The sequence below is a fragment of the Coloeus monedula genome (assembly GCF_965178545.1).
Source record: "Coloeus monedula genome assembly, chromosome: 26".
Lineage (NCBI taxonomy): Eukaryota > Metazoa > Chordata > Aves > Passeriformes > Corvidae > Coloeus > Coloeus monedula.
Window position 1 is genome coordinate 3,342,515 of NC_138806.1, and position 122,061 is coordinate 3,464,575.

General features: G+C 44.6%; 5 protein-coding genes across 9 annotated transcripts in view; 2 read left to right on the plus strand and 3 right to left on the minus strand.

Moving 5' to 3' along the window:
• Nucleotides 1-20,198: 20,198 nt before the first annotated feature.
• On the plus strand, nt 20,199-31,943 carry ETV4 (ETS variant transcription factor 4; the record flags this gene model as incomplete). Its single annotated transcript, XM_082297591.1, has 12 exons — nt 20,199-20,243; nt 20,327-20,408; nt 20,578-20,625; nt 24,063-24,116; nt 25,924-26,044; nt 26,577-26,723; nt 27,081-27,325; nt 29,198-29,272; nt 29,353-29,421; nt 29,802-29,974; nt 30,995-31,096; nt 31,722-31,943. The coding sequence occupies 12 exons, from the start codon at nt 20,199-20,201 to the stop codon at nt 31,941-31,943; spliced, it is 1,383 nt and encodes a 460-aa protein (XP_082153717.1).
• Nucleotides 31,944-35,734: 3,791 nt separating this feature from the next.
• DHX8 (DEAH-box helicase 8) lies at nt 35,735-49,808 on the minus strand. The gene is made up of 23 exons (XM_082297590.1): nt 49,674-49,808; nt 49,206-49,291; nt 48,553-48,625; nt 48,127-48,212; nt 47,418-47,527; nt 47,000-47,311; nt 46,577-46,721; nt 45,884-46,087; nt 45,475-45,562; nt 45,113-45,210; nt 44,454-44,601; nt 43,956-44,137; nt 43,346-43,540; nt 42,955-43,140; nt 42,250-42,460; nt 41,752-41,933; nt 40,939-41,079; nt 40,497-40,652; nt 39,542-39,679; nt 38,997-39,125; nt 37,955-38,151; nt 37,627-37,806; nt 35,735-37,121 (listed from the first exon to the last, which is right to left on the minus strand). The coding sequence occupies exons 1-23, from the start codon at nt 49,783-49,785 to the stop codon at nt 36,902-36,904; spliced, it is 3,579 nt and encodes a 1,192-aa protein (XP_082153716.1). The 5' UTR covers nt 49,786-49,808; the 3' UTR covers nt 35,735-36,901.
• Nucleotides 49,809-50,484: 676 nt separating this feature from the next.
• NBR1 (NBR1 autophagy cargo receptor) lies at nt 50,485-69,121 on the minus strand. Of its 2 annotated transcripts, none has more exons than XM_082297512.1 (21): nt 68,964-69,121; nt 66,697-66,759; nt 65,383-65,401; nt 64,982-65,004; nt 63,977-64,174; nt 63,392-63,466; nt 62,089-62,306; nt 60,930-61,094; nt 60,253-60,459; nt 59,444-59,603; nt 58,664-58,951; nt 58,080-58,232; nt 57,541-57,616; nt 57,112-57,222; nt 56,129-56,320; nt 55,872-56,006; nt 54,917-55,274; nt 54,529-54,626; nt 53,911-53,980; nt 53,095-53,200; nt 50,485-52,707 (listed from the first exon to the last, which is right to left on the minus strand). In XM_082297512.1, the coding sequence occupies exons 1-21, from the start codon at nt 69,063-69,065 to the stop codon at nt 52,537-52,539; spliced, it is 2,988 nt and encodes a 995-aa protein (XP_082153638.1). In that variant the 5' UTR covers nt 69,066-69,121; the 3' UTR covers nt 50,485-52,536. The 2 variants fall into 2 exon arrangements, with proteins under 2 accessions (XP_082153638.1, XP_082153637.1); XM_082297511.1 differs by having other exon boundaries at nt 50,485-52,710.
• A 320-nt stretch (nt 69,122-69,441) lies between these two features.
• BRCA1 (BRCA1 DNA repair associated) lies at nt 69,442-89,182 on the plus strand. 4 transcript variants are annotated; one of them, XM_082297209.1, is made up of 22 exons: nt 69,442-69,743; nt 70,105-70,204; nt 70,635-70,688; nt 71,051-71,131; nt 71,625-71,713; nt 72,584-72,729; nt 73,417-73,519; nt 74,437-74,482; nt 74,946-75,088; nt 75,435-78,761; nt 79,421-79,506; nt 81,078-81,253; nt 81,427-81,590; nt 82,058-82,377; nt 83,027-83,114; nt 83,718-83,795; nt 84,273-84,313; nt 84,928-85,011; nt 85,400-85,454; nt 86,663-86,736; nt 87,153-87,213; nt 88,235-89,182. In XM_082297209.1, exons 2-22 carry the CDS (start codon nt 70,125-70,127, stop codon nt 88,336-88,338), a joined length of 5,400 nt encoding a protein of 1,799 aa, XP_082153335.1. In that variant the 5' UTR covers nt 69,442-69,743; nt 70,105-70,124; the 3' UTR covers nt 88,339-89,182. The 4 variants fall into 4 exon arrangements, with proteins under 4 accessions (XP_082153335.1, XP_082153337.1, XP_082153336.1 ...); XM_082297211.1 differs by having other exon boundaries at nt 82,160-82,377; XM_082297210.1 differs by having other exon boundaries at nt 73,420-73,519.
• An 18,275-nt stretch (nt 89,183-107,457) lies between these two features.
• Nucleotides 107,458-122,061, minus strand: part of RND2 (Rho family GTPase 2) — a gene marked incomplete at both ends in the record, with an annotated part of 15,045 nt that continues 441 nt past the window's right edge. Inside the window, 3 exons of the mRNA XM_082297406.1 lie at nt 107,458-107,706; nt 108,464-108,598; nt 111,733-111,842. Coding sequence (XP_082153532.1) covers nt 107,458-107,706; nt 108,464-108,598; nt 111,733-111,842 — 494 coding nt within the window. The remainder of the gene's footprint in view (nt 107,707-108,463; nt 108,599-111,732; nt 111,843-122,061) is intronic.

Genomic DNA, 122,061 nt, shown 5'->3' on the forward strand with positions numbered 1-122,061 from the left:
GAGAACTTTTGGGCTCTTGGCTACTAACATAAACCAAAATCAGCTCCTCACCCAAATGAGAGACTAATAAATCTTTCCTTTCAAGGAAGCTGTCAATGGTAGCATATTGAATCCTAATTCACTTAAAAACTAATCAATGGGATCTCAGTCTGTACCCATAATTGCAGCTCCTAAACAGTTCTTGCTCTGAATTTTGAGAAATAAGCTATGAGTCACCTGTGAGATCTTCTTGTGCTTAGGCAGTTTCTTCGTTAAACCATCTGCTCACTCTAAGATTTTAGTGTTTTGAGAAGGAACATTTCACTCCTGACATCAAAGCATTTGACCTCTGAACCTCTGGTGCCAAGAATCTTTCAGGCAAGGCCTGTCGTCTGGGAGCAAAGTCTTTGACCTGCAATTATTTTTCTCAGAAATACACTTCAGGCTGTATTCTCCTCACAGAAGGGAGGGAAGATACCTGGGGATGTTTGGCAATGTTTTCCATGCCTTATTCTCCATAAATAATCTGAGCACACAATCACCCCATGGCATCAGGGAAGTCTGGCAGGAATTCCCCAGGAAGCACATGCAAGCAGGACTTTCTGCCAGTGCAAACAGCCCACAGGGAGTGGGGATATCTGTATAAACACAAAAATATGTGCTGTAGCCCTTTATATCTGTGCTGCCTCTTCTAAATAGAGGGAGAGAAGTGCTTTCCTTAGAGACTTTATGGACTCTATCCATCTAGCCTGATGCCAATGCAGCAGAGGCCCTGATTTGTTCTGGTTCTGTATCCTATGACTGCTCTGTTGTTAGTTTCTGCATGTCATTCTACAGCTTTAAGCTAATGATTTTTCCACTCAGTGGAGCTACTTAAACTCCAAAGATAACCCAAGGCTAGTCCCATGTTGCCTTGAACTCCTCCAGGGATGGGGCATCCCCAGCTTCTCTGGGCAACCTGTGCCAGGGCCTCACCACCCTCACAGTAAAAAATTTCATAGGCATGCTGTGAATATGGAACCAAACCCTCCAGTTCACACTGTCTGGAAAACAAGAGAGCCCTTTCAGCAAACATTTCACAGCCAGAGATTTTGACTGGGACACACTCTACACGAGCAAAGCTCGCAAATCCTACTTCCTGTAGAATTTCCTACACAAGGAAACAAGCACACACAACAAATCAGGGCATTTTACAGAACACACAATTTTTCAATTACCCCATTTTGTTCCCCCACCTCTAGCAGTGCTCATATTAAGTTTCATCAGCCACTATCTCATATTTTGGGTAATTCCCTTCCCTTGAGGAAAGTGCACAGCCCCTTCAAGACACATGACTGCATTAGTTACTGCACTCAGCACACTGGATCCACACAGCTCTTCCAGGCAGATGGACAGGAAATCCACTTTCTTTCAGTGATTACAGCAGAAGGGCTTTTGTCTGACTGGAACTTGCCCGGTGTGGCTGTAAAATAACCTTAGGCTCAGGCTCTTGCGTTTCAGGCTGTATTTGTGAGTTACGATGGGGCAGCTTCCCCTGCAGCTCTGGGTGCAGGTGTCAGCAGAGCCCTGCGGCTCCCCGTCCCCACCCTCCCCACACACACAATGCCACATTGTTCTAGTTTCCACATAAAGGAAGGATTTTCGTGCAGTACCAGACTCTTACACCACTATTCCCTTCCTCTATACCATAATTGCTATTTTATTCTTTTAAATAACTCTTAGACAGGGATAAGCAGCCGGTTGTCTGGAAGCTCCTTCGGGAGCAGATTGCAGAAGAGATAATGGGAGTGAGTAACAGAGAGGATGGTGACTTCATACCACGGAGGTTTGAGTCATGTTTCTTTCTTTATTAAAGAAGGATACATTTTTTTCAAACCTCCCTCAGTCATGCTGTATATCCCTGGCTTTGCAGCAGGAAACAGGCATGTGAATTGACATGCTTTCTTGTAGCCTTTAATTTTTAATTCAGTGAAAGTTTATGATGGCCCACACTCACACCCCAGGGTAATTCGTCAGCCAGAATGACATCAAAGCATTTGACATGTGGACAATACATGTGGAGTATTTCCAACACCCAGGAATTTATCACCAGGTGAGTGTTAGCCCACCAGTGCTACAGTTGAGTGGATGGTTGGAAAGACACCCAAAAAATACATTGTTTCTTCCTTTCAATACTCACCACAAAAATCGTAACAGTTTTATACTTCCATCTACTTTTAATTCTATATTTCTATATTTTAACCCTTTTCTGTACAACTACATTTCAACACTTCCCATTGTCTATTTCTTTCATGAGGGATGATCAAGAAAAGTGATATAACTGTTGGGAATCTGTGCAGTTTCCAATTCAGAAAACAAAAAAAAATCTATCAGATCTTATTTAATTGCTCCACCCACTTTTCTTAGCTGAGGAGGACAGACCCCTAGTCCCAGTGTCAGGGTATCTAACAAATCTGGACAGGAAGTTATTTTCCAGGGAATAGAAGTATCACTCTCCATAATAATTTTCCACAGTTGTTTCTGTCTGAAGTTAATTGAAAAGGAGATTCTGGGGAAAAGTGTAGCTCAAGAAGCCGATTTTCATTCAAGTGTACAAACATCCAGTACTCTATTCTATGATTTTACCTAGAAATGGCACAAAGTATAAAATGAGGCCTCTTATTTTAAGGTCCTGGCAGCATGGACTTGTGTCAGGCTACTTGCTGTCTTCAATTCACCTGTATCTAGCTGGGTTGAGTTATAAACTCCTATAAAGTATGTCAATAAAAAATAAATCTATTAAAAAGAGAATAAAATAATGAGGTGAGAAATTGTCTGTCTCAGGAAAACGTTTTGGGCACATCTCTGACTGGTTTATTTGCAGAAGAAAACACAGACACAACTGGAGTATGTTTCACATTACAAGACTTAAGGGTTCTTGTCTGCACTGAAGACATGTTTATACTGTTGGGTTCCAGTATGAATCTGGTTTATATCCTGTGAATGCTCAGAGTCCTTCACACACTCTAGGCAGGAAGTCTTTAATGCACACACTGAGAAGACATTTTCAATTATTCAAACATTAAATAAATAAGCATGGAAAAAAACCATTCTACTGCAATAATTAAATTCTTCCTGTGCCTTTACAAGATTTCTGAAAAAAACAAGCCTCCCAATCCTGGCAGAGCTGTTTAAAAAGTCCAAGAAAGCCATAAGGGAAACAAACTCAGGGGAAAACCATCCATTTACCCATTGCATTTTGTAGCACCATCAGATACTATTTAAGACCAGAGCCTTGCAGTGTTTGGCTCAGAGCAGGCCTTGTCTCAAAGGCATTTTGTCATTTAAAATAGGCAAACATCAAGAAGAAAACCAAAATGGTCATATGGATGTATCGTCCTTCCCAAACTGTAAAGTGGGGACCTGCCCAAGGCTGGAAGAGCACTGGTGAAGGAACTGAGACATCTGGAGTCCTTGTCTGGTTCAAAGCTGATCTTCTTCAAGAGATTAGATATGGCCCACATTATCTCATTATTCTTACACATCATGGTTTCTTTTCTTTGTGCATTGTGAGAATTTCTCAGCCAGTAACAAGCTGGCAGAATAGCTGGAGAGGAAACTGTGCCTGAAATTTTCTAGAGCTTTCAGAGCACTTAACAATATTCTTAGTAATATGCTCCAACTTGTGGTCAGCCCTGAAGAAGTCAGGTGGTTGGACCAGGTAATGCTTACAGGTCACTTCCAAATGAAAAATCTCTTCTACTTGCAGTTGCTTTGACATCTTTTATGCACATGAATGTGTAGGAAAAATGTAACTCACCATATGGAAAACAATGCAAGGGTTGGATATGTATCTATTAATGTTGGATTTGTAATCTGTGTATAACTTCAAATATGGAACTGGGCTTGAATTTTCACTTTACTTCACAGTTGCCAGGGCCAACTTGAGTAGCATTATTTTTAGGAGAAAAATGATCTCTCTTTTTACAGTCTTCTCTCTGCTGTAATTTCTTTGTGTCTCTGCCAGAATCAAGATGAGGTGACGCCAAGAAAAAGGATGAGCTCATTGCATTTAATGGTATGAGGTTTCACAAATAAAAACTGCATTACTCAATTGAGAAGTAGTCAGTGGTATAAAACAGGGTTAAAGGCAGGTAGTTTTAATTGGAAACAAAAAGAATTAATTAATTTCTCATGCTTGTTGTCATTAGAGAATTGATCTGATTAATCTTCCTTAGGGACAGAATTTTAGATTATTCACCATTATTGTATTGTTACTGCACATTTATGATAACATTAAAAGAACAAGATAAACGTTATTGGTAAAACAACATAGTGAAAGCAGTGAATTATAGGAAAGGGTCATTTGGATTTTCCTGCTGAAATCCAAGGTACAAATGTCAGCCTCTGGAACAATGGATTCAGCACTCTTTCCACACCTTTTTGATTTCTAGTATCACATTGAGCTCAAAAAGGTTTTATTCCACAGAACAGTGAATCCTTCTTAGTGGTGCCGTACTAGTTCAGAAGAATCTCTCAGACCTGTGGAATCTATTGACCATCAGCTCTACAGCAGAGCATTTTCCAAAAAAAGCCAGAGGCACAGTCCCTTTTACAAGACCCGTGCAGTCTTTGCAATGTGTCACATGAAAATGGAAGAGCCTTCAAGAGGGAAGGACAGTTCAGGTGCCTATGATGGACATCTGAGCTCATGATGTGTTTGACTGGATTTTTGCACAAGGTACAGCTAAATCATCACTCTTCCTGCAACATAGCTGGATCAGAATCCCTGTGGTGTTCCCAGTGGTGTCTGCTCCAGTGTCTCACTGACATAGAATGACCTAATTTGTTATGGCTGGTGAGAACGGAGAGAAATTAAATCCAGGTCTGTAGTTGATTGGGGTCAGGTTGAGATGATTTATGACCTGAGGAATGTACTCACTCACTCACTATCATACAAAAAACAGTATCAGTTGGACTCAGCAACCTTTGGAATCAAATTGAAATTGGGATTTTCCAAAAAATGAGTAGTAGCAGAGGCAAGACCCACGGGAGAAGGCAAGCTGGTGGGCAGATGAGGCTGTATCTGAACACCAAGCCAGGTACCTTCTCTTCCCACACTCACAATCAGTTAACCTCCAAGCCCTGATTTATTGTGATTCAGAGGAGAGATGGAATAGGTCTATGCCAAGGAAATTTCATCTGTCTGGAATCTGACAGGAAGAAAAAAAACGTTTGAAAATTTTTGAGGAAGCTGGGATTTGTCCCAGTTACAGTGTCTCTGTGTTCACTCAGCCAGCTCGTGTTAGCAAGTTAGGCTCACTGAAAAATAGTGGCAAATGCTTTTCCATCAATCAAGAACCTCGAGTTTGGTCCCAAGTCAGTGGCTGTGCAGTACAGCCCACGACCCAAACAGCAGGAGCCTTCAGCAGCTTCCCCCATGCCTTTTGCAGGACATCTAACACCTTTCTTTTCTTTGTGGACTTTAGAAAAGGATAAGAGAAGAGTTACTCTATTTTCAAGTTCAAGGCATTTTATCACACTTCAGCAGTTAAGTAGAACCTGAAATAAAACTATTTGATACTGGTTTTCTTTGGGAAAACAAATCAGGGTTTTTTCCTTCCCTAATTAGGACCCTGCTTCTTCATTTTTCCTAACTTCATGTCCTGTTTTTTGATTCTTGTGCCCAGTGAAACTAGTCACTGACTGAAACTAGTCACTGACTGGGTTGCTTTTTTTTAAGTAGAAAAATCATCTCTATTCTGCTAATGTCTATCAAAATAGGCAGAGAAAGTGAAGGAGAGAAAGAAAAATATCTGCAATCCCAGGAGTGGTGGTTATAAAAACCCTCTCCATGGGCTTCTGTGCTTCTTATTGAATGCAGTTTTGCTCACACACACCTTAAACAGGCAGCTAAGTGAAAGTGCATCAACCCTTTACCTTCCTGTTCCTTAAGAGTCTTTGCATTCCACAGAGATAGGAGCTCAAAACATGTAAAGCTTCTTAGGAAAAAGAGTGGCCATTACAGAAGGGTGCAAAATGCTGTGTAAGGGCAGGTATGAGCGACAATGCACAAACCTGTCTGCATGGAATCATCTCTGCTGTACCCCAGAGCCTTCATCTAAGAGCACATGCTGAAAGAGCAGATGTTGGGGTGGCTCGGCCTGCTCTCAGGCTCAAACCATCAAATATCAATCAAACCAGAGCCATCCACTGGGTGGATTTCCCCACCCAGGACAGTGGATCCGAAGGTGGACGAGAAGAGGTCACTGAGATTTAGGTTACCTCCCCCTGGGTGGCTCCCAATCCTAAATTACCTCCCCCTGTTCCAGAAAGTTCTCCCTTTCTTATTTATTAATTGGTTCCCTGTTATGACTCCCACCTCCCTGTTTTCCCCATTTGTTCTGGAAAATTGTATCCTCCCCTCTGCTTGTACCCCATTGGTTGTTTACCCTTTCCCCACCTTGCTCCACCCCCCCCCCATAAAGGGGATAAAGGGGTGAGCCCGCTTCTACTCGAGCAATTTCTGGTCCCTGGACCCTCTTGCAAATAAATGTGTTGGAACCCACACCAGAAGCCCCTCCCGCCTTCTTTGCCTCCGGGCAAACTCCAGCCTGATCATCGGCTGCCCGACGTGTTTCCTCTGAGGAGGAGCCAGGCACGCACCCATCCCACGCCGATTCCACTGAGCCGTGCAGCGAGGAGCTGTGGAGGCCAACGCTGTGTCCCCTCTGCCCGAGGGCACGCCAGGGCTACAAGCCAGGTGGCTACAAGCCCCCGGTTGTGTTAAGCAGAGGGGCATCGAGCTGAGACATCCCCTGCACTCAGTGGAAGCCCAGAGAGCTCCAGCTGCAGCACAGTGTGACACATGAAATCCCTACTTGTGCCTGGTCTTTGCGTATTAAGTGCTTTAATTAATTAATTCTGAGTTAAATATTTTAAATGTTAAAATTAACTCATCAGCCCAGGTACAAAAATCCAGTTCCATTATCAGTGTTTTCAATTGTTCAAAGTAGTTTATTAAGAGTTGCACCATTCCCAGTTAAAAATTCCCCAGTTAAAAATCCCCAACTTATGCTCCCCTTTTCAAACTTCAAACCACCTGTACACCATAAGAGTTATCTTTCCTGTGTTTACTGTATACTTTTTACAAGCGTTTTAAGATGTGTTAGATGTATTTTAATATTTTTTTAGGTGTTTTTACTTGCACTTTGGTCCAAGGGCTAACTCCGAAACCCCAGTTCTAACAGCCAGCAGCTATTTTTAGCCCCATGGCCATTACCCTGCAGGCAAGCTCCATGGCAACCTGAATTTTAATGAGGGCATTTTAGCACCCTTATCTCAACTGATACCACCCCTCTGACAACGATGAGCCATTGGTGGACGGAGATGATTTTATAGTGCAAAGCCACTATAAAATAACGAGACAGGTCTCAGAAAGTTCAGAGAGAGAGAGAGAATGGAGTGTCTTCTGCAGGCTGGCTGTGGTGGATGTTAGTGCTGGGCATTAAAAGCCTTACTCCTATTAAGGAGCCTTTAATAACTTTTTTTTTTACTTTTGGACCAGCCAAAAGCCAGCTCAGCACTGCAAGTCCTTTTTTTCTACCTGAGGTCCAGTGCTGACCCAGCCAGAAGATCTCATGTGAGAAATGAGAAAACTCTTAAAAAGATTAATTTATTGAAAACAGAAAAATTGAAAAATTACAGAAATCAATAAAATATAAAAATTTGGGATCCTATGGCTCAGTAGATGGTATGCCCCAGGAGCGCAGGGATTTGAGATCTTCTGGCTGAGACAGCACTAGAGCTCAGGTAGAGAAAAAGAACTTGCAGTGCTGGGTTGACTTTAAAAAAATTACTAAAAGCCCCTTAAAAGGGGTAAGGCTTTTAATGCCCAGCACCAACGTTCTCCCACACCTAGTCTGGAGAGAGCAAGAGGGGAAAGAGACCCCGCCTCTTGGCTTCATCTTTTTTATAGTTTTTGCTCCACCCCCAGTCCACCCCCAGTCCACCCACAGCCCGCCCACAGCCCGCCCCTTCGGTCCAAGGCGATTGGTGCTTTCCCTTTGATGGATCATCTCTGTCCACCAATGGCTCATCGTTGTCAAGGGGGGGGGGTGGTATCAGTTAGAGATAAGGGAATACAATGCCTTCATTAAAATTCAGGTATTCAGGTTGCCATGGAACTTGCCTGCAGAGTAATGGCCGTGGCTAAAAATAGCTGCTGGCTCTTAGACTGGGTGGGGTTTTTTTTGGCCTTGGAATCAGAGTGCCAGTGAAAAACACCTACAAAAAAGTATTAAAATACATCTAACACATCTCAAAACACTTGTAAAAGTATACAGTAAACACAGGAAAGGTAACTCTTATGGTGTATAGGAGGTTTGAAGTTTGAGAAGGGGCAAGTTTGTGATTTTTAACTGGGAATGGTGCAACTTTCTTAATAAACTACTTTAAACAAATGAAAACACTGATAATGGAACTGGATTTTTGTATCTGGGCTGATGGGTTAATTTTAAGATTCAATTTAAAAATATTTAACTCAAAATTAATTAATTAAAGCACTTAATATGCAAAGACCAAGCATAAATAGGGATTTCATGTATGACATCTCAGATCCCTGCGCTCCTGGCGCATACCATCTACCAAGTCAAAGGATCCCAAATTTTTGTATTTTTCTAATTTCTGTAAATTTTCAATTTTTCTGTTTTCAATAAATTATTTTAATTTTTTATTTCATTAAGAGTTGTCTCTTTTCTCACACACAGGAAACACCAGGAATGTGCCTTTGCCCTTATAAATCTTTCTGACTCACTCTCATCTGTGGGGTTGGCAGTGGATGCAGAGTGTGGCAATCACTACATTTGGCAGAGCTCTTTGCTACCTGCAGTGTAACTCCCAAGCAAGCAGGCTGCAATAACACTGGGTGTTTATTCAGCTGTGCTTCTCCGGTGTATCCTGGGGAGAAAAGGCATGTTCTGGCCTCTTTAATCACTTCATTCTTTGCTGGAGTAAACAAGAGGAGCCACAGGGGGTTGTCTTTGCTTGTGAGGTTCTGCTGTGCACAGGGCTTGCTGCAAGAGACACCTTCACTATGAGAGCACCAAGTTCCTGCTCTGGCAGGAGGGAAAGATGAGCTGGGGGGACCACAGATGCTAGAGGGAATCCAAAAAATGACAGAATAATGGTCCAAACAACTCCTTTCCCTCCCTACCAACAGCCTAAGCACCATCTTAACTGGTGCACCCTGTGCTGCATCCAAGGTGGGACATGTTTGCTATCACACAGGCTCAGAAAAGGATGGGATCAGTGGAGTGAAAGCTCAAAGCAGCCCAGGGCTCTGCTGAGTTACTGATACTGTAGAGGCAGGCCCTGTGCTCCACCATCCCAGCAACTTTCAGATGGGGCCACTGCAGCCTCTTACGAAGGGAGGTGCTCTGAAAAGGAGAAAAGTGTTGCAATAACATGAGCAGAGAGCAGAGTTGCCTAGAAGTATCTGGCCAACACATTACCATGAGTCTACACTAAAAACTCTGACAAACAAGTAATTGGTAGGTGCTTTAAAATATTGTCAGAATTGGCTGGGAAATTTGTGGTTTTTTCCTTTCTCATAAGCCCTGAAACACTCTTACATGCTGACAGGTATTATAAGGAAAAATAAAGGTTTATTTCAAAACTTTGGATTATTGTTTTTATTCAGAGCTACTAAGAAAGAGTACTTTCAGTTGAGTTCAGAGCTGAGGAATTTTTGCACTGTTGCTGCCCTTTACACAGAAGGTGAAGACAAAAGGAAGTGTGGGGTCTGGCTGGGCAGGCAGAGGTGCAGGAGTGCCTGCAGCTGCAGCAGGATGTGGCCTCTGATCTGGTGGGACGAGGCTGTTCCTCTGCATCTGCTGCTCAGGAGCCTCATCATCCCTGCACTCCAAAGCATGCAGAGCTGCCCCCTTCCCCTTCTCCAGGCAGGGCACATACCTTGGCCAGTGACATGTAAGGTATTAAATGTAAAAGGACAAGTGTCTCTTACCAATATTTACAGTCAGGTTGGTTGCCCCACATAAATATACCCAGAGTCAAAAAAAGGAGACGCTATTTACTCCTTCAGAAGCAAGAGTGGACTGTTCTCTGAGGCACATTTATGTGATTTTAAATGGCTTTTTAATAGTGAATTTAAAATTAATTTCATATATAATACATATTATGTTTGTCTTTAGGTTTGCAGTATGACACACACAGTTTGTCTGGCAAAGCAGCATGAACCCCACCCCAGCAGGGGCTTCACTCAGAAAATGTCGAGTGTTGCAAATGGATCCCTCACTTCTTCCCCTCACGAAGTTCTCCCTGGAAGCCCACTTGGCCAAACAACAGGACTAAACACTTTTTAAAGAAAAGAAGGTAAAATTCTGATGAAGTAGGATCCTCTTTTCAGACTCTCAGAATCCGAAGTTTTAATATAATGATTACTATGGGCAGAAATACCTCAGGTCCTGTAGCTCAATGACCTTCCAATCCCACTGCAGGTTCTTCAGAAAATAATTTTTCTCAAATTGTAATTCCATGGATTTTTCTTGCCGCTTTCAAAAAGAGCAGAGGTTACACATGTTTTTCACACAGTCTTCCAGTGCATATAAGCTTTCTCCCCCCATCCCTTTTCCACTTATATGTAATAAAAAAGTCGGAGGTAGCAAGTAGAGATAAAGGCAAAAAGGGCTAAGTGTCCCTGGGGACAGATTTACTGTATTACTTCCAATACTTTTAAAATTGAAAATGTGAAAACACACTTGACTGATACTTCTACTTCTACATGGATGTTCTTAGCTTCTTTACTGTGATTTATATGCAAGAATGAAGTCTATATTGATTGATCGAGACCTAGTTCTGGATAATGACTTTCCCTAGACACTAGACTTATTTTGCATCACTGAATTTCTCTCCATTTATAGATAAGGAATGGGGATGGCCTAGCATTTAAAAAAAATAAAGTAATTGAATCAAATTAATCTTAAATGGAATTCAATCCATAGCATATTCTGAATTTTCTGATTTTCAGGAGGTCTGTGTTAATAACTTCTTTCAAGATGCTCTTCCCAGTTTTGTTGTTATTGAATTGTGTTCCTGGGGCTGTTGGATCCCTGCTTAGCTTCTCAGGAAATTGCACTGATATGTCAGAAGAAACAAGGCAGAGATTCTGCTTTTTGTCTTCTAGTCTTAACAATCAATCAATACTGTCTGTAGCTAGACAACAGAAAGCTGATTTTTGGACCAAAAGAAGAATTCTATGAAAAATGGGTTAATTTTTGCCCCCAAATTTGGGTGCCAGAAACCCTTTCCTTCATAATGCACTCCTGGGTCCATCAGAATCATCTTCTGCGTTGTCCCAGGCTCAGGATGCCTTGCTAAGCATTTCAACTTCTTTCTTTGGTACAAAAAAGCTGAGTGGTAATTCTGGGCTCACCGTGAATCCACTGCTTGGCAGGAGGAGGAATCAGTTCAAAATCTGGCAGGATGAGCCTGTTCCTGGAGCTCAACTCCCATCATTGCTGGATGCTCTGCAATCCTCTGCTGAGAACTCCTCAGGTGGCTCTGAACACCCTCCCTGGTGCTGCCACCGCATCTTCCCCACCCCGTTGTTGGAAAATGATACAAAACTTAAATTTTTTTAGTAACTTTTTTCAGTCTTGTTCGCCTTTGCCTCGGGGGAAAGGAATTTTAAGTTTCTTTTCAAAGGACTGTTCCAGCACTCGAGGCCTGATGAGCTGAACAGAGTGGGAGTAGCACAGAAGATACACAAAGATAACGACCATTAATGACCATCAACTTCAAATCCCTGGCATAGTCGGGGGCACCTGGTCTGGGAAAAGATAGATAAGAAAATGAAGAATGAGAACCTAATTAACACTGAAGGCAAAGGCATCAATAACGAATAGGAAAGGAAATACTAAGAACTGTGTAACTTGGGACCAATGAACACTGAACCAATGAATTTCTCTGGGTTTTGACTGTATAAGTACATGAAAAATCAGTGAAAACCTTGTGTGATGGAAGGATTTTCTCTGCACACCCACGCAGTGTGTGGATGATTTCTGTTGCACACCCTGGCCAGAATAAAGTAATGCCTTGATTCTCTAACACTGGAATGATCGTTGTTGGAGGGTTTTTGTTTTTCCTGCACTCTCGGTGACAGCATCTTCCCGGTGCTGCCGCATCCTCCCTGCCCGGCCGCCCCCTGCTGGGCCTCAGCACCTCCTGGCACGGCGGCAGCTGGAGGGTTAAAAGTCTGCTCCGAGTTTTGTGGCTCCTTTCCAAAAGGTTTCAGTTAACACCAAAGGTCTCCTTAGAGCTCGCTCACTTTAATAGATTTTTCCCATTGAGTTCTCACTTTATAGACTATCATTTCCTTTTCTGCAGGGGAGCTATTTTCTGGGTCACTGATCCAACCAACTTAAAAGGGATTTCATTGATTAGATTTTATTGGTGGTTACTTCAACCATAATGGCACAAGTTGCTAGTACCTGCTAACAGCTGTGGGTCTTGCTTTGGTACCCTGGCTCTGTACACTCTTCTACAAGTGAAGTTCCTCTCTCCTGCCTTGATTGCTTGCTAATTACTTAGCACCTTCTTTACCCTCTTACTACCTCAGTTGCTTTTGTCCTTTTGCATTTCAGTACTCCAGGTCAGCTGCATGGCAAAGTGCTCCTGACAAAATCCCCTATTTGTTGAGTGTGGCACATCATTCCTCTCATTTTTACCTCTGGTCGTCCCTGTAGTCATACAAATAACCTCCGACTGAAGCACTGTACTCCAGCCAGCATAGTGCAGACAGATGAAGCTGGGAGATCAACACTTTCAAAGCAAAACAAGCGGGGTGTTTTAAAGAAGGATTTTTTTTTTAAGTGAAAAATTACCTGACTGACATTGGAGGGTCCTCCCTTCACACTCTTGACTTCTAATGCTTCACACTGCTGTGTTTTCCTATATGAAAGAAAGATTGGTAGGTCACGTCTGTTAGAAACACAAACTGGTAATCAAGACAGGCATTTCTTCAAGTGCCTTACAAAAAGGTACAGCTCACTTTTGACTCCTGATCAATGCAGACTCCATGCTCTAAGTTGTCTCAGTCGTTTTCTCAGCATTGTATTCTTCATGCTGCTCAAGCTGTGTGATTCTCTTCCAGCCTTCCAGGCTTTTCCCTGATCCATAACACTGTGCACAGCGATGGCCTCTGCATCTTTCACTACCTTTGTTTTAAGGGGTAACAGGTAGAATTTAAGGAGAAATTGCTATGATTTCTGCCATTAGAGCAATGAAGGTGCCAAACTATTATAAGAAAGCAATTACTACGATTATAATGACTATAACCTCCATTGCAACAGAATTTAACCCAATCCCTTTCCCTTTGTGGTGTACTCTGCAAGTTCTAATTAATGGTTGCCAGTGTCTATGAAAGATACCTTACCCCTCTGCAGGTGAGAAACTGAGGCACAGAAGTTGCTGGCTCACCCAGATCCAGACAGAATTCCTGCTTGTCAGTGCCTGCCCCACTGCTGCTGTCAGTCCCAGATGCTGGTGAGCTGCACACATGGTCCTCATCTGCTCTCGGGGATGCTCTCTGTGACACCACATCAGTCAAGTTTTTTGGAATGTTTCTGAGTTTCATGGTGGTGCAGGGAAGTGAAAGTACCCCAGTGAAAGTACAAGCCATGCTGAAAAATTAAGCAGAAGAGGTGATACTACGTAGTGTAAAAATCTGTGAGTACCAGTGAGTGAAGAGTTCACAGATTTTAAGAAAATGACACTTCAGACCAATAATGCAAGTGATTTTTAACTTGCTACTTCTGGATTAATTTCCTTTCCTCTGATACAGCTGCTTTCCTGGCTAGAAGCTACATGCTTCTCTGTGCTAAACCAAGTGCAATGGGCTTTTATGGGAAAGGATACAATTTTCTTCCAGCTTCTTTAAAACTACACCTGACCAACAGCCCAAGGGGGTTTACAGCTTGTTGAGCACTTTCAGAAAGGAACAGGATGTCAGTGGCTGGGCTGGTACAAACTGCCTGGCTCCCTTACCAGTGCCAATGGAGCAACCTCTCTGCTTCTCTCATTTCTGGAACCCAGTTCTGAAGCCCTCCTGCTTCCTGCATCACTGTCATGAGGAGCACTCAATGTGATCTTGCAGCATCAGGCCATGGAAGCTGAGTACAGAGAAATTCCCTATCATTCTCTTCACAGGATACAGGGAATAGGAGCTGAGGGTGGCAGCCTACTGCTCATTCCCTTTTCCCTACAAGACGTGGCCCTTTCTCTGCACTTCATCTCCTGAGCAGAGATCTCTCTATTTGCTCTCACAACTGTCTGGGTACATTATAGCAATATGACAATCAATTAACTGCACACTCTATCAGAATAAAGAAGCCACCCAACCTTATATAACTCTTTTTAATTGTTTTCTTACATTATAGCATTTTTGCTAAACTTATTCGGCCATAATTCACATAATTTAATTTCTCAAAGTGCTAATAAAATAATTGCTTCCTTCCTGTAGACAGAGTGCCTGAACTGTCTTCTCTCATTCAGAACATTATAAAAAGTGGCTGCCATGAATGCTTAAAAGGACTGTTTTATTCACAAGACTTGATACAAAATTGTTCTTTGCAGAGTCTGTGTTGTGTCTCAGACAGCCACAAAGGTGCAAGAAACCTACCCAGACACTTCCTTGCATACTGGGCCTACCTGCACCTAGACTTGAAAAGCATGACAAGTCTTATGAGCAAAGTTCTATGGGCTGGTGGAAATCTTCTGTCCTATTGCCCTTATACAGCAGCTTGAAAATAGAACACAAAATTCAGATTACAGGTTATTAACTCATGCTACCATAGCTCCTCTTGCAGAGAGAGACTGAACAAAAGTAACGTTTGTGATTTACATATTTAGGCTTGGGAAAGAGAACTTCCTGTCAGGAAGACATTCTGTGCATTTCAAACTTTGGTCAATTAGCCATGCCTGCAATTTAGATTTCCCTACTCTTCTGCCAATTACATCCACCCTATTTCTGGGAATATGGACTGATTATGCCAGATCCAATTCTGGGGCCTCATTGGACACAACCTTTCTTTTCTGTGCTTTTTGCTTCAAAATGAATTAGGATGGGGACACCTCCAAACCGTGGAAAGGTCCCTGGGGGTTCTGGGGGGTGAGCAGCAAAATGAGTGACCAGAGTGCTGCTGCAGCAGAGCAAGGACACTGGGCTGCACCAAGCAGGGCATCACCAGCAGAGCCAGAGCAGTCACTGTCCCTCCCAACGCTTGACAGGCCATGCCTGGAATACAGTTTTGATCCCTGCTATACAAAAAAAAAAGATGTGGACAGGTTGGAAAGGGTCCAGAGAAGGGCGCTCCAAAGCCTGGAAAGCTGCCACACGAGGAAAGGCTGAGAACTGGGTGTTTTAATTCTTGAAGGGAAAGAAGGCTTAGGGGAAACCTTGTGACAGGGTTGCAGTGTTTTGGTAACAGCTACAGCAGCCAGAATGCTCAGTGATGGGCATGTGAGGAAGTGCATATGACCCAGTTAAATCTCACATTTTCTGCTTCTGCCCAGCACCCCTCTGGAGTCAGATGGTTAACTACTCAGCTTCACACTGATTTGGAAAATCCTCATTAGGATTCTGGCCTAAGTCAGACTGGATGGAAGATTTCACATACTTCAAAGGCAGAGCCTTTGCCAACAGCCTCATCAGCTGCAGAGGCTCAAAATTCCATAGCCTGGACAAGATTAACAAGAGGCTGCTGCAGTGACAGCAAAGCCAGCACTGATAGGTCACAATGTCACCAAAACATCTGATAAAAAACCAAATACTAAGAACTGCATAACCTGGGACCAATGAACATTGAGCCAATTAATTTCTCTGGGTTTTGATGGTATAAGTATCTGAAAAATCTAATAAAATTCACATGTCATAGAATGATTTTCTCTGCACACCCCAGGCTATGTGTGGATGAAATTATTTCTGTGGCACATCCTGGCCAGAATAAAGTAATGCCTTCATTTTCTAACATTAAAAATGTTGTTGGAGAGTTTTTTTGTCTTTCCCGCAGTTTTGGTGGCAGCAAGGGCTTGACCCTCCCTCAGAATTTCATGCCAAATGCAGGCCAGTGTGGTGTGTGCTACTGAAAAGCAGCAGAGACACAGACAAGGTGAAACCAGAGAGAGACTCTGCACATGCAATGCCCAGCCCCTTCTTTGCACACTGCCAGTAGTGAGGCTGAGTTGGAGCTGCACACGAGTGCTTGGCAGGTGTTTACAGAGTCGAGATTTCTGTGTTTTCTTAGGTATTGCATCACCTTACAAGGCAAAGCTGGCTGCTAACAACAGGCAGACTCAGCACCTTACTCAGGATATTCCTGTTCAAGGAACAACAGGGTATTGAAGAGCAGCTGGGCTGATTTCATGCCTGATGTTAAGAAACCTGAGCTCTTCATCCAGCTGTTTATTATTATTTTTATAAAACTGCAGGTCTGTTCATGCTCCATTCTACAGTACAGAGAGGTTTCTTTCGACTTCCAGTGTGTCACTCTCTAAGACATTTGTAATTTGATCCCGTCTGTGTCAGCATCCATGTCTGAGAGCTTTGCATTACACCGACCACAGCTGCTGGGGACTGCAGGGGATGCATCTGAAATTCAGGGTTGGGTTTTCTCAAACCCATACAAAAAATGGAGACAGCTAAATCTTAGGGATGGACACAGGAGGGGGAGGGGGATGAGGCACAAAATTCAATTGGTAACTAAGACAATAAAGTGTAAGTCCAGGGAAGAAACACCTCAGGCAGTGTGTGTTACAATGATGGAATAAATCTGTTGGTAATACTTTGTAAGCAAGAATCAGCTCTCTGGTTTATGTATCACTTCTTAACTCTTCACACACTGCACACCTCAAGAAAAAAAATAAGGCAATTAATCACCCTGAACATTAATTGGTCACGCTTGATTAGCCAGCCTTTGAAAACAAATGTGACATAGAAATAGAAAAAGTCATTGATAGTAGTGACAGCACATCTCTGTCAGAGAAAAAAAAATAAAAATGGCATTACTGTCTGGTTAGTACAAATGGCAGTGAGGTGCAGAAAGGATCACCTGGCTTTCTAAACTCCTTCTCAGAGAGGACTCTGGGTGCTGCTGGATCAAGTAGTCCAAGACTTTGTCAGCAGTTTATGTCAAAGGATTATATAGGTGTAATTGCAACTTTATACAGCTTTGTCCCACAGGATTAAGGATGGCAAATCAAATATATTAATATAAAAATTAATGATTTATTATGATAATGATTAGACTAAAAGATCTTAATCAGAATTATTTACTACATAGCATGGATAGCTATAACTACTAGTGCAGTATAGTGAACTATTTTTGAAACAATACTGAAGAAATTATATTAAAGCTAGCCAAAACAATTATGAAGTAGCAATTATGATGTTACTCACCCAGACCAACAACTCTTTCACTCAGCCTTTGAGGAGTGAGCTTGAGAGTCATCCCCACTCAAGGAAGGGATTTCCACACACACCCGAAGGTGTTAGAAGAGCCTGCTGTCAAAAAGTAGGACTGGGCTTTTACAGTATGAAATCCCCAGGCCATCTGTCAGCTCAGCAGTAAGTATCTGTAGTGTCACCTGTTGGTTTCTTTATCAGGTACTTTACCAGCTCTGCCTATATTCATCTCACTGTCAGGATGTTTAACCTTGAGTTCAAAAAGTCAGGCTGGTTTCAGCATTATTCAACACCAAAAGCAGTGTGAGTCCCACCCTTCTCCATTCCCCACTGACAGTTTTGCAAATAGGGTGAAGTTTGAGTTGTTTTACCCCCACTCCAGGCAGAGCATCCTGCTACAGGTGATGACTCCACCACTGTCCCGGGCAGCCTGTTCCAATGTTTCACAACCCTTTCAATGTAGAAATTTTTCCTGATATCCAATGGAAACCTCCCCTGCACAACTTGAGGCTGTTTCCTCTTTGTCCTACCACTTCTACTTGGGAGAAGACATGAGCCCCCACCTCACCACAAGCTCCTTTCAGGCACTTGTAGAGAGTGAGAAGGTTCCTCTGATCCTCATTTTCTCCAGGATGAGCCCACCCAACTCCCTCAGCTGCCCCTTATCAGACTTGTGTTCTAGAGAGTCTCTAGTCCCTCTTCACAGAGGAGTGAAATGACAACTACAATGAGACTTAAGGCTCCTCAGACATCAGCATTCCTCTTCCTGCCACTTGGATGGGAAATTAGAACATCACAGAGGAAACAGATCTTACAGTAGAAAATGCCATCCTATTTGGAGTTCAGAGCACAGCCAGGGATTGAAGTCAGATCTCAGTAACCAAGTTTCTGTTCTATTCTTAACTAGGAAATAAGCACTAATAACTGAGAGTCAAACTCCCGTTTTTGCTGTGATATCTATAGGCAAAAGTGCAAAACATGAGTGTGTGTTGACACCTAGACTTTGTAAGACATTTAAAGTATAAATTGCATCACAACCATCTAACTGGGAGAAATATTCTCTTACAGCTGTCTGAGAAAACTGGATTAACAGCCTGAGTAGCCTGCTGCAAATTATATGGAGCAGAACCACACACGTGTTAACTGTAGGAAGTTTACATCCAGCACCTGGTCCCACATCCCCAAACACTGTAGACGTGGTTAAATGCAGCACTGGAATTCCAGCTTACTCTGCCTTGAGAAAATCACTGAAGTGTGTGAGTTAATCTGAATTTTCAGTTTTAGCAAATTTGTTTCTGCTCCATATAATTTGCAGCAGGCTATTCAGGCTGTTAATCCAGTTTTCTCAGACAAATGTAAGAGAATATTTCTCCCAGTTAGATTGTTGTTATGCAATTTATACTTTCAGTGCCTTACAAAGTCTAAGCAGAACTGTGTGTCAGTCAGGTTTCCTGACACAGTTGTAGCCTGTGAGCATAAAGATCAAAATATATATTGACTAGATATTTAAACTTCACAGGCACCCCTTTCACAGTAAGCAGAGCAGTACAGCAAACTGGGAGGGGTGAGCTGTTGAGAAAACATCAAAAATGTACATTTCCATTTAGCCTTATGGATAACTTTCCCCTTTTTCTCTTGAGTACCTATTTCTCTTCCAGAAGATGACAGCCTATGGATGATTATCTTATTATCACCACATCCCACCTGTCACTAATATATTTTGGGGAATAAATCGGCTTAATAAATGTTAAATAGCATCTTGGAATTTTAGAGGAGAAATTTGGGGAAAAACAATAACTGGGTGCATGCACATGGCCCAGGAATCAGCACCTGGCAACTGGAAAAGCAAAGCGACTTTTTTTGGTGTGCAAATCCCAAGACTAGATTTTTTTCTTTTTTTAATGTTCTTGTCCCTTAGCATTTGTATGAGTAAAACTGATTTTGACAGCCAGGGCTTTAGTTATTTTCGTTCCAGCTGTGCATGCGTGAGATTTCTTCCAACTCCTGTTGAAACTTCCTCGTAGCAGAGCTGAACATACCTGAAGGGTGTTTGAAAATGACTGCAAGGAGTGTTTGAAAGCGACTGCGATGTGCGTGGGAAGGGGAGGCCCGGCCGAGCGGAGCCTGGGCGTGCGGCCTCGCTTGAATGAACTCCGGGAGAATTCTATTTTTTTTTATGAATGGGAGCTCCGCCGTGAATGAACAGCGGAGCTCTGCGATGTGATTGGTCCTCCGGGGTAAAAGCCACGCCCACTCCCGAATGGGTGACGGCCGAGGCGAGCGGGGATTGGCGGGCGTGCCCCAACACAGAGCTTCATTCACAAATTCGATGAAACAAAGGAGTGGGCGAGCCGGGCCCGTGAGCGAGGGGCCAATGGGCGGCCGGGCCCGGGCCCACGGCGGCCTCGGAGCGCGCACGGGGCGGCTCCGCGTGGGCCGGGGCCGCCGGCGCTGAGAGACGGCTCCGGACGGGACCCGAGCCGAGCCGAGCGGGGCTTCTGTCCTGGGGCGGCCGGGGGTTCGTCCCGGCCGGGAGCTGGTGGGCTCGGTCCCGTCTCGCAGTACAAGTTTCGGCAGCTGCGACGCGGTCGCCGCCTCTCACGGACAGCGGGAGCGCCGGGGAGCGGCGACGATCGCGGTCCTGCCGCCGCTGCGGACCTCGGCCCCTGGCGACCACCCCGCCCGGCCCGGCCCGGCCCGCCGCACCCCTCCCCGGTACCCTCCCCAGATGCCCGAGGAGAGCGGATAGAGCCCGAGGAGGATGAAGAGGTACCTGGACCAGCAGGTGCCGTTCACTTTCCCGCAGGTGAGTGGCGGCTCCGCCGGGCGGGGGTTCCGGGCTGGGTCCGCTCCGGCCGGGGACTCCGCTCTGACCCGCTCCTCCTGTAGCAGCCCCCGGGTGGCGGAGCTGTGCTGGGCGCTGGGAAGAGCCCCGGGGAGCCGGGCGTGCCGCCGGCGCAGGACTCGGAAGGTGAGGGGGGCCGGGGGCGGAGGGAGGGCTGGGGGTGGCGGAGGCGGCTGGGCAGGGACCGGGTCCTCCCCCCGCGCCTCCTCCCCACCTCCCCGTTCCGCCGGCACGGCCGCGGCTGGAGCATCCCGCTGCCCCTCCGCAGCTGAGCATCCTTCCCCTCTCCCCGCAGAGCTCTTCCAAGACTTGAGGCAGCTCCAGGAGACTTGGCTGACTGAAGGTAGGCTCCTTCCCCCAGCTTTGGTTGGTTTTGATCGTCTTTGAGTTGTTTGTCTTTTGAGGTTTGTCCCGCTCCTTTGCTGTGTTTGCCTGGCTCCAAACAAAAGTGGTTTTTTCAGACTTGCCAACCTCTGGCTTGTGTAAATTAAGACGCTGAATGACACTATTGTGCTGGGCATTTGCTTATGAATGGGACTTGGCTGCTGGCCCGCTTTCCTGGGTACAGTTTTCGCTTCAGGCTATTTGTAACTGCTTCGATTTTATGCTAATTTGTCACTTACCTTTGTTGGTTGCCAGAACGTTGATATTTTCTTAAACAATGAAGTAGTCTTTTAATTTGGGGAACTAAATGCTTCCCTTATTTTTATTTTTTTAAAAATATGATCCTTTGTGGGGACCTTGCTGGAATTTACGCACTTTTCAGTTTGGTGTCTTAATTATTTTGACTTTGAACTTCAAGGAAAACTTCGAATGCCAGGGAGTCACATTAATTCCAAGTGAAACTAGTTTTAAACATGGTGATTTTGCTCTAATTCCAGCACTACAGATGGTCCATTTTCTAGAAAATTCAAAACACATCCTCAAGTACAGACTCTTGATAAATACAGAAGTACTCATTGTGATCTAGGTACTTTAAAATATTTAACAATAATGATATAAAAATATACATGACATTTTGAGCAGGTTATTTCCTCTAATTTTACCACAGGTGAGGGACAATCTTCTCACAATTCTTTTTTTAAGCCTTCGGAAAGGTATTTGCCAGCTAAGTAAGATTATTAAGGAAAAACAGAATCAAGTGTTTTATGTTCATTTCAAACGGAACTGAAATGAGTTGACATCGATCAGGCAGTGTTTCAGGAGTGTGAGGATTGCAAGGACGCAATGGGAATTACCCGGAGGCTGTTTCAATATTGAAACGTGCACGTAACTTATATCAGGGCAGGAAAATAGGTGTTAATCGCTGGGCATGTAACAGAGCTGCTGAATGTGCACACAGGCTCGAGATTGAGTTCTTTCAAATCCTAGAAGAACTCGAGCTGCCAATTAGTTTGCCTCTGAACTGATTTTTGGTAGACTTTCAATTTTAGATTTTCTCATGTTTGATGATATTTTTAGCTCACCAATCTAAAGGATTTGCATAGAATCTCTGACAGTATATTTTTCAGTAGCAGAGTGTTTGTAGGATGAATTTGGAAGTCCCCTGTGGTGAAGGGAAGGTCACCCATGGGCTCATAGCACTGTAGAGAAAGAGGTGCTCTGCTTTTATCCAGGATTAGTAAACGATGATGCAAACCTTATTGCATGCTTTTGGAATATAGGCAGAGATTTTTTTATTATTATTTTTCATAGCTTGTAGCATCTGATCAGAGTCCAAGTGAAATCCCTGAGAAATTCAATATGTGTTTTAATATTCTAGTTTATGATTTTAGACTGCATGTCGGGAACTGGTTTCTCCCATTGTTACTCGCATTTCCAGACTCAAAACAAGAAAAATTACCCTCTGAAGCAAACTGCCTTTTGGGTTTTTTTCTATTCACCGTTATGTCAAAATATTTTCCTGAATGGTGAAAATATTTTTTACTAATGTCCTGTGTGTGTCTCCACATTAATGTTTGTTCATGAGACTGGGGGATCAAAACACTGAAGAGCACCTTCCTAAACAACGGAGAAGAAAAAGTGAAAACATGAAATATGTTATTTATTCTTTTCCTCTATCACATTTAGTTTTAAAAAATATTGATTTATTTATTTACAGTTCTTGGTGTTACTTTTTAAATAAAAGAGGAACAAACTTAGGAAGGAAGCAAACTAGAAATTAGGCATCAGCCAAAAATGTTAATCCATTTAAACCACATATACACCTGTTTGTGTGTGTCACTACATGTATTTGTGTGATTTCAGTCATAGAGGTATCTCTTTGTTATCTTTTTAAAATATTTTTATAGTGTCAATGAACACCTGATTTCTCGTTTTGAGAGTCAAAGAATAATTCTGCATATAGATGCCTCCTAAAAGAAACATATGCTGAAAAATCCTAGGCCTGGTTACTAAAAGTCTAGTTTTCTTTTGCACCATTTTTACCAGGACCTGGTAGACTGCATGGGTGTGAACCTGGCAGCTGGTAACTGTATGGAACTAATTTCAAGCCCAGTAATTTATAGAAGTGCATCAGCATTCAGAGAAACAAAAAAGAATCTTCCTTGGAGAAGAGTGGCCGAGGCAGGTACCTGAGATGGCTGCAGGGAGCAGATTCACCTCTCCAGGTGTCCCTAGGCAGAAAATTTGAGTTCCAGTGCTCCAGCTCTTGGAAGTTGTGTGGGAAATGGTGGGGTCTGTGTTGGTGCCTGAAGTCTGAGTGACTGGAACAAGACCAGATTTGGGCTTCAGATGTGATTAATTATCCCAGTTCTTCCAAGTATAGGTGTTGGTTTGGGGAGAACAAGAAAATACCTGGGTTGCAGAATATATGAAGTAGGTAGAGAATATAAAAATTGAAATAGTCTTTTGGCAACTGTGCCTTCAGCCTTCTAGCACAGGACTGTAGCTGTCTGCAAATGTCACTGCCCAGCAGTGAGGCTGGATGCTTTCACTCCAGCCTTGCCCTTCATTTCCCATCTGTTCTGTGGCCTGTTGCTCTCAGTATTTAATTCTCTTTGTGACATCACCAGTAGCTGTGAAGTCCAAACTCTGCTCATACAATATGATCCCAATAATTTCTTCTATTTCCATGTTGCTTTTTAAGGATAATCATAGAATTAATTTTCTAGATTTTTTTCCTCAGTTGCCCATCTTTCATTGTTTATGTTTCCAGTTTGTTGTCACACAGGTTATTTGAAGGAACAGTGATTGCAGAATGAAGGTTTGGCCAGCTCCATTCTCATTCCCCACCTGTTAGCACAGTGTTACTCCCTGAGGTTCATTTTTGGCATGTCTAGTCTAGCTTAGTTTCAAGTGACTGGGATTAGTGGGCTTCCATCCTTTATGTCCCTTAACTTTGACTAGATCACCTCTGTTTCATAGCTGACAGAATGCAGTCTGTTGTCCACTCTGCAATAATGAAAACTGTAGGTTTGTCTGTTGTGTTCTAGCAGCAGAATTTCTTTCAACAACAGTGACAGATTTTATGAAATAACAACAATCTCCTGCAAGCTCTCCCTTCCCTGCAGTGAAAGGGATGTAAAAGTAATTGTTAGAAGTAATAAAATATGGGTAAGATTGTCCCCAAGGTTTCTCCCAGGACACACAGGTATTCATTAATCCCAAAGGGAAACTCTCCATAGTCACTAAAATCATCCCAGCAGAAAGCTCAGATGTTTCCTGCATTGATTTATTTCTGCCTTACTGTTAATTATGCTGTACAAAGTGCCAGAACTAACTCTTCCCTCTCTCTTTTTCTGCCTCCCTCCTTTCCTCCTTCCCTCTCTCTCCTGACAGCTCAGGTTCCAGACAATGATGAGCAATTTGTGCCTGACTTCCATTCAGAAAACTGTAAGTAGCATGGGGATAATCATGTCTCCTGGGGGAAGGGCAAATCCGAATTTTGGAGCCTTCCATGCCCCCACCCCAGGCAGTTTCCCCCACATAAACTGAAATGAAGCACTTTTTCTGGTTGCACTTGTTTACCTCCTTTCCCCAGACGTGGCCCTGCAGCACAGCACAGCTCGGTCTCTGAGTCATAGATCTTATTTCTTTCTCTTTTTGACCTAGAACTGAGGAGAGGGATGGTCCCACATTTCACTCTGAGTGAATTAATGAGTCAGATGTAATGTGATAGCCTGTTCCAGCTATTAGGGGCTGGGAAGAATTGGCTGCTCCTAACACCTCCAGCTTCTTGAAAGTTCCACGGAGTTCAGTGTGATGGAGAGAGCAGGTTTTTTCCCCCCTGGACCCAGCTGACCCATCAGTATTTTTCGATGGGTTGTATACATCCATACACTGGGAAGGGCTGCTACAGGGGAATGTAGCAGACACAAAAGACTCTTTTCTCTTCTGGCCCTTCCTTGGGCCTGGGCTGTTTGCACAGGTGCAGGGGTGTCATGCTTGGAATGCTGAATCCACTGCAGGTGTGTGGAGACCACTGGGTCAGGGCATTCTCCCCTCTCAGTCTGGGCAGTGCCCAGAGCTGTTTGTGGGTGGGTTCCTCTGCTCCAACTCACAGCAGCCACAGGAGCCAGGTGTGCCTGAGGAGCAGCAGGAGCCAGAAACAACAGAAAGCTCTGGAATCTTAAGGGTTTATTTATGTACATTGATTCTGTACAAGCTCTCTGAGTGGTGGCAAGATCGGCTTTTCTGGTGTGGGATGAAATCAAAGACAGCCAAAAGGAGTCAGGGTTTTGGAGGAAGGGGCAGATATCCCCCTCTTGGTGTGAGAATTAATTTTGGGGAAGGATGTTTACAATAGAAACCTCCTGTGCTACGAGAGGCAGCAAAGGCCTTTTTCTGACCCTTTTAGCTGTCTGCTTGCTTCTGAAGGGACACTTAGAACTTTATGTGAAGGAGAACTAGCTTGAAAATGGCTGGTGCATGCAGGGCTCAGGTCACTCCTGAAATAAACTCAGCAAAAATATGAGGGCTTAATGGATCAGGATGTTACTTCCCATCCTTAAAAGCAGTCACAGTGCTGAACATCCCAGACCCAGAGCAGCATCGTGTGACTTAAAGAGGTGGAAGGAAGCTGGTGATGCAGGACTGGATCTGGTCTTACTAAAAGATTTCAGCTTTGATTTGGAGGGCAGATCCTTCCCTAGTTTGAAAAAGTAGCCTAGACATATCTACCTCTCTGGGGTTACTTTCCTTCCTAAACATCAGTGACCTCCCAACAGCAGCAGCAGAGCCCACAGGCAAAGGCAGAAGATGCTCAGCCCATCCTCCAGCCAGGACAAGCCATTCTGAGGAGCTAGGAAGCAAGTTTTGTCCCCTGCTGGATTGAATGAAGCATAAGAAGTAAATGCCCACATTCTACTTCCTGGTGCTGTAAACTGCAACCCACATTTGTTATTCATGAAATTCTGACAGCCCAGAAATATCCCTCCTTGTCTGCGTCAGGCTCTTGCCACAGACCATGCACTGAAAATGGAAAGAAACCTTTTTACTTTTTTTTTTCCCTTGGACTGTCACTGGTGTTTTGGATGAGCAGAGCAGTTTTGAGATTCCTCCAATCCCACATTCAGGGATGCTGGACAGTTTGCATAGAAGAGATTCAGCAAAGGGACACCTGCATTTGAAAATGCCTGATAATCATAGCTCCCCATAAAGAAGAAAAGTGTTAATCTGATCTTTCCTTTCTCCCCTGCAGTAGCTTTTCACAGTCCTCCTGCTAAGATTAAAAAGGAGCCCCAAAGCCCCTCAGAGCCCACGCTGTCCTGCAGCCATGAGCAGCCATTCCAGCACAACAGCGAGCAGTGCCTTTATGCCAGGTAAAGTGGCTCACACAGAGGAGGGACAGGAGCTATTCTGCAATCAGGTGCTGCTGCATTATCCAATAATGGAGTGTGTGCCAGCAGCCCTGTCTGTGCTGAGTACAGGCGAGCAGTGGCCAGCAGCTCTGGCCCCCACCGAGGGCGGCCACTGGGCACCTCAGGCCTGGGTAGATCAGCTCTGGCCTTGCCTGTGTTTCATCCTCCCTTGTGCTGATATTCAGCAGTCTTGACATCTGCCACATGCCTCTCCCCATTGCCTTCCAAAACCTCCTGTCCCCCACCTGACCCCACGGCCCACAGTGCCCTTGCCTGAGCTGTCGTGTGGCTTCTTCCAGCACAGACACCTTCCCTGGTTTCTGCTTGAAGGGTCGTGTCCATCAGTCAGCAATCAGACAGCAGGGAGTTTATGCTGAGTTTTCTGGCCCAGGTGGCTGCACAGAGGGACAGAGCATGTTTGACAGGTTCCCAGATGCTGCCACAAGTCCTTCTGGAGAGCTGAAATGCTGCAATATCTGTTTGACTGTTCCAGTGCCTACGATCAACCCAGACAGTCCCCCAGCCCAGGAGTCCTGATACAGCCACCGCTCCAACAGTTCCCTAGACAGGACAGGAGCTTCCTGACCCCTGTGGGGCCACCCCACTCCACACCCAGCTGTGGATACCTCAGTGAAAACAGGTGAGTTATTGCCAGGAGGAGGCAGCCACTGGCAAGGATTGCCCTCCTTGGTGATGAAGGGAGGAAGGGCTGCAGCACCCAGATGGAAATGTTCTGTTCACAGTGACTGCAGGATCCCCTCCTGTGGGACCCACTGCTGCTGCCTGGGGTGTGAAGCCCATAACCTTAGCCCTGTCGGGTTCTGTGAATGATGGGCTGATCCTTCCCTGGGGTCCCTTCCTCGCCCCAGCCATGAGTGAGCTCCTACAGCTCTAGGAACAGGCTGAGGAAGTTTCTGTCCCTCAGCCAGCCCCGTGCCAGGGCTGAAATCAGAGGGCCAACAAAGTCTCAGCTGTCTCATGTCCTCTCACTTCTTAGCTCTGCATACCAGCCACCTGTGGAGATGTGCCATTCCTTCCCATCCTCCCAGGGCATGGCCCAGGAAGACCCCATTGCCTACCAGTGCCAGCTGCCCAAGCCCTGCCTCCAGTACCCCCATCAGGGCTTCAAACAGGAGCACCACGATCCACAGTACGAGCGGGCAAACCAGGCAGGCAGCAGCCACCAGTACCCAGCAGCTGTGGTGGTCAAGCAGGAGCAGGTGGATTACATGTACGACTCAGGTAGGCAGAACTGGCCCTTTCTGACTGCATGAACCAGGCATCAGTGGGGTGAGCAACTCCTTGGTGAGCATCCATCACTGGTGCTCTTTGAGCTTTGAAGCAGCTCAGTATCGGGAGCAGGTGCTGCCTGGGGAAGTGGCCTGGGTAACTGGCTATGTAGCAGGAAACCAAAACAGTTCTGTCTGTTCACTGCAGCCAGGATAAGGCTGGGACATTCACCATGTTCTGGGAAAGACTTTCTGGTAGGGAGTTGAAAGTTCAGCAAGATAGGAGGTAGAAGGTGGTGTTAAACCCATTTGAACTAGATTAAAGCATGTTTTTCCCCCTACCCTCAAAGGAATAAGTAGCCAAGGGAGACTCAAAATTCATGATTAGCCCGCTCACACCATCAGAAATAAAGAAAAGGATGTTTCCAGTTTCACAGGGAGCTTTTGTCTTCAGGGGTACTTGTGAGCTGGAAGGTTGCAGAAAATAAGTGAGGTCAGCTTTGAAGAAATCATACTGAAAACAGTCTGTAACTGGCAGAAAGGAAGGGATCAAATATGTTGGACCTTGTACAGAAAAACTGTCTTGGATCCCTGCAGCAGAAGGTCCCTCTAAGCACTGGCAGAGGAAAAGGGCTCTGGGTGGGCTCAGCTCAGTTCCAGGGTGCTGCTTGGTGTCCCTTGGAGGATCAGCTTCCACCTGCTACTTCCCATAGAAACAAGGTACAGAGATTGTAGGGGATGACAAGAGAAAAAAGTTTATAATGCCAAAAATAGCTGTCTAGATGCCAGATCCACCAGGTGATCCTCTTATTTTTCCACAAGGGATAAATGTTATTTTTCTGGCAGACCTGTCAAAGGCTCACTACCCTGAGATCACAATACCCTCTTCCAGAGGGAATGTTACTTCTGGTTTCCTGGTATTTTAATGGACATCTTGAAATGTTTCCTTTAGCAGAAATAAACACATAAATAAAAAGCTCCTGTGAGGGTATCATTGTGGTGATATTGATATTACACTTTCACTGGGTCCTTCTGTTCAGAAAATGTGCAAAGCCAGAAGAATGCTTTTTGTGAGAGTAGTTTATGATTGTAATAACACCCAGTCTGTCAGCTCAGAGTACTCTTCCCTCAGCATCAGCAAAATCTCTGCTGGAAGCAATGGCCAGACACAGGTGTGTGAGGGAAATGTAAGGTAAACCTTTCCAAAGCTCCCAGTTACAGCTCCTGCTTCAGCTGTGTGCAGTAAATAAATTTGATTCAGAAAACACAAGATACAGAAGACACAAATTGCAGTGCACAGGCAGCACTGTACACTGCACACAGAATCATGAAAAGGCTTCCTGCTTGTTTTTAGCAAAGGCTGGTTTTGTTTTTATGTTGTCTAAAGTGTTTGTGAGAATGCCCCATCATGGTGTGAGAAAGCCAGGGAGACTTGAGACATCTGAAATGACGTTTGTGAGACTCTGCAGAAACATTCAGATGCCACTGCTCTCCATTCACATCATCATAGTACTCCTGGGAAAATGCAATGCCTTCTTACCTCGGAAAACAGCAGAAAAGTGTGTAGTTATCTTAAACTGAGAGAGAGGTTCAAATTAAGCCTACTGTCCCTGATTTTGTATAAAAGTGATGCAGAGGTGACTGGCTGGCTATCCTGGCTGCTCTGAAGGATGGTGTGTGATAGGGCCACAAAAACTTACTACTCTAATTCATGATTGGGAGGGTAATGCAAATGAAGTTGTAGTTTTCAGTCTGCCACTAATCCTTTAGGAGGGCCCTAAGAGGACATTGGTTAGACAGCTGCACTCACCTGTCCACCTTTGCAGAGCAAGGCCATTCTGCCACCTGTGTTTTTAAATAAATGAGTTTGTTAATTGTTCTGTAGATGTTCCTGACTGTCCTTCCATGTACATAAGTGCTGAGAGTTATCCAAGCCATTCAAATACAGAAGATACATTAGGTAAGAAACATTCCCTGCACAGGATCACCCTCGGTACTACCCTGGCTGGCTGTGACTGCTGATGTTGCTTTCTCTTTCAGGCTGCAGCTATGACAAGCAGATGAGGTCCTTTACTGATGATGTCTGTGTTGTTCCAGAAAAATTTGAAGGTTGGAGAAAGAATGGCTTGGAGTTTTGGTGTAAGATAGGGTTATTCACCATCTTAGCCAGACACTTGACTGGTGTCTACATAGTTCATTACACTGTGTTCTTGCAGGTGTGTTCGTACCCAGATTTTTGGTATTCCACTTTTTGAGCTTTCTTAGCAGCAACCAGGCCTTGTAGCATAAGTAGCTTAATTGTGACGTAGAGCAGGGCTGCTCTGGGAAGAGTTGCTTGTGAATTGGCCACTGTTTTGTGTGAACTGAAATACTCCTGGTCAACATTTGTGAAATTGTGAAAAGTGCTGCTTTTTTTTTTTTTTCTTTTCTCTTTTCCCCAGTGGTTTTTGCACTGTTATCCTTAGAAATGTCCTGTTTGTTCTTCTCAGCAGGAGACATCAAGCAGGAAGCCGGAGGGTACCGGGAAGGACCCCCATACCAGAGACGGGGATCGCTCCAGCTCTGGCAATTCCTTGTGGCCCTGTTGGACAATCCCACCAATTCCCACTTCATTGCCTGGACTGGTAGAGGAATGGAGTTCAAGCTCATTGAGCCAGAGGAGGTGAAACCATCGAGGTTCTCTACAGGCTCAGGGGAATCAGCCACTGTTTCTGGGGCTGCAAATTCTAAAGCAGCTTTTCCTCTGCCCCGTGAAGCTTTTGCCTGCCAGTGGCACTCACTAGAGCCTGCAGCAAGTCAAGGTTTTTAGAAGAGGTCAAAACACTTGAGTGACACAAATACCAGGTTTAAGAAAGGCTGCTTGTATGTAAGTTTAGAACCTCAGCTATGCAGTGAGTCAAATTACCCACTGCCTTCACTTCCCTGGATACTTCACTCTCAAGCTTGCAGTGACCTGTGCTGTCTTTCGTGCTCCATACTTGAGGCTGACATTGAGGTTTGGAGTTTTGAACCCCAGCGATTGCAGCAGTTTTCATAAGGATCTGGAAGCAGATAAATCCTAATCTATTTCAAACTGACTTTAACTGAAGTGTAATTTCAAATGCTGCCATGTTCCAGAAAAACCAGTGGTACCTGACAGTACTTGGGAGATGTGTCCATAATATCTGTTCATATCTAGTTCCAAGTAGAGCTGCATTTAGCACCATTCTTGCTACATATCAAAATTTATGGGCACTTTCAGTGCAGATGAGTTGTCTTGGCAGGTTGACATCGGGTTACAAGAGATTTCTGAGTGTCATGGACAAAGCTGAGAATCATGTAGGAGTAGGAAGGCAGAGGTCTCTTCCAGTGTGTTCCCTCATACTTGGTCTCCTGATAAACATGGGACCCTTGAAGATTTAGTGTTACAGAGCAGCCCTTAGGCATCCTCAAGCTTTCAGAGTATTGGAGAGTGAGGAGCAGTGGTGACAGCAAATGAGCTCTGTAGTGGCCAGAACTTCTCTGTGATACAGAGTGCTTGAGTTTTCCTCATGTTAAAAAGCTGCTAAATTATTGATGAGTCTATTATTTAAATGTCTGTGTGTCGTGGTACCATCCATCCAAAGAGAAACAGCTGGATGATATTTTTTTCTCTTGGGCTGGGTTCACAGACATTCCCAGAGTTTGGTGCTTTATTCTGCAGGTGGCCAGGCTGTGGGGGATCCAGAAGAACCGTCCAGCCATGAACTATGACAAGCTGAGCCGATCACTTCGCTACTATTACGAGAAAGGCATCATGCAGAAGGTCAGTTTGCAAAGCAGGGGAAAACTTTATGCTTTAAGTGATGCTCCTCTTGTTTGAGACAGGAAGTCCTACAGACAGAATGTCCTTGAGCTAGCCAGGCATCCCAAGCTTGCTCTCCCCAAAACTTCTCTTTGCTGTAGTTAATGGAGAAGCTATGAAGGAGCTGAATGTAGACAATGCATGAGAAATAAAACAAAGAGGGAATTATGATTTCTTTCTTTTTTTTGTATATGTCTGCAGTCAGGAGAGTTGCAGTTTATGTAGCTTCAAGGAGATATAATCAGTCCTTCCTCTTGTGAGAGAAAGGCAGCCTGGATCTTGGCCCCATGTGGTAGGGATGGTCTGTGGCACACCCAGAGTCTAAGTGTCTCAGTACAGACTGTTCAGGGACTGCTGCTGCTCTTGTTACCTGGACAAAAAGTCAGCTGGCAGCATCCCAGTTCCCAGGAGCTGTTCCAGGGGAGGCCAGAGCAGCAGAGAAGAGGACAGCACAAGGAGAAAATTACAACTCTGACACGTCTCAGGGCAGGCAGATGTTTTTGCAGGCCTTCCCTGGTGCTGGGGAGCACTGCCTAGTGCTTCCCTGGGCCTGCAGCATTCCCCTCCCCTCATCTCGTCCCTGCAGGTGGCTGGGGAGCGCTATGTGTACAAGTTTGTGTGTGAGCCTGAAGCCCTGTTCTCCATGGCCTTCCCCGATAACCAGCGGCCAGCGCTGAAGGCAGAGCTGGACCGGCAGATCAGTGAGGAGGACACGGTGCCTCTTTCCCACCTGGATGAGAGTGGCTCCTACCTGCCAGACCTTGGGAGCTTCCCTCCACAGCTCTACAGCAAAGGCTACACGTACTAGCACTGCTGGGAGCACGCTGTGCCACACGTGGCTGTGTACAGAAGGAGATGGCTGGTTAGTATTCAACTGGTATCAGCATTTTTTCAGGCCAGCACTAAACTCTGAACACCTGCTTTGGTCAGGACAAGTGTTCAGGTACACAAGTGGATAATCACCTCACAGCAGACAGGGCTCTTGTGTGCTTGTGATAAAACTCTTACTGTGTCAGGATGGGGCATGCTCTCAGCTGTGCAGACATCGTCCGAGCAGCAGAGCTACAGCTGCAGCAGCAGCTCAGGTAATTGGTGCCTCTAGCTGTATCAAACACCTGTCACAATCCCTCTCATTGCAGAGGGAGGGGATGCTGTCCCACCAGGTTTTTTTCCATGTATGAGAATGCTACAATGCTGCTGCTGACTCCATTCCTCCATGACGTGTACTGAACCTCTGTAGGACCTGCCTTCAGCTCTGGCCAGAGGAACTCACTCAGAAAGGCCAGCTTAGCCTTCTTCCCAGGATGGCTGCAGGGCAATGGTCACAGATCTTATGCCTTCCTTGGGGAATACTCATCGTCTCGTACGTGCATGCTCCTGCCTTATCACCTCTTTGCTCATGCCAGGAGTTTCTGGTATTCAGGCACTCTGAGCAGGGTAGGTGGAGGCCTTGGCCAGGATTAGAGTAGTCCTGGAGTACACGGCCCAAAGCCATGCAGGGGAATTACAGAGGAGCTTGATTGCATTGGTCTGGGGCACAGGTCAAAGCCAAGGCCATGTTCAGGTAGAGGGATTGTGGGAAGCAGCAAGGCCTGAGACACCAGCTCAGTGTTGTGTTGTGGCTTTTCCAAACTGAAAAACTTCTTCAACAAACATTCTCAGGATCTTTGAAGAGCTGCCAGGCTCTTGAGTGTGCCCATCCTGGGCTTGGCTAGAAAATCGCGTGAGGCAAGAGAAGAACCTGGTGGAGGTGTGATTAAAAAATCCTATACAAAGTAACCTAAACCATACATAGATCTTAATATAGGAATTCAGACTTAAACTCCACAGATATTTGCATGTTTGAGGGGAATTCAGATGTGTTGAAAAGGCAGCTCTCTCTGCAGAAAATGCAGCACATGCAACTTGACTAAACTGGCAGGTTTTCCACAACAGTAAATATTTATAATGGGCACCACATCCTCATTAAGAGGTGTTTCATTTTTTAATTAGCAGCTCCACCACATTCCTAGCTGGACAAGACACAGTACAGTGTACTCGTACAGAAAAAGTCTTGTTTCCTACTGCTTCAGATTGATGTTTCAGTTGCTGAATACAGAGCATTACCAATCCTGCCAGCATGGTAGCCTGTAGAGAAAATTCTGTATATTTGATTGAAAGCCTGATTTCCCCTGATGACTCTCCCCTGCATGGCTAACGCCAAACCCTCCCAGCCTCGTCCCCGACTGCAAGAGCCATGAAAGGCAGCATTCCCTGCCTGAGGAGAGGCCAGAGACTCAGAGCAGTCTGCTCTGCTGATGCCTTTGCAGGCCCTGTGCAGAGACTTGGTGTTCTGACAGTTCCTGACCCTCCTGCCTTGCCCTGCACCTTCCTGGCCAGCACAGTTCCTGTGGTGTCCCAGAAGTGAGGGTGAAGGGGAGCCCTTCCTTTGGTATAAGCTGCCTTTACTATTTATGAGTGTAAAAATATTATAATTAATAAATTGGTCTGTCTTGGGCCAGTGCAACTTCACTGATTCCCTGACTTATCCTCCTTTACCTTCTGAGCTTGCTTTGCACATCTCCACACCAGCTCACAGCTTTGGGAATGTGATCCAGAGGGATCAGGGATGTGTGTTTACTTCTGAATCTTGATGGGAGCTCAAGAAATGAACACTGCAAATACACTCTGCATTTCCAGTTCAGCTAGACTGAGAGGAAGCTGGTATGGGATTAATAGACAAGAGTCCTAAATTTCTGCTGCTGCTCCTGAAAATGATGAGGAGCTTCCAGGAGGGAGATAAACAGCTCCCACACAACTCCATGAAACACTCCCACAGAAGCTTCCGTAAGTCAGAGACTAAGGAAGAATTTGTGCTTCTCCCTAAGCACCACACCTACTTGCCTTTTAAATCCCCTCCAGGGTGGTGACTCCACCACTGCCCTGGGCTGCCTGTGCCTATGCCTGACAACCCTTTCAATGAACAACTTATTCCTAATATCCAGTCAAAACCTCCTCTGGCACAACTTGAGGCCATTTCCTTTTGTCCTATCACTGGTTGCCTGGGGGAAGAGGCCAACCCCCACCTGGCTCCAACCTCTTGTCAGGCACTTGTAGAGAGTGAGAAGGTCCCTCCTGAGCCCCCCAGCTTCTCCTCATCAGACTTGTGCTCCAGACCTTTCTGAGAAAGACTAAAATCGTTAATGGCTCAAGCTTTGTTAAAATCACCCAAGAGCTTTGCCCATTGTAGCAAACTGTGCAAAGAAGCAACTGCACCAAAGCCCACCCCATTCCCCACAGAATGACTCCTGACAGGAACCTGAGATAAAGATGGCACTATTGTCCAATTATCTCAGGTCTAAGGAGAAGTTTACAAGGCTGGGGGAGAAGAATGTATCCACAAGTAAAGCCCAACCCAGCAGCTGTGCTGAAAATCAGCTCTGACTGCGTTCAGCAGGGGTGCACAGCCCAGACTCATTTGCTGCGGTCAGGTTTGCACACTCTTCCCCTCAGGCAAAGGGAGAGTTTTTGAGTGTGATTTCAAAAGGTCTGCTACAGAGGGGGGAACACCCATCCCCTGGCCAGGTAAGAAACAGACCCTGCAAAGAGTCCTCCCTTACACAAACTGGCTCAGTTGTGAAACACCCCCACCTAACCCCAGAAGGTCACATTCACACAGGGCATCCACGAGAGGCAGTCTTAGAAGGGATCATAAACCATCAAAGACCCCCAAAGTGCCCTGGACTCATTTCTGAAGACTGTACAGCATTGACAAGTGTTGCAACAGATCCAGAGCCTGTTGTAAAAGTGTGAAACTGCCCCTCAGCAGGAAGGTGCTTGGGCATTCCCATCTATACCTGCATGTTAATTAACCCACTGAACTCCATGTTTCGTGGAACCCCCACCACCAAGAAGACCAGAAGAAGAGGATCAACGGGACACCACTGGATCCACAGGGGTGGTGAATATCTTTCCACTTAATCTCTCTCTCATTCTCTCACTCCCCCACTTCTCCTTTTCCTATTTCTTTCTCTCTCTCTCTACCTCATATCTACAGTTAAATAAAATCCATACTATTGACATCAGCATGTGGTCTCGTTTGCCTCTTCATTTGGGTAGAAGCATCTCTCTAACAGTTGGATCATAACACCCTCCCCAGCTCCACTGCCCCTCTCTGGACACCTTCAGCACCTCAATGTCTTTTTTGTAGTGAAGGGCCCAGAACTGGACGCAGGATTTGAGACATGGCCCAGCACAGAGCCACACAATCTCTGGTGTAGCTGTAAACTCCTTTAGGCTTTGCTGTGCCTGCCTTCTTCAGAAGGAGCAGCTGCACAAACACATCATCACTGTGCATCCCAGCCTCTGCTTAGGGCGTTAATAACCATTCTCCTGGCCCCTAGGGAACTATGGAAAGTATCAGGAGAAAGCAAAGCAGGAGGAAGGTGTCTCAGGGGAGGGGAGAAGCTGAAAGAGCTTGTGGCAGCTCAGTTCTTGCTGAGCTTTGGCTTTATGGTACCTCCATTTCCCTAATTAGCTTTAAGCATGTTTTGGAGGCACTCCCATTCCTGTCCTTTCTGCTTTGACTCTGAGTCCAAGCTAACAAACTTTGTAATTCCCTTTAATTTGATGATGATATAACATGAGGGAAAGCTCAGGACATTTAACAACATCCCTGCTCATCTTTGTACAGGTATTTCCAATATAGTTACTTTCCAGTGTGAAACATTCTTCAAATTCACTGTGTAAAACAACCAGTCAACCTAATTCTCTTCATTCCAACAATAATTTTAGCAAAAGAAAAAACAATAGGGTTTCTCAGCTATGGAATCAAGTAAGTTTCATCTGTTAGCAATTTAAAAAAATACAGATAGTTTGGGCATGACAGCACACACTGGGCAGTCAACTTCTTTTTAAAACAAGAAACTGTTACACAATTTTTACAGACATTTTAGCTGTAAGAGCTCGTTCTATTACAAAAATCCAACAGCTGTAATGTCACCAAACATTGTAAGTGAAAATAAAGCACGTCACATTGTATAGAAGGTCTAAACATCTGTAACCACTTACATTTTTAGATGGAACTGTGCTCCAGAGGGGATGTGGTAACTACTGTTTGATAAACCCTTCAGCACCCAGGAGATGGGGATGAAGGGTAAGGCTTGCAGTCTGACCTGTGCCATTGTCCAGATATAACAGACATTCTAGCTGGGTTCCTAGAACTTTTCCTGCCTTATCCTAAAGCCAGAGATACTAAATATCTCAGCACAGATGGCTTAAATAAAAGACAAATCATTACATTGAATGGGAAAATGCATAAACTTGATAAAATAGAGAAAAGGCTGCTCCCAAAAAAACAGTCACTGTCCAAGAACATAAGTAGAAATAAATCCCTTTTAGCAGGGTAAAACCACAAACTATTCCAGCTTCTATTTGTCTGGCCACTCAGAACAGTCAGGTTGGTGAAAAACCAGTTTTAAATCACTATTTCTTTGTGTTGTTCAGCTCAGTACCCAGACTTCCAAGTCTTAGATTTTGTCTCCTAAAAGGGGAATCACTAAAGTGCTCCAGGACCCACTTCTGAGAGGCTGCAGTGGCCTGGGGAGCCGCAGCACATCTGTGCCACAGCTGGGGTGCCCCCTGAGCTCCTGTTCTGCCAAGGCTGACTACCTGCTCATTGCACAGGTGAGCTTCATGGGAATGTCTGCCTCCCAGGACACTGGCAACAGTGCAAAAGTCCCAGTCCCACAAATATGAAACCAGCCAGAGTCCAGGAGGAAGCCAAGCTCATCGCCGCCGGAACGCGCGCGATATCCTCCAGGCATTGGGCTCCTCGTAGCGGTTGTAGAGGGGCTCCAGCCGCTGCTGCTTCTTCTGCTTGCTCAGCTTGGTTGGATCAGAAACCTTGAAGAAAGCTGGTGCAAACTCCACCAGCCAGCGAGGATCGATGGTGGTCACCTCACGCATGTATTCCTTGGTGGTCAGCACCAGTTCGTGATACACCACCCTGCGAAAGGGGACAGCAAGTCTGGAAATCAGGTTTTTCAAACAAGAAGAGACAAGACAAGGGCTGGAGTAGCTAAGCTTGCTCCTCTATCTCCTTCAGCATAAGGCTCCCTTTAAAGACCAGTGCAGGCTCCAGAAGAGCTGTCCCTATTTTCCCCCTCCTACTTCACAACTACTCTTCAGCACAGAATTCCTCCATTCCATTTAAAATAATCCTCTCTCCCTCTTCAACACTCTGTTTTAAACTCACTTCCACGAAAAACAAACACACAACTACAACTTCAGGCCTGGCCTTGGCTCCAAAAGTCAGTCTCATCTCTGCACAGGCACTAAGTTTAGCAGCAGAAAGAGACAAAAGTAGACTTGAAACTTTCCTCACTCTGCTCATTGCTAAGAAATCAGCAGCCTCTGCTCAGATCCGTACTCCACAAACAGTGCACACCACAACTTTCCCTGTTACAAAGCCTGAAGAGAAACAGGAACTTCCATGCTATTGCCTTCCTTACCATTCTGGCTGCCTGTTGAAGAGGGCACTGGATGGGTGGATATAGACCACCTGCTGGTCAATGAGTGTCCGATAACCTTCCTGGGGATCCTTCTTTGCTGCATTCCGGAAGAAACCACTACAAATGGCCTTCTGGACACGAACTGTTGCCTTCCCACAGGATACCACATCCAGCTTATGCCTGCCAGACAAGAGTTAGAGAGAAAAAGGCTAGAGCTCTCCACATTTGGATGCAACTACCACGATCAGTTTAGCAAATTTTCTTTAGCTGTTACAGTGTAAGAAGAGTAAGAAACAAAGTCAGTACTTGTCCTCCTTGACATGCTCACCTGTCCATAATGCCCAACATCTGCTTGCGAATGTCCTGTGCCCGGCGTAAGGATCGGGCCTGGATAAAATTTTCATAGCACCAGGGATTTGAAAATTTATTATTCTTCCAGGAATTGTACACAGCCAGCAGGGTGAGGTGGTCACCTTCTGTTTGATGGAACTTTGCTTTCTTTTGATCAGCAAGTGCTTGTTTATCCTAACACATAAAACACACATCAATCAGATATCTACATTGTAGAGAAAATCCCTGGACAATACGAATGACACAGGCTCCTTGTCCTTCATAGCATGACATTTTAAACCTATCATGAAACAGATGATACAAGATTAAGACAACACAAAACGTTTTATTCAATTTCAGTCCCTATTTTTGAAAGAACACATGGCGAATAAATGTAAAGTAAATGGCTCATTTATCCTGCAGAACGCACATGCCCACACTGAACTAGTCAGTTTTCTTACTGCTCTAGAAATAACTTGTTACTCATCAAGAAATGTGCTGAAGCAGTAGGTTTGAGCCTGGTGATCCACATGCCTCTCCTCACTTCTCCCACCTGCACATAAGACATCAATCAAACACTGTAGCTACATAGATCAAAACTGAAGTTAACACACTACCCTGCAGAGGTAATGGATCCAAGACAAAACTGACCCCACCACAGCAGAGTCTGCTGCTTACTGACTTAAAAGAAAGCAGCACAGCATAGAGGTGCCATGAAGAAATATTTTCTGTGTATCTGAAAATGCAAAGGCAATCTGAACTCCAGAGCTGGGACTGACTTGGTTTAGGCTGTGTTTATTGGGAAATGCAACAGCAATTTTAAGACTTTTCACTTCAGCCTTCCCATCTGCAAAGAAACTACTGACACCACAGCTACAGGCCCTTAAATGAAAAGGAACATCAGAGAGGTAATGCACAAGCACATGGCCTGACCAAACTACAGGTTTCTTTTGGCAAATATGCTCACTCTTAACCCCTGAGGCATTCACACCAAACCCATCCAGACTGTAACACTGCTGCCTCTTGGCTCAGCTCCTCACCTTGGGCCTGTAGAATACATTCTGCACTGACAGCATGGAGACAATTGTCAACATCTCCTCGCTGCATCCCAGATGTACAGACATGATCAACATCTTACACAGCATAGGCTCCAAGGGGAATTCTGCCATCTGCAAGAAAAACGTTTCAAGGCATTCAGTGAAAAATCTTGAGTCTTCTCAGTGCAAAAGAAAGCAATGCCCTTTCTTGCATATTTACTTTCCAAAGAGGTGTGCTTGAGCCAGAATAATTTTACTCAACATGAAGCAAATTATTTGTCTGTATTCACTATCAGAAGAATATCCCAATACTTACAGGAAATTTTTGGACATTAATAAATGTAAACTTATGAATAAGGGGAAACGCTAGTTGCTCCTTAAAAAGCAGAAGTTGTGTAACTGTGGTAAATGAAAAGCTACCAATAAAACACAAGAGAATAACAGCAAAAGGAAATCAATGCTAGGCAAGGCCTGCTATGACTGCTCTCATGTCATTTCCTAAATATTGGCAATCCAGGCAGGGGCAAGAGGTATTTTATTTTGCCTACCCTGCGCCCAAGTCGAGTGAGCAGTCCCTCATCATCCAGAGCTCCCAGGGTGTAGAGCTGCTCCATGGCAGTTATGAGAGTTTCCATGGGGGGAGCATCCATGAAGTCAAAAGACAGCAAATCGTTGATGCCCATAGCCTGGGAGGGATTGGAGAAAAACCAAGTTAAAACACTGAGAAGGAAGACAACAAACTCCAGCCAGAGATATAATGCCAAACAGTGAGGGACTACAAAACTTGAAGCAACCCTAGCCTCACATCCTTATCCTGACTGCAGGTGCAGTCACAAACACACAGCTGCCTTCCCTGCACTTGAAATAATGAGCACTGGCCCATGGCATTCGTGCACTCCTCAACTTTCTGGTCTGTTCCTTTGGTACTGTTCCACATACTACTCAAGCAAGAAGATTCAGTTGAGGAGAAACACAGACTAAATGCTGCTTTTGAGGACTTCTGTCTTGTAAAGCAGTGTGGCCTGACAGCTCCACAGGATGTTAAATATGTTCCCAGAAAGGGGAATGGCAGCAGCTTTCCCAGCTGTGATGGGGTTAATCCAGTTCACAGACTTCCAGAGGGACGGCACACACTTAGACATGCCCAAGTCTGCAACTCTAAACCCACTCTGAAACAATTTGTCTCATCTGTTAACATTATAAATGTACCCTACTTAGGAAATGCTACTGCTCTTGAGATTTCTGTTTCTCCTACCTCCTGCAACTAACTGTTGTGTGCAGCTGAAACTCATAATTTAGGTGGATACCCAACAGAATAACCCTCAGCAGAAAAACACAGGAGCAAGCCCCATGCCTGAGAATTGCTTTTGTTGAAGTCTCCTGTCCAAAATACCTCTGTTCACTAGAAGGATCTGAAATGAGAGCACTACTTCCCGAGACTCAGAGACTCATTTATTGAAACACTTATCATGCTGGCTTGCTACAAGCTGGTGAAATACCTACCTTCAGGGAAAGCACTGTACTGGCCAGATTTGTTCTCTGGATTTCAGGCACATTGGTGGTTAGCATCTCATCTCGATATGCACGTTCTGTGTATAACCTGTAGCATTTTCCTGGGCCTGTTCTCCCAGCCCTTCCTGCACGCTGCTTGGCTTGAGCCTAAAAATAACAAGGCATCTCAGTGAACAGGTACAAACTGGAACAGGTGAAAACAAGTAAAATAAAATGATTATTCACAGTTTTACTTGTACTGATAGAAGGGTTTTCAATTCAACACAGGAACGTATGTATTCTGTAGGCACAGCCTCAAGGAGTCTCGTGGAGCTATCAAAAATGTGGTTTTATCATGACCTCACATGTGCTCACATTCTGCTCACATGTGCTTGGATGCCACATTGACAAGATACACAGCACCCATGGAGAGAGCCAAACACAGAATGTCTACCTGTGAAATCGGTGTCACCACCAGCTGGTCAATTCCAGTCTTGGAGTTATAAACTTTCTGCTTCACAAAGCCAGGATCGACCACATAATATATCCCATCAATAGTCAAAGATGTCTCTGCAATGTTGGTGGCAATGACAACCTGCAAATCACACTCTGAGTCAGCACCAGTTCTGTGTCAGGCTGCCAAGCCAACCCCACCACTCAACTTCATCCACTGGTGTCATAGGAGCAGTTTGTTATAAATGCAACCACTGTCACTTAATGTTGAAAGGAGAAGTGTGTTCACAGAGAACACAAGGAGATGTTATCTACAAAGGCAGACAGGTTTTAAGTATCTACCTTTGTTTAAAGTTGGGGCAAAAAGGGAAAAGAGCGTGATAAAATCCACAATTAAAAGCAAGAGAAAGCTTGTAAGCAAACTGCACTGACTTCAGGGAGATTTTTAACCTATCACTCAGACACAGCCTGTATTGAGAGAAAAATCTTCCTGAGATTGCATTCCTGTAGATATTCACTAGCTGCTTGAAATTTACCTCCTTCCAACAAGAACTGCATTTAGATTTTTAGACTAAGTGAAGTTAATACCCCTTAAAGACAGCATTAAATAACACACCAAGAACAGAGGTTTGCTACACCAGATGTTTTGATACATGTTTTTAAATGCTTAGATAACTTGATATGTATACAACCAAAAATATGCTCTAAGCAGTAAATCATCTTGTCTCCAAAAACTGTATCCTTTCAGCAGTGCAATACACCCCACAATTAAAATGTATCAGCAGAAGATGAAGGAGCACATAGATGAAATTACCTTTCTGCTCCCTGGTGGGGCTGGGTCAAAGATCCTGGTCTGCATTTCACTGGGTAAAGCTGAATATACTGGTAGGATAATTAACTCTGGAACATCAGGTCCTAGAGATTTCATCCTTTCATAGAGGATTTCACAGGCAGTGTCAATCTCTTCCTGGCCAGTTAGAAAGACCAAAATGTCACCTATACAGGAAGTAAATTAAAACATTCACAGAATCAATTCTGTTCAGTAGAACTCCGGCATATTTCCATTCCACATCTTTTCCACTGATGAGGATCCCCAACTTTTGCTAGCCCCTCAGCAGCAACTCTTAGCCAAAAGCAACATACTTCAGTCTTTCACCCAACTTTATCAGCATTTTAGTTACTGTATTTACAAACAAGAAAGAATACTTCTGACAGCATTTTGCTCACATTCCTAACATGACCCATGACTTATAAAAAGACCTTGCTCAGAGGTCCTTAAATCACCAATAACCCAGGACCATTCTCTACTCACCTGGTGGCTCTGTTAAATGGATCTGCATTACTGTAATCAGACTGGCATCCAAATAATCTGTCTCTGGCTCTTTTGTGTACAGAATTTCTACTGGGTATGTTCTGCCAGGAATTGTGAAGATTGGTGCTTCATAGAAATACTGAGAGAACTTCACAGCATCCAGCGTTGCTGACGTCACTATCAGCTTCATGTCCTGCCGCTTCTGCACTGTCTGGAGGAGGACAAAGTTCTCAAGTCATTTATTGCCTTTGGAACTACTAACATATGGCACTTGACTAGAGAAATACAACCAGTAACACAAGGTGTTTCAAAGGCTGAGTAGAAGGGCAGCTCATCCCAGCAACCAGAATTTCAGGAAATTGACCATTGAGGTCCCATGTGAAGCCTCCCTTAGCAACACTACCACAAGAAACCTTTTGGCTTTTCAGAGAAGGATGAGGAAAACAAGAACACTACCCTGTTCATCCACCATTCTGAACATCCAGGATGGCCAATTCTCATTGTTTCTGCTGCATTTTGCTTGCTCTGCCTTCACACAGAGGCTCATTTCACCAAGATTCAGCCCACAAAACCTTAAGAGCATTTGCTCTGCAGAAAAGACTCTTGAAGCACCTGTATGAACCTGACCTGTGTGATTTCACCTTTGCCTGTGCTCTCCTACCATACAGAGGACACTGAAGCAGCAAAAATCCAATGCCACATTACCTTCTTCAGGAGCCCAAAGAGCACATCTGTGTGTATGGTCCTCTCATGGGCTTCATCCAGCATGATAATGGCATACTGGGTCAGATCTGGATCTATCAAGCACTCCCTCAGTAACATCCCATCTGTCATGTATTTGATGACAGTTTCAGGGCTGGTGCAGTCTTCAAACCGAATGGTGTAGCCAACCTGGAAGGAAGAGTTGCACAGGAACGGAAGTTACACAATTATCAGCCTCATTAACTCCCAGTTTGATTATTCCACAAACTCACTTTACAGCCTACAAGGGAACAGACACGTGACACATGGACACACAAGAAAACTAGCTCCAGTACTAGTTTTTCCTACTTTTCCTCATGCTTATTTTGGCATGTTCTTCAACATGGAAATTCACCTCTTGTCCCAAGCAGCAACCAAATTCCTCTGACACCCTCTTTGCAACAGACATGGCAGCCACTCTGCGAGGCTGAGTACATCCAATCTTTCCTCTTGAGGTGTATCCTGCCTCAGCCAGGTATTGGGTAATCTGTGTTGTTTTCCCAGATCCTGTCTCTCCAATAACAATCAGAATCTGATTGTCATGCACAGCCTAGAAAAGGTCAGAAAACATACACTTGTCAAAATTTTAAAAAAATCAAAACAAACCAAACAAATTCAGCATGGTTTATCTAGGACTAGATTGAACACCTACTGCTCTTGCTTCAGTTGACCCAGACCAAAAATCATTTAAGTATTCCTACTGATCAAGTCAGCAACCTGTTTAACTGCTCAGCTGACTAATCCCTTGTCCATATCATCCTGGTATCAATTTTGACTTATAACAGTAAGTATCTGGAACTTTATTAAAGTATACACATATATATAATACTTTAAAATACATATTGTGAACTAAAGCTCTGCACTTAAAATTATCAGCTGACTTTCACCTGTCAAAAAGCTAAACCAAGACTATATATTTTAAATTAATGCTTGCTCAAACCAGAATGCCTTTTCAGGAGTCTTACTTGTATCAGCTGCTCCTTCAGTCTGAAGATTGGGAGACTCTCTCTCTGTTCAATGATGGAAAGCTGGGTCTTCTTACCATAAGAAGCTTTGTTGCCACCAAATGCATGTTTCTTCCACTCTGGGATATCATTTGGCATCATCCCAATACCTCGCATGTTTGCAGCTATTTGTCTTCCATCCACTAGAAAAGAAACAATTTCACCATTACATCCAGGTTCACACAGCACAGACCCTGGTGATCCTGCTCCAACTGCTCCATCATCCAGGCCTTCTATTCTGTATGTGTAAACGTTTTTTAAGTTCCTACGTGTATATCCCCACCATTACAGGATATACCTGTACACTTTCCTTGACATTCCTACTTCCATTTCAGTGGAAAAGCATTTCTTCTTTGACTCACTTTTAAAGTGTGGCAGACAAACACAGTATCAAGACATTTCTCCTGGGTTGCTTCAACTAACACAAAAAAGGCACAGTTTACCTGTGCTCAGACATACCATCAGGGAGAGGATCCACCCAGTGTGTGTTGAGGCCCATGGGGATAGAATCCATCTCTGCTTCTCTCTGGGCTTGTTTAAGTTCTCGCCTCTCTTTAGCTAAAGCACTTTGCATCATTGCAGCCTGGGACAAGGAACCATCTGGATTCTGGAAAGCAAGAAGAAAAGACTTCAAGCACCACCATTCCTTCAATTATCCTTCTGTTGTCACTGTCCTTTAGAAGCATCTTCTGAAGATGCTTTAAAAAAAGTTTAATTTTGTTTGTTAGATTTCCAGGATATTTCCATTAGACTAGCCTCATGAACTTTCATGGTCATAACTAATATGGAGCATCCTTACAGTGCCCAGTCAGAAGGATTATGAGCACAACCAATGAAAAGTATTTCTCTACTACCTTCTACTTTCAAAAGATAAGAAAAAGCAGAACAGAGAAAGTATGTTCTAACACACTTATGTAAAATGGCATTTCAGTTCCATTATTCCACTTCACAGTCACCAGTTAAGTTAGAACCCAGCTTTGCTAGGAAGGAGCTTCAGTTCAGTGGTTATGTTTTTCAGGGCTCTCAGTAATGTGCAAGTGGGAAAATGGTTGTAAAATTCCCCAAATATTTATTTAATTAAATCAAGTGCATTGGTTTTGGCCCTGGAAGTCTCTTACCTTTACTATTTTAATGGGACTCATATCCATGCTCTGTTTAGTGTGACCTCGAAGAAACGGTGGCTCTTCTTCAACTAGCTCAATCTCAAGATCTTCATCTAAAATCCGCAAGTGACAATTGTTATAAAAAAGTTAAACACCTTTCAGGTACATAAAAGTGCCTCTTCAAATAAAAATGCACAGACAGGGCACATCCAAATGCCACTAATAATACAGCCAGAGGAACCCTAGTTCCAAATGCACAAGATGACAGCAAATTTTAAGATCCTTTATAGTTACTTCTATCATCAGTATCTTTTTGAATCAAAATACATCCAGAAAGACAAGGAATTACAACAGTAAGACTACTGGGAACATATCACCTTCTTCATCATCGACTTTAGGAAGAATCCCAGTCTCCTCATCAAAGTCAGGAAACTCTTCCTTGGAAAGCACATTAGCTGCAATCATCTGGGAACAGAATGAATACAACATGAGTATGTCCCCATGAACAAACACAACTCATGCCTATGACTCAGTTCTAACACCATTCCTGTAAAACAGGAACAAAGGAATGGTCCTATATCCTGGCACACCTGTCCCCAGCTCTTCCAGGCTCTGACCAAACAGTCCTTTTGTTATTCCAAATAGCACCAAAACAGTCCCAAATCAGCAATTCAGAGTTAAGGAGTAAGTTACACAACCAATTAATCCAAGAGCTGTATTCTAGTTCATGAAACTCCCTGGCAACTTTATTGGCTGACATCCTATTTCCCTGAATGCAAGACACACCTGTTTTATTTCCCATTTCTCTGGGTCTGAAATGCGGGTGAGGCGTTTCCGTTCCAGGCTGTCGTCCTCCACCTCCGGGGCGTTCACCAGGGACAAGTGACTGGGTCTGTCCGGGTTCCTCATAGAGGTCTCCTCATTGATTTCTCCAACCAGGTTCCTTCTGCGGTTTGGGTTCAAGTCTTCCCCAGTGTCTTGATCAACATCCTGCATTAGATTGATTGATTAATCAATCACTCTACACTTTTCCTCATCTATTAACTCTGGTGCTTTCTAATGGCAGTAACAGCCTATTCATAGAAAATGCTCTTTTGTAGGCTTTTTATTTTTTTCCAGCTGGCACTGCTGGGTAAAAACATCCTCAGGCATGGAACGTTCTACTTGGTCTTTGCCATAGTAGTGATTTAGTTTAAAATTAGAAGTTTCTCTCCTACTGAAAAAGGAAGACAAATACCAACAGCTTGAGGTTTGCCTTGCCTTGCCTCTTTGCTATCATGTCAAGCCAATAAATTGTTAGGAACACTACATCAAAACTAAGAACCTAGAGAAAACAAGTAAAAAGTAACAGGCCACTTAAATACAGAACAGTAACTCAGTTTTTAACACCCACTTGAACGGTTATGTGTAAGTTTCCATCAAAAAGAATAAAAAATAGCAAAAAGAGGCATAATTTTAAGAATTTTAGCACCTCTGTACCTTCATGCTCAGGCTGGTTTTGGATCCCGTAAAGGATAACACCTTGACTTTCACTCTTTGTCCTTTGCTCACAACATCAGCAACATTGGCAACCCGTCCTTCTCTTCGCAGCTCTGAGATGTGGACCAAGCCTTCCCAACGTTTCCTGGGGAAGAAACAGAGGGGCTTGAGAGGGGCACATTATTACACTGACAGTCCTTCAGATCACTCAGAATCTAGATTAAAATATTTTGCTGTCAACTGATTGTGTGTGTTCACAAACTGGTTTTGAGAATTTTAGAATTCTCCACTATCAAATTTATTTTCCCTGAAACAGTCCTTCAAAGCCCAGCACACCTTCTGGTAGCCTTATCTTTAAGGTACTAGCAGAAAAGAGAACTCAGCTGATATAGTACCACATCTATTGTGGACATCAGAAGGTACCTCAGTCCTTCCAGCTGCACAAAGCATCCAAACTGCATTATACTCGTGACTTTGCCGTTGTAGATGTCTCCAATGGAAGGCTCCTCAGCTGGTGGACGGTCTATGTGCTTGTCTCTCCACCTCTCATGGCTCTTCTCACTGTACTTTTCTCGATCCCTGCGGTCCTTACTGGGACTCCAACTTCTGCTCCTTGACCGGTATCTGGATTTCCCCCTGTTCTTATCCCAAGTCCTGGAACGAGACCTGGAGCGAGACCTGTGCCTTCGCTTCCTGTCCCTGCTACGACTTCGGCTCCTCTTCCTTTTCTTCGCCCTAACAAACAAATATTACATCTTTGCACTGAATTTCCACCTCAGAACAGAGTGAGCAGGCAATGACAGCAGCCAAGACCTTCCCCCCACACATACCAGGCACCTACCGATGGTCGCTGCTCCTCTGCTTGCCCTGCCTGTCTGCACTCGGCATCAGAGCTTCGAGCTCTTTCAGGGCGTCAGCTGCCACTTTCACATCATCTTCATCCAGCATATTCTGCAAGAACAGAAAACTGTCCTGCACAAGGGCTGATAAAAAGCCTGTCACAAAGAATTAATCTACAGAATGATCATCATACGTGTATCTATTTACAAAGAATGCGAGATAAAAAAAGATATAATAAGATATATAAGACCCAATATGTGATATAGAAAAAAGTAATAAAGCTCTCTCCCTATTTGGCCACAATATTGAGACAACTCTGCTTTTATACAAAGGAAAGTTCCATCTCAATGCCCCAAATTATTACAGAAATACAAAATGCAAGTACCTAATAGTATCTAAATATACAAAATTTTCAACTAATTTATAACATAGCATTACTTTGAACATTACATAAGGAAGGCCAGGCTACAAATTTCATGTTACAACAGTCTCATCTTCCACATACTCGGCAGAACAGTATCAACATGGCCATTGCTAACAGCTATTCTTTGCAACAATGTGTAGTAACGCCAGCCTTATACCTTTTCCACAGTTCATTTCTCATAGTTCACATTTATCCGTGCATTAGACAGAGAAAAAAGGTTGAAACTAACTGGGGAAAAAAATAGTTTTCACACAGTCACAAAAGAAATCTGAAATGACCACCTTACCCTGATGTTGGGGTTGTCTGGCCTGCAAAGGGCTGGATACAATTCCCTCAACTTTTCTTTCTCTGATTTGGGTTTGACAGCTGCCTCTGATTTTGAGATATTAAAAAAAAAAAAAGAAAACCACAATGAAACACAAAATGTAGAAGTGCTACAACACTTCACTCTTGACTTTTCTACTAACTGAATATAAAGTTTAATTTTCATCTGAATGAAAAGGTTGATACAGCTTTTACAGAGATTCAGTTCAAGGAACACTGTGTTACCTTCCTTCAAATAAAATTCTGATTATTAGTGCATAGGTGAAAGACCGAATACTCTGAGCAGTACCCTCAGAATAACAACAGCAGGATGCATGGTGCAATAGGATTTGCCTTACAAGACTAAAACAGTAACTGCATCAAACACTGAGCCAGTGGCTCCACGTACCTTTGCTCGTAGAAGGTTTTGGTGGAGGCCGCATTGTCTGTATGAGACGTAGCAAGTTACTAATGAGAGAATCCTGAAAAAAATAATAAAATACTTTAAGAACAACTGCAACACTTTCATTATTAGAATGCACAAGTGAGGGTTTATTCGCAGGACGAAAAGCCCCTCAATTCCTAAGATGTAGATTGATTTTTAGAAACTATCACTGGGCTTTCTGTACATCCTAAAAAGGCGTAAGTTGAACCTGAAAATAATTATGATAATTTCACCTAAGAGACTTTTCTGTTAATTGTTTTTAATCATCTATTTAATCCAACTACAGTTATTTCAAACACAGCATATAAGCATCATAAGAAGACCTATGACAACATTTGCCTTCATGAAAAGTTGTTTCTTTCACATTTTATATGTTCAGCATAATAATAAGCAGTTTGAGTCCTCAGGAAGGTGCTTTTGAAAGAGTATAAAAGTTTTTAAAAACATGAGGGAGGGGGAGGCAGGGGAGACAGGAATATCAGAAGCTGATTAGTATATAGTTTTCCAAGCGAAGAAAACCAATAATCACTCCTCACAACTCTCTCCTTAAAACAGAACGCTCTATAAGATATACTACAACAAAAAGAATACATAAACAACGTCCAGGTCTCACTTACAGTGAACTCAGCACCATTCTTCAGAAGAATTGCTTTAAATGTGTCAAACGTGGTATTTTTCTCGGCAAGGCTTATCACAAACTCGGCTGTGAGGAAAAAGCATAAAGTGAATTAAAACAATGAAGTAAAAAGCAGTGCAAGGACTGCACGTGGGGACAGAAGCTGCTGTGGCAGCGCGGGGTGCAGCCAGGCCCCTGGGCCTCAGCTCCCCCCGTGGGAGCCCGGACCGAAGCGTTCCCTCAGGCTCACGGCAAATTTTTTGGGTTTTTTTTTGTTTTTTTGTTTTTTTTTTTTTGAAGAAAAATAATCCGCTTTATCGTCTAAATTCGAAAAGCACCTTCACAAAATGCGTGCGGCCCCACGGAAAGGGCTACAAGGGCCCTCCCCAAGCTGCCGGCCGGCCGGGAACGCGATACCCACCGGCCGCCGTGTGCGGAGGTACCCAAAGGCCGCGCCCGCCCCGCTTACCCAGGTCCTTGTCGTTGATGCCCAGGTGATTGTCGAGCTCGGTGCAGACCTTGGAGACCAGAGACAAATACTCGAGCTTGGCGAGCTCGTCCGCCGCCGCCAGCTCCGCCATGGCCGCGTCCGGGGCGCGCCGGAAGCGGCGCCGGGACGGGGCCGGGGGCGGGCGGGGCGGGGCCGGGGCAGGGCCGGGGACAGGGAGAGGGACGGGGACACCCGGAGGGACCAACCCGCAGCGGGCGGGGCGGGGCCGGGGCAGGGACAGGGACAGGGACGGGGACACCCGGAGGGACCAACCCGCAGCGGGCGAGGCGGGGCCGGGGCAGGGACGGGGACACCCGGAGGGACCGGCCCGCAGCGGGCGGCGGGAGGGGTTTGCCGGGCTGCCAGCCTGAACCAATCGCCGCGGTCGAGTAAAGGATTTCCTCAACGAAAGCGGAAAGGTGCTTTCCTTCAACAACAAAGGACCATGAGCTGACGCTACCCCGACTGTTGTGTTCGGGGGCCAGCGCAGAACGGCGTGGGGAGCTCAGCCCGGGCCTTGCGGTAGGAGAAGTCTCAGCGCAGGCCCCGCTTCTGCTCCCGGGCCCTCAGGGTGCCCCTGCTCACCCCCTGCCCGCCGCAGGCACGGGCGGACCCTGGCCGAAGGAGCTGGGGCCGTGTGCTCCTGGAGCGGCGGGGGAAGCGGCTGCGGTGCCCGCGGCCCGTGCTGCGCAGCCTGCGGCCGGTGCAGGGGTAGGAACCCCATCCCAACCCCCCTGTCCCAGGCGCCTGTGCTCACCCGAAATAAGATACAGAGATCACATCTGCTCTGTAGAATATATTATAAATTATATCATGCATCCATTAACAAAATATACAAAGCCAACAGAAATATATCTATCTTAAGCCTGAGCATACAGCATCTAAACTCTAGTAAAAAGTAACCTAAAGAGAACAGCATCTCACACTTGCCATTTCAATCTGCAATGAAGTGCTCCTCCTCAAATGTTTTCGTTTTGTAATTTATAGAACACATTAACATTCCAAGTACAAAGGTACACACAGTGAACATGGGTCCTGCTGGGCCTGAAAGACCCAAGCAAATAACCACACTATGCTTCAAAGTGTCATCAGCTTCTGCATTTCGCCCCTGTCCTTTCCTCCTCCTTGTTCTAGAGTTGCCATTAGTCAGAAGATACTCAAAACAACACAGCCAAGTTAAGGTGGAAAGTTACAGAAGGATCTTTAACTGGTCCACAGCACACAGTTATACTGGTGTACAGAGAGATGGGAAACACTGCAAAATACTTCTACTGTATTTCAAAATAAACATTTAAGAGTACATCTTCCACAATCTATAAAAATAGGTTTAAAACGAAAGTGGTATGATACATTTGTCTTCTTGAACTATTTTAATGGTATTTTATCTCTAGGGGTACTAAATCTTTTTAAAAATTACTAATAACCTGGTCAGTCACAATACTGACACTGCTTTAGCTATATTGTGATGAAACAGAACACTAGTTTGAAGCAGGAGTAATATAAAATATTTTAGGATCAATGGTCTCTTACTGCAGCAAGGAAAAAGTAAGAACATAGCCAACACTGTCACCTGCTGAGGGACTGAACTCTGAGGAGTTATCTGTGGATACCCCACTGCACAGCAGTGTCTGGTGCTCCTTTCTCGTCATTCTTCAGAATCAACTCTCTCAGCATATTTAGAAGGGAATTCTTAGTTTTCCAAATTAAATATGGGCATCTAAAACAAAATCTTGTGAGAAAAATGCATTCTACAGGTGTGGCTATGGAAACACAGGACCAGCTAGAACCATCAGAGGAGACTGTACACTTGAAAGTGCTTAACACATTTTTCAAACTCTAATGTAAAGTTATGTGATCCCTGCTTCAAGCATTCTTTCCATTCCTAAACATTACCAAAATGTGTGCTCCAGTTCAGGTCTGGGCTCCTACACATTCTTGAATTTATGTGGTATTAACAGAGTAAAACATTTGCCCTATAGTGAAAAAAGGTAATGGTCAAATTTTTACTATTTTAACAAAGAGCCTGTAAAGATTCCTAGAAAGGCCCTTCCTACCCTTATACTCCATTTTGAACAAAATATTTTATGTGGGTTATACTTCCACTCTTAAGAGATCTGGTTTGCACTGTCATTACTGGTTCAGTTGCTGGTGGTGATTCTCCTGCTTCCTTCTGCTACAACAAGCAACAACTTTACTGGAATTCATCAGTTTAACTGCAGTTACACTTTCAGACTTTTCAAAAGTCATTTGATGATTCAAGATGGCTTTCTTCTGTGAGTAACTTCTTTTTCTTAGAATAACTTGTAAGATTTAAATTTGTCACAATACTATCGTGCATTGGAAAACCAATTACTAAAATCATCAGAAGAAACAAACTACTAGTTTCAGGCATCTCTTGTAAATTACACAGGACTACATTTTATAGCAGCGTTTTACACTGGTTCCTATTCCAAAGCTAATTAAGCCAATAAAAAATTTCCAGCTGCCTAAAAAAAAAAGGGTATACACAATAAAATGGGAAGTTCTCATCTGGGTGCAAAGTTTAGGTCTACACTATTCCCTGGTAAAAGGATTTGATCTGAAATTAGAGATTTAAAGACTACTCATTTAACTATGAGGTCCAAATAATAACTGAAATTCTGGTATCCATTTCAAGAGATGCCACAAAAAGGGTTGTTTGACATTTCCATGAGGGTAAAAAAAGAAAAAGTCAAATGCTCAAAGAAAAGCCGAAGTTTTAAGTCAAACCTCCAAACAGAGAGCAGCTGAGGAGCAGCCTGCTACTCTTGCAATTAATTAGAGTTTACTCAATGAAGACTATTCCTCTCTCCACCAGGCAGGTTTAGCATCTATTGCACCAGTCTCTGTTACTGATCTGAAGCAATTCAGTTACCACTTCAATCATATTATTGTTGTGTTTCTTCAGCAGCCGCAGGTTTAACTGCCGGTCACAGAATCCCATCTCACACAGACTGGACAGCAGAGTGGCAGTCTGCTCTTCTGTAGCTGCAGGCTGCTGAAAACAAGAGAGAGTAAGATAAGCTAAAAAAGGTAACTTATTTTTTGCCATTTGAACTAGGGGCCCTGCCATTATACTAGAATCAAACTGAGGCACAGAGGCTCTTTTACCCCCATTTATATTCCCTTTCACTGCTCACTTACAAAGATGAGTTACTACTCTTACATGATGCTACAAGAGACATGCTTCCATCCCTATGGCATGGATATCCCAGTCTGCTGAGAGCAGACTCTGATCTCCTCAAAGGGATGCCATCAGACTTAATATTTGATTCTTACATTAAGTCCAATATGGAATATTGATACCCTTCTAAAACATAAACCTATAAATTTAAGGTTGTCATTTTATGAAATTCACATTGAATACAGGAAAAACAATTACCTGTTCAATAATGGGTGGTCCAGCAAATAATGCTTTGTAGGCAGAAGCAGCAACTGACAAAGCTCCTTTCACGAGTTCTCCTGCAATGCTGCTTCCTTGAGGGTACCTGTGAAGAGACCAGGTGCTGCTTTAGGGTCAGTAAAGCCAAGGGTTTGTTTCAGTGGAATGCAAGTTGCTGCCTGTTGGTGTGAGGACTGTTGGAGACAACAGCCTATGATCCAAAGGAATCAGCCATGTTTGGGAACTGAGCTAAGCTGTACAAGAAGCTCATTCCCTTTTTCTTGACACCTTCTATTAAATTGTGGATGTATGCTTTCCGTGAAGCAACCGTTTGTAAAGAGCTTAGTATCTAGAAGAGAACATACCTACATGAAAGCTGTGCACTGACACATACCCATTCAGGGTAGGGTAGTTTCCATTTGTTTTCTATGAATACTTAAGTTACTTAATATTCTGCTCAACATTTTGACTTATTCCTCCAGTCTCAGTACTTTAGGACAACTTTATAGCTAACTTGTAAAATCACCATTCTAAGAATCCTGAGATTTTCCAGAAAAAAACACCACAGAACTTCAGAAGCATTCAACTTGAGCTCTTCATTAATTTTGGCTTGCCAGTTCTTGCATCCTTTAGATCTGTGTCTAAGTAGAAACCAAGATCTTAAGAAAATACAGCATGTTTCCTTTAAGAAGGGAGGCCTCTCTCCAAAATGATGACTACATGAAATCCGTAAGCCAGAGCTTTTTCCTAGGTGTCTAATTAAGCAGTTCTCAGTCTGAAATAGTGTTTGTGAAGTCACAGCTTCAGCTTCATTACCTCGGGTATTCTGAGAACTTAGTGAGAAATGCAGAAGATCCTGGCCCATGACTATCTTCACCACTGGGTTCTGGAAAAGGGAAAAAAAAAAAAAAGTCAACATGTCCAGGTAACGATAATTAAGCTGGAGAAATGCAACACATACATAAACAGAAAAAAGTGTGTCTCGGTACAATTGTAATACTCTAAGTTTAGTTATGCAGCCCAGGTGTCCAGGATTCTCACTGCAGTGAAAGCAGTCAGAAGAGATTGAGAACCACATGACTGATTCATCAGTGGATGTTTAACACGAGAGGAACTGCTGTCTCAGTGACTGTAACTGCAGCTTAAATGCATAGCTCATTAATTCCAGAGCAAGGTAATTTTCCAGATGCCTGTAAGGACGTTTGAGTATCCTCTTACCATTTCCTATAGTAGATGTTCTTAACTAATCCACAAAGCCAATTATTTCTATATTTGCAACATCCACATAGCAAAAGTTCAACACCCGGAGAAAAATTAAAATCTTTAGTTAGTAGATTTCTGCTCTCCTCAAGAGTAAAGACATCAAATTCAGTATGAGGCATAAGGAATAGGTGATAGTAATAGTCTGCACCCTGCATTAAATACTGTCAGTACCTTCTCTTTGTGTTTGATTATGAGGAGCAGAAGAGAGGTTCTCTGAAGCTGGTGTGTTTGGTTCTTGGAAGATAGGATTCTGAAGAGATGAAAGATTCCTGAGAATGTAAGGCAAAAACATCACTACTTTTATTCTACATGTACACACATAAATAAGTCCAGATCAACAGAAAAAAAGAAAAAAGATCACATGCTCCCTTCTCTCCCTCTCTTGCACTCACTTAGATCAGTGAATACAGGCTCTATAAAAAAGTTCCAGGATTTAAGAACATTTATCTCAGTATATGATAAAACTTTTGTTACAAAAATTCCTGTTTGGAAGTACCAGACCCTGCAGAGTCTACAGCAATACCAGCATCACCATTTTGTTCTTGTCCCCAAAGCATACCTTTGTGTCTGGGGTAAGGTGTCCACAGTTGCTGGGGTTAATGGTACTGCAGCCAGTGTTTGTGAAGCTGTCAAAGTATCACTGACCCTATGGATCTGTGGCTGGCTTCCCCCTTCTGGGTTCTCTGCTACTGTTTCAGGTTCTCCAGTCTTTTCTAAACCAGGCTGAGAAAGAGCTGAACTATACATGGAGTCGCCTAAAGGCCGACTGGTGTCAAAGCACTCAGGGAGAATAATGATATAATCCTCTGATGAAGCAGAGGAGCATTGACTCTGAACATCATCTTTATCATCTTCTTCATCACAATTGCCAGCACCACTACAGGGGCTTGTGCTCTCATCAGACAGTGGAAGGTCCCCTAGTAAGACAAAAAGTAAAGTATTAACCATTGTCCATTTTGTATGGACAACAGCAGAGACAGTGTTGTCCCAGTTGTAAGAGATAAGATTTAGAAACAACTGTAAACCTCATCTTCTGCTATTCATGGTGTAATTCCCCCTATTGTGAGGAGGGTGTAGTGTGAAAGAGTAATAGATCTTAATGTTAAGCCTATGCAAATATGCTGCTGCTCTTAATGCTTATAGTAAAAACAGGAGTAAGAGCTATACAGAGAACCTAAACTCTAGTTTTCAGCTCCTAAATCACACACATTAGAAACAGGTCAGAAATATTTCAAGCTACGTGTAAAAAATATGGAGGCACCAGTTATGCATAACATATGAGCACTTATTTGAATACCCAACTGGAACCTTTTGGTCTCAATTTCACTTCTTTAAAAAACAGCTATTAAACTAGCTGGTTGTTAAAGTACTGACACCAATTTTCTGATGTAATCATTCTTACAACTGGGACAATCTAATGATTCTCTTCATCTAATGAAGATCAGTTTCCTAGAACAGCATCAGATCTTTTCACACATGATTTTTTTACAGCTTTATCTTACATTCAAACTCACCACAGGAATTTTCTGTCATTGGCTCTGACTGATGAATCTTTGCTTCCTTTTTGGAAGTGGAATTACTATTTATCATAGGAGATTCTTCGTTTATCATATTGCAACTGAAGGTGTCTTGTAGTGTTTGTAAAGAGTCTAATAAAACCAATCAGGAAAAACAATTAAATGGTATCAACCACCTGAGCTGAGCAATTTGTGGCTCACGTCTGACTGCAAAACAAGTCAAGCCACAGAAGGCAGCTAATGCCAGTACTTACTCTGGAGGATTTTGGGGGGTTTTTGTGGGGGCTTGTGGTCAGGTGCAGCATCCAGGGTCAGAGATCGAATTACAGTTTCACAGACAAACTGAGTCCCACTCATATCTTCTTCCCCTTCCTCCTGGTTCAATGCATGTTCAGCTTTCACTTTCACCACAGAAGAGTCCACAGAAAGGCAGGCTTCTGCCGTGCCTTGGAAAGGGAAACGTAACAGATTTTACCACCACAACAAGGAAATGTAACTATAATAAGAATTTTTTAGACTAGTCACAGCTAATATTGACTGTGTGTTAATTCTTTCTAAAAATTGAAAGATTTTTAAATTCAGCTCAAGTTGAATGTGAAAGTGATTGAGAAGTATGGGGAGCCAAACCTGGAATGTTTTGAGTATAACCTAGTCTATAAAGGGCAGATTGTTAATTCTCCCAACAATTCTAGTGGTCAGACAAATCAAAAGAAGCATTTGAAAGGACTTTATACAAGGGCATGCAGTAACAGGACAGCAGGGAATGACTTTAAGATGGAGGAGGGTGTATTTAAATTAGGTATTAGGCAGAAATGCTTCCCTGTGAGGGTGGTGAGGCCCTGGCACAGGTTTCCCAGAGCAGCTGTGGCTGCCTCATCCGTGTAAGTGTCCAAGGCCAGGTTGGATGGGGCTTGGAGCAACCTGGGACAGTGGAAGGTGTCCCTGCTCACGGCACGAGGGGTGGAACTGGATAATCTTTACGGTTCCTTCCAACCCAAACCATTCTGTGATTCTGTGATTTGTATTTCCAAATCAACATGTATTATGCTCCAACCTCTACAATCACTAAAGTAGTGTCAGACTCCAGGTTTATGAACCAACCAACCTTTTTTTTTTTTTTTCCTCCAAAGAAGGGGAAGACAGTAGTTAGAATTTCTTTTAGGCATCAGGTTTGCTGACTACAAAGAAGTGACAATATCCTCCCTTCACCCCCAAGCTCTTCAGGACTACTGCTTACCAGGCACTAGTTTAAATCCACTCCCCTCGTTCTCCTCCTCTATCTGACCTAAGCCAGGTTTCTCCAGCAAGGGGCTGTCACGTGGCAAAGGGGACATGCATGGAGTCATGTCTGGAAAACACAGGGAGCAAAGATAATTGGCACTAAAGGAGAAGGAGCCTCCAGGAGGTAACATTTTAAAAAGTTATTATTTTTAAGGGACATTTTTTCAAGACTGAAGAAACTAAGTTATTTTGCAAGATAATCTGGTGGAATAAACAACTAGCTTTGCATTACACTGCCACTGGTTGTGCAAAGAAAATGGCAGCATTCCTCAACATCTGGAATGTTATCATCTTGGGGACATGAAGGTGAAAAGAAGCCAAGACTGAAAAACACAAAGGATAGCTGTCTGTGCTCAAGAGAGCACAGAGAATAAGGGAGCCTTACCAACTGGAGTATTGTGTGGCACTCGCTCCAGTTCCTGCACAATATTAATGTCCAACAGCTCAAAGGACAGCAAATCCTACAGGAAGAAACACCACACAGTTTCCATGAGCAAACTCTGAAACTGAATCATATCTGTACTTGGCAGCACAGATCCCACTGATGTAGAAATAACACTTTGTTCCTCAACACGACCTCAGAGGGCAGTTTTCCCACAATATATATTTACATCATTGAATATGGTGCACGAATCAGGGCAGCAAGAGACAAAGCTAAGAACTCCGTTGTTAGGGGCCAGAGAAAGACTTAATGCTGACTTTTTTGGGAATCTTAATCTGTCCTGCACATACCTTCCACATAATGACAAGTCCCTGATACCAGCTCGAGAAAACAGCTCTGCTATATAAAATGCAATACACTCTTTCTGAAAATAGAGTGGCCATTTTTAGAGCTCAGCAGCTTTATTCCTACAGATGTCTACATACCTAGACATCAAACCCAAGATGGTTTGCTTTCTATCTATCTGAATTTTAGTACTTTACCTGTGCAGTGAGGAGATCGACAGATGGGATATAAAATTCTCTCTCACTTGGCAGATTTTTGATCTTTAAGGGAATAGTTGGCAGAGATATTTCAGCCTGCTCTGCAATTCCACCCGTGAGTTGTGCACCTGTTTCTGTCTTTAAGGAAGCCTCCTGCAAAAATAAAATAAACAGTGTCCCAGAAGCCCCTTAGCCACAGTAAATAAAACACCATAAAACCTAAAGCCTGAATTTTGTGTAAACACACAAGTAATTTGAAAGAGATTTAAATCAGCTCATTACAGAGCCAAAAGGACAAGACCTAATAAAGAGAAATTCTGCAGTGTTTCAGTTCAAACAAAGAAGTAGACAAATAGCTGAAACAGACTGATAACTAACCTCATGCCTGTCAAAAAGACCAACTACTTTAGAACTTATAAATGCAATATATGTTGTGTGTCTTTCCTATTAAAAATAAAATTTAGAAGCAAATGGCTAAAATAATCCCCTTGAATAGTTAGTTAGGAATACTGTGCCAAATAATACACAATACTCTGTCTCCAAGGCAATTCAGAACTGCCCCAAATACCAGGTGAGTGACTTGCCTGTTTTGTTCTGGAAGCTCTACTCTTCTGACAGGAGTCAGAATCCTTCCAATCACTTTCTACATAGTCAGCAGCTGGAGAGGGATCCACAACAATACTGCACCAGATCCTTGGCCCAAACTGTTCCCCTCTGTGTGACAGTCTCCAGTGAGAAGTGTAAGTTCCTTCTATGTTGGGAGCTACAAACTCAACTGAAACAGTTCCTACTTGTCCAGATGGAAGGGATGGCACTAACACATCTTTTTTCTCAGAAGATGCCAAGGTCAGATTTCCCCACATAAGTTTCAACTGAAATATACAACAGAAAAAGCCAAAAGTTAACTTCACAAGCTTCTCTGCAAAGTGTGGGCAGTAGGAAGCAGAGCTCCTCTGCTGAAAGGCCTTGTAGGTACCAGGCAAGGAGAAGACAGGCTGCTCATTCTCACTTTAGTCATTAACACCACAAAGGTACCCCCACCTTTCAACACCAATGCAGCCACTCACAGAACAAAGGGTTTTCGAGGTCAGAAAAGCAACAGACCAGTTGTAAACCAGGTCAAACATTATACATGGGGGACATATTATTAATGGGAAACATGTTCAGTGATGGTACTCTGAATTGCTTTCTTCCTATAGTCTACACTTGTGAAGAGTACCTAGACAGCTTATTGCCCCAGAATTCCCAGCTGTGAATCAACAGGCCAAAGGAAATCTTAAACAGTTCCTAACAGAGAAGTCACACAAAAATGTTATCTTCCAGAATGATTTTAGTGTGCAAAAGTAAGAGCAAAGGCAAGCTACCTTTGTGTCTGAGCTCCATTCCACATTGCCAGTATTTTTCATTCGCCAGTGTTTGATAAACTTTGTTCCTGGTTTCAAGTGAGTACCATCAGGCAAATTCTCATCCACAAATACTGCACTTAATGTTGGGACAATTGCTTGGAAGGGTTGATTAGGACTCCTGGGATTGGAGAGAGTAAACAAAAAAACCAAAATACACCAAAACTGAAGAAGGTCAGCTGCTGATTAATGTTAATTTGCCTTTTAAATGCCCTAAATGGAAGGGATGAATTAAAGAAACTAACTGTACAAGTTTTACACTGCACATTCATAAACTCAAGGGGAATGGGAAATGCAAAGCAGTTGCCTGCAAAGGCTGCTGTCTGATGAATCTCAGCTTAAGAGCACATAAGAAAATAAAGAAGATAAAATAGCTCTGAATGTAAATATACAGAATATCCTTGACTTTATGCAGACACAATAAGGTAGGAAGATACAGACTTTTTAAAACTGGCAGCAATGTTAATTTGTGCTGTATGAGCATGCACATGTACATATAATCCTAGGCACTCTCCTTCCTCCTAAATCTACATAAATCACTAAGTTTCTGGTAATAACCATCAGTAGTTTTTTTCTTTCTCCTACTCCCCTCTCAATTAAAAACGCTCTACTGTGCAAATCACATTTAGACAAAATTCTCACACAGTCAAATGACAAATCATACTTCAAATGAGCAATTTCACAACCTTCTTCCTGTTACTTTAACTTGGTCTCATAACAAAAGGTCAGACAGCACAACTACCAGATGCTCAGTTAACAACAACCCTTACAGGAAGGTATTAGGCTGGAGACTCTCAGATTTCAGAGTAGGTGAGCCATTCGTTTCCAATACATGGATAGAGTTCCACAGATGAATTTTCCTGTGCAATTTTAGCTGTTTTTTGAGCTCTCGGACCTCTGCTTTTCGTTGTTTCTTTTCTGCTCGCAATCTCTGCTTCTCCGCCTTCAGAAATCTTTTGTCCATCTGTTTCTGGAGCCTGCAGAGCCATTAAGACACCTTATTACATTAAACTGATTTATCTTTAGCCAGCACAGTCTTAGTCTCAAGAGAACCCTTCAGGAAATGTCCCATGCTTCTAGACTGGATACCAAATGATTTTAAAAGAACATCCTCACAGTTGCTTGTGGAACTATTTTGAATGGTCTCTGAAAGAACAAAAAAAGGCAGACACAGAGCGCCCAAAGAAAACACAAGGTCTCAAAGTTTACTACCCACCTATGGCACAAAAGTCTGTCTTTCCTACTTTGTTACTAGAAGCACTGTAAGATTTATGACTTATGCCCTTTATAAATACATAGCTATTTTTAGTTACTCACAATGAAGTTTGAGTACCATTTCCATTTCTTGTTATCTCTAAAAATAAAAGGTGAACCTCAACTCCAAAACAGGTGTTTCCACTTGCTATCAGGACAATCTTGTCAGGTATTGACAGGTGCCACCGTTTACCTGACTTGCTCCAGAGTAGCAGGCAGGCGTGGTGAGAGCTCTGCAAGGCTGTAATTGTCAGCGACACAGAGGATGGGTCTGCGCAGCTTTAACAACACGTGGTTGGGATCATGTGCATACGTTCCTGCTTCACACTCTTCACAGATATTGTAGGCTGGACAAAGGCTGCAAAGCAGAAAAGACAGGAGGTTACCAAGAGGCAAAGAATTTCTGCAGAGAAACAACTCTACCACAGTAAGCAGCTCCCAAGCGACAGCAGCTGGTTGTCTCACTCGTGTATCAGTATTTGGAACCATCTGAATACCTAGATGATTATCTCTCTTCTTGGCAAAACTGCAACACAGTTCCCATTTCTTTGAACACACATTGAAAAAAATAGATGCTTCCTTTAGCACAAATGACTAAAATTGTTGCTACAAAGGGCAGAACATTTTACCAAAATCCAGTGCCAGAAACAGCACCGTACTTATGAAAATACAGAGGCTAAGTCAACAAGCATTCAGGAATGCAAGGCAGACTGCTCCTATAGGAACAGGGCTGATAAAAACCAGACTGTCATCTCCTGCCAGCAAGGAAAAAAAATCCAAAGAAAAGCTCCTGTTGGCATTTCATACACTGCTTCTGCCTACTCCCAAAATGCTGATCTTTACAGCAATTGCCTCATTCAAATAAAAGTCTCACTTTTAACGCCTCACTTAAGACATTCATCAAAACTTATTTCATATTATTAGACTGACAAGTGTGATCATTAAAAAAAAAGTATGACCTGCCTTAGTCTCACTGACTCTCAGAACCAACCAACCAAACAAACCCTGCTTTTTTGTTTAGTTAACCAAACAAAACAATTTCCTTTACAATTTACTGCATGTTATATGCAGATAAGGTAAAGAGTCATTGAGAACACAGCACTGTGAAGTTCTCTCACTTTTAACAATCGCCTTTTCTCAAATAGTATTAATCTTGCTTTTATGCAGATGAAATCTAGTCACCACAGGAGGGAACATCAGCTGTTGGTGAGACACATAGTAGACATTCTGAAATGTACAGCAGGCTGTAGATTAGCAACCTAGAAATCTGTGACCCCAGGGTAGTTTCTCAGAGTCACTCACACGCCACGCGCGTTAGGTTCCCCACACTCCCAGCTCCCATCAGACTCTACCTGCACTGGTAGCGAACCCCAACAATCCGAGCCTGGCAGTTGCAGCAGGAGATGAGCCAGTCACACTGGCTGCTGTTCCCCGACGGGCTCTCCAAAGGTGGAGGTGCTGCTGTAATTGAGCTCTCAGAAAAATCTGGAGGCTGATTGCAATGAACAAGCTTCTCATACAGCTTCTGCTCCAGCCTCTCAACAGTCTCCTTAACTACTTGTTCCCTGAACTAGAAAGAAATTAAAGCAGTCATAGATGAGAACTACGCACGAAGTTTGAAAAGCTGAGTTACATGGTCACAAGTCTCCCGATCTGTACATCATAGACTACTTCAGAATCACTTCCCCTACCCCCCTGCACACTCTACACGAAATTAAACAAACACCACATTCCTCAGAGAGGACTTTTATTTTAGAAAATACCAACCCAGAGCTTTTAAAAAGGCAAGTTAAAAATCACATATTTGTACTTACAATATTGTTTTTCTTCCATAACCTTGCACGAAGGGAAGGAAACTCATCTCCAAAATATTACCACAACTCCCAAACCCCTCTGGAGTCTCTACCATTAAGTTCTGATTTGCCCACCAGGGATGTTTTAAATATAACCATGAGCTCCCCCTATTTTTAGTTTGTATAAATAGGTGGCAAAGGAAAGGAGAGTCTAGGAAAAAATGCTTAAAGATAAATGCACATAGTTTCAAGAACTCGCTAGCTAATGAACTCTTTGCAGTGGCATCAAACTGTTTTTCACTTTATCAGCTGTTCAAAACAAGTTAACATCCACATCTTTAACTGTAGGTTATTGTCAATGGCTTCCTGAAAGTATTTTCTCAAAGCAGTCAAGAAAAGTAAGGTCATCAAATGCTCTGCTTTCAATCACAGGAAACCAAAAGCATTGCCCTGCTGAAAGTACTCCCCTGCTGAAACTGGGCAATCAAGAGTCTACAAGAGCACCACTATTCCATGCTGTCCCACAATGAGTGGTCTGGAATTCCTATGGCTGTCTGGAGTGCTACAAGGATTCTATTATGGGAGCTACTTCAAACTACACTCAAACTAATCAAATGCATAAACTAAACAATTCACTTTTCACAAGTGGTATTGATCAAGTTTATGGCTGTGGGGCTTTTTTAAGGTATCCCCTACACTGTAGACATAGTCAGACATCTAATTCCCACTGAGATCCTGGTCACAAGTGCTGATGTCAAGTGTGCTCGTATGTCTAGAGTTAGGCATCACATAGATCTCTTCCATGCACAGCTTCTTATGTATTTCTTCAAGTATACCAGTACTTGCAAGACAATACACTTACCGTTTCCAAGTAGCTCGTAAACCATTCTGGAGGATTTTCATTTGTGCTTTCTGTTCTAGTCTGATTTAACTTTTGCTGGAGGAAAAAAAACCAAAATAAACAAAAAGTATGCAAAGTTTAAAAAAAAAAAAAACCTCAACACAGCAAGTTAACTGCTGAAAGAGCTTTTAAGTGTCTTTATAAAAAAATATTTAAAGTTCTTCAGAAAACAGTGGAGAAGCAACACAAAGTAGCCACTGACATTTTCCTGAAATGTTTCTGCCTCATCAGCATTTGAGTGTAATTACACACCAAAGCCACAGAAGTCAAGTCAACCAGAAGTTACTAGATGGCAATGAGGGCTTCAGGAGACGAATTGCTCTGTGTATCAAAGTACTTAAGAATGGCCAACATGAAAGCACCTGCATTTTTAAAGACAGTATCAAATTATTCTCTTGAAGACATTCAAACTATTTGGTGAGCAGGTAACTGAAAACAGACACCAGCTTCTGAACTCAGTTTTTATATATGGGTAAAGAGAAAAATCAGTCTACAAAGTGAATTACATTTATTAATTCTTTGTTTTAATGCAGCTCAGCTTCCTACCTGAATGGTAAGCTCCTTGTCATTTTTTAATTCTTCCTCTAATCCCTGAGCTAGCATGGAACAGTGCAAAAGTGGTTTCTTCTCATCCTTAAGAAGCACCAGCTTTTCTGTCACAACTTTTTCATGTAGTTGCAAAGCACGAGAAGAGTTTTTTTCATAGGCATTCATCTGAAGTTGATTTCCTTGTTTAACTGCAATCTAAATAAACAGTACATACATACACCACATTTCCCACTTGCAATCAGCATACAAAATCTGTAAAAATACAGTATTACACTACATTGGGGAGTTTGGGGAAAGGGTGGGGAAAGACTAACAGACACAAAAAGAAAAACTGAGAGAAACGCCAAGGCAGAGTCAGCTGATATTCTACTTCTTAAAGGTTACTAATATGCTTATTAAAAAGTTTATTAAAAGCCAAAGGATAATCATGAAAATATCCTACTGGAATTTTTCAGCCCAGTAAAGTGTTCATAGGAGCCAGTAAACAATAGATTGTGTCCAGAAAATTATTATTTTGCAATTACCAGATTTGAAATTCAAACCATGAGCAAAAAGTTTTGAAAGACTTAATAATGTAAAAAAGAAACATAAAGGAATGCAATTCTTATTTTGTCTAACTGCTTATGAAGTAATTAAGCATTGAGTCTAATAACTCCTAATGATATACTCTGGCAGTAGGGTCTATGTGGCAAGATTTTTCAAGGGATTCACTAAAGCCCAGTATTTCCAAATACAGGATTACTGTTGAAGTGTTTGAGAAAGTCAATCTCTTAACCAAGCCACTACTGCTCAGGGTCCTCAATCATAACTGCCTATACCACTAATTTATAAAAACAAAGACCAACCAGGATGGAAAACAAATATATTAGGACACTCAAGCTACTGTCTAAAGCTAGAAAACAGCTATTCTCATATCCAGGTAATGCTCGTTTTTTTCTCAGCTATCCCAATTTTAACTGGAGAAGGATGAATATATTGAAAAAAGTCAAAGAGCACATTTACCTTCAGAGCTTCTTCATATTCCTCTAAAGAAAAATAGAAAGAAATGTGAATGACCCCTATCTCACACACAGATGCAAGTTTAGCACACAGTATTTAGAAACCCTTACATGACAGGGGGCCTCCCCTACCATCTGTAAATTCTCTTAAAAATAGTGCAAGAAACTGTAAATACAGCAACTAGCACACATTTGCACAGCTGAGAGCCACAACATTCCATTAATTTAGTCACTTCCAATTTGTTCCTATGGATCAAGAAATATTTCCTTTGGGAAGAATTTGATGCCAAATCATATACCAAATACAAAAATCAAAAAGCAAGCATTCTCAACTCCGTCTCCAAAAAACACGAGCAGCAGTTGGGGTCTCTTTCTTGATTTCACCTCAATAAAGCAGCAGCTCACCTTTGCTGTTCACAGAGACCTGCAAAGAGAAGTAACAGTGAGCAAAAGCCACAGACACACTTTCGCAATTCTCTTAAAATTAACACACTTCAGAATAAACATACTTTTATTTTTTATACAGTTTCTGAAACACCCCTCCTTTAGATATTTGTTGTTGTTGCCACGTTTAATCATTACCCAAAGCTGTGGTGCTTTGAAGCAGCCCATGTTCGTTACTGGACTGGCAGGGGAAGCAGTTCTCTGCACTGCTGGCACCCAGGACAAGCATGCTCTCCTCAGAAAGCTGGCACCTGTAGCACTGGGCTCATTACATGAGTCCAGAGCTTAGCCCCAGTTGCTTTAAATGCCCAGCAAAAGACCAGTTAAGTGTTTCATAAGCCCATTCTTCTACAGATACTCATTTATCAATTCCACACATAGAAGTCACTAATACAAGAAGCTATTCAATCTCTACAGCATCACAGGATTCTGAACAATGTTTGCTCAGTATTTCAGAAAAAGCTTTCACAGATGCAGCTATATATTTATATATTACACAGGCTAGAAAATAAGGGGAGAATCTTTCCCTGAAAGGTTGTTTGAAGCTTCTTGACATTTCACCTTAGGGGAAAAAATAAGAACAAGAATCCCTATTTCATTTAATAGAGCTATAATCCAAGCAGTGGAACACTGCATTTGCAGAAGGCCTGTTCTGTGTGAGAGTTACATTCTCCTCTGAATCTCCAGATAAACAAAAATAATATGAGAGGGTGAGACTGTGCCAAGCAGGAAGTTACTCAACAAGGACAACTAGAAGTAACCAATTTGTTTTCTGAGTCAGTAATCTGCTTGGAGATTACAGCAATTGCATAAAGCAAGCAGAGGATTTGAGTACACCAGATCACTGAAGCAAACATATGCTAATGACAGGGGACCTACATTTTCCAGAGGAAGGAGTCTAGATTGAAGAGACAAGGCTTTACCATGGCTGCAAACACAAATAGTTACAACTACCTTATCCTCATTTAAAAAAAAAGTTCCTCAGCAGAAACATTCCTCCCTCAGAGCACAGAGAACCACTGGCTGTTTCAGTAGGCAGTGAAAAAGAAAGGCAGTAGCTTCTAAAAAAACTATTTTAAAAAGTGTATGCTGCATTAAGAGTAAAAGCACAAGACTATCAGCAATTTTTTTATTAAAGGGGCAAACATTCCCCCACCCCGATCTGCATAACAAACACTCCTGAAGGACCCACTACAAATTATCACGAGGCAGAAAGACTCCCACCAGTGATTTTTCAGTTGACTTATTGAGAGGGTCAGGTGGCAGGTATTTTACCTCATCATTATCCTCATCAATGTATTTGATCTGAATGTTGTCCAGGTCAAACGAAACTTTAACCTGCAATGAAAAAAAAGAACATAAAACCATAGTGAGGCAGGACAACAGATGTCCTCAGTTAATAATGATTATTAATTTGGAATAACATTAAAACCCTTCCATCCCTCCCTTCATTTTCTCAAAAGCAAACACTATTTTACCAAATCCATTCCTCTGGAGTTGAATTCTTCCCAGCACCCTGCCTTCAGCCTTTACTAACTTTCCCTAATGAAAAGGATAAACAAGTTTCTTTTCTGTTGCACCTTGCCTGGTTAATGTTTACTCCAAAATAAATAACAATAACCTTCCCATTCTAAGAGGACAAGCTCAGGGTTAACCAACTCAGTCATGGTAAACACTGCAAAACATGAAGGCTAAGGCAAACAACTCCTAAACTCTATCTCCTACATTAAAAAGTACCTGGAAGACAGCTCACATAGGTGATCAGCCTATTTTCAGCCTATCAGAATTCAGAGAATAAAGCTGAGCAGTTATTTTGCATTTTACATTAATAAGGCAGAATGAGCAGCACCAAATGAACCATAAAATAAAAGCAGTTGTTTCCATATGCCGAGTTTTTGAGTCTCCTGTATGTTTTTGTACCAGATACCTACAAAAGCTGTGTTTTTCCCAACAGAAACTCTCTGAAACAACTGACCCATGTCCTGCTAGCCCAGACCTAACAGAACAACACCAGCAGCCTCAGCCAACAGTGGCTGCCTGGGACTTACACAGCACCACTGGAGCACATGGGCACAGTGTACACATGGGCACAGTGTACACACAGACACATTCTGCAGAGAACGTGCTTCAGGCAGCTTCTTCCAGCAACATACCCCAAATTTTGTGAATGCAGTGAGCAAACCAACTTGTCTTGTCAAGAAACTGTGGTTTATACTTAAGTTGTCTAGTACCACAGACTGTTCCCCTAAACTCAGGGTAAAACAAGAGCTCACATTACCCCTTAGAAACATCAAACTCATTTAATAAAATACTAACATACAAAAGACACAAGTTTAACTGGTAGTCTCTTGAAACAGTAATTCACAAAACAGAGACAACTCGTGCTACTACCCTGGATAGGGAAACATTGAAATAGAACACCACGCCTTGAACAAACACACCCTGGCTCTCAGACTACCCAAGATTAAGGGCAACACAGAGTTTACACAGTAATCTGCTTCCAGCTTTGATGCAAGCAGGATTCTGACTAGCTCAGACATTCCTGCAGGGTCTACTTGCCACTAAGTATTCTAAGACTGAACTGGTGCCTCTTTCCGAGGACTGAAATACAGCAAGTGAAGATAATGCAGCTCAAACTTTGAACTTGGGTAACTCATAAAGCAAAACCCTTCTGTATGTGTACTGGAATATATTAGCCAGAAAAAGAGTTGAGAGAGAGAAAATAAAATAACGACAAGATATCTTCAGATGTGACTTTGAAAGCAAGCTAAGAAAAACAGAGCAGTTGCTACAGAATTAATAATAATAATAATAACAATGTTAGTTTCATCATAGCCAAGGGAATCCTTACAACACAATTTCAACCTCAGCCAATACAGGAATTTTCACTAAAAAGCTCTGAAAACAAGCACCCAAACTCTTAACTATACCAAGTGCACGATACACAGATCTCCATAAGCAACTGCCTGCATGCAGGGCCCAGTCAGATGCTGTTCTATCCAAACTAACACACCCAAAGCTCCAGGAACCAAAGGACCAAACAAAAATGCATTAGTGACTCAGTATCCCAAGGAGCACAGACAAATCTTCAGAAAAGCAGCAGACATGTGTTACTTCACCAGAGCTATTTCAGTAAGTAAAAGAACAGGAGATAAGAGGAACAGAATGTACTTTACAGATGGATACAGAGCTAAACCAAGCGCCCATACCTGTGGAAAAGGGCAAAGAACACAGCTAAGACCACCTGCTCACACAGAAAAAAAAGGGCCCTTCAGAATCTTTTTCCAAAACAGGCTTTTCACGTCACTCTAAGCATACAGCAGGAGCAAGCCACACCATTAAGGAGAAAAGAAAAACCGAGATCTCAGCCGTACGAACCACCAGTTCTAAGAGTCTGTGAAATGGGGGACACTGGGTCCTCGAAGACTCGAGGTTCTAACAGAATCGTGCTGCACAACCAGCACCGAGCTGAGCCGGCTCCCCACAGCTGCGGCCCCACGGCGGACACTCCGCTCCGCCTCCCGCGGCCAGCCTGCGCTCACCATGGCCTCCACATCGGCCCACGTCGTGTGCGCCGGGTCGGACACAACGAAGCTCCGGGTGTCGCCGCGGCAGGTGACGCGGAGGGTCACCCGCGGCTCCATGGCGCGCTCCCGCGGGGCCGCGGCCAGCGGCGCCGGCCGTCCCGTCCAGCACAACATGGCGGCCCGAGGGCGGCCGGCTCCGCGGCCTCCGCGCGCGGCTATTGGCGGCACCGCCTGTCACTCACCCCGCCCGCCGCTCTGGTTGGTCGGGGGGCGGAGCCAGGGACCGCGGAACCACAACAATAAACAGAGCCGGGCGCGCGCGCGCGCGCACGGCGGCCACGCACGTCCGGCGACTGCGCCGCGGCGGCGCCTGCGCACGCCGGGATCACGTGGCAGCGGCAGGGCCAATCAGACTCGCCCAGCCCGACCCCGCCCCGCCGAGGCGGGAGGGGCCCATAAGAGGGCGCTGCAGGGGCGCGCGCCGGCCCCGCGGCACCGGATTGGCTGCGCGCGGCGGGGCGGGAAGGGCGCGAAACGTCGCGCTCGGAGCGGCCCCGGGGCGGGAGCGGCGCTGAGGCGGCCCCGGTTGGGTCCTGGCGGCTGCACCGGCGCTGCCCCGCGCTCACTCGCGCTCCCTCCGCCCGTGCTAGGACGCTTCGCCTCGGACTGCCCACAGGCCCCGCTGCAGGGCCCGGCCGGCCCCGAGCTGCCGCCGCGGGAAGCTCAAGTGGTTTCTCTTTATTTCCAGGATTTGGGGCATTTGCTGCGGGGCCTCGCCTGTGTTGGCTCGTGTGGGTACGCCCAGGGTCCTTTGCATAAGCACGTTTGCCGTCTTCTTTTCTCCGTGTGTTTTTCCGCCTAGCAAGCCCCTCTCTTTTGCTGTTTTGTGCTCTGCGCGTTTCCTGAGCTCCTCCTGAAGGCTGCTGCTCTAAACCCTTTCTGGGCGCTCCTTTGGCTACAAGACACTGGAGAGGTTTTAACTGTAAACATTCAGAGTAAGAACTCTGTACTGTAAAGTCTTGCTCAAGTAATAATAGCAACGTGTTTGATACCATTCTGCAGGTTAGAGCAGAGCCGTGCGGGAGGAAGCGTAGTCATGGGATGCAACAGAATTTTTTGCAGAAACAAAGCTGATTTTTTTTTTTTTTTTCTGTAGAGTATTTTTGGATGTGAAGGATGGACTTCTCAGTGATCACTGTTGGGCACGTACAAAATGTGCTTTCAGCTATGCAGAAGAACTTGGAGTGCCCAATATGGTATGCCGGGAAATAATATCAGTATAGTTAATCTTTTGGAGATTTTGGGGGAATATGCTTTGTCAGTTCTATGGCTTACCAGAAAGCAAGGAGATTTGTGCTTAGGGCTAAACATACTGATGTTTTGTGGGGCTCAAATGAGAAAGTTCAAGACAAAAAGCTTGTATTTTGCTCTTATGTTCTTGTAAATTTTGCTTTTCTATTAGAACCTAAATGTGTCAGTCCTCTATTCAGCGGGGGAAGAAAATGTATCTGATTGGATTAGAGTATTGTTTGTAGAGCAGTGTGGGGTTTTGTCCCTTTTGTTTCTGAAAGGTAAATGAGGTCTGTAGCTCTTTAGCGCAAGCAAATGCTGAAATAGCTAAGGTTCTGGTTGCAGTCTGGCCCCCTAGTGTCTACAACTTCTGTGTTTTTGTTTTTCTTTCTGTAGTTTGGATGTGGTCCAAGAGCCTGTTTCAACAAAATGTGATCACATATTCTGCAGGTAGGAATGAAAACTTGATGGTGCAATGCAATTTTTAATTTCTATAGAAAATATTTTTTCGTTTTACAATTTTTAATTCCATATATACCGGTTTTAATTTCTATATATATTTGTTCAGTGCTAATCATGTATGTATACTGTGGTTTGGTAACTTCACGTGCAGCTACTTTAGGGGAAAAAGTCAATTCTGTAGAAAAGAGAACTGCAGCTTCACAAGTGTGTCAAAGGGGATCAATTAACTCACTGTAACACCAGAACAAGAATACATACTTGATTACTGCTAAGAGGTGAATGTGCATACTCAGTTTTAGGGAAAACAAAATCCTTCTTCTGTTACCATCACAAGTGTTCTTTTTTCTTAGGTTCTGCATGTTCAAACTTATCAGTAAAAAGAAAAAAGGTGTGGCAGAGTGTCCTCTGTGTAAGACTGAAGTTACCAAGAGGTGAGGAATGCATCTTTGTAAGGGGGCTGGAGGCTGAGATGTTTGAACTCCGGGGAAATGCTAACAATAGTCTTAAAATATATTAACCTAAGACTGAAATACAGAAGAAAAAGTGGTTATTAAGTAAGCTGTCTATTTTTAAAGGAGTAAATGTACTCCCTTACCTCAATGTAAGCTGTTTTCCAGGTGATCACGCCTCTCTTAACAAATGTCTGTGCTATGTCAGTGTTTAATTCTTGCGACTGATTTCTCTCTACTAAACCTCCAGGAGGAAAAATATGATAGTTCACTTTTGTGGTAGTTTTAACTCCCATAGAAATGGTTGTTTGGGGGAATTGTGTTGTTATTCCTTGGCAACAATTTCTCATCGTCTCATCTTCCACTTTGGAGTTTTACCCCCTTTTTTTTTTTTTGTTCAGCCACAATTCTAGAGGCATTTATAGTTAACCTGTTCATTTGTCTTAAAATAACTGAAGTACTGATGTTATTTCAGAAGTCTGAAAGAAAATTCCAGATTTAAGCAACTAATTGAAGGATTATTGGAGACTATCCGTGCTTTTGAGCTTGACACTGGAGTGAAGTGTAAGTGTTGTGAATGTATGCCCCCAGTCTTTTTTAAAATAAGGCTTTGGCATGTCATGATTATTTATTTATAAAGTAACCCACTTACTGTGCAGTAATAAATACGGGAAGAATTATCAAAAGGTTTTTTTCTTGGACGTAGAAGCATAAGTTCCATTAAGTTTCCAAGATGTTCTTAGGAAAATCTCTTGAGCAGTTTTACTGTGTGTTTGATGACTCTGGCCAATCTTATGTTCAGTTCCTGAAATATGGCTGAATGTTTATCAAATAATGTTTAATCTATAACTGTTAACAAAGGTCCTGCTTTTGATTATGCCCAGCCTTGTGGTTTTAATTTGTTAAACAGTCCCAGAGCCTGAATTAGCAGGTGATGTAGCAGTGTTTGTTAACTCAGATAGATCCTCAGGGAGTCCAAATTTGCCCTTTCTGGAACTCAGTGCCTTGTTAAGGGTGCTGGTAGGGTATTGGTAAGTCAGGCATGTGCCTGTTTATATTTTGGTAAACAACATTGTGGCTGGGGGCAGATGGTAGTGTTTTGTATATTGTGCTATAAAAAGCAGACTTTATTTTTTAATTCTTTTTAACTTGCTCGGCCATTCTAAAATCACTAGAATGAGATCCTGTTCTTGCTAGATTATCTAGCTAACCAAAATTGGTTGAGAAAACTAGTTGGCTTTTTACTTACTACTTGAAGAGTACTCAGAATGATCAGACTAGTAATTCAACAAGATTTCTTTCTTGGATAAACATGTTTTAGCTGTATATGCACTAAGCACATAGGGTCTACACAAGTCCATTTCATTACTGTATAATACTTGAGTCATACTCACTTAAAAAAATTTGGGGTTTTTACCTAATAACTTTTTTTAGTTTTAAAGAGTCACCGCTTTCCTAAAACATCCACGGAAGCCACTGCTCCTGAGTCCCTGTGTAAAGAAAGTTCTGTCATCCAAAGTAAGGGCTTCAGAAACAGAAGAAAAAGTGCTAAAGGGAATGGACAAGAAAACTGCACCTTGGTAACTGTTTTTTCCCATTTTATTTTTGTGGATTGTTTAAAATGTATTTGCAATGTGTATACATGCATATAAATAAAAGAATGAAGTAGGAGTTTTTTGGGTTGATCTCAGGTTGCTCTTTGACTTGAGTAATATTCTGCACAAGGAGATCTATATATTTTTGTATTCTGGACTTACTTGAGAAAGATGTTTGACCTGAATTTGTACATAATATTGCCATAATACAGTCTGTTACTGAAACTAGGATTGAAAACTTGTTCAACCTGCTTGTTTCATAAGGCTGCCTTAAAATGTAGGGGTTTCATCTTTTTAGGGGTAAGATCATGACTAAGTCTTAGGATTCATAAGGCATTACCCAGCTTGGGGTAATTGCTGTGTGTGTGACTGTCCATGGCATGTTGTTTCTGTTTTCATCTGCTTAATGCTGAGTAGAATGTTAGACAAAACAGAATGTAAGATCAAACTTGCAATGATTTGATCTGTTAAATGCATGACATGTTGTTTCTGTTGACACATTTCATTACTGATACCAATATGATAAATTACTTGTACTGTATTGTGCATAGAAGCTACCAATGCATGTGAACTAAGTATTTATATCAGCCCCCTGCTAAAGTTTAAATAGCTATGAGGGTTTTTTAATACACCACTGCTAAAAATAACTATTCATTTCTATTTTCCTGTCAGCAGGAAGCTAATGTGAATATTCAGCTCACAGAGACCAAAACGCGTTGTCCAAGAAACAAACCCCAGAAATGTGACTCTTCAAAGGGTATTTATATGGAGTTTGGTAAGATCTGTTGTAAATCCACACTAATTGATCTTGTGTACAATGCTTGCAAAGTAATGAAAGGTGATTATGTTCATCATAATCATATGTATGATTATGTAGGTGATTATAAACACTAATTTCTCCTTAACAGCCAAAAGTTATGGACAATTCCCAGTTGGTTAATCAGAAGGGTTTTTTACATAATTTATTATATCATGGCAAATAACACTGCTGTAGTGAATCCTTAAGCCTTGGTGTACAAGATCCAGAGAAGATGTTTACAGATGAGCAAAAAATTCTAGCTGTTACAGCTAAAGGTGGCTACTGTTTTCTGAAGAATGCTAAGCCTTGTCGCCAATGCTTGAGATGAGAGTGAAATCTATTTGAGAAATCAATATTTTATTGCTATTTATCCTAGTTTTTCAGAATTTTATTTTATCTGATGCTGACTGCTGTGAGAAACAAGACAGATACCATGCATAGCTTATTTTTTATCCTGTTCCTTGAAGGAATTGCTGCTTTTATCGGGTACAGTTTGTTTCCTCACTTATTTCCTTATCCTTGTAGCCAGGATCAAAGGGTCTGAGGCAGACATTTGAATATATTTCTCTGACTTCCAGTTCAAAATTCTAAATACTAATAATTGTTTTGTGTATAAATTTAGAAATCAGAAACTAACTTTCAGCTAATTAACTCTTAGTTACCAGTCATTGTATTTAAACACAATTTTATGCTGGAGTCATGTAGCTATGTATACATATAAATCATTATAATTAGGTAAAATACTTCACAATTGAACTTGATTTCATCTGCTAAAAGTTGAAAGCATCTAGCTCTAGAAAGGTCTAGGTATGTGTGTGATGATAGGCACTGAATCTGGCAAGTCACCTTTCTCTGAATCATTCCAGCCAGAGTAACAGCTGATTTGTTTTCAGGCTCTGAATCATCTGAAGAGTTTTTTAAACAGGCAAGCAAAACTGGGTAAGTAAAGGTGAATAAGGAATTCATATTTTCTGAAGACAGTAGTTCAGTCTTCTCATTTCCTGTGTTCTAGTTTCTTAGCATAGGACTGATGTAATTCTTAAACTGACAAATGATTTTCAGCTTTGAGGGCATTAGGGTGGAATGGGTAGTTGAATTCCAGCAGTTTGCCATACTGCATGCTTTAGAACTGTTTTTTAAATGTTTTGTTGCTTATGTAGATCTTCTATAGAAAAGTAGATACTGTGCTTTAGAAAGTAAATATTAAATTCAGAGTTGCAAGAAAGGATATTTTAAAGAAATGGCCTGGAACTCTGAAGGGATCTAGTTTTGGTGAGTGTCAATCATGCAGCTTGACTTCTCCAGAAACTATTTCAGAGGGCAAAAAGGGAAAAATGAGTATCATCTTCTATTCAGTCTGTTGTGGCTTTATCTAATGAAATTAGATTTCTTTTCCCAACAGGTTTGAAGACAAAGCAGCAGATCAGATTTCTTCTCAAGAAAGGCTAGAAGAACTTGAGAATGCTGAGAAAGGGAATGAAAATTCTTGCAATGTGCAGCCTGACAAGCTGTGTGCTAAAGAAATAACACCACCAAATATCATAGGTGTGTTGTTTTGGTGACAAAGACTTAAAATGTGGATGTTCTATACACAGGAACAGAAAGGAAAAATAAGTGACTTGATCAAAGTACAAAACTAAATCTATTCTACATGAGCCATATTATAACTTACAGTACAAATGGAGAGCACTGGCTGGTAATACATGTGAAAAATTAGAAGAACATGTAATAAGATCTTTCTGCCTTTTCTAGAGGGAGATTTGTACAGTGTAATATTCTGGTTTGGGGGGAAAGAAGACTTCTTTTAAAACAAAGTAGCCATTAAGCCTGTTATTGTGCTTGTGTGTGTAAAATAGAGCTTAATAATTGATAATACCTATAAATCTAACAGGTAAAAGGGATTTCTCAAAGGAAGGCTTGAGCGAGAAAAGCACTCAGAGCATCACTGAATGTGCCAAACCTGACCAAGTGAATGTGACTGAATGCCAGAGTTCTGCTTTAAATGTTCTTGCTGTAGACCTACTCCCAGAGCAGCGTGACAGAACAGGTGCTGCCAGTCCCACAGTGAACGGGGACACATCATTCTTTAAGAACTCAGAAGAAATGGGTGAAAAGCAAACCCAGTGCAACAGTAAAAACCAAGAGTTTGATTCAGAAGATAGCTCAGAGGGCAGGCTGGATAAAAACAAGGAAATGGATACTGATGTACAAAATGTGGAAGCTGTAGAGGTATATGAACCTGAGAATGACTCTTTCCATGACAAAGAGCTTCCTCTGGAGAAGCTACATCAGCCAGAGACACTTCACTCTGCCACCCTGAATAAAGTCTCCAAGAAGAGACTGAAGCGGAGCATTCAGAAAGTCAATGAATGGTTTTCAAAAAGCAATGAGATTTTGTCTTCCAGTTCTTCCCTGGATGAGTCTGCTGTATCAGCTGATGTTTCAGGTGAAGGAGATCTGTGTTTATCAGATAAAGAGTCCTGTATTTCAGAAAAGACTGACCCTATGGTAGATTCCATGGAAATTGCAGCAGTTGAAGGAAACAAGAGGTGGTCAAAAAAACAAACAGCAGATGACATCAAAGACAAAATATTTGGAAAAACATACAAGAGAGAGAGGAAATCAAATCCCCCTTCTGCCTTAAAAGACATTTTACCTACTACAAGAAAGGAAGATGTGGCTGCTGATAAGTGCCTGAATAATTTCAGCAAAGACAGACTCAAACGAAAAAGGAAGACTGCCCGTGTCCTGCAACCTGAGGATTTCATCAAGAAAAAAGATACAGAAGAGGCAGATGGGGGCCCTCAAAGTATTAATTGCTGCCTTGGAGATGCTGAAAAGAAAAGATGTGATGAAAGTGTTGCTGTTAATGAGAGTCACCTTTCTCAGAATAGAGCAAATAATACACTAACAGAACTTGAGGAAGCAGGAGGATCCACATGGAAGAAAGCTACTGAGGAGGTCACTGGCAAGCACTGTGATGGGGAACTAGAAATGTATAACTGTGATCAGAAAAGCACCAAAAAAAGAAGTTCTGCAGCAAAAAGATGCAGGCATTCTAGTAGAACTATGTGTGCTCTACAGTTAGTAGTGGATAGAAGCTCTGTTTTCCCTGATCCAGCTGAGCCACAGATTGATAGCTATCCAAGCAGTGGAGAGCCCAGGAAAGTCGATTCTGAGCAAAAGCAAGTCAGACGCAGCAGAAGGCTTCAGTTACTTACTGAGGAAATGACAAAAGAAACAAGAAAAGGACTAAAGGGAGCAAGAAAGAGTAACAGTGATCGTGGAAGGTGTGTGTCTGGAGGCCAAAGGAATGTGGTAACTGACTCTGCTGAATGCAAACACCTGTGTGAGCCTCCAGATAAGTTGAGTTACAAGCCAGCCACTAATTTGAAGGGATGTGATCTGGAAGCAAATGAAATGCAGGTTAGTCTAAAGAATTTATCTGACACTGCAGAAACTGGGAAAAGTCTGTTCAGTCCTTCATGTCAGCCTTCAAACTGTGGTCCCACTGCACCTCACACAAGTTCTCAAGACAGAGAAATACAAGGTAGCCCTCTCCTCCTGCAACCTCCTTCAGTGACTGCTGTGCAAACTGCTTCTCACCAGACTGAAGAGACAACTGAATCACATACTGCCTTTCCCCAGGAGTGTGGGCATGATTCACAGAGTGTTCCAGGAGACTTCAAAACTGACAAGTTGCCAATGGCTAAAAATGTTTTGGAGTTGACTACGGAAGCTGAAGACAGCGAATTAGACACGCAGTATCTGCGAAATATATTTAGGCATTCAAAGCGCTCATCCTTTAGCCTTTTTCAGACTCCCAAGCAGGCACATGCAGTGGAAGGTCCTGCTTCTGAAACTTTATCATGTGCTGCTCAGGGAGAAAATAAACATAGCAAACAATTACAACCAGAAAGCTTGCAAGAAGAGAAAACAGCTGCTCAAAGCTTGAGCAGGGTTTCTGAGCAAGAGAAGCTTAAGACCTGTAAGTCTGCCCATGTTGATCGTGTGTCTTCCTTTGTTGTCAGCACAGGAGAGCACAGGAATTATATTTCACAGGCTGCAGGGGAAGGGACTCTGGCAGCAGTGACAAGAACAGGGACTGCTCAGACTGAGGACAAAACCAGATTGCTACAAGAAGAGCAGGGCCATGAAAAGCCAGTGTCAACTGAGATAGGGATAGAAAGTGAGTTGAGACAGAATCCCATGAAAAATAGAAGCCAAAGTGATCAGAGTAACACAGAGAGGCATGATTCCAAAGAAATGGATTTAAACACAGGCCAGGAAACAGGCTTCAGTTCAGAAAGCAATCAAGCAGGAAAGACTGAAGTTGTTGATTGCAGAGGACCAACTCTACATTTTCAATCCAAATCAATGATTTGTCCTGCAGCTTGTCAGCAAAGCCCTGCTGAATTCAGCTGTGTGGTCACTAGGACAAAAAGTAGCGAAAGAGAATGTGTAAAGGGGAATGAAGAACAAGCAGCCCAAACCGTTAGCACAGCAATGCCTGAGTGTTTAGCTGCAGAAGCTCTAGAAGAACCTCTTAGAGGGAACAGTGATCTTACAGGTTTGTCTGAAACTCCTGATGGCTTGCTGTACTCTGATATTGAAGAGAACACCAGCTTATGTGAAGCTGATAGGAAAGAGCAATCTGCAGTGTTTGTAAAAAGTGACAATGCCCTGGGAAAAGAACTGCACAATAGAAATGCACGTTCTAAGCCAAGACCTCGAGGCATTCACAAGTCACGAAGGCGAGTGCAGAAACTGCCATCTTCAGATGAAGAGTCCTGCGAGGATGAAGACTTACCATGCTTTCAGACATTAATCTTCAGCAGATCAGCAAGCACACCTTTGCAGAGTGATAAACAAATGAAATCTGTGGTAGAGTCTCCAGTGAGTCCCAACACGTTTCCTCACGGTGTGAGTAATGATGACAATGTTGTGCAGAAAGTGCCTGAAGCTGCCCAAAGTAACGTGTGTGTTTCACCAAGCCAGGAATCAGAGTGCTCTGTCAACTTATTTTCTTCCCAGTCCAACATGTCTGAGGAATCAGTTAATGGAGCACAAGAGCTGAAGAAGCATTTACCAGAAGCTCATGTATCCAAACAAATGAGCAGTGTGAATGACAGTGAAGAGACTTTCCAAAATTGTGATAGAGGGCTGAAGAGAACTGAAGATGAATGCCAAGAAGACCCAGACATGGGAGCAAACCTAGGTACTAATCAAGATTTTTATCTCTGCAGCTGTGTTTATAATGTCCTTACACCGAGGTTTTTGGTGTTGGGAACTTTGTTCTGTGTTTATGGGGTGCTTGGTCTCCTAGAGGAATGTATCTACCTTAAACAATCAAAAACCCTCAGTGGTTTGTTTCCTGAAAATTATGTTCTTCCAGTGTTCTTTGTTCAGAGCACAAATTAACAGACTGGGCATTAGAGGCTGACTGTCTAATGGGAATTTATTTTTGAGGGAAATGCTATTTCTCTTACTGCAATGTGATACTTGAATCATCAGCAAAACTTCACAGCCTATCCAAGATTTTTCCCCAGATGAAATGTTTGATGAAATTGGCTGTAGAATTTTGTAGTCAATATTTTGACCCTTTTATGGCCTTTGTAAATGTTTAGGACTCTTCTATCACTGTTGAAACACAGAATTCTGTTTACTTTCTCATGTGTGTGACATGGTATTCTTTGAAATGCTCACTTAAAGTAGATCTGTCCTTCTAACTTCAGCATTTTCAAAACTTGTCACTTTAGAGTTATAGTTATTAGTTCTCTAAAACCCTCTGCATGGTAAGAGATAATGTTGGTTGGTTTGTTGTTTGGTGTGATTTTCTTTAACCCAAGGGGTTTTTTTTTCCCCACCTTCTTCAAGGTGAAGCATCTGGATACGACAGCGAAGTAAGTATTGTAGAAGATTCATGTGGACCACTCTCTCAGGGTGAAATCCTCACTACCCAGGTGAGTTTATGCACTAAATGCTGGAAGCAGCTTACATTCTAGGAGATAAGCAAGCACATGAAAGCTGTGAAGTCAATACAGTGGAAAACTTCTTTCATCATAATTGTCACTACATTACTTCCAAAAGCATAATTAATGAAGAACTGTAGAGTTGCTTCTATGCCATTACTTTTCCAACTTTGCCTCACCTTACACTGCAATGGCCACAGCTTGTTATGTGGTGTTGGTTACAGGGCTTAATTGTGGGAGATGCTAATTAATGCATCTCCACACTTGGCCAGTGCTGGAAATGTCAGCTCCCTATATTTAGAAGCTTTAATGATAGGAATTTATAAGGATTAGGTGATAAGAATTAGATTTGTTACAGTAGATATTTAGAAGCACAGAGACTTGTCTGCTATGTGTAAAGATTAAATCAAATAATTCCATATCAGAATAAATCAAATCATTCTATATTAGAATATTATAGATACAAGTCCCAGCAGGCAGTGTCTAATGAAAGGTGTATCTAGCAGTGTATTTTTTGTCTGCTGTTAATATCCTGAATGCTGCTCAGGGGCCTGACTTTATGTATTGGGTCATTTGGGGTGGGGTTTCAGTTGAGGGTTAGGGCTTGGGTTTTTTTGCTTTGCTTTGGGGTTTTGGGGTTTTTTTTGTCCTTTGTGACTTTAAGGTGAGTCTTATGCCAAATCTCTCTTCAGCATTACCAGCCCTATGGGCTTCATGTATGTCAAAGGAAAGTGAATTTAATTTCTGTGCTTTATGGGTGCTTCTGTTTACAGCATCAGTGTAAAATGTAATCAGCTGGCAGGGAATTGCTACCTAATGCATCTTCATGGATGGAGATACTGGGATGTGCCTGCTCTGAACGGATTAATGGCAGTATGGGTGGGGAATTTGGGGTTGTGGTGTGGTGATGGTTTTCTGTTTGTTTGGGGCTTTTTATGGGTTCAGTAACAAAGAGGCTCCACATGGTGCCAGTGCTGGAGCTACAAATGGAATATTCAGTTCTGTGGAAATTGCTTCATCATGTAAAGTAAAGGGCTTGGGTTTTTAAAAATATCCTTTGAAACCCTCAGCTGTTCTTATGAGGACCTGCCTATGGCATGTTTTTAATAATGTGATTTTTGAGGGGGAACATAAGGAAGAATATTACGAAATATTTTAGTCCTTTAAATGATCTTTGGGGCTTGTAGTAATGGTGGAAAATGAAGACTCAATTTAAAATTTAATAATGAATATCATGTATTGAACTACTAATGCGGTTTGGACAAAATTACTTTTAAATCAATTTGTGCAGGAGTTGGGTTGTTTTCTTTTCTGAATGATTAAACCCTGAGACATTGAAACTGAAATAACATGACTGGCAAAACGTGTGTGTGGTTGGTTGGGTGGTTTTGCTTCTGATGTGGGGTGTGTGCACTATTTGTTCCAGTAAAAGCACCACGGTCACCTTTTGAACATGTGGCAAAAACTAATTCAAAACTTTTGCTATTTCTGATTTTCGAGTGTTTGTTAAAGAAACTCATCCTGACTTTGCTAATGTTGGCATTCTTATGCCTCCTTTGCAGCAAAAGAATGCTATGCAAAATAGCCTGAAAAAACTTCAGCAGGAAATGGCTGTGCTTGAAGCAGTGCTAAAGCAGCATGGAAGTCAGAACTGTGAAGCTTTACCTGTCCATAGGGAACTGCCACATGCTGGTACTGAAGGAACATTTGAAATGGATCAAATGAGAGAAGGAAAAAGGTCAGTGGTTTTGTTTGGAGTTTGGGGGCTTTTATGTTTATTTCTAAATTTTTATTTTAAAAGGATCTTAAAATATCTCTGAGCTTCTGAGAAATTACAGGAGTTTCACTGTTGCTACATTTTTCTGATATTTAGAGTGAAAAAGGTATTAAAATCAATTTCCTTCTCTCAAGGTCTCCAGAATTGTTGCTTCCATCTAAATCATCTTCAACACAGAGATCAGATATGGAGAAAGGCCTTGAGTGTGGCAGTGTTCTAAAGAATGAAAGTCCCTCTGAAAAGACAAAACCTGTGCAGGAAGCAGTGCAAGAATACAGGCAGTGTCAGCTTGAAGCAGGTAACATTTAAGAGAAACCCAGTGCATTTTTATTTCTGGTGGTTTTCTCCTGTTCTCTTCATGTTATTATACATCAGCAAGGTACAACTTTTTCCTGTAAATCAAGGATTTTGATTTATATGTTCCTGGTCATTTTAAAAAGGTGTTACTGCTTTGTTTGGTAGCCCAGCTGTATGGCTGCCCATCAAATGCAGTGTGACAGCATTTTGACAGTTTTAGGAGTTTTTCTGTCTCACTTCTAAATTCAGATGCTTTGACAAATACACTGCTGAAAGTTTCACAGGTGTTCTAGTGTCTTGCCAATAGATCAGGAAAAAGTAATGATAGAGGCAAAGATGAAGTGATAAACATATAAGGAGAGGAAGTAACTGCAGAATTTAAACCTAAAAGAGAGAGCAACACCCTTCTACCATGGCTACAAGAAAGAGATGCAATTTTCTCAAGGGGTAATTTCTCTTTTCCTTCAGAAAATGCAGAGGAGCAGAAATCTGGGACCAGGCAAAACAGCGCATCTGTCTCGTCAGATCTTTTTGGAAATGTGACCCAGAGTCCAAATAACTCTTCTGTAGGGCTTTTTACCCCTCAAACTGCAGAAGCCACAGATGGGCCTGTCATACCTCAGAACACTGATAAAAGCTGTGGCCCAGGACACAAATTGAAGAAAAGTGTTTGTTTTCCTGCACCTGTTCTGGACAATGCAACTGGGAAAGAAAATGCTACAAGTCCAGTTGTGACTAAGAGGAAAGAAATGTCAATTGTGGCATCAGGTCTGAATCACAGTGAACTTGTAAGTAAATTCCAGAATTTTGAAATCACTAGTTAGTGATTCCTGATTACTGCTATAGTCCTCAATAGAGAGATCTCTAAGTATAATAAAACAAATCTTGTAAGAATTGCAGGTGAGTAATGCAGCAACTTAAGTCAAACTTTATCATTCCTAAGACTGTGAGAATGCTGCCTGTAATGGCACTGTTAAGCTTAGTGAAGTTTGAACTTTTTAAATGATCCCTGATGTCTGGGGGGGAAAACACATGATTCCAAAACCAGAGGACTTCTAGAAAGGCAAGGGGGTGGGGAGGGGCTGTGTGGGTGTTTGGTTCAGTTAGTGTTTCCAGGTGATGCTGCTTCACCCAAATTCTGATCCATAGTGAGCATTTCTGTAAGTAATAATTCTGAGTTGCTGATAAACCTGGTTTTGCACTCAACTTCCAGAAGAATTTGGCTTTTGGTTTATAAAACACAAACCAAGAGCTCTGCTTTACTTTAGTTTGTTGAATGGTGCCAAACCTGACTTAAGGAAATGTACATTCGGTGTGCCACCACAAAAAACTGTTACTTTAAAGTAACTGTCCTGTTACATTATGCTCCTACAAACTGGGGCTGCTGGGGGAGTTTAAAACTGTTGCTAACTATTAATTTTCTTAACTGCTTTTCAGTTGGTGGTCCAGAAGTTTGTGAAAAAAACTCAGAGCACTTTATCTAATCACATTACTGAAGGAACAACCCATGTCATAATGAAAACAGGTTTGTTGGGAGCTATGGGACCAAATCCTGTATTGACAGACCATATAGAATTTTACCTTTAGTCTAACCAACAAGCAGACAGGTCAGCAATAAATTTCTGTAAATTTGAGGAAAAGGTACTGATTGTTTTCTCCGTTGTAAGTTTTTTGTTGAAGCTTGTGAATCTTTGTTTCGCAGAATCAGTGTGAAGGCATGTTTTTCCTTTTTGTGTTTTTCCTTGTGTAATTCAAGGTTAATGTTACTTCGTATTTGTTTCTCCAGCTGCTTGGTCATAACTTCCAGGTGTTTACAACACACTAATGTGAAGTAGCTCAGAGCCAACCAAAAGAAAACAAAGATAGTTCCCAAAGAAATCGTGCTTTTTCTTGCCTCTTTATTGAATAATTTTTAAGAGGGTTCACAAGTGGTACAAGTGATTTGTTTCTGCTCATTTCCTTCAGTTTAGTAGGATCACGACCCTGGATTGTTGGAACCTTTGTATAGTTTTGATATTTTGCTGCTGCACTTTGCAAAAAATGTTTGCTTTTACATACAAATAACCTGACCTGTGGTTTTTTGCTAATGGCAAAACTAAAAGAGCTCTTACTCTTGTTTGCTCTGCAGATGAGGAGCTGGTGTGTGAACGGACACTGAAGTACTTCCTGGGCATTGCAGGAGGAAAATGGGTAGTTAGTTATCAGTGTATGTGTAACTTGTTCTGGAGCTAAATGGTCTTTGCCCTTCTACCATGAATGCAGTCTTCACTTGTTACAGTAAAGAAAAAGGACCTCGTCATGTCTTGCCATCTGATGTTTTGCAATGTTTCTTCTAAATACTTTGTGTTTTTTAATTTTAATTTCTTTTAAACAGCAGCATCAAGCTGCTTACTCTTGTGAATACTTTTTCTGCTTTCAGATAGCCACACTGGATTGCTCCCCACTGTGGCAAAACCTTTTTGTCCCTCTTAATTTAAATCTTTGCAAAGTATGGCATCAATTAGTGTAAAATTAGTATTATTTATAAAAGGTAAAAAAGTTTTTTAAGTTCTTTCAGTATTATACTGTACTCCTTTAGTACAAATACCTTCAATTTATTATAGCAATGAAGTCAGACTAGTGGTAGTGGAAGAACCATTTTGCTGGATAAAATGACTTCTCTTGTTCTGATCTTTTTATTTAGGGATAATTCAGTCTTTTAAAGAAAGAAGGATACTGGATGAGGTAGGTCTTTTATGTTGAGTGAACTGTCAAATGGTTAAGTAATGCTGTTACATGATGGACTTATCAGTTACTTCAGATATTGTCTAAACATTCAATATGTAATTTTAGCTCTGAAACCTGGGATTCTAATTTTATCAAATGCTAGGAGCAAAAGCCACACTTAGGCTATATGTGTTCATTGGCATTGAAGACATAATGAGTCCCTATTGTTTTTTTAACAGGTTATAGATGTATTTTTTGGTATTTCTACCGATATTAATAGATTATATCATAGAGCAAAAGATCTATTCTTTGCTTAAGGAAATAATGTTATGTACAGATAATTTCTATCAAATAAGACTTTACTGATAAGACAATTATAGTCTTTGGAGTGTGCTGCTTCTTGAATTTAGTTTGCTAGACTACTATACAGGTTGACTATAATTTATTTCTTTAAAAATTGCCTGGTGCTGCAGGAGTTTCATTACTCCAGCATTTCTTTTGCAAAGCCTTTTAATTCATATTCTGAACACACTCATAGATTTTCAGTTCTGAAATCTGCCATCTTCCTGTTTTGATGCAGAACTTTGACAGGAAAGTGTTCTCTCACTTCTGATTCCTTGCTTATGTTCCAGGAGAACTTTGAAGTTCGAGGAGATGTAATTAATGGGCGGAACCACCAAGGTCCTAAGAGGGCCAGACAGGCTCTGACTGAAAAGGTACAAATGGGATGCAAACTCTGTCCTGCTCTGTTTCAGATATGTGGCTGTGCTGGCTGAGTGTCTGGAATGCCTTCCAATTTCTCTGCTCTTCTGTATACACAGAGTTGTACAAATGAAGCTTTTTTGTACATGAAAGGTGAGCTCTGTCAGCAGCAGAGCAGATATTCTGAAGTGACTCACTAAGCTTGGGGTGGGTGCTATCTTTTTATAACATACAGTTAGTGGTCTTTAATATTCTTTTGGTTTGGAGGTTACAAAGAGCTTTGGATATGCTTTGTGAAATAGGTAACTTGATAACAAGCCCTGGAAGTGCATTGAAAACAGCATATTAAGCATTGTCCTTTAAAAACCCCACATGAACTTTAACATGTTCCTTGCTTTTCAGATCTTTAAAGACTTTGAGATCTGTTGCTATGGACCTTTCACTGATATGACTACAGGTGTGTCATTTTAGTGGAGTTGGATGAATAGTTAACATAAAAATACCTTGAGCTGTGCATTCACCAGAATTTTACATTTGACCTCTTCTTGGGTAACTTTTTAGCTCTTTTCCTCTGGAAGTTTTAGAATACCTACAGGGGGTAAAGTGTAGGTAAAGAACTTTTATCCACTTGTATCTCCAAATGGAGTGGAAATGGTGTTCTTTTCTCTTTGGATGTCCTCAGACACCCCCCGGCAATTTTGCATTTCAAACTAGGCCTTTTATCTAGTTTATCTCTGCTTCTCTAGTGCTGAAGGAAAAGCATTAATGTCATGCTGTCTGGTAGTTGTGATCCATACTCTTGAGCACTTGTATTTGAGCATTTTTTCTTCTGTCTTAGTAAGCAGCTCCTAAGCATCCTTTTTCTAGCAGTTGACACATCCTTGTCTGTCTATGGGAGCAGGTGTTAAAAGCAAAACACAACTAAGCCAGTAGTTGGTATAAAAAGAAAAAGCTGTTCAGGAGAGCTTCATTTTTTTACTTTTAAGATTTAATAAAGTGTGTTACATGTTTTGAAAATTTAAGCTATAATTTCCCTGCTTAAAATATTTGTACTTGACTTCCCATTTTTGTGGCTAATTCAGCAGGTACTTTCTGATTTGTCCAATATAACTTTATTTTTGACTGGGTGAAATATGCTCACATCTCTTGACATTTACAGTAATTGCTGTAAATGGATGCAATGGATGTTGTAAAAGGATGCAGTGCTTTCACCTGCTGCAGTGATCCTCAATTGTGGCTCTTATACTTGAGAGACTTAATCTTCTTCACTACCAATTCAACAAATTGGTGGAAATTAAGTACTTTGGCTACTTTTGTTAATGAGAGATAATCACAGTTCCAACTTCTGACTTTTAATTTTCATTTCATGTCTTGCATCCTTATGGTAAGAGGAAATAAATTGTGACTTTAAGTTTTGGGCATGTGTTCCATTGCTTTTTTTAGGGTTTTGTTTTGTGCAGAGCTGACTAGGGGATGAGGGAGGAGGGAGTTGATGTTCCCTAGCAGGCATGAAAGTGAAAGGACTTCTCTTCTACCGAGGCTAACATCTCTTTCAAATTATGGTGGTTTGTGAATGGAACAAACACAGGAGGGCTTAGGGAGTAGTGTCAGCTTCAAAGTGATCTAAAACACTGAAGTAACTGACTGTTCATCTGATTTCTTCAGAACATCTGGAGTGGATGGTGGAGCTGTGTGGTGCCTCAGTGGTGAAGCAGCCTGATCTGTTCACACACACAGCAGTAAGTGTTGATGAATGTTGCCCTCCCATAGTTTTGAGAGCTGTCTGTGCAGCCTGGCAGTGTCCCTTGGTTCTAGGCCTGGCCAACCTTCACTAGAAGACAGGCCCCCTTGTAGTGGAGAAATGATTGAGGTTGACCAGATAACTAATTTGTCTTGAAATTAGCACTGAGCCTCCCTTTCCAGCACAGAAAGCCTTTTAGTGCCTGAATGTAGTCACAGCATTTCTGGAGAGAAATCACAGAAGAATCTTAGGAACTAATGTCTTTCTCCCTCTATACTTCTTCAATTCCTCTCTGAAGTAATGCTCTGCAGCAGAGTTAGCCTAGTTATTGCTCTCTGTAGATAGATATGAGAATGAGAATTATGTAAGGACAGACAACAATAGCATTTTTATTTTTTAATCTTAAATTCCTAGAATTCTACTGCTGTTGTGGTTGTGCAGCCAGATGCTTGGAAGGAAAACACGGATTATAGAGGTAAAGCAACCCTATCATGAGCTGCTTTCTGGTACACATTGAGTGTCTTTATCAGATTTGTCCTTTTAATAGCTAAATATCAGAGGTTTGTAGAGGAATCAAAATTCTACTGCATCTGGAGATGGAAGTATGCCTTGAAAGAAAAACCTAGAAGGACAAAGTGTATTGTCTAAAGAATCAACAATAGAGTCTTAAAAGTTACTCTGGCAGATGAAAACTATTGCCTCAGTTGTCCTCTGTGTATCATCAGCTTTACAGAAACTTTTCTAATTGAGTAGTTTTTAAAAGGTGGGGAAAGGTGTCCTTGGAGGATTAGTAAGATCTAGGAGAAAGCCTCAGATGGAACACGATTCCCTTGGTCTGGAAAAGTTGTGTTAAAAAGCCTTAACAGATACAGTTTTGTATTTTTTTCTTTTAAGCAAAATGCTTGGGAGAAACCTTGAGACTTTGAAAGTGCAAGTGATCCAGACTGCCTCAGAGAGAGTGGGGTTCCCCAATGAATGGGAGCTAGTTAGTCTACAGTGAAATCCAACAGAACTGGGGAGCAGGACAATGATGTAAAAAACCCAGCTGTTTCCATGGCACTGGAAAAATGAGAAAATGAAAAGATCCTGGAATGAGGAATAACTGAAAGCACTTCAGTAATTTTCTGTTGCTTCTGTCTTAATGAGACTTATTGCTTGTCACATACTCAGTATGTCTGGGCAGACAGGAACCTAAGCTCTGTCACTGAGATCCTAAATTAAAAGATAACAACTGCATTCTTTGCTTTTAGTGTTTATGTTGTGTTCACTGCTGCCTGCCTGGCCAGTTGCCAAACAGCTCCTCTTTGGAGCAGCAGTATTAGCTGCCCTGCTAAAGGGAATGGTAGTGCCACATCACTGCTTTTAGACTCTGGTTTTTATCAAGGCTTTTTAAATGTCACAGATAAAGCAAACAGCTTATTCTGAAAGACATCAGTTGACTCACCTTAAGCTTGTTTGGACTCCTTGATAACAGCTGTATCATTTGTGTCTTGCAGCAATCCACCAGCAGAACAACGTTGCCGTGGTAACTCGGGAATGGGTCTTGGACAGTGTGGCTTGCTATGAGTGCCAGGAGTTCAGTGCTTACCTCATGTCCTAAGGGTGAACAGCAAGTTCTTATTCATAAAATTACTTAAGCAACATTGCCATCTCAAGATGGAATTACCCACTGTTCTTTAAAGCTTTACATTAACTTAAAGAACTAGGAAATTATAGATGTTAAACAAATTTTAAAAGTTAGAAGATGTAGTGTATGGCCTCCTCAGAGGAGTGGCAATATATTATTTGCTACTGCACCCAGTTCCTGTTTAGTTACTTGAGGGCATTTTGAAGACAGTCATTTAAAAAAGGAATATTTGGCTCAGGGCTTGAATTAAAACAGACCAGCACTCTGGAGTAACCTTCATATTTTCATTTTGCTTAAATGCAAACCCTGAATACTATTTTGTGATTATTAATGCATCAGCCTTGGCTGTTGATGGATTATGGTGGTGTTAAAAATTCTACATACAGCTTTCCTGTTGTGTATCAAAGTGCCAGCTCACCCTAACCAGAAACATTATCCACAGCTATGGTCCCCAGAAAGGCAGTGGTTGAGTCCAAGCAGAAGGCAAGCCTTAAAACCAGGAACCTGTACCAGTGCTGTCAGTCTGATTTCTGACTCTGTGTGTGGCACTGTGAGAGGATAATGAATAGATGCATTTTAGTTATCCCAGTGACCCATCATAAGCCCAATAAGAATCTGCTCCTAATAGTCTCTGCTTGCAAAATGAGGCTGCAAAGAAATTGGATTTTTATGAAAGAAAATATCTTGCTTGTTTCTGTTGCCAAGCAATTCAACTTCATACCTAATTTTGTACTTAGAGAGCAGAAAGAGAATCTGGTCTCATGAACTGGGTACTTTAAAAATGTAGCTAAGTTCAGAAAATTCTTTTGTGATAAGATGCTGCTGTCTTGGAAAGTTTAAGAAAGTCTGTTTATATATATTTGAATGCACAAAGGAAATAAAATTATTTTGGCAAGTATTTTACCTAATTGTTTCGCTTTTCTTACGTGAACCAGTCCCTCGGTCTCTGCATTGAGGCATATGTGAAAAAATACCTAAGTGCAACCTCCTGAAATGGGGAAGGAAGTGGAGACTTACTAGAGAGAGTAAAAAATGTAAATGAGAACTTCAGAGATGCAATCAGAATTGCAACTGCTGTCAACCTGAGGAGTGAATGTGTTATCAGCTGCCTTGCAGCTGCCAAGTGCAGGTCGGCTGATGAAGCATTGCTGCTGGCAGTGTGAGTGCTGGAAGCACTTGCTCAGCTGACACACACGCTGCTGTTTCCTTCTATGTGACAATATTCCATAACTACCAGGCTATTCAACACAGCCTCACTTTCAGCCTGATGCTCCTCTTATCTCTACAGCCCATGCTGGCAGTGGGTATTTTAGAATCTACATTTCAAAGGATAGCTGGAGGCAACGACTAAATACTGCCTGTTAGAGGCAAGGAAAAGGCCAGGCAAAACTGTTTTGCTTTGGTCATTGTGGAATTGTCCCCCAGATCTTGATGCAAAGGCTCTTTCGGTCAGGTGCTAGCTCCAGCTGGATCATTGTCTACGGAATGACACCCACGGTGCTGCCATTCCTCCTTGGAGGTGACTGGATCTGTGGAAACTGTTTCTGTAAAGTGTTATTTATCTGTGAGCTTTTGTAGTGATGTCCATCTCGTGTAAGATTTGAATGGAGTGAAATGACTACAAAACAGACAGCTAAAGGCAAGATATGCTTCCAGAGGAGTAGGCAGTGTAAAGGGAGCTGATGAGGCCTCCATCGTGGAATCCATATGGATTTTCTAGTCAGATTTCCAGCTTTGGTAACAAAGCCCCAGCACCTGGAGATTCAGAGCACTCTGTGGGTCGTTCTGTATGTCCGGATCAAGCTCCAAGTCGTCTTCCCTGTTTGTTCATATGCCAGAGTAGGTTTGTGATAGTTTGCAGGGTAGGAAACCTGAGGTGAATGCAGTTTTCAGGCGTGGCTGGGCTGCACACTGCCCTCAGCAGCGTGTGCTTTTGATCCTATTCACTGCGAGGAAGGAGGGAGGAAACACAGGAGAGGCTGGTGCTGCTGGAGCTTTGCCTGAGGCTTTGCCATCAGAGAAGTACCACGTTTGTACTTAAAACTCTCTGGGTGTGCAACTCTACAGCAGCTTTTCTCGAGGCAGCTGCATCAGGGTGAAATTGAAGAAGCCTGAGTTCTGCTGCAGTTTGATGCAGGAGCTGGGGTCCAGCTGCAGGGGGAAGGTGGTGGACACGGAGTTCGGACGCCGCCTTTCCTGACCTCCTGCTCGGGCCGTGCTCCCTCTGGCTCACAGTGAACTGTGCCCAAGTTTTCAAAGCTACCCAAGGGGCCAGGACATTGAATTCTTTCCTTCCCCTTCTCTCTAAGCTATTAATTGCTAAACTAATTTCTAAAGCAACGGAGGGGAATCTGCTACTTTGGGGAAACAAAGTGATAGGAAAGATGTGTGCTAATGTCTTTACAAACAATTCCATGGGTGCGGGGGTGGGTGTTAATGCCTTTGAGCTGGGTCTTAATGTCCCTACTCACTCCGAGCCGCAGGTTTGTTACAGAGCCCGGACAGTTTGACTCCTGACACAGACACGTGGGTCTGCACAAGGCTGAATTGCTGAACTTTGGGGGGGAATGACAGGTTCGAGGGGGGATACGGGGCAGGCGGTTCGGGAAGGCTGCACCTTCCTGCTACCTCAGCCGATGGGGAAAGGAGGAGGGCGGGAGTTCGGGATAAAAGGGAGACCGAGAGAGAGAGAGAGAGAAAACCCCGCGGGCGTGTGCCCCAGTGGCCTCTCTCCCTTTATCCGAATAGAGCTGCAGGACTCCTCTGTCTCCTTTGTGGACATTGACTTTTCATAGCGGGATTTTTGCGGACTCGAGTGCACCCTGAGCTGATGACGGCGAGGCTGCCTTTGTCCCGCAGCCACTGCTGGTGGGAGCCCCGAGCAGCTGATCCTCGCCAGCACGCTTTGCCTGATGCCTGGCTGGGCCATGCCCATCTTCTGTGGTCCTTTACTTCACCAAGCCTTCAGCTATGCAGAGTAACAATCACAGCTGGACCACCAGGCAGGCTCTTCAGCAATATTTCTGCTGGATCTCATCTGCTGTAGCATGTGAGTTCTGGCACAGCCCAAAGCTTCGGAGATGTTCCAGGGCTCTGTTTCTGCCTTCTCACCAGCACAAATAAGTTGAAGTATTGCTGTGGGGCTACCAGATACTGTTAATAGGGAGGCAGAAGCTGTCCACAACTTTTTTCTGGTGTGCATTCATTAGGCATAACTTTGTCTTGCATTCTTATCACCTGTAATGATGTGGCGGTCAGCAGCCTGTTCCCAGTTCAGATTGTCCTTTACATTTTGCTGCTGAGCATTGACAGAGTTCACTCAGGTTGCAGTTGTGCTGTTGGGATAAATTTGTAACTGATTTTGGTTCATAACTGTTGTGAAGGCTGCAGACTGAAGCAACAGGGAGAAGCTTGTGGACTGAGGGAGTAATTAAACAGCGAAGTAAAAATAATTTGATAGTTAATAGCCCTTTGGCAATATTGAATTTTGTCAGCAGGACTCTAGTGCTTCTCAAGGGGAGTTTCTGACCTTTAAAAGGACAAACAGTAGGCTTTCTCCTGGACCATGGTGGAGCACATCTGTATCTAAAATGTTTGAGCAGTGCCTCTGCTGCCTTTCTCCTTGCTCTACCCAACACTGAACCATATTGTTGCTTCTCTTTTGCCCTCCTTGGTCCAGTTCCTTGCTCAGAACTCTCAAACTTGCAGCCACAGCTGCTGCTACTGGAAACACCTGCAAGGCACGCTGAAGACAGATGTGCTGGAAGAATCCACGTGCTAGAAATGCCAGCTGGGTTTACCTAGCCTGAAAAAGGATAAAGCAGTAGGGGGTGGGGGATAATTGAGAGTCTTTAATACAGCTGCCAAATTATGTGAGTTTTTAATACAACCTGACTATGCAGGATGGTACCAGCACACTTCTTCCCACTCTGCATCCTGATTTGTAGACTCAGTGCACAAGGTAAACATGGTTGTGGTGGTCGTTTGCCAGGAAACACCCTTTACATTCCTACCAGGTTATGGACAGCAGCTTCTGCTCAAAAGGAGGTGGGAGGGGGCTTGGTCTCTGTGCTGTAATGGAGAGATTTTAAACACATCTACTCCTCATTATGCATTGTAAATGAGCTGCTTTGAGGCTTGCTCTAAATATTAAAGTGGCAAATCCATTTATCATGTAGGAGGCAAAGACAGAAAACAGCAGCTGGGATTCCCACAGCAGGCTCTCTTTCCTACTTAGGGATTTGCTGGGGAAGCTCTTTAGGCTCCACTCCCTGCTGTGACACTTCACAGGCCATTATGGTTTGAAAGGGGACTTTCAAGGTGCAAAAGTGCATCTTTAATTTATTGAAACTCAACTCTCCTACCTCTATCAGCGTTGTGTGGTTGGGGTCTTTCTCTACACAGCCCCACAGCGGAGCAGAGATTCCTGAGACTTCTCTCATTTATAGAGTGCCTGAGTCGTTTCTGGCCTGGCACTGGTGCAATCTGACTAAAGGATCAGGATGCTGACAGGTGAGTTGAGCTGGCACTGCCCAGATTGTGAGGGTCAGCCATCCAGCAGTCCCAGTAAATGCTGGGATTGCTGGATAAACCACTTTACAGGTGGGATTGATCATTCTCTCCTGATTGAGGTTAGGTATTACTGCCCCTGCTTTATAGGTTCTGTTGTTTCTGTAGGATTGTTTTCATCTTGGTTCTGGTGTCAGTTTTATTTTGCTGATGTTATGAATAAAAATCTGTGCATAATCTATAATGATCCCTCTTGGTAGGAAATGCCCCTGAACTCAGCTGGCTCACAGGACAGAGGGTGTGATCTGAGGCCAAGTGGCAAAGCTGCCGCCCAGCTCCTTATTAAGCCTCAGTTGAGATTGAAAAAGCATCAATTCTTGTTTGCTTGTTTATTTAATGCAAAGAGCACTTCTGCAGAGCAGTTCCTTGTTCTGCTGTGAAGCAAAGGCATTCCAAACCCATCAGGCTCTGAGCCTTTAATGTTGAGAATGCTGGTAAGATTTGGACAGCAACAGGTACTTAGCTTCACAGGCACCTGAGGGGAGGGCATGTTTGACGGGCTGTGGCTTATTCATGTGTCAAGTGCTGCTGTAACGTCTAATTAAAAAAAAAAAAAAAGCCATTGGGAGGTGATTTAGTGTAAAGTTCAGATTTTCAGCAGAACACAAAGTCCTTTTCCCTAAAGCAGGATGTGACACAATCATACCTTCAGATCAGCAGCCAGGCTCTCTCTTCCTCATTGTTCACTACCTCCCCTGCTAAATCCCTGCAGCACTCAGCCTTTTGGAGAGGTTGAAGGCCCAAGCAGAATTCAAGGCAGTCATCTGTCTTGACATGGGCTTTGGATGTTAGGGTGACATCCTTATGCCTTAACCCAGCTGCAGAGGAACAATTCCAGTACTGAAGCTGTTGGAAGTCAAAAGGTTGCAAGAGAAACTCCTGACAGAATTTTTTTTTTATTATTTTTTTTAAAGACTTACAAGTCTGGTTATTGCAACCTTTGGTCTCACTGGATTTTTTTCTCTTCCCCTGGTCAGTACCTAATTCTTGGGTGAAAAGCCCAAAAGAAAGGCTGTGCTCATTTGGATCAAGCTGTACAGAGAAACAGTTCTTCCCTTCTACTCCCTGTGGGGATGGTACCCTACAGTGTGAGAGCTGGCTTTCCTGGAGCTACTGGTCAACAAAAAATTGCTTAGGTGCACAGCTAATTCCTCTGCCCCTCTGGAGAACCAGCTGTCCCAGCTCCCTGTGCTGTGCTCTCGTCAGACAGGATGCAGTCACTGCACTCACCTCGTTTATAGTCTGTTCTGTCAGGTCACAATCCAGCAGCCTGGATCAGCTAATGAAACCTGAGACTGTGCCCAAACAACCTCTAAATTCTCTTCCCTGTGAACCAGAAAGTCCAGAAATGCTGCTTCATTACCAAAGCATTTCCATGCATGTACCCTGCAGGTGTGTGCAGTGCAATCCCCCTGTGTCCACAGCTACCTGCCAGGGGTTTCCAAGCTGCCTGCTGAAGACAAATCTGGAAAACAGGCTCCCAACATCAGAGCAGTGCCCTGCCAGTGGGGAGGATTGAAGGGGTGTCATTAAACCTACGGCAAATACAAGCTGTGCAGTGCTGTGGGGAGTCTGTGTCAGGCTGCAAAGTCAGATGTGTCTCACTGTGCCAGAAAACCTCCTCAAGCTGAAGGGCAAGCCAGAGACAGAAAAGGCACCAGCACGTGGCTGTGTCCTGCTAGTGACTGCTGCTAAAATGCCGTGTGTTAGCCAGATAAGACCATTTCAGCTCCAGCTGGTGGTAGTGCTCAGCATGGTGCGCTCACTGCTGGAGAGAGCTCTTCTGCACAGTGCAGGGCTCCAACAGCCTGAGCTGTGCTGGGGGCTGGCTGAGGTCTGCCAGCCACACCGAGCTCCAGGAGCCCATTTGGTGGAAAGGTGCACAAAAGGAAGAAATTCCAAAGTTAAGAATGAGCCTCTCTTCAAGCTGGCAGAGCTGCTGCCAAGATCCTTTTCAAGCATTTACCAGGCAAGATTTGACAAAGGGCAGACTGGTCCAAAGGGAATGCAGTGGATCAGGGCAGCTATTTATACTCCTGTAGGGATGCTGGGTCAGCTATTTCCCACGAGCTCTTAATTCCTTTGTTCATTTTCCCCTATTCATAAGAACCTCTCCAGAAACTTTCTTAGGAGGTGTGTGGAGGCTTTCCTCCCCTGCCTGCACTCTCACTTGTTTCTCATTCCTGGCTTGAAAGATTTTGATTCACTGAGGCTTTATTTCAGCTTAAGAAACCTCTTGCAGAAAAATCATCAGTATTGGTGAGAGAAACACCTCAAACCAGGATTAGACAAACATAGATGAAAATTTATACTTTAGAGGAAGAGGAAGCCTCACCAGGAACCAAGTACTGACAGAATGTCATCATGGCTGGAACCAAGTGTGGGTGAGGGAAAACATCAAAGCATTTGCTATAGCCTGTTTCCCACCTGGTGATTGTGATTATTTGTCATAGCAGGGAACTGGAGCCTTTCCTTGGACTGGTGGACTGTGACACACAGAACTTCAGAGGCTGATCGTGGTACAGCTGCCTTCCCAATGCTGCTCTGGGGAACTCAGCTTTTCTAGCTCATGCACCCAATCCCATTGCCCATTGGGATGCCCGTTTTCCTTGCCAGACTTTTTCTCTAGATTAGCAAATGAAGAAAACCTATTTTCCCTTGTTGCAGGGAGGAAACTCAGTGCCATTCCCTACCAGGGTTGCAGGCTTCAGGCTGTTCCGTGTATCATGCAGAGTTCTGTACCCATTCCTCGAGAACAGCCAAGCACAGAAATATTAATTTTAACTTTTAAATTATGAATTAATTTAAGTTTCTATGTAGCCAGTGAATTTAAGAGAGATTTGTGTGGTGAGTCTTGCAGCTAATATTTCTCTTGAGAGCTGCAGGGAAGGGGGGAGAGGAGACTGAATTGTCTCTACCCTTAGCCAAGCAACCAGCCGTGCATCTGTGCAAGTGTGTGCTGGCAATACTAATCAAAGCACTGCTGGCAGAGCCCTGCACAGAGAACTCGGGGTTATGGGAGCAGCTCATTAATTTGCTGATCACCACTGCAGTTTTTTAAAAACCACTGACCCCTTCTTAATCCTAATTTGACTCCAGACTGCAGGGGTTGTAGTTTCCCCTGCCCTGGTCCCACAGCAAGTAAAATGCTTTCTGCTGTTATAAAGGAGAGCCAAGGAGCTGGGAATCTGACTGGGTGTGGGGAAAACAGACATGGGTAAACACGGACTTACCCTGACCTATGGAGCATTTCTTTAACTCTCCACAGTTATAGAGGATTATAACAAAAGCAGCCCAAGCCTGTGTTGCTCCTCTCACCCGGGGAGCACTGCAGGCTGCAGTAGAAGCATCACACCAGAGCCCAGGAGGACTCTGGTAGGGAAGGTGCTCCAAGCCCAGTCCTGCTGACTTCAACTGGGCGAGACTTCACTTGGAAAGGGTCCCTCAGGGTGTCGTGCAGAGGGCTGGAGGCTGCTCTGCCTCCTGCTCACAGCCAGACCATGTCCATGAACACCATAACTACAGGCAGCAGGAACGATGTTTCAGGCTCAATTACAATTTCAAAGCACCGTGCTGGGCTTGTTCCACAACCTTGATATTAACAAGCACAGTCAAAAAGAAGGAGGAAATTTCATCTGTGTCTTGCACATGATTGTCTTTGCTAACCATGGCCCTTGTGCCTCCCCTTCCCAGCTTTCTGTGGGGTTAAATCAAGGGCCAAGAATATATTCATGCAACACAGGCAAGAGCAAGAGACTCAGGGAGGAGGTTCTGTTCATGGAGCCTCTCCAGGCCAGGGCATGAAGTCATCTGCCAGAAAAAAACCATGTTTAATTACCTGCATTAATATTCAGGTCCTGAAGCCCTCCGCATTTGTATTTATTCGCTCATATAAATGAAACAAGCTTTCCAGAGCAAGGCTGCTGACAGCACGTTTCCCTCGAGGCCCTTTCTGAGAGAAGCGTTTGCCATTTTGCATACATACATACATTTCAATTGATTACAATGTGTTGATTGATTAAATGAAATAAGGTGGTTAATTGACAGCTGTACAAATCAGCGAGGGTCAGAGTAAACACATGGAAAATACACGTGGTTCACTTTCAGTTCAGTTTCACCTGAGATCAGTGGTTCTTTGTCATTTCTTACATAGGGGGTTTGAGCACTTGATTGGAACAGAGGGAAAAGCTTTATGAGAGGCAGACACTGGCCACTGAAAAACAAAGCAGGACCATTGCCAGGTGCCCCAGTGTCTCCTCTGTGCCTCTGGGCAGGTCTGCCTGACATTCTCTATTTCTCATGGCTATGGAAGGTTAATGGTCAGAGCTGGGAACAATGCTGGATTCCTGTGCTGCTCTCTTCCCATCCACATCCATATGGAAAATGCAGCCCCACCCTGCAGTACCAACACTGTTCCCACCCACCGAAACCATCTGCTGCCACGATGCCTTCTTCCCACAGCACCTCCCAGAGTCCTGAACCTGGTCTTCATCAGAGCATGAAACAGGTGAAACTGGTCCTGTGCTTAGTATGCCCCATTCCTGTGACTGGCAGCTGCCATGGAATCCCTGTACTTGCCACGCTCCCCCAGAAAGCACTGGCCAAGGGATACAGACAGGGGGAACTGCCCTGCACTCGAGGAGCCCCTGAGAAGAATTGTCTGAGTAGGAACCTCGACCTAGTTTTGTCCGCAGAGCTTTCTTACTGTTCTTTCTTTCTGAAAGAGAATTTGACATTTTTAATATAAATGCCAAATTACTTCTGGCTAATTAGGGACTTTAACCCCAGAATTAAGTCTTGGGGTAGGCTAGGTGGAAAGGGAAAAGCCCAGCTTGAGAAGCTGTATAGAGCAAACTCACTACCAGACACCAACTGAGAGGGTGTAGGTAGGGCAATAGGGCAGATGGAAACAAGCATGGAAAACACATCTAGAGTGGTTTTAAGGATAAAATCATGGCTTTGCAATGGTCAGCAGCACTGACACGCTCAGGAGAAAGCTGCCTGTTTTGTAGCTGACAGCACTCTGTGTTTTCCAGTCCATGGGGTTTCTGCAGCCCTCTGCTCTCAACCTGTTCCAGCCACTCAGATGTGCCAGTGCTGTCCTTCATGCCACCCTTGGAGTTAATGCTGACTAGTGGTTCATGGGAATACATCCTGACTTAACACTGTTCATAAATTATCACCCAACTGCCCGTAAGGATGACGACAACGTCCTAGGATTTGTAATGTCTTTTAAACCCACTTGGCAACACCAGGAGCTGAAGGAGGTTCCTCATGTAGACATTTAATGAGCTAAACCACTTCTGACAGCAATAACCCAGCATCTCACACTGATATTCCTTCTTCAGACAAAGACCACGGTCAAATCTGTAATTGGAGCTGATCAGGGGGCCCAGATGAGCTGGATGCAGAGAGAGGCCTGCCTTTAGTTTTATTTTCTTGCATTTCGACCAAGGCACACTGTCAATGTGTTTTACACTTGAAGACTGCTAAAAAGGCTGCTCTGCCATGAAGTGAAGAGCAACAAATCACAGGCAAATAATCCTGAGTCCTTAGTCTGTGATTTTTGCTGTTTGACTGCTCCTGCACGTGCTTTGAGAATCAACAATAATTAATATCCACCTCTGGATGGATGGTGTGTTTTCAGCTCTGCAGAGTGCCATCCTCTTGCCACAGTGTCACTACGAAATTATGAAAGAGTTTTTCAGAGGTTTAAAGTAATTTTTAGGTATATATTGCTAAAGTTATTAAATACTGTGATTTTTATGCCAAGTGACACTAGGCATGATAAAACTCTTCTTTTTTTTCTTCCACTCCCAAGGGAAAACAAAATAAAGACAGAACACAAGTCAAATATTTTGAGTTTTGCTTGGAATGTCCGGTACATGTGACAAACTTCTTTTTGTGAGAACATTTAATTGTTCTGTGAAAAAATGTTTAGTCTGTTCATTTCTGGACTTTTCTTGGACATAACAGCATTTCAATAACCCAAATCAAAGCTGAAGCTGTGACCTCTGAAGGTCACAGTTAGCAAGAAACCTGGCACAGGCATCCCTCTGAGAAGGCTGAAACCCTGGGGTCCTGGTGGTGGACTCGGGGGCTGCTAAAAGACCTTTCATCACTAGTAACTCATCACAGTGGCCACAGTGGAAGCCAGACCAGGAACATTTGGTTTTCCAAGGCTCACAGACTCAGTGATGTCACCTAGCTGTGTGATTTCATGATTATACCCTTTCCTAGATAGCTGTGCCCACCTCCATCTACACTGTCCTGCTCCACCTGAAATTACTGTCAATAATTTAACCACTCCTGAGCTTTCAACAACGAAGCTGCACTGGGTTTACCCTCAGGAAGTTGTGGGAATGGGCAAGGACAAGCTCCTTGCCATGTCAGTTCAGGCTGTGGTGTGGCTGTCAGGGGACTCGCTCTTGGTGCTATTGCAAAGAAGATGCTGAACTCAGTGAGAAAGAACAAGCTATTTATTAAAGAATAGACAGTCTGTGGAGGTAAAGGATTAACCTGACAGCTGCTGCTGAACTTAGCAGAGACCAGGCCTTGCCATGGGCTACTGTCTTTGCATCCCTGTGCCACGGTGAGCAAGTGGCACAACGAGGCATCCATCCAGCAGCACTCTGTCACGTGCTGCCAGGGAAAATAATTTCCACATCCTTGTTCCCCTTCTAATCCTCCTCACAGGCTGGCTGGCACTAATGGAGAACATTCATTGATCCACACAGGAGGTTCCTGATGGCCCACTGGCTTGAGAGGCTCTCCATCCCCTCCTCTCCACAGGTATCTGCCTTGTTGAATAATTTTCTTGCAGTGGGTTGAGAAATGCCAACGAAATACAAACTGGGAGACTGACAGGGAGGAAATGTCATGGCTCAGCTGTTTCTGCTTGCGTGAGGGGGACTGAGCACACCTGCTGGGTGTGAAGGCTTGCATCAGTGCCACTCTGTGGAATTTCACTGAGGTCTATTTGTCTTTGAATGGAGATGGAAACCCTGTTAGAGATGATGTGTTTATTTGTGCACTGTGGGTACAGAGGCCATTAAAGTTTTGCACACATCTGATTCAAAAAGTACGGACAACAGTAGCAAGTATTTCCAGTTTGGGAACAACATTTCATTCCTGCCTGTAAATATGTGACAAGGGAGATGTATTTTCTTGGCAGGAGAAGAGAATGGCTTGTTAGCTGTTTGCTGTGGTGACCCTTTGAATTCAGTTAGAAAATCAGGACCTCAGGTGAGCTGATCTGAGCACTCAGCCTGGCCCAGGCTCCGGTGGCATGACAAAAGCTGGATGGTGAGCTGGAGAGAACATCCCTGTGCCAGCATCTTCCCTTGGCCAGACAGGTGACTGGTGGGTGGTTGGTTCTGGTCTCCTTGGAGTCTCATCTGCTGTGGGTTCTGAGGTTCTCTTACACTTCTCATCTGTGTTGGGATTGCTTTCAAATTTGCTTCCATTAGCAAGTCTAAACACAGATTGATCATCTTGAAAAAGACTCTGCCTGATTGTGTTTAATGCAAACATTTACTAAATAGAATAGATCCTACAGTCACCTCCAAACTGTCCAGGCATTGTAATAATTGGAGTAATAAAATCAAACTTACAGTAATGCACTGCATTGGGTTTGCAGGGCCTGGTTTTGGTAGCAGGGGGGGGCACAAAGGTGGCTTCTGTGAGAAGCTGCTGGAAGCTTCCACCATGTCCGGCAGAGCCGATCCCTGATGGCTCTGAAGGTGGACATGCTGCTGGCCAAGCGGGGCCAGTTAGAGATGGTGATGATGCCTCTGTGACAATAGATTTAAGAATAAATCAAAACAAAAGTTGTTGTGCAGTTTTGTGACTAGAGAAGAGCAGGAGTGAGAACATGTGAGGAGAACAACCTGCAGACACCCAGGGCAGTGGAGAAGGAGAGGGAGGAGGTGCTCCAGGAGCCAGAGCCGAGATTCCTCTGCAGGCCGTGGTGAGACCATGGGGGAGCAGCTGTGCCCCCGCAGCCCTGGGGATCCCCGGGGGATGCAGAGATCCACCCGCAGCCCCTGGGGATCCACGGGGGATGCAGAGATCCACCCGCAGCCCTGGGGATCCACGGGGGATGCAGAGATCCACCCACAGCCCTGGGGATCCCCGGGGATGCAGAGATCCACCCGCAGCCCCTGGAGGAGCCCCGCACTGGAGCAGGGGATGCCTGCAGGAGGCTGGGATCCTGCGGGAGACCCACGGACAGAGGGGCCCTGTTCCCAGGCTGGAGCAGCCTGGCCTTGGGGCACTGCACCCCGTGGCAGAGTGACCCAGGTGCAGCAGTTTTGGGAGGGCTGTGTGCCCGTGGGAGGGACTCACGCTGCAGCAGGTTGCAGAGGGCTGTTGTTAGTGAGATGGATTCACACTGGAGAAGTTTGCAGAGAAGTCTCCCGTGGGAGGGACCCCACAGTGCAGCAGGGGAACGACTGCTCTCCCTGAGAAGCCTCAGGTGATGCACTGACCATAACCCCCACTCCCTGTCTCCTTGTGCCGCTGGGGTAGGAGGGAGGGGTGGGAGGAAGGTGTTTTTAAGGGCTTATCTTACTTCTCATTATCCTGGTCTGATTTTGTTAGCAATAAAGTCACTTTATATCTCTAAGTGAGCCTGTTTTGCCCTGGATGGTATTTAGTGAGCGATATTTCCCAGTCCTTATCTCAGCTCAGGAACCCTTTGTCCAGCTGCTGAGGGTGCTAAGTGAGTGGCTTTCTGTCTGGGTCAACCAGGACATGCATATATACCAGAGGTACAGGGGAACCTGCTATTACTAAAAAATACATAATTAAATAATAGAGTTTGGAAATTGCAATGTCAAATCAGAACAAAAATTGTGAGGCTGATGGTTTTGGAACAAATGATCTCATTTCGTTCCTGGAAGGGTAGAAGTCTAAACAGTCTGGAAGTGGATATAAACATTACAACATATACTGAAGAAAATGCATTCTAATACTGGAAGAATAGCACACCTAAAAACACCAGATCTGCAATAAAAACGTGGGTGAAGTCAGAGGAACAACTTACATTTGGTTACACAAGTATCAGTATATAGATATAGATATATAGATATACACATGCATGTATCAAATATTCAGTTCTAGACCCCTGTTGCTGCAGTTGCAGAAGAAATGAACTCTTAGCTGCTTTTGATTTCTTTCTATTTGGTCACCCATTCTCCTTGCTTTTCCCTTGGGTCCTCTGATTGTTAATCTTACAGGTCACGGAGCTTTATTAAAATAACACACCAGGAAGACATTATTAATTATTAATAAAGGCTTTATATATTTCTTTTCAATAATTTAAACTCATTATAGTCATAGCTATTACATTAAACACCAGGTCAGTTAGTACAGATGGGATTGCTGATGGGGAATTGTCACTGTAATGTTATCCTGACTTGGAAGGTGTCCATTAATTAACACTTAAAGCCCAACTTGGAATCATAAGAGTTTTTTTCAGCAACCTCACTGAAAGGACTCTTAAAGAGTTGGTGACCCAGTGCCAGAGCCTTGCAGACCTTCCCTGAGCCCTCATGCTGGGTCAGGAGATCACTGCCCTGCCCTCGCCTTTCCCAGGACGTGGCCTCCCCTAGCAGGGCAGCACCCACCGGGGCACAGGCTGCTGCATCCATCCCCAGCCCCTGCAGCCCTGCGGTGGGGCTGCAGAGAGACTGGGGCTGTAAAAGGGTTAACAATCACCACTCCTGGGAGCAGAACAGTTTCTGCTGTGACCCAGACCGAAGGCTGTCTGTCCCTGGCAGCGAGCTGCTCAGTGTACCCCACAGATAGGGAATGCTTTCTTTGGCAGGACACCTGCACTGGCAGTGTTGCTCATTAGTTTTTCTGCAGGCACTAATTAGGGGCCTCAAGTCCTCCTCACTTGCTGTGTCTTTCATGTGTCAGTTCCATTTCTTCCATCTGCTTGTTTTTGTTTCTCTCTTTCCTGTGCTGACTCATCTGCCCAAGACAGGCAGCTCCTTGGCTGTGCCTCTGGGGAGCTCTGCAGCAGCCGCTGCTCCATCCCGTGCCTGCGAGGCCAAGGCTTGCACCATGCCAGGGCAGGCAGGCACACAGTGGAGCTGGCATTCAGGCAGCTGAGAGGGAGCAGGGATTGCACACCGTGCAAGCCAGAGACAGCTTTCACCAGCTCCAGCACTCCCAGCTGACCAAGGCTGGAACTGAGACCAGCAGCTGGTTTTGGCTATTTGAGTCGTTCTTTTGGGGAGCCTGGTTCCCCCCACTGGCCATGCAGGACTCCAGGGTATCCAGTCTCCTAAGCAAACTCCATCCCCAGCTGACCATGAAGTCACCCTCTTGCAAGTAGGAACTCTTCCCACGGGCTGGATCCTCCCTTGCACACAGAGGAGGTGCACTGATGGTGCCTTCCCTGCACCCATCAGGCCCAGCACACACTGAGGGTGACCCACGAGCCTTTTCCATGGCTGCAGAAACTGCCAGAATCCCACAGCCTGGGAGCCCTGAACGACATTGCTGGGTCACCTGGTGCTTTTTAACAGAAACTCTGATGCTCAGGAGTGAGTGCCACAGCCACAGCCCATACACATGTGCTGCTGCTTTTTTTAATCCCAAATTCCCTGCCATTGACTTCAGCAGGTTCTTTGGAGCTGTTCCCATGCTGACAAGGGGAAAATCCCAACACTTTCATTGACTACTTTTCTATCTCCTCCTACATATATATATAGGAGTAGATAGAAAGTCTCCCAGTGTCCTCTCAGCAGGCTCTGGCTTGGTTTGGAGGAGAAGGGACCCAACAATGGGTTCATTTGATCTGTTCTGTGGTTGTGGCTCTCCTTTCCTGCTTCAGACTTTTTTTCCTTTTTTGCTTTTTCTATTCTTCCTTTGATTTTGCTTCCTGTTTTGTCTTGTTTATTCGTCTGTAGAGAAGGAGAGTGAGGGAGAGGAGCTCCTTTGAAAAGTCTGGTTAAATGAGCTACTGTGGGAGTCCAAACACTCTTTATAGACAAGAAAGCTGGTGGAGAAGCAAGTGCCAGAATATTAAGCTGCTCACTGAATTGTGGCTGCAGAGAGCAGCCTTGGAGTCCTCTGAGGAGGGGCAGAGAAGGGGACAAGGACACTCATTTGCCCAGAATTCAATCCCACTCTGAAGCCACAAGCCCAAGCCTTCAAAGAACAGTCGATGTCTGGGTTGCATACAAGTGTGACAGATGCATGCTTTGGGTTCAGCTCAGCTGTGGCAGCATTTGCATTTTGGCTTTCATTAGCTTCTCATGGGCTGCATGTTTCCGTGTCCAACTCTACACTGGTCAGGTCTATGTCTGAGTCTGGTCCTGCTACCTCTGGCAGAATGCACATTTTTTGGCTGTTACAGTTTTTTTTTTTTGTCTTTTGGGGGCTTTTTGGCCGTTCTAGAAGCAGCATAAATTACTTTCCCTCCAGTATCATTGTTTTCATACCACAGGCCTCCAGCTAGTTAGAGCTGTGCTGTGGGAGATGGGTAGAAATGACATTTCCTTCCAGTGCAGAAAACAAATTAACAAAACCAGAACAGGAAGTTTTCATCCCATCCTTTTTGTGTATCCCCAAACAGCAGCTGCTTTTCTGGCACTGCAGCTTCACCTGAATGTGCACGGGAGATGTCACATGGCCGTGGAAAGCAGAGGGAATACCATGGAGCATGCAGCTGCCTCTTCATGGAGGCAATTTGGAGTTCATGACCTACTTCCCTTGCTGGGGGAGCATCTTGTGGGAGTGTAGATTCCCCTGATTGCAACTGAACTTGTTCATGAAGCCCTTACTGAGCTGCAAGTCTCAATGAACTCATCTGTTCTGCTTTCCCTACGCTGCCAGCACTGTGCCTCCCCCAGCACGACACAGAACAGCTCCAAACACTGGAACGGGTGGTGCTGAGGCTCCCACCTCTCCCTGAGCTGTGCCTTGGGAGGTTGAGTCTGATGTTCTGTGCCCACACTGCAGCAGTGCATGTGGTGAAAGCCCTCGGGGAGGGGGTGCTGCCCTGCACAGCCCCTCAGGATGGATCCTGGAATGAAGGATTTGCTTATAGGGTGAGCTAACAAGTTAATGTTGAGCCACCGCGAGTTTAAACTAATCAGTGACCCAGAAAGTGCTTTTGTAGAGACTGCCACATTAGATTCAAAAGCCTAAAAGATGCTAGAGCACAGTAGAAGGGAACGCACTGGCCAAACGCTGCTGCGAGCACGTGGAAAGAAGGAAGTCCCAGTCACTGTGTTGGGGTGGCCTGTTAACCCCCCGATTCTGTATGGTCCCCCTGCTCCCTCCCAAGCCTTGGCCACCCCCTCAGCTTCTCCCTATTTGCTCCTGTACCCCAACCCCGCCCAGGGACCGCCCCTGGGCCCCCGACAAAACCACCCCGCGCTCAGACCACGCGGGCTCTCTGAGCGTGGACAAGATGTGATTAAAGCCATCTCAAACCCTCATGAGAGACCCTTCTCTGCCTTCTTTGCCAGCACTGCGCTGTAACGCTGCCGGCTGCCAGAGCCAGACCGCGGGGCTGTCCGGAATGGACTCCGGGATGCGATGAATCGCATGGTCCTAGGAAACCCTGGCTGAGCTCTCAGGGAGCAGCAGCCTGCCAGGCAGAGTGCAGCACTGTGTCACATGAGGATGGTGAGAACAACTGCAGACAGGTTATGAGCAGTGGCAGTGACACTTATGTGCCATTGACTGCTACAATCCAAGCAGGGATCTGGTTTTGTTCAACAACGTTTGCAAAGGCTCTGGGGACCCTAGAGAGCGCAAAAAAAGCATCAGGAATGCTGAGGGTTGTTCTTGACATACTGCCTTGCTCAGTTCCTCCTCCTCCCAGACTGCAGATGGGCATTTTCATGCTCTTGCAACCTGCACACAGCCCAAGTGTCCAGTCACTGATGGAGCTTTTCTTGTCCTGGTAAATCAGCAGCTCCAATTCCCCAAAATGCCTTCACCGTGCAGCTGCAGTCTAAGACCTGGGAGTGAGAGCAGACACAAAATATTGAGTCAAAAGCTATTGCTGCAGTGAGGGAAGAGGCAGCTCATGTTAGCTCAGACTGCTGGATCAGGCACAGACAACCTGCAAATGCTCCACAGTATTTAAGGAGTCGGGACAGAGGGAGAGGTTATTCAAGACAGGTGTTCCAGCTCCAAAATGAATACATGCAGATAAGTCCTCTGGGTTTTTCACTGAAGTGTATAGCACAAGCATATTTCAAGAGCTAGAGAGAGACATTAGGATACAAAGAGAAGCTGGGCGGTAAAAGATTTTGAGGGGATGTGTGGTTTGACTATTAAAAATGAACACAGTCGAGCACTACGAATTTTCCAGTGATGTTTATTTTTCCTGTAGCCCGCAGACACAGTTGGATCTGGCAACAGAGCAGATTCTTTTTTTCCATAAAGTGTCCATGTGACATTAAGCCCAGGCTAATACTGTCATCAAAGGCATTCAGAGAGGGCAGCAGCAGAAGCAATGGGAGATGCTGGGAGGAGGCCAGACAGCAAGGCACAAGGGCAGGGAGCACCTCCTCTTCCACTGCCACAGCAGAGACAGGGTGCAGTAGGCATAAAATCATTTTTCTCATCTATACCAGACAAACACAGCACCATGCAACACAACCTGCAGCTGGAAGTGGGTGGAGAGCAGGATATGGATCGTTATTGCAGTTATTGTTGGGAGCCGTGTGCGCAGGACACGCGGCCGATGGCAGCAGGGAGAGCCCGGGGAGTGCCCAGGGGTCAGCAGCTCACACAAAGCTCCCCAGGGGCATTTGCTTGCTGAAGGGAACCACGATTCTCAGGATCCATCTACTGGGACAGACCTCTCCCCTGGAGCCAGATCCACTCGGCTGCATTTCAAATACTGTTCAAGTATCTCAAATACCGTGGAAAGAGACATCTGTCTATTTTCTTTGCAGGAGGTGGACTACTGTGGTGTCTCATCAGGGTAAGGTTCCTTCCCAGGGTGCCCCCCCTCCCAGCTCTGGCCCAGACCTGCACCTTCCATGGCACTTGCTGTCCAACCTGGCTGAGGGCAGCACCACCTCAAACAGCATTTCTCTCCTCAAGGAAGATTGGAAGAGTACCTTCTGCTGACCCCCCCTCCTCCCTCCAGCCCAGGTCCCACACAGCCCCCACCCCACACTGTGTGTCCTGTACAGCTGAACGTGGGCAGGGCCTGGGCTGTGGGTACAGGAGGGTGGCACACACACGGCATTGCTCCCTTTTACTTTGTTTCACCCAGTCACAGACCTTCCAGCACCCGAATACTCCTCTGCCAAGTGGTTCCTTCATCCCAAGCAATCTGCACAGCAGCAGCCAGCCCAGAAGTCTCCACAGTGCAGGGCGACTCGTGCACCCCTGCTTGCAGCTGGGACCTTTACTCAGCCCTAGAGACTGAGCAAAAGGTTTTGGAAAGGCAGGCTAGCTCCTGCAGCCAGCACCATGCCCTTGTCTCAGCCAGTTACTGTACAAATGGACAACACACACACATTATTTACAGCCCACTTTTCACATGATGGAGCAGCTCTTGGCTCGGTCTTTCCTGATCTCTGTGTCACTCAGTAAGTCTGTCCTGCCAGGCATCTGTGATGCCCGCTTCAGTCCCCGTTTGGAGTTGCTGCGCTTCAAGTTCTTGTGCATCCTGTTGACCGAGGCCAGCGTGGTCACATGAAACACGTCCCGTACGCTGTCCTCCGAGACCTTGGAAGAGCACTCTGCGTAGGCCACTGCCCCGATCTGCCGCGCCAGCGCGCTGCCCTGCAGGCCACACAGAGCAGGAGGAAGAGAGAACAAGGTTAGGACACCGCTGCTCTCCAAGAAGCAGCCTCTCACACAGCCAGCAGCCCTGCCAGTGGCACCATGGGGACACAGTGGCTCCTCAGCACCTGTAAACACAGAGCAAGGCTCTGTGAGAGCTGCAGAGGTGAGGGCAGACAGTGCTGCCGACCACTGGGCCCTGGGTTACTGCCACTTTCTCATTCACACAGGGCCACCCCTGCAACTGAGACACCTGGGCAGCCCCCCTCACCTGGACAGTCGCCTGCTCTGCACAACACAGAGCCAGGCACAGCAGCAGCTCAGAGCCCCTGCACCACAGAGGCTGGGTCTGCCACCAGCCTGGAGACTCTGCTGAGTCCCCTGGAGGCCACTGGCAGCAGCCCCTCAGCCGTGGCTTCCTTCCCCCCGGCAGTTTTGCCCCAACACAGAACCCAAGCAGGAGAGTCACTGGGAGCAGAAAGAGCTGCGCTGAACTAGGAGATGCAGAAGGACAACACTCCCCTTTAGCCAGTCCAACTTGTCAAATCAGGCATTTCCACCTGCTCTGAGGAATGACTTTTTGGCTACCAACTGGGTGGCTGCTCAGCAGAGCATCAGGAATAAGTCAGGCTCTTCCAGAGCTGGGGACAGGAGTGTTGTAAACCTGAGCAGCTCCGAGCCCCTGAGCCACGATCAAACCAGCTGCAGACCAAGACCTGGGTACGGTGAGCCCTGCAGGGTCACTGCCCAAACACACCTGCTCATGTGTCACAGGGATGAGGCGCTGCTTGGAGAGCTCCCGCAGGGTGTTGAGGTCTGTCCTCATGTCCAGCTTGCAGCCAACCAGCACAATCTTCGCATTGGGGCAGAACTCCTGCGTTTCCCCCTGCCACTGCAGAGGAAATGAGAGGCTCTGGTGTGTATGGCTTTTCCAAACAGGGTGTCACAACTGTTCAAACACTGATTAGCACATGAGGACTCTTTAATGACTGCCATAGGCAAGGACGGGAATGGCCAGAGTCCCCCTTGGACAACTTTATGCTCGCTTGTTCCAGATTCTGCCCTGCAAACCTGCCCCATCCCAGCTGTGGTCCCCTGTGGGAGGCCAGTCCTGGCTGTGGAAAAACAACAACCACACGGTCTGGTGCTCAGATCTGGGACCCCAGATTTGGCCAGTGGGGAGCTCTTTGCACGCTCACACACTATTTATTACTGGGAGCCACATGTTAAAGACATGATGATATTCAGAGCATAGCTATATCCAGGGAAATAAAGAATTGAAGCAAAGGAGAGAAGGCCAGGGCAAACATCCATGTCCTTCATATAAATGGCTCCTTTCAGAGCTCCCCAAATGAATGCCTGATGTCAGCTGTGTCTGCAGCAGTAAATAAATCCATCACCTGTGACCTCCCCCAGGGGAGACCTGCACAGCTCCATCAGCATGTCAATGCCCCAGTTACTTATCTAGTGGTGCTGAAGTAGAAAGCAGATAGTAAATAAAGATAAATAAATAGAGATTACCCCCAGCTGAAGTCATCACTTGGAATTAGCAATTTCCTGCTATGCTGACTGGTGGTTAAGCATATTTCCTGAGCAATTAGAAGCAGAAAGAAAACCAAGCCACAGCCAAGCCACCAAGTCCAGCGTCCACAACCTCATGGGGAAGGGAAGTGCCAAGAACAACCCAAACATCATTCAACCAGTATCAGACCAAAGCAACTGCAAAATATGAAAAATCTTATTTTTTACCAGGAGATTGTCTTAGATATCTTCAAGTATGTGCTTGCCAAGGACATTGGTTCCCCAGGACTCAGGCACCCCCAGCCCCTGGGCAGCATGCTGGAGATCATGGTGCTGCAGCCACAGAGCACCACAGGCCAGCACACCCTCACAGTGAACAGATCCAGCTCTTCTGGAGCTGGAATTCAAGCACCCTGATTTACCTGATGGATTTGAGCTCCAAGGTCTGGTCACACCTGGCAGAGGTCACAGCTTCTGTAGTGACACAGGGCTCCCTGGTCTATGGAGAGAGCTGTGACCCTCTTCCTACATGACTGACACCTCTGGAGGCCCAAGACCTGCTGTGCTATCAACACTTGTCAGAACCAAGCACCACTCCATGAAAACTTGCTCTGCATGAAAGGCAGAGCTGCTTGCTTGCACTCCCTCAGATGGCTCTGCCCTTTCAACTGTACATGCTGTACAGCAGCCCAGGCATCAGAAGGGCAGCATTAATAAAGACTTCCTCTGCTGAATTTTTGCCTGAGGCTTGAACAGGAAATGTTATTTTCCTTATTTGCCTGATATCACAAGCTAAAACCCATTTCAACTTCATGGTGTCTTAGGAATTTTCCTCACCGCCATAAGGCTGTGAGCCTGCACCAAAGGAAACAAGGCAGCTACTCAGAGGTACTTAAGAAATCTCCTGGGATTTAGGGTTTATTTTAAGTTACCATATCAAAAAAACATTGCCTAACAGCACTCAAAACATCTGTGAGGCTGTACGGGGAAAGCCACGCACTGAGCAGGATGGACTCACATGAAGCGTGTGCAGAGAGACAAGTAATTCCCAACTCCACCTAATTATTGAGGGGTTTGTATTTCATTAAGGTGTGATTCACTTGCATTATTATTCTGCTGACTCCCGTGCTGAGCAGAGAATTCTTTGAGTCCACATAAAACACCCTCCCTCAACCCAGCCTGCTTGGTACCCGGGACCTGCTCTGGAAGCCAACACTGAGCCATTGACCAATTTATCTGAAGGGTCTTTGTCCCCTCACCAGGACACTCCTGAGACAAAGACTCACTTCTCAGCCCTCCCAGCAGCTGAGTAAGAGGCACTTGCTTCAGCACAACGTCTGGCAAAATGTGGAGAGGCCAAGAGGCCAGCCAGTACAATGTGACATGTTCAGGCTGTGGCCATTCCAGCCCTAGCAGCCTGGGGCTCTCTGAGGAGAACAGCCACGGGAACCACTGCTCTGTGGTGCTTTTCATGCCTCAGTGTCTCAGAGAGTGTCACAAATGAGATGGCAGCCAAGGCTCCCAGGATAGGATGCAGCTGCCAGATGCTTTCCTGCAGAGCAGAACCACAGCTCCCTGAATTTCATGGAAGGAAGCCGGCTACAGCCAGGACCAAGGGATGCAATCGACCTGGAAGCCACTTACCCTCACTCCTCTGAGCAGCATTCCGAGTTGCTGGACTTCACTCCATCTCAGAGGAAAGCCTTGTGTGGGGCCTTCTCCCAGAAGTGACCCACTGGAGACCAGCCAGGGGTGCTCCACAGCAGATCCCCAGCCCCATGAGGCTCTCTGGGACCTGCCAGCTGGAATATCAGCTTTGCTGAAAGGCACTAAGCTGCAGGTAGAAAACTCTTGTCTGCTCCCACAGAGCACAGCCACTCAGCTCTGCTGGGGCAGGCTCAGGGCCCTGCCTGCTCTCCAGGACAGTGGCATTGTGCCATCTCATCTTATTAATCCATGGGCTTGAAATTCAGTGCCACAGCTCATTATTTTTGTTGACAAGCTATAGAGAACTGATTGCTGTCTTTTTTGCTATGCAGATGCTGAACTGGGGGGAAAGCCAAAAAACTGAGCACTCTGCTTGCTTGGAAACAGGCACCAGGGGCCACTCCTCAGCTGCTGCAGGCAATCGATAGTCACTGGTGGTTCTGCTAACAGAGATCCACAACATCTTCCAAGGTCTTAATGGAAAACCAAACAAATGCCCTACATTTCTCTCTGTCCCCACACTTGTACGTGTGACTACAGACTCCACACACATACTGCAAACTACCATGAGCTTCACCATTCACCAGGCTCCTTTCAAATGGAAATATCTTGCATTCTGCACAGATCAAGCAGAACACCTGACCATCCTCCTCTGAGCACACACACTCCAGCCAAGGCCTGGCCACAGGGCCAGAGCTTTGAGCCCTGATGAGAGCCTCAGGGCACAGGGACCTCATGGTGGGCCCTAAGGTGCTGCAGAGCACCCCTCTCGATGGCCAGAGGGCACGGGGGACTCACCTTCTTGAGCACGCTGTCCAGGGTCTCGGGGCGGCTGATGTCAAAGCAGATGAGCACAGCGTCCGAGTCCGGGTAGGCCAAGGGCCGGACGTTGTCGTAATACGCGGAGCCTGCGGAGAGGAGGGGAGGAGTGCGGTGAGCAGGTCCCATGCCACGGACTGCTTCTGCCCCCAAGGGCGGGCTGAGACCTCAGCCCCCTCTGCCAGGCAGAGGTCTTTAACTCCAGTAAGAACTGGAGACACTGGCACATGATGCAGACCGCTCTGTTGAAGACAAAGGACGTTAAGCCGAGCTCTTGGCCAGTGACCAGACACCATAAGGTTCAGCAGAGTTTGATTTGCAAAGGATTTTAGTTTCTTCGTTTAGGCATGGAAGTCAGAGGTTTTGTCCTTGTTTTCTTATATTTACCCCTTGATAGAGTGAAGAGGGAAGTTTTGCATCACTCTCCCTCTCTAGAGAGCATCTGGCAAGACCTGGTGGAGCTGTGCTGCTGGGGATGCTGCTCACGCAGGAGAGAGCTCAGGAGGGCTGCGGTGCCACAGCACACTCACGCCTGGATTCCATCACTTGTCATGCCAGTGCTGCACCACTAACAGTGGAAAGGTGTGGCTGAGAGAAGACAGGCAATGCTACTGCTAGTTTTTATCCTCTCTTGCTATCTTTATACAGGAGAGCTAGCTCACGTATAGATTGTGAGAATTTGTGACAGGTAAAAACGAATTGCCTTTTTTTCTGGATTTGTGCTGGGAAAAGTCAGACAGATTCTTTTTGGTATATAAAAGAAGTGACAGGATTTGGTGAACAAGCTATAAATGGAAGGGGATGATTCTGCATTCCCTAGGAATTCTGTGAGCAGGCAAAGAGCCCAGCCTGAATCCTGCACAGCTTTTACTACACACATGTGTGCATGCACACACCTTCAATGCAAATTTCAGGCATTGAAGTCATTGTGCCATAGGGTTTTTATTTGCAGTGCATTCTGTTGGTGAGTGCAGACACCTCAGCAAACAGTCATGGAGCAACCAGCTCACTGCTATTTAAAAACACTGTTTTGGTTTTATATTGCAAAGACAAATGACTTAAATTTCCTGGAGGGATGAGAAGCAGATGTTTATTTATGAAAAGAGGAAACAAAGACACCAGAGTCCTTGTTGAATCTGCCTCCTCCAAAAGCAGGATTGCCCACCCTAGGCCAAGGAAGCTAGACACGCTTCCTGCTGCAGCCCCTTGGCATGTCTGGACCCAGCACTTTCCCACCCCAGAAGAAGGGTGCAGCCCAGGTGCCAGGTGGCTCCTTGATGAAGTTCAGCACCTGATGAATTATGGATGATGGTGGCTTATGTTTCCGGAAGGATGGAAATCTGCCTGGGCTAAGAAGGAGAGGAGAATGGGCTGATTCTCTGCAGGAGCTCCAATCCTAGGTCCTGTGTGCACAGGGGCTCCCAGCTGAGGTACAGCCCAGAGTGAGGCACAGTCCCCCAGCACAGCGCTGCACACCAGGTGCTCTGCAAACACCCTGGGCCCCTCTGCAAGGCTAAGCCTGGGGAGCAGAGCCTGATGCTCCTGCCTCTGCCCAGAGCCCACATGGGGCAGGCTGAGGGCTGTGTGGAGCCTTCCCAAACCCTGCCCACTGCCAGAGACTGGCATCCAGCTCAGAGCACGGTACCAACAACAGCAGAGCTCTGGGACTCTGACCAGCCCAGCCCCTGCCACTCCCACGCAGCCAGGGGAAGGTGCCCTGGATTTGATGTGCAGCTGGATTCCCAGCAAAATTGGCTACGGGTGTCTGCAACTCTTACAGGCAGCCCACAGGAGCAAAGGCACCTGCACCCCTGCTCCCGTTGGGGAGAGACAGGTCTCTGTCCCTGCAAAGTCCCTAGGAAGGGAAGCAGCGGGGATCAGCACAGAAGAAATAGACCCTGATCTCTGCAGAGCCCAGCCCTCTTCCTAGAGGGAAAGTCATGCTCCCTAATGGAAAGGAGCCAGTCCCTGTGGCATCTTGGACAGCTCTGGAGACAGGGATGCCAGACAGGCAGGCACGGTGAGCCAGGGCAACTCAGTGTCCCAGGCACAGAGATTTCTGACCCCGCCTCAGGCTCACACTGCTGCAGTTCACACCTGGCAGAGTCACACCATCCACTGCTCCCTCTTGGGCCCCGTGGAACAGCGAGATGACCCAGCCCTGCTCGGCACAGGGCTGCTTTCACAGGCAGCACCGAGCACAGGAGCTCTGAGCTCCCCTTTGAACAGGGTTTTCAGTCTCACGTTTGGCATGGGCTGACAGGACGGGATGGGATGGGAGATCCAGTGCTGATCTGCATGCCTGAATTAGGCTGGTCCTTTATCTGAGCCATGCCCTCTCCCCCACGCACACAGGGGTGTCTGCCTCCAGACAGGGGCCCTAGTGCTGCAGGAAACGTTCCCACGCACATCCTCTCCCTGCAGCTTCTCAGTTTTACATAAACACTTCAGATAAATCTACCCCCTCCCAGCCAAGGAATGCTCCTTTTGTAGGGGTAGTTTTGGCTCATTCAGCACAGACATTGCCACAGCAAACTGTATCATAGCAACCTGCTGCTCCTCAGCAGCCAGCCAGCCCCTCAGCAGAGAGCCGACAGCGCTGCTGCAGCCCCCCTTTATCCCACGAGACCCCCACTGTCTCATCCCAGTGCCAGGAATCATGCTCTCATCACCTGGGACCACAGGAGGAGAGACTCCCATGCTGGCAGGAGGCACTGAGGGCAGGGAAGCACAAGGTAGAGAACCTTATCTTTTTAATGAGATCAAAATTTGCTTTACATTCATTAACTTTCTGCTCCAACTCCATAGAGCAGGAGTCACCCCTGGCACCTCAGCTGGCAGTTCAGCTCACAGCCAGAAGCAGCAGCTTCTGCTCACCTCAGGAGATCAACAGAAACCAATGGGGACCCACAGCCAGTGCTGCCCTGTGGGGCAGGAGAGCTGCATTGCTCCCAGCCACGGTAACCCCAAGTTTGCTCTGGAGACATCTCTACTGAATCAGGAAATTCTGTTTGGGTGATTAGTCTTCTAGGTTTTGCATCTATTACTTTTTCATTGCATATGACAATTAAAAAAAACAAAACAAAACACCCCCCCCCCCCCCAAAAAAAAAAACCCCAAACAACCCACAAAAGCCTCAGTGCCTTCAACTCTGGCTCTTCAATTTTATTGATTATGAGCACTTGACACCTTTCAGATATTCCAGCAAGACACCCCAGAAACCCCCAGTCTGGCACTTCCAAACACATGTATGCACACAGGCACCCAAGGCTGGTGCATCTGCAGATTCAGCCTTCCTTTACTGCATGAGTCATTCTCCCACTTGGCATCCAGGTTTGCAAGAAACAGGACCTATGTGCATCTGTTCATGATGAAAGAGAGAATTGGAGCAAGCCAACAACCAGCTCAAAAATAAAATTCACACAGGGGTGGATACAAGCATGAGTAGCTCCTCTTTCCCCATGGCTGGTAGATCCTGGAATGCCTGGCACCGCAGCTCAGAGATGGCACTCTTGGGCAGGGGATGGAAATATGCTGTTTAATCTATACTTCGTTGTGCTAATCTTCATTTGTTCCTCATTAGCTGTTCCAGAGATAATGAGCCTCCTCACATAGGCACCCTCCATCCAACAATAGGGCATTACAAACCAGGAAAGACAGTGTATGTGCAGAGCCATGATCTGCTCTGCAAGGGGCTCCCACAGCCCTGCTCCGGCTTAAAACACAGATGAGCACTGCCAAGACCTACATTTCTCAGCTGCACACTTGTCTTGGGGGGCTCACTGTAAACTCTCCCCTAAGAGTTGACAATGCTGAGGCACATGCTGCTTTCTGCAGGGGCTGCCAAGAACAACCTTTGTGGAATGAAACAGAAAATCCCAGCTTTCTGGAGGGCTGCACTGACAAACCAAAGAGTTTTGGGTCACCTCCCCAAACAGTTGTGCCAGATGAGCACCAGCCTTTAGAGATGACAGAGGATGTCCACTCTGCCAGACAGATACCACCCACGGTCCAGCCAAGCTCTGGGTAAGAGGACAAAGCTGCCAAAGCAGGACCAAGTCAACAACTTCTGCAACGTTCTGTCCCAGCTGGACTTTGACATTTGTCTTGCTTGTGCAACATCACTGCAAACGCCTGAAGTATAGGAAAGGAGGAAACTGCTCCGTGACATAGAATAAATACTCTTCTGGAAAGTGCCCGACTGAAAAAAACAACTCATCAGCTTGGACAATTAACCTCTGCTCCTAATTCTTACAATGCAAGTATAAAAATTAGTGAATTACTAAAGAGCCCAGCTGGCATACCTTCAGGATGAAGGCAATGGTGTTTGCATAGGCTGAGGTGGCATTTCTGGGCCCCTCTCCAGATCTCATTACTGGAAGCCTGCCCCTCAGGAGGAGGCTGTTCTGCTGGATTTACCGGTGGAGGAATCCCCAGCTCAGGAGGCACAGAGTGCTTCTGCCTCATCCCGGTCCCATGTTCTGCCTCACATATGCAGCTCAGTGGCCCAGAGAAGCTTGCTCAGATGCAAACCTCCTCCAGCAACTGTGAGGAGCCCCTGAAAGCTCCTTGTAGAAGTCCCTGCTGGCTCCTGGGGGAGTATCACGGGTGTCTGGCATGGGAGGCCTGGGTCTGCAGATGCAGAAGAGCTCACCCAGCCTTTTCACAATCATGCCTGCAGCAGCTGACCAGGGAGACAAACGGGGGTCAGAAGTCCCTGCCTGGCACTCTTGCCACGTCACGAGGACAGCTGGCATTGCCACAATCTGCCTGTCATGCTTCCTATAGGGTACAACAAGGACCAAGAGTGGCAACAGCTTCTCACAGCACAGCCAGTACACATTCTGCCCTTGGGGAACACGTCCCAGGACTGAATGAACACAATTATCTTGATGCAATGTTGCACATTTCAGGTTTACTGTTCACAAGCATTAGATCCCTCCCCAACCACTTGGCTGCCAGATAAGGTTTCTTCCCACAGGGAAGGCTGGGTCTGTACACTTGCAAAGTTTAATGGAGTGGAGATTTTATCTTCAGAATCTGGGGCAAAAGGAGCAGGGAGAGCAGAGCACAGGAGAGAGCAGATCACCTCCACGCTGTGGGAAAGGGGTCTGCACCCGAGCTGGGAACAAACCCACTCCACAGAACACTCTTCCTTCTCCACAAGGTTACAGCAGCCAGCAGGGTCAGCTGGTTGTCACTAAAGGCAATGTTCCTCAGCACCCCCATAACTCCCAGGACATCCCATGGCCGAGCCCCTCAGATCTGTAGGGGACAAAGGATGGATGATGCCACAGGGCATGCTGCCCTTGATGCAGAAGAAGCAACCTCCATCCCTGAGTCACACAGCCTTGCAGCATGCCCCCCACACCGTGCACAGCCCAGAGAGATGATCCTCCTGGGCACTGTCCTGCCCTGTCATGTCTTCTCAAGGTCTGTTCTCCACCCACTTCAGTATCAGCACTTCTGCTGCAACCCTTTAAAGTTCTGTCTGACTGGTTACTGACCTGCGTGAGAATGTGACCCAGCTGCACGTATTTTTAGGATTAACTATGTATTTGTGCTGAGGCACAACACAAGCATGCTGGTTTTGGGCTCTTAGTCTCAACAGGAAGCATGGGAGGAGCTCTTTTGGTATGGAAAGGGCAGCTCCACATTTTCTCTCTGCCTCAGAGTGCAAGTAGCATTGAACTCTTTCTGAGACAGAACTTGTTCTTACACTTTGGAAGAGGCAGCCATGGCAATCCTGGAGCTGCACACTGGGAATCCAGGCACAGACAGCCGCAGCATCCATGGAGATGCCATTGCTAAACTCAGCCCCTTTCAGCTCTCTAATCTCATCAGCATTCCTCAGTAGTTCCCTTAAAAGAAGGATCTGTTATCACAGCCTGTGGGTTCCCACACAGGCCATTCCAAGGCAGACTGTTTGCTGAGTACAGGCAAAGAGGAAGGCGGAGGGGGATTTGCAATTCAGTGTTATTCTTGTCTTGAAAGCACATCTGCTGAAGAGACAGCGGCTGTGGAGGGCTGGCAGCCACACAGCTCCTCTGCTGTGAGCTGAGCAGGGCACTGCTGAAACTGTGAGCACGGCACTGCTGAACCTGTGAGCACTGACCTTTGCAGCACTGCAGCTTGTAGCACACACTGCAACTCTCGACCATGCTGCATCCCGACGGTCCACAAAGGAAAGTCCCCTCCAGCACCCTTCCAAGGCAACAGTGACCTTGTGCAAGGCACAGTGCCAGGCTGGGTCTCCCACTGAGCACTAGCAAAGATGTCCCTACCAGAAGCAGGCAGCTCTACTCTGCAGCTGGATCTGCATCAGCAAAAGATGCATCAAGCAGCTCAATGGCCTCAGGTCACTCACTGCTCTGCCTGCCTGCACTTTGAGGCCACAGGCACAGCAGGCAGGCAGAGCCTCCCAGCATTGGGAAGCAAAGAAGGGAGTCCAGGCTGCAAGGCACAGTGTAGGTTCCTCGCCATTATTACTGAAAACAGAACAAAAAGTCTACCCTAGGCACAGGGTAAAGCCTCAGACCTGCCAGCATCAGTGCTGCAGCACCCTGGCCTTGCCGAGGCACTGGGCAGCAGCATAGCTTGAGCTCCTCCGTCCCCCTGCTTGCACCCAGAGCCAGGGAAGCTCTGCAGAACAGGCAGGGCCTTGGGCCAGTCCAGTGTGGGCAGCGGGTTCAGTGGCAATGCCAGAGTCATGGTGGGAAATGCTCCAAGCACAGGTCCCTGGGAAGCAGGTCAGCCCTGGTCCCTGGGAAGCAGGTCAGCCTGCTCACTGAAGGCTCTGGCTGCTGGAGACCTGCTGAGCACCACAGCGGCTCCACTTCAAGTGTGAGACCTCCTGGAGCTGGGCAGACCCACGGACACTCCCTGATCCCACAGGGAAAGCAATATTGCATTGCTGAGGAAAACCTCCCTGCCCGTGCATGCCTAGGGGTAGCAGTGCTCCCTCCCAGACCTGACGCACTCAAACGAAACTCGCCCACTCCTTGCAGAGCATCGCTAATGATCACAAGCCATCCACCCTCCTCCACCTGCCAAGGAACAAAGCTCTTCCTGATGGTCCGGGGCACAGGCGCTCCAGGTCTGGGAGGCACCCAGCCCTTTGGGAACAGCACTCCCAAGCATCCGACTGAACAGGAGTTTCCCCCACCGCGAGACACCAGCACTGTGCAGAGGAGTTGTTTCTGTGCTGAGCATGTTCAGCCAACAGGCAGCCAAAGGAATTTGCCAGAACAGGAGCAAGAAGAGCAGCAAAGCACCGTGTCCTCCGTAAGGCTCGTGAGCACAGGTACCAGGGCATGGCCACTCCCTTGAGCTGCAACCATGCCTACCCCATCCAGCCGGCAGGCTCTGCACCCCTTCCCTCACAGACAAGGATGTCAAACTGCTTTTTAACGGAGTCTTTAGCAAACAGCATGTAGCACACATTTCCCAGGGGACAGGAGGGATGGGACATTCCTGACATGCTGTGAAATGGCACCTGAAGCACTTTTACTCCCACGGTCTGTCCCGAGCTGGGACACAAATGGAAACAAACATGAAATGCAACCAGCACCTGCAGATGTTGGACAAGGGGATTTTCTCCCTGGTACGTTCCTAGATCTAAGGTACGTTTGAGACTCTGCAGAGTCCCAGCATTTGCCCTGTCAGAGCACCACAGGTTTCATCCTTGTGAAGGATTCTCAGTGCTGGAAACTCTCCAGAGTCACCCTCCAGCCCCAGAAAACCTTATCAATGGACAAAGAGTTAAAAGACATTTAAAGAAAATCAGAGGTCCCAATACAATTTGGGAGCCATTCAGTTCTCCATCATTTCTGTCCAGTCTATGTCAATATTCCTCTAATGAGAGTTCCTGCCTGCCAGCTGCCAATGTCACAGCCTGTGTTTGCCACTTAGCAGGAGGGGTCAATTCAGCCCAAAAGGCTGCATTTTCCAACACACTACCATCAGCCAGGATGAGAGGACACATGGAGCAGACAACACCCTGGGCTGTACAGGGCTTACCAGTGGGATGGCTGAGTAGCCAGGTATACTGCAGCCACACTCAGTCATCACAAAGGGAGTTTTCCAGGCCAGACTGCACTTTCCCCACCACCCACTGCTGAGCGCTCACTCTGTGCAGCTTCCAGTCTCCAACTGCTTCCTCAACCAAGTATGGGGTGAGGGGAATTAATAAAAAATTAAAAAACAATACCCAGCTCCTCTCCCCAGGTCTCTGCTGATTTCTGAGGGAATTTTGGTTCCAGTTACTTATCTAAGAGATGGAGAGCATTTAAAACAGAAAAGTGTTCCTCTCCTCATGTCAGGATTGCCTTTTCTCAACACCTCCCTTTTCACTCTCAGTGGGGTGGAATTTATCATGAACAATAAACCCCTAAATGAAAAGCAGCTTAAAAGAGAGAGTAGGTAGCACAGAGAGAAGGAGGAGTGCTCACCGGTGCCTGTCATTCTCCGTGGGGGGGGGGGGGGGAAGGCAATGAGCTACTCCTGATCCCTTCAGCTCAGCTGATTCAACTCACTATTGTGCAAAACTTCTTTTGCCAAAGCTCCCATTTATAAGGGCCTCTGAAGGGTAGTGGAAACTCAACAGCAGTTTGCAGTCTAAAGCTAAAAATTTCAGTTTGATTACTAGGGAAAATTGCTATATAGTGCTTTGAAGGATTGTTTATTAAGAACTAGCTCCTGTGTATTTCAAATCAAAGGGAATTTATCTGGAAAACTACCTGATGAACTCTATCTACAGCAAAGCTGTTAAAAAGGTCTGACATTTTTCATAGGAGAAGAGAGAAAGAATCAAAGCCCATTTCCTTTTGGCTCTAGAGATAAATATTGGAAAAACATCTTTTGTCGCAAGGCGAAAAATGAATGTGTGACAGAATCCAATGCAGGTATCAGATACATACTTTAAGGACTTTTTATCATGTCCTTTTCTTTAAACATTTGTAAGACCAAAGCAAATCATTCTGGAGAATTCCTAAAAAGCAGACAATGCTTCAAACGTGCTTCCCCACCCTCCAAAGATGAAGTTTTTTTAGATCAAGTACAGATACTCAAGAGCAAAGCCATTCAGTGCCTAGCAAAGATAACCCACCCCATCTCCTTCCAGAGTTGCAGAAGGCCATGGTTTGGAAAACCCCAAAGCCATGGGAGTGAACAAGCTGGGAGTGTACACTCATGTGCATCCCAGTGACACGTGAGGTCGACCACCCCTTAGTCCTGGTGCACCCTGAGCAGCTTCAAGGAACCCTCTGCAGCAAAGGCCCCGGGTCAGCCAGAATGGGTTCACTGTGGCCACGTCTGAGAGGCTTCAAACACACATCAGCCCAGCACCAATCACCATGCAACAGCTTCCATGTCATAACCACCACTCTGTGCTTCAAGCACAGCTCCTGGCCAAAGGCCGAGAGCCAACACTTCATCCACAGCTCCAGACCCAGCAGCTGCCCCACGAGCCAGTGTCCTTGTGGCTCACATCACAGCACACAGCTCGTGAGCAAAGTTAATCTAATTACCTTTTTGTCTCGGGGAATAAAAATCGGCAAAAGCAAGGTGTCCTGGGTCAGGGAGCTCCTGAGGAAGACTCAAACATATTTTACATGTTTGAGCTAGTCCAAGACTCAGTAAAGCCACTACTCTAGGTAGAGGTATGCCAATCCTATAACTGTCATTTGATGAATGCAAAATTACAGCAAGGAATCTGAATGAACAACAGGAAAAGAAAGTCCTATGTAATGTTTTAATTTACTACTGCTCTTGGACACTGAGAGGACTTCATCTGTAATCAGGATTCCAGAAATTATGAGAATATGGGGAAAGAGCATCAGCAAGCACATGATGTATATTCATCAGCAGAGCACAGCATTCAGCTGCACCGCCTGAACAAAGGAATCCAAAGGTAAATTAGAAAGTGCATGTGAACTTTGTGGGACGCCAATATTCCTATTAGCTCTGCATCAAGCACTTCACTTGCAACTCGTGCGTCCACTGACAGCACAAACTTTAGGACGGGTCTTGGTGGGCTGGGACAGCTGTGCCTGAGGCTTCATGCAGAACCACAGCTGAGGACGCAGAGAGGCAAAACCAAAACAAGCCGAAAAGGCGCCAGAGAACCCCAGAGCCTCTGTGCAAGCGGGCGACGACAGGCCAGGGCATCCCTCCCGAGGTGAGGGCTCCCTCCTCCAGCAGCACTCTCCCTCCTCCCCGCTCCCCTCCGGCCTCGCTGTCTCCCTACACTTCGGTGCAGCACCGAAAGGCCGCGCAGAGCCGCGGCGGCTGCGGGACAAGGGAGCGCTC

What these genes read in the sequence shown, in the direction of transcription:
- DHX8 (XM_082297590.1), bottom strand. Translation starts at nt 49,785, where the DNA reads ATGGCGGAGCTGGCGGCGGCGGACGAGCTCGCCAAGCTCGAGTATTTG. An exon ending in GGTGGATCCTCTCCCTGATG is followed by an intron (nt 44,138 to 44,453) that starts GTATGTCTGAGC and finishes TTTCTTTTCTAG; the next exon opens with TGGATGGAAGACAAATAGCT. An exon ending in CCCCACCAGGGAGCAGAAAG is followed by an intron (nt 41,080 to 41,751) that starts GTAATTTCATCT and finishes TGTGATTTGCAG; the next exon opens with GTTGTCATTGCCACCAACAT.
- NBR1 (XM_082297511.1), bottom strand. Translation starts at nt 69,065, where the DNA reads ATGGAGCCGCGGGTGACCCTCCGCGTCACCTGCCGCGGCGACACCCGG. An exon ending in AATGGAGCTCAGACACAAAG is followed by an intron (nt 58,952 to 59,443) that starts GTAGCTTGCCTT and finishes TGTATATTTCAG; the next exon opens with TTGAAACTTATGTGGGGAAA. An exon ending in GCCACACAATACTCCAGTTG is followed by an intron (nt 57,223 to 57,540) that starts GTAAGGCTCCCT and finishes TGTGTTTTCCAG; the next exon opens with ACATGACTCCATGCATGTCC.
- BRCA1 (XM_082297209.1), top strand. Translation starts at nt 70,125, where the DNA reads ATGGACTTCTCAGTGATCACTGTTGGGCACGTACAAAATGTGCTTTCA. An exon ending in CAAATGAGAGAAGGAAAAAG is followed by an intron (nt 81,254 to 81,426) that starts GTCAGTGGTTTT and finishes CCTTCTCTCAAG; the next exon opens with GTCTCCAGAATTGTTGCTTC. An exon ending in GCAGTGTCAGCTTGAAGCAG is followed by an intron (nt 81,591 to 82,057) that starts GTAACATTTAAG and finishes CTTTTCCTTCAG; the next exon opens with AAAATGCAGAGGAGCAGAAA.